At 44.1% G+C, this 144,179-nt stretch overlaps 1 protein-coding gene across 1 annotated transcript; it reads left to right on the plus strand.

Annotated features, from left to right (window-relative positions):
- Positions 1–20,232: 20,232 nt before the first annotated feature.
- LOC147440843 (V-type proton ATPase subunit d2) lies at positions 20,233–100,611 on the plus strand. The gene is made up of 10 exons (XM_086482660.1): positions 20,233–20,512; positions 36,817–36,937; positions 37,317–37,424; positions 37,495–37,597; positions 91,276–91,356; positions 91,458–91,543; positions 92,046–92,105; positions 99,879–99,927; positions 100,002–100,136; positions 100,219–100,611. Exons 1-10 carry the CDS (start codon positions 20,332–20,334, stop codon positions 100,348–100,350), a joined length of 1,056 nt encoding a protein of 351 aa, XP_086338786.1. The 5' UTR covers positions 20,233–20,331; the 3' UTR covers positions 100,351–100,611.
- Positions 100,612–144,179: the final 43,568 nt, after the last annotated feature.

A 144,179-nucleotide genomic window follows, 5' to 3' on the forward strand; every position in this document is an offset into this window, starting at 1 on the left:
TGGAGATGAGATGAGAGTTTTGTTGGTACTCTCAGCTTGGCCATTTGCTTGGGGATAATAGGGTGTAGACTTGTGTGAGATATCATGAAGTTTGATGTGGGTTCTTTTATTACTTCATTTATAAAATGAGTTCCATTGTCACTCACAAGTTCAAAGGGGCATCCAAAACGTGTGATAATGTTCTCAAAGAGGAACTTAGCTGTTGTTTTTGCATTCGCCTTTCGTGTTGCTTTTGCTTCAGCCCATTTGGTTACATAGTCGGTAGCGACGATGATATATCGTGATTGCGTGTTATGTGCAGCCGAACTAATCGGTCCTACAAAGTCTAAGCCCCACTTTTCAAATGGTTGGGTTACCTTGATGGGATGTAGAGGCATCCTATCCCTTCTTTGTGGCTTGTTGAAGCGTTGACATTCATCACATCCCTTTGCAAAAAGTGATGCATCCTTAAACAGAGTGGGCCACCAATAGCCTGACTGTAAGATCTTTCGGGCAGTCAACTTTCCTGAAAAGTGACCACCAGCTACGCCCATGTGTGCCTCTTGTAGAATATATAATACTCATCCTCGCAAGCACAACGTCTAAGAACATCATCTTTTCCTCTCTTATAGAGAGTTCCAGCCAGTAAGCAATAGGGTTCGCATTCCTTGATTAATTTTCGAGCTATATCTTTTCGCAGTTCTTTGGGTGGAAAACCATTAACTAAGAAGTTAACAATCTTTTCACTCCATTCAGGCATTGTCTCAACAATGAACAAAGGAGTATCAGGCAATTCATCATCAACCCCCGTAGGAGCTTCACCATTAGGGATACGAGATAAATGATCCGCCATGACATGTTTCCTCCCAGGCCTCACAACAACGGTGAAGTCAAACTCAAGAAGAATTAACAACCATCGTGTAATTCGACCTGTGGAACACGACTTGTTTACCAAATATAGCAATGCTTGATGATCAACATAAAACACAAACTTGGTAGCAAGAAGGTAATAGCGAAATTTCTTTACTGCGTAAATCATAGCTAGACCTTCGCGCTCTGTAGTAGTGTAGTTCATCTCGGCATCATTTAATTGGCGACTTGCAAAGCTAATAGGGTAGTCCAATTTATGTTCTCCCGGTTGAGTTAGAACACACCCAATAGCAAAATTTGATGCATCAATATGCACATGAAAAGGTACATTCCAATCAGGTGTTCGCAGGATTGGAGCACTTGTTAGGGCCTTCTTTAATAACTCATAAGATTGATGACATTCTTCCTTCCAGTGAAACTCGATAAGAAGCTTGTACAATGGACGCGCTATCTCGGCAAAGTTTAAAATAAACCTTCGATAATAACCAACATGGCCCATAAATCTTTGAACTCCTTTATAGTTAGTAGGTGGTGGCAAATCGGTAATGGCTTTAATCTTACTCTCATCTGTGGATATCCCGTTCTTGGACACTATATGCCCTAGAATGACTCCATGCTTAACCCAAAATTGGCATTTGAAAGGGTTCAATGAGATGCGATAAAATCTGCACCTTTCAAATATTTTTTCGTAGATATAACAAATGCTTCTCCCAAGAAGAATAAACACAAAGGTCGTCTAGGAAAGCTTCACAAAACTCCCTTAGAAATTCTTTAAACGCAATGTTTATTAATCGTTGGAATGTAGCAGGGGCATTCGTTAAGCCAAAAGCCATAACACGAAATGCAAACACTCCAAACTCTGTGATAAAAGCAGTTTTAGCTTGGTCCTCTAATGCAATTGTGATTTGATTGTAACCAGAGTACCCATCTAGAAAGCTATAAGCTTCCTTGCCTGCAACTCTTTCAAGCACATGTTCTGAATATGGCAAGGGATAATGATCTCTCCTAGTGGCTGCATTAACTTTCTTGAGGTCCACGCACACTCTTAGTTTCCCATTCTTTTTTGGCACAATGACTATTGGAGAAACCCATTCTGAGTGCTCAATAGGGTATATGAATCCACATTGGATAAGTTTTTCAATCTCCTCTTGTACAATTTTGGCGTACTTAGGATTCATTGGATAGGGTCGTTGATGGACGGGTTTAGCAGTGTTGATCATGGGAATTGTATGTTGCACCACAGAAGGTGGAACGCCCTTCATGTCATGATATGTCCAAGCAAAGATATCCTTGTATTCCTTCAGGAGCTCCTTAAGTACAGCCTCTTCAGTTTCGGTAAGGTCTTGAGCAATAAAGACTGGTTTAGACTCCTCACCTGGTTCTGCTAATTCTATCTCTTTAACTACCACTGGACCATCATAGACTCCACTGCTTCCATTGGTAGGTATTCATTGGGCTTTGGCATACACCACCTTTCGCTCCCCCGTGGTATAAGATTTAAAATGTTCAGGAGCCGTATGTAAGTCAGCAGGCTCTTGTCATGACGGAGACCTTTCTTTTAGTTCTGCCTCCTTTTGTTGTTGTGCTAACTCTCGGTTTTGACGTCTTCTTATAGTTCGACTCAATTTCAGCTATGTAACCTCCAATTGAGCGAGGCCAATGGGTCGCGGGCTGCACCACATGACACTCTGGAGATGTTCACCCTGATTGTCTACTAGCTTTCGATGAGCATCACATGCCCCTAGATAGGTAAGCCATTCTGCAGTAGATCTTTCCTTGTTTATCCTAGCTCTCACATTTGCTCGATATCGTCGACTCTTATATGAACTTTGTTTCTTGTTAAGGTTTTGATTTTGGTAAATGTTTGAACTCGACTCGCCTGATAGGTCTTCGCTTGTATCTTCTTCACTCTCATATGAATTACCATAGATGGTCGTACTAGGCCTTGAGTTTTCAGTTTCTATACTTGGTTCACTCGATGTTTCCTCAGGTTCTGAATCCATTTCTTTCTGAGATTCCGTTTCCGATGTGTATTGGCCTGAAGCCTTTGAGGAATCATCGGTTTCACTCTCAGGTAGGTGTGCCTCTTTCTTATCATCGGATGTTACATGCGCTACACCTAACATGTTTACTGGTGCAATGTGTGGTATCTCTTCCCCATCTGGTGTTACCCAAGTTGTTCCTCTAGCTCCCCATGTATCTATAGTTGCCGCTAGGTGTACCCAATCGACATTGTCTGACTCAGCCATTCCGGGTAGGATATCCATATAAGGAGAGTTCTCCCCAATATGCGTGTCTTCGTTACACGTGTAACAATACTGTAATGGAGGTGAGTGAATTGTTGTGTCTGATCGATTATCAATGATGAATTTATTTCCTACAGGATGCGTTCGACAACTTAAAAGATCAACTCGAATGACAGAGTCTTGGAACTGTAAGTAGACGTGGTTTTTGGACCAGTCATGCATCATTTTTGCTTCCCTCATGAATGGACGCCCTAAGATCATCTCAAATGACATAGGATGCTTGGAAAAATCCATAACAATGAAAGTCTGCCTTACCTTGTGTCCCAAGACCTTGATTCTGAGATCCTTTAGCATTCCAATAGGCGTAACAATAGATCCATTAGCCATTTTTACCACTACGCTTGTGGCTTCAAGGTGAGGTCGCCCCATAGACTCCCAACAACTCTTTGTCACCATGCTGACTCCCGCACCACCGCCAAGGACCCCCTTTACAGTTAATCCTTTAGTAGTGATTGGTAGAGTAGCATTAGATTCATCACCTTCAAAGTATTGCCCCAACTTGTAAACGGGTACTTCAACTACAGATTCATGTCCCGCTAGGTCAGATGGTGGTGCTAAATGTTCCTCATCATTCATTACCGAGTCAGGTTTGTTCATATGTGCAAATTGTGGTAATCCGGCCTGTAATTCTCCATTGAGAAAGGCTTGAAGAGCTGAGACTAGCTCGGGGTCTTTATATAGTTTGGACATGATGATGGTTCTAACTTCTGAAGACATGAAATCCATCAATTTGGCAACATTTAATGGCATCTTGTGGGACGTAGGACCCTGAAAAGAGAATGGTGAAGATGGAATCTCCACTTCCTCAAGGGGGTCGGGCATTCCCTCCCCAAACATTCTCTCTAGTAGGAAAGGTGTGTATCCACTTTCAGATGTCCTACCCTCACTCTCTTCCCGAATGATACTGGGTATAGCTAACGGCCTGTATTTCTTGTGAGGTTGAACTTGTGTGGGAAACACTGTGTCCGACATCTGGATATGTTTGGGTTCAGGTTCTAATGTTCGTTGAGTTTCTTCCACCAAACCCCTCAGTTGTTGGACTCGTTCAATTTCCACTGTTGGGTTTGGATAGGTTCCAATCTTTCTCTTGCAATCCTCATTTTTTGTCTCTCGTGGCTTATCTTGGGGGTTCGCAAATGGGTGGTTTAACTTTGAATACTCTTTTGGCGTTCGTCGTAATTCCCTCTCATGATTCTCCTCACTGGCTTTTTCCTTTGTAGTAATAGTTTTGGTCTCCGTGGTCTCTATCGAATCTGAGTCATCCTCAGGGTCATTCATATACACGGGATCCTCTCCTGTCCCTATGTTAGTCTTTGAACTAGGTTTTGAGCTAGAAGCATTAAGGGATTTCTTTCTTCATGTTTTGTTCTTTCTCGCTCGGCCAATGGATGCAGCATCTCTCTCTTCGAGGATGTAATTTTGCTTTTGGAGCATCGACCGTGTGAGTGCATTCACTGGTGCTATGTTTATAGTTGGTGGTGTCCCATCAACAATCTCTATTATGTTCAATGGTGTGATTTTCGGCGCGTTTGGATTGTTAGGACACTGTGCGATCAAATGATCTATGCCACAACGATTACAAATGAGTATTGGCATTGCCAATGCATTTCCTTGACTTGTTTGCATTAGTGCAGCATTCTTTTGCATTCTAATGGGGCACTTAGCTACTCGATGTGGTCCACCACATTCGTAGCACTGAAGAGGTGGTCTCTTGGCAAAACTATTAATGTTTTGGCCTCTTGCTGCTAGCGCAGTAGCTTGATATACCGGTTTGATTTGTCCCCAATGGTCTTCCATATAGTACATGGGACACTCCTCAAGCATGTCGACTCCATAGGTGATACTAGAGTCTATGTCCTCTTCGCAATCTACATAAGTATTAGATGACTCGCAACCTATTTGGTTCATAGGTGTAACTCTTGGATGAGGGGGTTGCGGTCCTAGCACTGGAGGTGGCAACGGTGTGGTTTGGACCACATTTTGGGTTCTAGGGACCATGTGCTGTAATGGCAATTGTTGCTCCATGGGTGGGGTAGGAATCAATGCAGGAACTCGAGGTGAGTCTGCCCAAGCTATAGGCGGTCTATTTTCCATGATGCGTTTAAGCATTAGGCAATCCTTCGCTTGATGGCCATACCTACCACACGCGTTACAAGTCCCGTTAAACTTTACTCTGAAAGTAGGGCATTCACTCGTAGTATGTGGGCCCAAGCAAATTGAGCACCATTGTTGCTCCCTTCTTGGATACATATGAGTGTTTTGTGGAGCACAATTATCCCTAAGGCTTTCTTGGATGGTCTTGGTGAGATCTGTCAAAGTCATCTCAGATATCGTTTGCTCTTTCACGATTGGCTTTATCTTCATTGGCTCATGCCCTGATGCTTGCGAGCTACTTGACTTCGGCTCAGCAGACACTCTTTCTCCTGCAATCATTAAATTATCCTCCAATTGGATTGCATTCATGGTGACTGCTTCCCAAGTAGTGATACCTCTAATGACTAGGCCATTATAGATACTTTCATGTCGTAGTCCCCTAATGAATCTATCGAGCAATTGGTCGTTGTTGAATCGCTCGTTTGGATTGCATCGAGAATTCAAATTCTTTAGGCGACTAATGAAGTCTCTCACGGATTCACCTTCTTCTCGTTGGGCTTTCTGGAGCTGAGAGGCTACACCCCAAAGTACTCCCTCTCGTATGTATTCTTTTAAGAACAGTCTCCTAAGAGTAGAGTAGATCGTTTTCTCTTCTACTCTTAAGGTTCTATACCAATCTCCAGCCTTTCCGCTTAGGGTCAAACTCAAAGCCTTACACTTATGTAGCTCATTGTGCTCTTCCAAGGAATCGCACACATGTTCAAAGACTTCCATATGCTTTCTAGCATCTCCGTCTCCACTGAATTTCTGTGTGAGCTTAGCTACTTGAAATGCCTTGCTCCTAGGCTCTCTATCAGGTGCACTACGCATGTTTTCCGCAATAGAGCGACCGATAGTTTGAGCAAATGCTGCCAAATCTCCTATTTGAGCAGGTATAATGGGTGTATGTGCTCCTGGAACCACATGTGAGATGGGAGTTGGCCTTGGCCTTGGCATACGCGGGGCTCTTGGGTCCCAAATTTTGTATGGTGGTGTACCAGACGGTGGTCCAAATTTTACAGGCGTGGCCCTAGGCATAGGGGGTGCCTGATATGGCATGTTATTATTAAATGGCATGGCTCCACTTGTATAAGAGCTTGGATAATTCCATTGTGGATTGTAAGCTCTTGGAATAATCGGAGGTGTAGGAGCTACATGAGGCTGAGGTACGACAGGTGCACATGATTGATACATACATGTAGGTATAGTTGGGGGCACTATGCTACTAGGCATCGGCGCAGTGTTAACAAATGAACTCCATGGTGTACTTCTTGTCATGCTCACCATTGGGATATGCATGGTAGCCGTAGTGTCATTAAGAGAAAGATGAGCTAGATCTGGGAAGGTAAAGCTGCCACTTGTGGGCTCAGATTGTACTGAGGCTCCTGGCGAAACAACATATGGAGGATCAATGGGGCTCACTGAGGGAGTCTCCATTTGTGACAGGGTTGGTTGGTTGGCCTTTCCCGTATCCAAGAATCTCATTAGGCCTGTTGAAGGCATGTTGATCCCTGTGTTCTGTCTTTCTAACTCGACAATCCTATGGAGGACATCACAGACTTTCTGTTGTTGCTCATCTATGCTAGTAGCACCCGATGTGGATTGTAGAACATCTAACCAACCCACATGATAGGTGTGTCCTGTGTACCGATCAGTTAAAGCTTCTGCTTGTAGGTCATACTCCCAATTTTCGTTTAGGAATATCCCATCTAGGCCTGGCGTGCTGGAGGTTTCCCTTGAAGTGGCAGCATTATTGCTCCCCATAGCTTGCCCCTCCGTGACTGCTACCTTGGGAGCACTCGGTTGCTCGGCTGGCATGATTGTTGTCATAGGAGCCTTTGCTTTCAGGGCTCGACTTTGTTCTAGCCTTCGTAGGTTCTCAATTTCCCTCTCCCTTGTTGCTTGCGTATAGCGTTCGATCTCTTGTACTTCGGCAAGACTCCTACCATCGGGTAGTAAAACCTCAGAGGGAGATAGTCCTAAAGGATCAGGAGGTGCAGTGGATGGAACATTCACATGCACACTCTCAAGAAGCATAGGGTCCATTTTAGGCATGAATGACGAATTTACTTCCCCACTTCCTTCATTTATTTCATTAACCGCATGTTCAGAGCGAGTAGCTCTACTAAGGGTCTCTTTTAAGCGGCTAAACACGCTGGACCCGGACCGTGGGCCCATGGCATGCATGTCTTGACTTGAACTATCAGGGTTTGGTGTAGGATACCCCTCCATGACTTCGTAGTCAGAGGAAGAATCACTAGACACGATATGAGGATCTTGGGTCGCGCTACCTTGAGTCCCGGCCGAAGGTCCAGAACCTAGGGTGGAGGAATAATGGGTGCCCGCGTAAATGGAGGCACTACCAATATGCTCGTGCTCAAACACTCGTCCAGAGCGTAGGTTCATATGACTTGGATCCCCTAGAAGTGTCAGTGAGGGCCCGTGAAGGCTGCTCACCTAGTAATTTTGCGTGTTTTGCAACCCAAGTCTTTTCTTATTTATTTATTTTTTGATTTTTTGGTCTTTTTTTTCTGACCCAGCTATAGAATAGAACATATGATAGCTCAAAACGAGCGTCTCGGTCAGAGGGACGTGCCGTGCTTTACAGCCCTCCGTTTGGTCACTTTATGCCCTCGGAATCCCTAAAACCGTCAATTTCTAGTAGGGAACTAGGCCCAAATTAGAAAGTCTAAGGGTGCAAGTGGGAAGAGAAGGGAGGAGAGTGGAGGACTTGCCCCACATGCTCTCATTCCCTCTTGAGGGGGTAGGGTATATATATAAGAGTGACTCTAGTATATATCATAAGATTGAGGACTGAGGCCTGGGCCTGGGCTTGGGAAAATGATCCCTATCCCGATCAAAATTTTAGTGTAGCCCCCCAGTCACTCACGCTTAAATATTTTCGGTTTTTTTTTTTAAATATATTTTTTGGCGATGACCGCGCGCGGTTTAGGTGACCCTTTCTTGGCCACACACATTGTCACCTACCTAACCTCCCAGTCAACAGCTCACAGACAGCTCACTACCTTATCTACTTACTAACAGTGCTGCTAACCACTAACTAATCTGTTAACCACTCTCCTAACTGCTTGCTGACAGTGAGCTAACTGTCCACCTACTTCCTCTCTCACTACCTTACTGTGCAAAGACTGTGTGCAGGCAAACCTTGATAGAAAACTGTGTACAGATTGTGTGCAAGCAGAAATTGTTAACTGCCTTCCTACTTATTCATTCACTGCAAACAAGCTAACGACTACTAATTGTGCAAAGACACAGTGCAAACATAAAACACAACATTATGCAGAAATCACAGAACTTGCAGACAACACAGAAATTAACAACTTGCAGAAAAACAACTCATTACTCTTCCTCTTCCTCTTCTTTCCTACTACAACCAACTCATAGGAGAAGCACAAAGTGCCTCTTGGGCTTAGTGCAGGGCGATTCCCCGGCAGCGGCGCCAAAAATGTGCGCTCCTTGCCGCACTGTCGAAGCAAGGGCCTTGCCTAACACTGTGTGTGAGCCATAGACAGCTCCAAGCACACAACTAGCTTAACTAGTAAGCTCAAAAGAGAGCAATGGCGTGTCACTCACCGCTCTATGCTCCTGCCGTGGAGGATTCCTCGCCGCGAAGAAGAAGGAGACGCCGCTACGTCGCGCTCAACCGCTTCATCGCCGTCGTGCCGCCGCAATGCTCGATCGCACTCTCTCTCTCTCACACACACACACACATATACACACACATGAGGAGGTGAAGAAGAAGAAGATGGAGATGGAGATGGAGCAAGAGCACTCTTCTATTGCACAAATGAGAGAATGAGTGAATTTTAGGTTTAGTTGGCTTTTATATGAGCTCACCCCATTCACACCTTGGCGCCCATGCTTAGCCAACTAATCCCTTGAATGTCCCAGTTAAAGTGCGCATCTCATCGGCGATCAATCTTAACCTTTTCCTATTGGTCCAACAAGCCCGGTACCTGACTCTACCAAATACATAATACACGTCCGTCGTAGGTGATGGGGTGTCCGTGAGCCATGAGGGTTAACACACCACTACCTCCCATTGCCGCCCCTTAGCAACCATCACCAGCACCACCCTAACCCACCATTGGTGGTTAGTGGTGCTAGCTTACTACTGCCGCCCCTACTCCTACCAACACCGCCCATTGCCGCCCCTCCCTCGAGTGGAGTAGCCAAGGACCTCTCTCTCTCTCTCTCTCATCCCTTCTTCTTCTCGTTCTTCTCTCCCTCTCTCTCATGATATTAAAATTATCTTCTCTCTCTCTCTCTCACACACACACACAAACACACACACACACACACACACAAACAAAAGCCCAAGGCATTAACGATTTTGCTAATGCCTTTGAATCTTTAAATCAAACCCCCTTACCCCTCCCCATCTCTCCCTCTCATGATTCCTCCAACCCATTCCCTCTCTTGCCCCCTCGTCTCTCTCTCTCTCTCTCTCTCTCTCTCGCCCCACCTCTTTCTCTACGTCTGCCCCTCCAACTTCCCTCTCTATGGCCCTCCCCCCCCCCCCCCCCCCCCCCCCCCTCTATAACCTTTCTATCACCTGTGTGGTAGATTGGTTATGCCATTTCCATCTTGAATAACAGATCCTGAGTTCAACTCTCCTCGTTGGATAGATCTTTAAGGTCTCTTGGGATAGTTTCCAACGACGTTAAGATTCTCTTCTTCTTCTTCTTCTCTCTAAAAAACAGAGGCCCCAACGATATCGCCAGTGCCTCACTTTTTTTAATTAGCTCCCCTTCCCTCTCTCTCTCTCTCTCTCCACCACACCGCCCGATCCTAGAGAGAAATAAAATGAGATGGAATGAAATATTATATTAACCAAAATGGAATAAAATGTTATATTAAGCGTTTTCATAAGGCCGAAATGACCTATGAGACCAAGCTAATACAATCTTGGTGGATCTAATACAATGCATGGGTACAAAATAAAATGAGAGAGAAAGAGAGAGAGAGAGAGAGAGAGAGAGAGAGAGAGAGAGAGAGAGAGAGAGAGAGAGAGAGAAGGAAGGGAGCGGTTGGCAGGGGAGGGAGAGATAGAGAGATAGATTTTATTTTTGTCTTTGAACGTCAAATATGACCTATGACACCAAAGTTACATGTGATGTAGTATGTGTATGATTGATGAGTGATTCTCGGTGCTCCAAAATTGTGGTGATGAGAGCCGCAATGGAGAGCCCACACTATGGTTGGGAGAGGAAAGTTTGTGCAGACTCGATTCGACTCTTCTCCATTGTCCCAACGCCCTTTCTTGCATTGAAGGGAGTGGGAGCTAATTGAAATGGATGCGATAGTGTGCATTGCCAAGGGGATCTTTTAAGGCCTCTTTTGGCAAAGAGCATGGTTTTGTAGTTGGGGACAATATGGGTGGTGTAATGCATGAAGCGTGACCCCCCAAATTTCTCCTCGGCCATAATACATTGATGTTGTATAAAAGCTTCATTCAATAGGAAGTCTGTTGAGGCATCATGTGACAAGTGTAATGCATCCCATCTTCCAAACCACATCTTCATATCATGCCGAGAACGGGGGTGGGGGGGGGACAAAAATTGTGAGAGGGAGAGAGGTGTGAAAAAAAAGAGAGGGAGTGAAAGGAAGCTTAAATACAAAAAAAAAAGTCCTCAAAGCACTAACGATATCGCTATTGCTTTGAGGAATTTTTTCTAAGAGGAAAAGAGAGGGAGTGAAGGGTGATGTTTTTTCTTTCGTTTTTTAATTAAGCTTCCCTGCACTCCCTCTCTTTTCCTCTTAGAAAAAAAAAACATCACCTTCACTCTCCCCCTCTCACAATATTTGTCCCCCCCCCCCCCCCCCCCCCCCCCCCCCCCCAACCCAACCCTTCCCCTCTCTCTCTCTCTCTCTCTCTCACTCACACACACACACACACACACACACACATACACGTAGACATTGTATTAGATCCACCAAAATATTGTATAAGTTTGGTCTCATGGGTCATTTTGGTCCTTTGAAGACATTTAATATAACATTTTTATTCCATTCCATTTCATTTCTCTTTGGGAGTTGAAGGGATTGAAGTGGCATTGTGACGAGAAGCAGAGAGGGTCCCAATCCCACCCCCCTTCTCTCTCCCTCCCGCTATCGCTCTCTCTTTCTCTCCCCTGCTCTCCCTCTTTTACAAAAAAAGACAGGCACTAGCGATACTGCTAGTGCTTTTTTTTTTAATAAATTTTCTATGGATCCCCCCCCCCCCCCCCCTCTCTCTCTCTCTCTGTTTGTGGGCGGGAGGGAAGGAAAGGGCATGGTGGCAAAGGTAGAGAGAGAGAGAGAGAGGACATAAAAAATTGTGAGAGGGAGAGACAGAGAGTGTCTTAATTTCTTTTAAAACAAACAAGAGGGAAAGAGAGCTAGTGGAGGGAGATTTTTTTAATTAAAAAAAAACCTATCAAAATTACTAGTGCAAGGGCATGGTGGCAAGGGTAAAGATAGAGAGAGAGAGAGAGAGAGAGAGAGAGAGAGAGAGAGAGAGAGAGAGAGAGAGAGGAGAGGGGGGGGGGGGGGGGAGGGATGGAGCTCACTTTAAGAGAGAGAGAGAGAGAGAGAGAGAGAGAGAGAGAGAGAGAGAGAGAGAGGAGAGGTGGCAAGTGGGAGACACACACACACGTGGAGAGAGGGAAGACAATAAGAGAGAGGGGTGGTGGGGAGAGAGATAGGAGGAAGAGGGGGGGGGGGGGGGGAGAGAGAGAGAGAGAGAGGAGAGAGGGGAGGGAGGGAGAGGGATAGGGGTTATAGAGTGATAAGAAAAGAGAGAGGAAGAAGGGAGTAAGAGAAGAGGACTTTGGGGAAGGGATGGGGTTGCTAGAGGAGGAGATGGAGAAAGGGAGGGCGGTTAGAGGAGTAGATGGAGAGAGGGGGTGGAGGAGACGGAGGATGTTGAAGGAAGAGGAGGAAGCACATGGGCGGCGAGAGGAGGAAGGGGAGGTAGGGAGGGCGGCCCTCCAAAAAAGAAAAAAACTTGCTCTGTTGAGCTCGCTTGAAAACCTAACTCGTTGCAACATCAAATACCAGCAACGAAGCTATATAGTTGGCACATTTAGTGGATGATTTAGGCATTTAACAGGTTTGAGTTTTTCATTGTGATAATTAAAGCTCCATTGCTTTTTCAAGGAATCATGTGCTTCACTCCAAGTCTAAACACATTGAGGTAAGGCATCATCTCATTTGGGATGTGTTTACTGATAAGCACTTAGAGCTTATGAAGGTCCACATTAATGACAGCCCTTTGGATGCTCTTACAAAGAGTCTGGCTATGGAGGGGTTTGCACATTGTATTGAGTTTGTAAGGTGAACACAATTTTACAAAGGTGAAATTGTCATGCTTCACGGTTGTACACTAGCTTTAGTCATAGCCACTTATGCCCATTGGCATTTAGGTGGGAGATTGTTGGGATAGAGGCTTGTGGCCACCCGCTCGTGACTAACCATACACAATAACTCACTAACCTCATTTACTCTTCATGTATATATACAATAAAAGACAACATACAAAAGTCCTTCTTGTGGCGTGTTTCCTTCATCTTGGTCTTGCTCTCTCTTCTTCTTTCCCTTCCCGCATGCACACATGCATGGGCTCACCACCTGCTTTCACTTAAAGATTATGTTTCTTCTTAGCACTGATGTGGGCATGTTTAGATTGTGGGATTTGAAGAAAATTTTGAAGAAAATTATCACTTCACATATAGAGAGACCATATTCTCTGCTATCCTAATGCCTTAATTGCCATCTAATTAAAGCGGTTACTCAAAAAAATTATGCAAGTTCTGATCAAAACAATGAGCGAGGAAGTGCACCACCCATTAAGGAGAGGGAGAGACCTATAACGATAGTGGATGAGAAATCTATGATTGAAGCAAAAAAGATAATGGAGGTCAGTATCACGGTCTCCATAGGAGGCGAGGACATAGACCTACAACTATAGCTACAAGTGAAGGATCATTTGTCATGTACTAGAAGCTTCAGTGTTGTGCCATCCTTTGGAGAGACTTTTTATCTCCTTTGCACAACATGGTTTGTACCAAAAAATACTATTCTTCATCTTCATTGATAAATTCCTTACCAAGAGCATGGTATGTATTTGAAGAAGATTAGAGCACTATGGAGATGCATGGCATTCTCGCTCATCATGATATACCATGACATTGTCGATATTTTGGTCATCGACGGCTTGTATGAGAACACGCATTCAAAAATTGATTGGATCATGCCAAGATGGAATGCTATTGATGAGTTAATATCACATGTTCATTGTTTTTGTGGTACGCATCTCCCTTTTGTTGTTAATTTAAATTTTTGTGCATAAAAAGCAAGGACTTGACTGACACGACTCCATTGCAAATGACTAATGTTGGGACAACCAACCCAAATGTTGTCATTATTGATGGCAATGATGACAAGGTGGAGGGACCAGAATTAGGGAACGAATACATGTCTCTTGTTTATTGTACAAAGGCCATCATTGTTGCTTCATGAAGTGTGTAAATGCATCTTCTTGAAGATATTTTGGCATATCATTATGGAGTAGGGGAGTCTATCCAACATTGTGCATGTCATTGACATGCAAGAGACTTCAAATATAATGGAGGAAGGTGCAGTCGAAAGACTACAAGGTATCCTTCAATAGATTTGGATGTAGGTCCATGATCGCGAAAGTGGAACCCTTAAGTCCTTTATAGAAGGGTCACTAGACTCAATAAAATATGTAATTAATGAGTGTCAAGTTAATGTGATCGATATCCAAGTGTCTCAAATCGAAGAACAACTTTTTTTGTTATGGAAGGAGGCGACATCCTTGAAGGTGCAACTCAACAAACTTAACTCACTTGTAATAAGATTCAATAACGTATTGAGATGTCTGAAAAATCAAATTGTAGTGTAGTACTCTCTTCCTTTTATCAATGTGTACTTGTGTCTTGCAATTATTGTCTTCCTTCATTTTCACGTTCAATTTTGATGCAAATGATTAGTTTTTTTTAAAAAGTCCACTCCCAGGAATCTTGAAGGAAATGATTTTTTTTGACAGTATATTCATTACTTCGTTAGCGTAGTGAGCATTTCGCAATCCTTGGCCTGTCATTAGCCCACGTGGCTCCAGCCTCTAAAAAACTACGCCGTCAAAAGCCCAGCACTGAGTGCATTGACTGGATACGCGCAACGGAGCAGGGCCGGAAAGCTCTCAACTATTTTCAGTGGATGCAGAGCGAGGGCCTCTCTCTAGATGCAATCACATAAGTGTGCATGTTCAAGGCACACTACACGCTGTTGTGGGCTTAAAAATTCACTCCGATATTGGTAGTAAGGGGTTGTTGAAAAAAAGTGCCATGCTTGGCAATGCCTTGGCCGATATCTATGCTAGATGTGGTGCTCCTGTGCAGAATGCCGTCTTTTGGAACGTACAGATTGCAGGATATGCCCTACAACAACCGGGCCGGCAAGCTCTTGGAGTGCATTGATTGCTAGATACGCGCAAGAGAGCAGGGCCGGAAAGCTCTCAACTATTTTCAGCGGATGCAGAGCGAGGGCCTCTCTCTAGATGCAATCACATAAGCGTGCATGTTCAAGGCACACTACACGTTGTTGTGGGCTTAAAAATTCACTCCGATATTGGTAGTAAGGGGTTGTTGAAAAAAACTGCCATGCTTGGCAATGCCTTGGCCGATATCTATGCTAGATGTGGTGCTCCTGTGTGGAATGCCGTCTTTTGGAACGTACAGATTGCAGGATATGCCCAACAACCACCGGGCCGGCAAGCTCTGGGCTGTTTTCAGCAGGTACAAAGCAAAGGCCTTTCTCTAGACGCTATCACCTATGTGTGCATCTTGCAGGCAAGTGGCTCTATGCAAATTGATCTAAAAAAGAGATGGTGTGCTTGGCAATGCCTCGATCGATATGTATGCCAAATGTGGGATAGAAAGCTCACGGTTGTTTTCATCGGATCCAAAGCGAGGTCCTCTCTCCAAATGCAATCACATACGCGTTCATCTACAAGGCATGTGTATATACACAAGATGCTCATATGGGCTTAAAAATTCACTCTGATGTTCTTGGTCATGGGTTGTTGCACAAAACCGTTGTGCCTGGGAATGCCTTCTTTTTTATATGTACGCCAAATGTGGTGCTCTTGTGCGGAATGTTGTCTTTTGAAATGCATTGATTGCAAAATATGCCCGACAACGGTCGGGTGGGCCAGGAAGCTATGGGCTGTATTCAACATTTGCGAAGTGAGGGCCTTTTCCAGATGCTATCACCTACATGCACATCTTGCAAGCATGTGGCTCTATGCAAGAGGCTCTCTAAAAGAGATGGCGTGCTTGGCACTGCCTTTGTTGACACGTACGCCAAATGTGGGACACTTTCAGTATGGCTTTTTCATAAAATTGTTGTGCTTGGCAATGGCTTGGTCGATTGTTAGTAAGGGGTTGTTGCAAACAATTGCCATGCTTGGCAATGCCTTGGTCGATATGTATGCCAGATGTGGTGCCCTTGTGCGGGATGTCGTCTTTTGGAACGCACTGATTGCAGGGTATGCCCAACAATGGCCGGGCCAGCAAGGTCTGGGCTTTTTTTAGCACATGCAAAGCGAGGGCCTTTCTCCAACCTTTCTCCATACGCTATCACCTACGTGTGCATCTTGCAGGCATGTGTCTCTATGCAAATTGCTCTCGAAAAGAGATGGCGTTCTAGGCACTGTCTTGGTTGATATGCATGCCAGATGTGGGACAATGTAGCAAGGACTGTTCCAAGAAATTGTCGTTCTTAGCAATGCCTTGGTCAATACGTATGCTGAATGTGGTGCACTTCAGAAAGCACAAAATCTGCCCGAGGAGCTTCATATCCCTGATGCCGTCTCTTGGAGTGCATTGATTGCAAGATACGCAAAACAAGAGCACGGAGAGAAAGCTCTCGAATGTTTCTAGTGGATCTGAACCGAGGACCTCTTTCCAGATGCAATCACATACGCGTGCATCTTGAAGGCATATGTATGTACACAAGATGCCGATGTGGGTCTCTCTCCATATGGTATCACCTACGTGTCCACATTGCAGGCATGTGTCTCTATGCAAGTGGTTGATACGGGCACAAAAAAATAAGCTTTTTATTGTTGTTCAGAGGCTGTTGAAAAAAGATGTCGTGCTTGGCCCAATCTTGGTCAATAAGTATGACATGTGTGTTGCGCTTCAAAAAAGTGACGGCTTCTCACCCGTCGAAGTCCTTGGAGTTCCTTTATATCAAGCTAGCAAGGACAGGTGATGAAGCTCGAAAAGCTCTAGGCTGTTTTCATCTTTGTATCTACAGTGGGGACTCCTTGAATGCACTCAATGTGGGATGTGCGCAAGAAGAGCAAGGCCAATGAGCGATACAGGAAAGAAGTGCTTGTCTTTGCCTGGGACTATGTGTACGTCACATATGGTGATCTTCAGAACGCACGAAAAGCGCTCGAGGAGCTTCCTATGCGGAACACCGCCTCTTCAAACACACTGATTGTGGGATGTGCCACAAGCTTTCAAAGCAAATACAAAGGTGACTGCATTTGGAAAAAGGCCGCCTCCTTGCTGCATTTATTCAAAATGCATCAAATCTTCTCGACAATACCCTTGTTGAGCATATCCTCGAATTAGGGTTGTCCATGAGACCCCATTTTGAGTTGTGAGCTGGCCAAAGGCTTCTCGAGCTTTTCCAAACATGTCGCACTTTGCATCCATATCTAATAGTACGATATCTCTCCACATGAAGTGAGCGCATCTCTATGGATGCAGCATCTTGAAGGCATGTCACAATTTGCGACAAACAGAAATGGGCAAAAGCCCTCGACTATTTTGAACAAATGCAGGATACGCGCGACGAGAGCATGGCCAGAAAGGTTTCGGCCGTTTTCCGCAGATGCAAAGTGAGGGCCTCTCTCTAGATGCAATCACATATGTTGCTGTGGGATGTCATCTTTTGGAATGCATTGATTGCAGGATATGCCCGACAAGGGTTGGGCATGGAAGCTCTGGCTGTTTTCAATAGGTGTGAAGCAAGGGAAATTCTCTACGTGTGCATCTTGAAGGCATGTGGCTGATGACATGAATGCAAGATGTGGTGTACTTGAGAAAGCAACAAGAGCAGGGTCAAAAAGCTCAAATATGCCTATCGCAAGGGTATCAGAATCCACGATGTGATTGCTAGTCGGGGGTGCAATGTTGGTTGCGAGATATGCCCAATATGCCTATCGCAAGGGTATCGGAATCCAGATGTGATTGCTACTCGGGGGCTGTTATCGGTACAATGTCATGCTTGGCGGTGGTTTGATCAATATTGTGGTTCCCTTTTACGAAATGTAATGCTTGGCACTGCCTTGGTCAACATGTATGCCAAATGTGGCAGGGCCACGGAGCCTTGGGCCAGGCTGTTTCCAACAGATGCAAAGCGAGGGCATCTCAATCACCTATGCTTTGTCTTGAAGGCATGTGGCACTTCCTTGATGTCCGGAATGCCATCTCTACCAGGAAGCTCTTGCTGGCTGTTTTCATAATGCAAAGCAAGGACATTTCTCATGATGTAATCACTTCTGCTTGCATCTTGAAAGCATGTGGCACTACATAGAAGCAATGATCATGTATGCGAGATGTGGTGTACTTGAGAAAGCACCAAAAAGTGCTTAAGGAGCTTCATGTCTGAAATGTTGCCTCTTGGAATACACTGATTGCAGAATGTGCGCAACAAGCAGGGAAAAAGCCTCTAAGCTATTATTAGCCGATGTAAAGCAAGTGTATCTCTCCAAATTCAGTCACCTATACTTTCGTCTTGAAGGCTATGCTTACATCTTGAAGGCATGTGGCTCTATGCAAGTGCTCGAAGAGCTTCTTGTCCGGAGTGTGGACTCTTGAATGCATTGATTGGAAGATTTTCCAGATAGCGGAGGGGCCAGAAAGCTCTTATCTTCTTTTTGCAAATGCGAAGCGAGGGCGTCTCCCCAGTTGCAATCACCTACGCATGCATCTTGAATGCATGTCTCTCTACACAAGATGTTGATGCAAGGAAGCTCTAAGCTATTTTAATTAGACACGAAGTGAGGTTTCTCACTAAATGAGGTGACATGTCTCTTGGAGTGCTCTTATAAGAGGATATGCCCAGCAAGGGTTGACCGAGGAAGCTCAGAAGTGTTTCTATTGGGATGGAACACGAGAGCAATTCCCCACAACAATTGTCTGTCTCAGTGTGCTCATTGCATGGATCGTTGCTCAACGGCTCTTGGAAACATGTTGTGCCTGCCAATTCTTTGGCTCATATGTGTTGTGCTGCACTTGGTCAACATGTATGCCAAATGTGGGACGCCATGGAGCCCGGGGCTATTTCTAACAGAAGCAAAGTGAGGGCACCTCTCCAAATGCAATCACCTACGCTTTCGTCTTGAAGGCATGTGACATTGCCTTGATGTCCGAAATGTCGTGTCTTCAAGTGCATCTGATTGCGGGATATGCCCAAGAGTGATAGGACCAGGGAGCTCTGGCTTGCTGGCTATTTTCAAGATGCAAAGCGAGGATATTCCTCTTGATGTAATCACCTATGCTTGCATCTTGAAAGCATGTGGCACTACGTAGGAGTAATGATCCCATATGCGAAATGTGTTGTTCTTGGGAAAGCACTAAAGACTTCTTGAGGAGCTTTCTGTTCGGAATGTCGTCTATTGGAACGCACTGAATGCATCTTGAAGGCATGTGGCGTTACGCAAGACGCTGATATGGGCAAAAGAATTATTGATGATATTTTCAGTCAAGGGCTGTTGAAAAAAGAAGTCATGCTTGTATGCTTTTCGACGGTGATACTAACAAAAAAATTCACAATATATATATTGTTAGTCAGAGGCTCTTGGAAAAAGATGTCGTGCTTGGCACTACCTTTTTACAAGATGCGAAGGGATGTTCTGTCTCTAATTGCAATCACCTATGCTTCCACCTGGAAGGCTTGTGGCCTTATACAAGATCTTTGAATGGGTGAAAGAATTCATGTTGTGGTTGCAAGTCAAGGGCTGTTGCAAAAACATTCAGGAAATGCTTTGATCCATATGTATGCCAGATGAGGTGTCCGTATTAAAGGACAAAACCGATGAGCTTTCTATGCAAAATGTCGCCTTCATAGTGCGTTGATTGCTGAATATGAGATACATGGCTCTAGCAAGGAGGCTTTGGGCTATCTTATCCATATGGAAAGACCCGCTTCTTCCTAAAGTTTCTCCACCCAAATAGTCACAAGCCTATCTCCTTCATCCTCCTCCATGGGATGTCATCTCTTGGAGAGCGGGTTAAGAGCAGGAGATGCCCAACATCGTTGATGCAAGGTGCATTGACGACATACATTCAATCGCGCAGTGAGTAAGCATTATCATTCTGTGATTTTTGACATTTTTGACATTGCGAACGCAGTTAATGAACACACTAAAAATTGTACGCTGCCGTGGGAATGGCACGTTCCCTCGTATTATAAAAATTGGGAAGGACTGTGCAAACTCTCCCATGCAAGGAAACTTGCATGTTTTGTTTTTTTTTGAAACATAAAAATAGAACAACAAACAATTAATTACATTGACAACTTGTATCATTACGAACATTGAGCTTGACAAACCTCTAACCCTACTCGTGGTTTCCTGCAAGGTATCCCTCTGAAGTAGTACGATCGATATCTTATTCTTACGAGGTACACCTCTGAACCATGGCAATCGGTAGCCTCTCTCTCTCTCATCCTTTCGTAACTTTTTTCACTTGAGAAGTATTGAAATGACATATATAGTTTCCAATATTTTGCTTAATCTTAATTAGATCCGAACAAATCTAACGAAGCACTCTAGTTATATTTTTATGTCCAATATTATTATAGCTTTTAGCCTATGCAATGTAATGATAAGCGCAAATTTTGTATTACGAGTTGAGAGAGAGTTGAATGCGTGTTGAGAGAATCGTCTGTGCGAGTAGCGGGTGACAAGAGGGGGAGAGTCCGAAGAGCAGAGAAGAATATGTATGGGTTTGAGGCCTTAACTTTCAACATCCATGGAGGTTATCTGGAGGCAATCGTGCGTGGGCACCGTGGGGGCCTTCTCACAGCCGTCGATTACAACAACCTCTGCCAATGCGAGACGCTGGACGACATCAAGATGCATCTCTCTGCTACCGAGTATGGACCTTACCTTCAAAATGGTACTTTCTTACTGCTTTCTTCTCTCTTTTTGGATCCAGATCCTCGTCTCTCTCTCTCTCTCTCTCTCTCTCTCTCTCTCACACACACACACACACACACACACACACACACACACACACACACTACCATGGCTTGCTCTTCTCTCTCCATTCAGGAAAAAATTGATTTTCTTGGTCTCGTGGTATGAAATTTTGATCTAGCTGGCTTTGAGGACAGATGTCAGGTGCTTAATGTAGTTAGCTTCCCTCGAGTTACTTTTTCTCTACAATTTAGGTTGCCTTGCATGTTGAAGCAATACATCTATCTTTGGCACTCCTGTTATGTCCTCAGTACAATGGCAGAAACCTGTCCCGTATATAAAGATGGATGTAGCTCTCCTTAGATGTCCCTATTTCAATGAACAACACCAACTATCGGTTATGGAAAGTGGATCGACCGGTATCCAATTAGCGGCCTATGCATGGACGAAGTTCTTAAGGAAGCCGTCAATTTGTTTGGCTCGGGATTGTGAAGCCAAAAGCAAATGTACAAGTTCGCTAGAGGATAGAGGCAAAGGCAAGCTTGACAAGGATGGCAGGACCAATGCTCAGTTAGTTGCCTCGGTATCCACGAGGTCCGAGATTTGTTGTTATAAATTCGAGAAGACGTTTTGTTTGGCTTGGGAATGCAAAACCAAAGGCAAAAGCAAGAACTCACCAAAGAATAAAGGCAAAGGCAAGCTAGACAGAGATAACGGTGATAAAGATTCAATGTTTGAGGTCTCTTGGGACTGTTCCTGTCTGCATGGCACATGTGGGTACGACCGGAATGGCCACGATGCAAGATTTCTAGTTAGGTGGTTGATGTCGCCACTAGCTTCAGCCAAGGAGAGGCTTGTGAGTGGTAGAAGGGGCAAATAGTGCTTCCTACAAATGATTTGGACCCATGTGTTGGAGTTCAAGTTATTGATGTTTGAATACGTGGGTCGGAGTTCAATGCACATGCATTTGGCAAGGAACCAATGTGACGTGTCACAGGACTTGGACACCCCAAGCAGAGAATCTGACACGACACACGAGAGAATCACTGCCCAGAGGTATTGGCCCCAAAACCTGGCGCCCCTTTCGGTATTTCTTTATTATATTAATGCTTGAGCAAAGTACAACACTCAAAGGGGTCCTTTGCTCTCAGACTCTGCGTCCAAATGCTCTGAACAGGGAGGCCCCTTGGGTTCTTTTATTCCTACAAGGGATGCAAAAAGTGTGAGTGGGCAGTGTGCGGAAGCGTGAGAGCAGAGAGAGAGAGAGAGAGAGAGAGAGAGAGAGAGAGAGAGAGAGAGAGAGAGAGAGAGAGAGAGAGAGAGAGAGATAGTAGACACAAACGCCAGAGATGGTGAAGAGGGGGCGATCAGCCCCCCATGACTACCATGAGCAGAAGACCTAATACAATCAGACTTGTGATCTTTGTGAGATAATGAGATGGGGAAGTGGGTACCACCTTGGCCCTATAAATAGGTGCCCGAGGGGAGGTAGGGTAAGGCTTGATAAAAATCCCCACGACCCAACAAAAAAATGATATATGGAAATATATGAGGGCGCCCTCGGCCCAAAGTGGGCGGCCGGCCCCAAACTCGGGCGGCTAGACCAGGTACAACCTAGACTATGGGTGTCCAACCTGGAGACATACTAGTCGTACAAGTATGCCCTAGACCTATGAAGCAGCAGAATGGTGTAAGTCTAACACCCACTCTCAGCACCGGAATGTTGAACAAACCTCATGAAGCCGAAGATGTGAGTCAAAAGATGAAGATGTCTGCTGCGATTCCTGCAGCAGTTTGGGGCGTCCTAACCTCCGAGAAATCTCCATGGTAAATTGCCGTCACGAGCAGTGTAGCAAACTACTGTACTCCGCCAAACAGGGTGAAGATACTGCGTGAAGGTCCCGAATTGAGTGTGAAAACAACTCCTTGTCGTAAAAGAAGTGCCAATAGACCTGCAAGTGTCCTGCCTGATAGGATCTGTGGTGTCTGTAGTCAAACCGTCTGGAGAAAATGGTGAAGCCCAGGAACCGTCATGAGAATGCACGGAAGCCTGTCAATGCATGAACCTGCAACCCAGTGTGGCCAGGTGGCTAAGCTGTGTAAAACTCCAAGAAGGCCAGATGTAGTAATCTGCGCCATAAACTCCTCCGAATCAAGGAAAGCCAGACTAAGCAGTCTGCACTGTAGAAGCTACCGTCAGCTCTGCAGGTAGTCACCGGTAGACGGCACGGACCACCAGCAGATGGTGTCCTGTCAGTAGGTAGGGTAATCCAAGATGAGGGGAAAGCAAGACTCAACAGTCTGCACTATGAAGGGCCTTTGAGAAGAGGTGTGGTCAGACGAAGCTGTTTGCACCGTAATCATCCTATAGAAGTAGGGAAGCCAGACTGAGCAGTTTGCGCTATGAAGATCCTCTGAGGAGGAAAGGCCGGACCAATCTGTCTGCGTCGTCTTGCCTATATCACTAGCCTTTAATCCTCTGGTGTCAACCAAAACATATCCACGCCAACAACGCTACCAAACCGCAAATCGGTGTGGCTCCCAATGTGAATGAGCTGGGAGTGGCCTATTGCCCAGGTCGGGGGACGAGTCTGCTGTAGGTTACCGAGGTTGAGTGTGAACAAATTTGAAGGTAGCAATCCAAATGATCGAGTGTAGAAGAGCAATTGCACTACCATCCAAGCCAAGCTCCGGGTGACTCCGGATGTAGTCGCGGGATGCCTGATCTCCCGCATCTTGCGGGTAAACTCTCCAAGAGAGTCCAAAGCACTGAAGTCACACACCAATCTGTAGATCCAAGCAATGAACCTGTCCAAGAAGATATCTAAGATCCTCTCCCTAAGTCCATGTAGATGCTCCTGTGTAAGCAAGTGATATGACGTGTCGAGGTCGAGTGATAAGTGTCTATCCACCCAAGATGGTGGTGTCTTCTTTGGGAATGTCGGAATCCCATATGCCAAGAGCATGGCCATATCTCGTGTGAACTTCTTTGATGAGTGCATAGGTGTGTCCATAGCAAACCACAAGTCACCACCCCCTTTGGAGTGCGCAATCGCCGAATGATTGCTGGAATGAATGGATCTCCCAAGGATCGTACACCAGTAGATGATCAAGCCGATACCGTGTATTGCAGCAGTCACTGAGAGAGACCGCACGGACCACCATCAGATGGTGTCCTGGAAGGAGGTAACTTCATCCTTTGTGAAAAAACACAAGCCATGTGGCTGTCGTCCACACAAAAACACAACTGCGAGGTGATGAAAACGTTGCTCTCCAGCGATTTTCAGCGTGCTCGTACGCTCCCGGCATGGTCCAGAGCGGTGCAGAGGTGTATGGGCACAAAGTGACTTGCCTCGGCTGTCTGGAGTCCCACAACCTCTCCCAAAAGGCTGCCAAGAACTCAACTGTGAGACCCTCCTCCTGCCAATGAAGTGCCGCAGCAGGGGGAGCCTCTCTTTGTGCTGCCAGTATGTGACGTCCCAGTCGAACAGTGTACTGAAAGAAAGGGACACCTGGGTGGTCTGTAGAAGAGAAAGGATCCCTCCAAAGCTACTCCCCAGGATCCCACTGTACTCGTGCCAGTGGACAGCACTCCCAAGCCCACAGTCTTTAGTGTCCAGTCTCAAGAGCAGCTGAGTCAGGATCGATGACACAAGTCCTCCCACAGATGCCCATTACTCGGATCCTCTGAAAACAACGATCTGCCACCTGCGGGGCCTCTACCGCAACTCGCTGTAAGCGTCCCTCACCCTGTAACTCGAAAAACAGGGAGGGAACAGTCTTTGAGCAAGCCCGAACTGAGATGAGAACCTCCAGTCGCGTGAAGGCTCCCATCCATCTGGGCGCTGTTGACTCGAGATGTGTGAGCCACTCAACTAGAACTGCCTCTGAGATGTCCTTGCACATGCTTTGCACCCCTCTCATGCCCTGAAGCTGAAAGCCCTGCAGCTCCTCTGACAAGCCTGAAAACTGTAACGAGTCACCTAAAGAGAGTGCTGGACCCGTTGCCATGGGACCCCAGGAAACATGAGCTTGACTACCAACCAAGTGGCCTCTTTGAGTGCTAACCATGGGGTTTCAAACAAGGGGCTGTCGCAGGCGCTCCTCCGTGCAAGTAGGTTGCCGCTGCTCCAGGCCTCGCCGCAAGTGCTTCCAAGGTCGAAGCAAACCCACAACGAAGCGGTCCTCCGGTCTCCTGCTCAAACCAACTCTGCGCATCTCTGTGAAGATCCATCTGGTGGAAGGTTGCCAGGGAGAATAAGTCCTCGGACGATGAACTTCCCAAGAAGGGCTCTGCTCTGCTGTGCTGGGTCGATGATCCCAAGCCCTCCCTGTGAACAAGGAAGAGTGATGACCTGCCAAGCCACTTTGGCCCGGGCTGACTCCTGATCGGCCTCTCTACCTGGCTGATACAAGAACTCGAGAAGATCCAACAAGAAGTGATGTACCACATAGAAGCCAACAACACTTGATTGGCTACTACAACTCTGCCAGCCAAAGAAAGTCGTGCGGAGCTCCAATGTAACAACTTCCTCCTGATAGACAGGAGGAGGGGAGCAATCTGTTGCTCGGGAGACAAGTCCAAACCAACCTGACAGCCCAAGTATCGAACTGCAGTCCCGGGGGGATCCACCTGAAACCCTCACCTGGCATCCAATCGGGTACAGGAGCACTATCAACCGAGAAGCGACTGTCTTTCTCCAGTTGATCAATGCGCCAGATGCACAACAGAAGGTCTCAAGAGCCTACTCACAGTTGTGGAGGTTTGGCCTCCTGGGCATCCAAGTACAAGGCTGAGTCGTTAGCAAACTCAGCGTCCAGGAGCTCATCTCCCCGAATAGGGAGTGCTAAGTCCCATAGACCAACCTGCTGCGACACCAAAAACCTGCTCATCGCCTCAGCATAGAACAGAAAGAGGAATGGGGCAAGAGGGCAGCCCTGTCTGACCGAACGTGTGAGCATGAAACGATCACCCCTACCTCCTGACAAAAGTACTTGACTGTGTGCCCGTCTGTACAAAGCTGACACCCCTTTGATCCAAGCATCTGAGAAGCCCATCCTGCGTAGAGTGCCCTTCAGAAAGTCCTAATCAACTCTGTCGTAGGCCTTCTCAAAATCGAGAAGAAGAATCACTAGATCCTCACCACGGAGCCGTGCTAGGGCAGAAGCCTCCCAAAAAGTAAAGATGTTGTCAAGGATACTGCGCTCCTTGACAAAACCTGTCTGAGTCCCATGTAAAAGGCTTCTAGAAGTGACTGGATCCTCAAACTCAGAGCCTTGGCAAGAATTTTGTAGGCTGAGTTGAGGATGGTGATGGGGCGCCACTGTCGAATCCCATCCAAGGAGCCACCCTCCTTGGGAATGAGGTAGATGAGACCCTCACTCATGATGTCAGGCATCTCTCCTGTGTGCAAAATGTACTGAAAAGCACTACAGAGATCTGGGCCAAGCAAGTCCCTGTACTCCAAGAAAAAACTGGGAGTCAAGCCATCCTCACCTGGACAACTACCATGGGGGAGTGCACTAAGAGCCATGTGCAACTCCTCAAGCTGAAGTGGCAGCTCAAGCCTCTGACGCATCTCCTCAGTCACAAGGCAAGGCATTTGTGCCCACACCTGCTCCCTGCATGCATCCTGACGCTCTGATTGAGGCTCTGCAAACAGTAACTCACGGTAAAAGTCAGTAGCAACTGCACGCATGTCCTCTGGCTCAGAAGCAATTGACCCGTCGGGTCTCCTCAACTGACTGACCTTGGCATGCGTATGCCGAGGTCCCACTGCCTCGAAGAAAGCACTAGTCACTCTGTCACCCACCTGTGTCCACTGAGATGCCTGTCAATGGAAAGCAAACTCATGGCGCCACTCCTCTGTGCTAACAAGCTCCTGGCGAGCCTGCTGTAACTGCTCGTCCAACCAAGGACTGTCTGGATGCTGCTCCTGCATCCTCTGCAAGGAAGCAACGCCTCGTTTGAGACGCTCCTCCTCCTCTCTAGGTTCAGCCAGGCGAGCCAACGATTCCTGGAGAAAGAAACGACTAAGCTGAGCTAGTCCTGAGGCCACTCTGTCAGCAATAGAATCTTGCATGTCCAAGTTCTCTGTCCGGAGAGCCTCTACTCGCTCTCTGAGTGCAGAGTCCAACAGACCCTCTCAGGGATGCGAAGCATCGTGCTCCCCCTCCTCTGTCTGAGGATCACTGTTGCATGGTTCGAGAAGGTAGACCTTGCCAAAATGCCAACTGTCCCACCTAAGTCACAAAAATGGTCACTAGTGTAGAAGCGATCTATCCGCGATAGATTCACTCCTCCCACTCTGCGGTCCGAATGAGAGAAGGCCAAGCTGTCTGGAGGCCTCACAAAACCAGAGTGCTGCTGCACATCCGAAACCCTCAAAGTCATACAAAACCTCTCCCAAGCTACCACCAATCCTGTCAGAAGGGTCCTCCAACATGTTGAAGCCACCCCCTATGCACCATTGCTCTGCCTGCGGCAGAGACTCAACAATCTATGACCAAAACTCTGCTCGTGCACTTGCCACATTGGGCGCATATATGTTCAGGAAGCCCACAAGGCAACCCTAAACGTGCATAGTGATCCACTGAGCCCTACCTGGCACAATAATCCCTCTGCCCACAACGGTCTGCTGCAAAGAATCCGCAATAGTCATACATACCCCACCCTGGATGCCTCCAAGTCCAAAAGCAGCTGACCAAAAAGTATCGTCGTCCACGCAAGAACTGACTACAACGTCTAATGCGGCTCTCACACAGATGATACTCCTGTGGCATAAGAAGATCAATTTCGCCTCCCACAAGGCAACGCTAAAGCTCCTCACGCAGTCGGCCCATCTGACGCTGAAACTGGGGCCCACCTAGACCCTGCACGTTCCTTGAGACGATCCTCATGGGGAGCGAGAGAAAAGATGTTGCCGTAGTAGCTAAACGTGCTATCTTCGAGGCTGGCTTGGATGGGGAGTAATCCGCATCCGAGCGTCCTCTAGATAGGCGTGACTGCAAAGAGTGCCTGGCCCAAGCTCAAGTAGACCGAGCCGTACGTAAAGCAATCTCCTCTGTCCAGGAGTTCTCATGAATGTGTACATAGCATGGCGAGCACTGCGTATCAGCAAAGAAGTGAACCACAATGTATCTACATCCTGCTGCATCTGGAGGGGTCACCGCAAACTTGGCCAATGGCCACAGAGTCTGCAGCATGTCTGTAACTCCTAAGTCTCCCATGTGGTGAGAGAACTCTAGGGCCTGTGTATGCAACCACTCCAACACTAAGTCAAGAGTCCACTCAATCTGGTCCCTGCCATAAAGGGGAAAAGAGAAGCCAATCGTTGAGTCCAAGGCCTCTATCCCCCTAGCTGCAAGGAACAGAACATGAACCCTGAAGCAGGCTGCCTCGTGGTCTGTTGAGGGGTCATTGAGAAAGCGTGTAAAGTCATAGTCAAAGAAGTCCCATCGACGCCGAATGTCAAAGCTTGTCAGACCACGAGGGACTGCTGCAAAGGGAGACGTCTGTACCTGTAAAGGGGGTCGCAAGAAAGGCTGTCCCTCTCTCGCCAAGCAACTCGTGGCAAAGGCGCTGCCAAGAGATCTCCTAGCAGCCGGGGATGGCCCTGCCTCCTGGGGCGACTGTGGAACTGGAGCGGGAGGGGGGGGGGAACTCGGGAGAAGGGGGGGCTGTCGAGGGTGAAATTGAGGTGGGGGCTGGAGCAGGGACCTCGTCCTGCTCAAGAGGACCTAATCGGTTCCCCGTGGGAACCCACTGCTGTTGGGCAGGCGCTTGAGGACCACCCTGAGTGCCAGGCTGTCGTTGTGGCCCTTGCCGTCGTCGACCACGAACCTGTTGCCATCCCTCCTCCGCTAGAGCCCCAGGCTCGGAGGGCGGCTCTGCCTGTGTGCTCTGTCTTTCTACCTGTGGTTGCTGGCAAGCCCTTGCAGGTTGGGGCCGAGTCTGTGGTGTAGATCGTGGCCTTCTCTGTGGACAGGCTTTTGCAAGATGGCCCATCTGTCGACAAATGAAGCACTGGTTCGGGAGGCCCGAGTACTCTACGCTGTCTAAACCAACCCCCACTCACCCAAGGAAGGAGGATGACCTTCGAGAGAGTGTGAGTGTCTCTAACCAGAATGCGAACTGAGGGAATGTTAGCTGCCTTGGCAGCTACTGAGGCTGCTGTGCGAGGTGTCTCCAAGACAGTCCCAATCACTGAGCCTATCCTGGACAAAAGTGGTAGGTACTCCCTCCGCAAACCAGGAAAGCAGACGGAGATGGGAATATCTGCCTCTCTACCAAGATATCTGAAGCAGGGTCAAAACCATGTCTCCACTGTCGAAAGTGGGCTCGAGTTGCTCGGATGGTCAAGGGGCTCATGGCGATGACCTTGGACGCCATCTCGGAGGTCTCCAACTCGATCTGATAGTAGCCTCGTCTGAGAATCTGAACGTCCAAGATCTTGCCCACCTCTGCGAGAAGGCGGGCCTGGAGAAGGTCACGCAGCTCTCTTTTGCTAGGTCTGGTGCCGAGAATCTTGTAGATGACAGAAGTCGCCTGCAAGCGCTCTACCTCTGCGGCTAGGCTCGCTTGCTCTGTCGATGAAAGAGCAAGTCGAATGGTGGGCTCAGCGGGGTGGGGCGAGGGGACTTCGTCTGTGGCGGAGCTTGAGCCTCCATCTGTGTCTGTTGTTGCTGTGAAGAAAAAACGAAAAGTCGTTGACGAAAGGAGATCGGGGATGCGAGGATGCGAGGCGTGGCTTGCGGGCTGAGGCAAAAAGCTGGGTGGCAGGCGGGTAGGGCAGCGGTGAAGGGCGGGCAGGGTGACAGGCGGGCAAAGGGAAGTGGGCGGGCAGAGGGCCGGGTGACAGGCGGGCAGAGGGCAGCGGGCGGGCTAGGCAGCGCGTAGCAGGTGTGGGCGGCGAGGGCAGGGATGGCGCGCGGGGGGGGGGGGGGGGTGGGCGCTTCAGCAGCAGCGAGCAGCAGATCTGAGTTGAGGGGGGTGACTAATCCTTATTGCAACCATGTCTATCCAGATCATTCAGACCGAAATGCTGCAGTCATTTCGTCTATCAGTTCCCGCACTTAAACAAGTCAAGAACAAGTCAGTATCGGGAATTCCAATTCATAAAGTCATACAGCAGAATACTGTCAGCTCACAGTATCCCTGAAACTCAAAAGAGACATCAATGACTTTAGTATCCAAAATTGGGACAATTTGTTGACAAAGGAGTGGAGCGACTCCCCTCTTGTGCATGCCCACTGCACCAAATTCCGCCCAACTGAGTTCGGGGTTCAATTTTGGAATATACTATGCTAAACCAAAAGCTTCAAGGTAAAGGTTCACAATTTGAGGAGTATCTGCCAGGTCCTCCTCCTCCATTCACTTCGCATCCAATGTGGAGTAGGTCTTGAATTGAACCAAGAACCGTCTTATCGAACCAAGAACCGTCTTATCGCTTTACCTTTTATCTTTCTGTGCCAATATTTGTTCTTGAACGAGTATCTACTCGTTTTCCTCCAATTCGGGTTGCTCATCTGGCTCCCCATCATCGGACACATCGCGTTTAAAAGGCTTCAAGAGACTCATGAAAACATTGTGAAGTCTCCAAGTGTCGGGCAGCTTCAGTCTAAAGGAGACATCATTTATCTTTTCAGAAATCTGGAAAGGTCCATAGTATCGCATGCTAAGCTTTCGAGAAAGCCGCTCCTTTCCCTCTTTCTTTCTCAAGCGTGTCTTCTCAAAAAGTAAGAGCACCCAATCGTTCTCCCTCAATTTCAAATTGTGATGATGTCGATCTGCTACCTTTTTCTGAGATTTTTGCAAAGCCTTCCGGACCAAGTCCAAGTCCCTCGTAAACTGGTCGGCTTCAAAGAAATATCTTATCTTTCGTGCTAAGGAAGGGTGGAACCTTCGTAGCAAATTCAATAATCTCAACCGGCACCTTCTTCATCAAAGAGTTAATCGTGTTTCTGTAGGCATATTCCACCAAAGGTAAAAACCCTTTTCCCATGAAGTCTTTAGATTCAAATAAGAAGACTTCAACAAATCCAGTACCACTGAATTAGCAATCTCTGATTGCCCGTTAGTCTGCGGGTGGCACGATGACGGGAACTGCAACCGTGTGCCAATGTTCTCCCACATAGCCTTCTAAAACAAACTCGTGAATCTGTGGTCTCTGTCGGAGACAATCGTCTCAGGCATGCCATGTAATTTGAATATCTGGGCAATAAACAATCGTGCCCACGCAATGTTTTCGGGAGATCAAAAATGAAATCCATTGCAGATACTTTTCTAGGGTCAGGTGGGTATGGGTAAAGGCTGTAATAATCCCTGTGCTTTATGCTTGTCAAAACTTGACCTTCTGGCATACCAAGCAACTGCGTACAAAATCGTCCACGTCCTTCTTGAGTCTCGGCCAAAAGAAGTATCTCTCTACACCTCTCAAGGTGGTAGCAATGCTGCTGTGACCCGTAAAAGGCGGAGAGTGGCATTCGGTCATAACCTTTCCCTCAACGGCTGTGTAACGCACAACATGGTTTTCTTCATCAAGTAGCCATCCCGAATAGAATATCCAGCTACTATCTCCCCATTCCGTATCCGAGTGAAAATATATGCAAAAGCTGTATTTGTGGCATACCGATCGACCATATCCTCAAAGCTCCTATGATGTATCGCCGAAATAGCGAGAACCAACTGCTTTTGGGACAAAGCATCTGCCACCAAATTCTTTTGTCCCTGCACATGGACAATCTAGAAGTGAAACTGTGACGAGATGTTCGTCCACCGCATCTGCTTTTCCGATAGCTGCTTTTGTGACAAGAAGTAGCGTAAACTCTGATGTTTTGTGAAGACAGTAAAATCCGCTCCGAGTAGGTAATGTCGCCACTGAGTAAGAGCATGGATAACCGCCAAAGCTCTTTCTCATAAATTTGTGCTGTCAATTCCGGCATTGAAAACAGTCGGCTTTCGTAGGCAATGACATGGCCTTCTTGCATTAAGACCGCACCTAGACTACGACCACAAGCATCACAATATACTTCAAATGACTTCTGTAAGTCCGACAAAGTCAAAACTGGTCCTGTTTACAATTTCTCTTTCAATGTCTGAAAGGCAGTTACCTTTTGTGGATCCCCATGAGAAAGGGACTCCTTTCTGCGTCAACATATGCAAAGGGGAAGCAACCTCTGCAAACTTTCTAATGAACCGCCTGTAGTACGAACACAAGCCCAAGAAGCTTCTAACTTCATGGATATTCTTCAAATCGGGCCAATCACGGATAGTCTCTATCTTGGCCGGGTCCATCTGCACTGCTGCTGCTGCTCAGACAATGCGTCTCAAAAAGTGTCTCTCTGGTAGGAAAAATTCACTTTTTTTCTTCACCTTGTGATCTCGTAGTGCGTGAAAGACCTGTAGTAGCAGATGGTCTCTATGTTCGGCCCTATCCTTGGAGAAAACAATGATGTCGTCAAAGACAGTGCCAACAAATAGTATGTACTCTCGAAAAATTTTGTCCATCATCCGGTTAGGCCAAAAGGCATCACCAAAAACTCAAATAACCCAAAAGTCGTCCAATAAGCTGTCTTGTAGATGCGCGATTCGGATCTGATGATATCTGCTCTTTAAATCATTCCTGCTAAAACACGAGGATCCCTGTAGTCGGTCAAGAATATTATCGATCCTAGGAGTCGGAAATCTGTTCTTGAGGGTGATTTTGTTGAGAGCTCTATAATGGATGCACATTCTCCAAGATCAGTCTTTCTTCAAAACCAAAAACACCGGAGAGTAGTAAGGTGAAGTATTCGGCTGGATAAGACCCTTTTCCAAGAGGTCTTTCACTTGGTTCACAATTTCTTCATTCTGAGCTCGGCTCACGCGGTAAGGTGGCCGGTTCGGTGTGCTTCAGGTATCGGATCAATAGTATGATCCTCAGGACGAGCTATTGGCAACTCGATTGGCAGGTCCTCAGAAAAGTAATTGGCATGAGTGTGGAGAAAATCTTGGTACTCTTTTTCTATGTCAAAACATATTCAACCTTCAATCATCATTCAGTTCTCTCTAGAAAATTGAGGAAAGAAACTAAATTTCATCAAGGTTTTGTGCCCTTCATTTGTCAAAGTCGCTTTCTCAGCCCAAGAGTCAACCACGACATTGTTCGTATGGTACCAAGGGATTTCGAGGAGGACGTCACAATCTCCCAAGGGCATTACATAGAAGTCCTCGTGCCCTAAACACCCTTGACATTGCAAACAAAGTTTGCCAATGATCGGTGTAATGGCATCATCCTGCCCGGGTGCCGCTAGAACTACCTCCGCCTGTGGCCTTAGCCTGTCGGGCGTAATCCCAAATCGAGCTGCCAATTCAAGTGAAAAGAAGTTGGCCTTGGCTCCTCCATCAGAGAAAGATGAGGGCTTCCTGTTCTTTCACTTTGCCCTAGGTGCAGCAAAGTTTGTACTTTCGTTCATTTGGTTCGGGTCCCATGCAATGTGGTACTAGTTCTGTTTTCATCTGCCTTTTCTGCCACATTTCTCTGCTGCTCTAGAACTCTCTGGCCTGTCTTCAATCTGTTCTTGCTGTGCCTTTTTAGGGCACTTCGCGGAGATGTGTCCAATTTCCCCGCATCCAAAACACTTCCCCTCTTTGAGATAGATAATCCTTTCTCTAAGAGTTTGTTGAGGATGTGTATCTTTCTTTTCTTTGTTCTGGGAACTCTTTCTCTTTCTACTTTCATTATTAGAAGTCTGTTGAGTTCTTTGGGTCAAGATCTCATCAGTGGGGTATGTCAGATTGCCCCAAGTGTATGGCAAAACCCGTTTCGCATGACCATGAATTCTTGAATAGAGTTCGACTTTTGTTCCAAGCAGTAATCTTGGATCTCTGCAGGAAGTTAGCAGCAAAACCGCTCAATTTATTCCTTAAACAAGACCTTCATAAATAAAGAGGCTGGTAGAAAAGAGGTCCAAAATCTCTCGCAACAAGCGTCCAAAGAATCTCCCTTGGTCATCCGAAGATGATTCCAAGAAGTTCGTATATCTCGTTCGTACTCCTTAGTCAGCCAGGAAGAAATAAAGCCTTTCAACCATTTAACCGGAGCGTCCTTTCTCAGTAGAAGAGTGAACCACCATGTTCGAGCATACGGAACCCAGAAAAGGATTCAAATCGACTGTCCACCTTCTTTAAATTCTTTGACCTTCTTGCTTTTATCTTCGAGGAAGTCGTATTGGTTGGCTTTAAAAAGAAACGTTTCTTCTTTGCATAAAACATGTGATCGTCGGAGTCCGAAGTATCTAGGATGAGTCCTTGGTAGAACTATCAGAAAGCTAGGCTTCTTTGCCTTTTTCTTGCCCTTTCTGAAGCTTTGCTTGTCCATGTTTTTCTGTGAGTACAGGTTCTTCTTTTCTGCACTCGTCTGTCTTTTCGGCTTTACTCCCTTCCTAAGAGTAAAAGCAATGGCCACACGCCATCTCGAGTAAATCGTATCAATCGGGTAATTCTTTAGGTGTATTACCAATCTCGGGTTCCTGGAGTATTTAATCAATCTGTTCACACATATGCCAATCTGCAGTTGAGGTTTGTACTCCTTTGCTGGCAAACTTGTCCGAAAAAAGTTTGCCCAAATCTTCATTCTTTTCTTTAGTTCTTGCACCGGATCTTCAACTTTTCTTTGCCTTCCCACTGAGAGGTGTCATCTCTGTCAGATTCTTGACCAGAACCCATGTGTAATCTGGGATTTTTAATGGCTTTATGCCCTGTAAGACAAAGCGATGAAGACGGGAGCGCGCCCGATGCACGATGTATGAAGGGTGGGAGTGGCTAATAAGTCCGGGGTTTCAAGGGAAATGTTATAGACCTGGACTCTCCAATCGAGAAATCAATAGCAACACAGGAACAGAAACTGCAAAATCACTGAACTTGACTAGAGAGAGAGAGAGAGAGAGAGAGAGAAGAAGAAGAAGAAGAAGAAGAAGAAGAAGAAGAAGATTTTTTTAACATCGTAGGAAACTATCCCAAAAGATCTTAAAGATCTATCCGACGAGGAGAGTTGAACCCAAGACCTGTTATTCAAGAGGGAAATGGCATAACCAATCTACCACACTTGGATGATAAAAAGGTTATACCATTTTAGGAAACTATCCCAAGAGACCTTAAAGATCTCTCCGATTAGGAGAGTTGAACTCAAGACCTGTTATTCAAGAGGGAAATGGCATAACCAATCTACCACACTTGTGAGAGAGAGAGAGAGAGAGAGAGAGAGAGAGAGAGAGAGAGAGAGAGAGAGAGAGAGAGTTACGAGCCAAGACGCATTGGCCCCAAAGATTGGCACCCCTTCCGGTTTTTTCTTTCTTATACGCTTGCAAAGTACAACTCTTGAGGGTCCAACTCTCTGCAAGTCCAAAATTCAAATGCTCTCCCAAGAAGTGACCCCGTGGACACTTATAAACTTACAAGGGATGCCCATGGCCCCAAAGATTGGCACCCCTTCCGGTTTTTCTTTATTATTATGCTTGCAAAGTACAACTCTTGAGGGTCCATGTAACAAACTTGGACACTCCAAGTCAAGATTTCTACCGCAACACAGCACAAAATTCACTTCAAAACAGTTCACAATTGATTCGACACGGCCCGACGGAGTTCCATGCCTATAGTTGTTGGCCCCAAAGATTGGCGCCCCTTTTCGGTATTTCTTTTTATATTAATCTGTGTTCAAAGTACAAGAGAGTAGGTAGGTGCTCACTCTCAAACTCTGCATCCAGATGCTTTGAGTTGTGAGGGCCCTGCCCACTTATTTGTAAGTTTACAAGGGATGCGCAAAAAGCAGAGCCCCAAAAGCAGTTAATTTTAAAAGCCTCTTAAATAAAGCAACTGGCCCAAAAGCTTCCCAAAAATCAGCCAGCGTAAATCTTGTATTTCCGTACAGTAGCGCAAAAAGCGGAATTCCGTACAGCTTTGCCACGTCAGCATTGGAGCGCAAAAAGTGGGACCGCCGTACTGCTTGTCAGCGGAATTTTCGGGATTGCCACGTCATCATGTCCCCGCATTTTTCGGTGCTGCCAGCCGGGGTATGTGTGTGTATGCTTTGCTGCCCCATGCCCAAGGCCATGCCACATCACCAGTTTGTGACAGTCCAACTCTCTGCGAGACTCTGCGTCCAAAATTCAAATGCTCTCCCAAGAAGCCCGTGGACACTTATAAACTTACAAGGGATGCCCAAAAGTAGAGCCCCAAAAGCACTGCACCACAAAGCATCTGCCATCAAAAAGCTCACGTGGATTTGCCAGTAGTGCAAAACGCGGAAATCCGTACAATTGCCACGTCAGCATGTGAGTGCGTTTTACAAAAATCAGTCCCGGCGTTCAAGGTTTTGATATTTGAGTTTTAGGCCCCTTGGTCGGTGCTCCATAAGTTGGGTACGGTTAGATTTATTTAAAAACCCTAGCCCCCTTGTGTTTAGGCCCCTCGGCCACACTTTTTGGGTTCAATTCTTTGGAGTTCAGTTCCTCTTGTCCACTTGGCAGTTGGGCACACCGTGTCTTCACTTTGTGACATCAAAAAGCAAAGTGGTCTTAGCACTATGGTACGCATGTTCAGCTCAAAAAAATCCTCCCTAACTTTTGCCAACCCGACCCCGATCCCAATCCTGTTCCCCCGTACCACGTTTCTATGGTTCTTGTGGCAAGCGCGCTTGTGTGGATTCATTTTACTCCTTTGAGGATGCTCTGTCGAGGCGCTTATGGATATGGAAGGAGCACCCATTGTCACAATTGTTTTGGGACCGGGTGAGTGGTTGTGGCCTTCCACTCATAGACACCAGCAGCTATGAGAGTTTCACCTCCTGTTCAGTCTCCTAGGAGCAGATTAGGGAGTGGGCTGTTGTCTGGCTGTGCCCTGCCATATGTGAGGTAGACGTATCATTACTGGCCTATTGAGCCATGAGGTGCCTGTATGGTAGGGAGGACGCATGTTCCTAGGTCTTCACTATATTCTTGCTGTCATTCGTTTTGCCTTTGATTATTTATGAGAAACTTATGCGTCAAAAGCAAGAAGCTCTCTGAGGTAAATAGGTAGGATTTCTAATACAAGCATCTGGGTAAATACATAGAATTTTGACACCAGCATCTATTTCATTGGCTGTGCAGACAGCCAATTTAAAATGGGGAGCTCTTTTACATATTTTCAACCATTTGAGTTTGTAATTAGCCAAATTTGTTTTTTGCCCCCTGTAACATTCTGAGTGTTCCTGTTATAGTGTTCAACAATCTAACTGGGGTTTTATTTTCCTCTGTTTTCACCAGAGCCATCTCCATTGCGGACAACTACGATCGTAGAGAAATGCACACAAAAGCTGGTGGATGAATATAAGCATATGCTAACACAGGCAACCGAGCCTTTGTCAACCTTCCTAGAATACATCACGTATGCTGTTTTTCAATTTCTTTTGTCTTTAGATTCTTGTTCTGAATTTAATGCTTACTGGTGCATATTCCTGAGATCCTTACATGAATGTATTTTCAAAACTCTAAACTGTGATATCAGGTTATTTAATCCATGAACTGTGAACACATCTGCTTTTGTCTAATTACGTATGCTTATCAAAGCTTCTTACTTTTTCAAAACATGGTGTTCTGTGCTTTAATTATTGATGGTGATGCTTTTGCTCTCTTACCTGGATTGTTTATTGCCCATGTGCTGGAATGCACGTGTAAGGAGAATTGGGAAGACAAATGCAACTTACCTCACCTAGAGTGGCCGCTTGCATTTCTGTGATTTATTCATTACCATGTTGACATTGCAGGTATGGGCATATGATTGATAATATTGTGCTTATTGTGACGGGAACTCTTCATGAAAGGGACGTGCATGAGTTGTTGGAGAAGTGCCACCCTTTAGGAATGTTTGAAAGGTAAAAACTCATAAAGATTCAGCCATAACGAAAAAATGTATTGATCTAATATTGTCTTTGTGTCATGTAGCATTGCAACCTTGGCAGTTGCTCAAAACATGCGGGAGCTATACCGCCTTGTGCTTGTAGACACCCCATTGGCTCCTTACTTCTCTGAGTGTATCACGTCTGAGGTACATTAGTTTTTTTTCTGGCTGTGTTAAGGCAGAGTTGTTAAGAACATGTTCCTTTTGAGATTTCTGTTGTATAGAGTACGTTGATCTAGCACCCTCTTTTTCTTTTTGCAATATAACATCAAACCAGGGGCATACCACAGGGCCCTGATCTGGATGTCCCAAGTTCAGTCTTATTATTCCTTGGTCGACTCTACCAGCTTAGCTGTAGTCGGATCGTCTAATACAGCACCTTTCACTCCTTTGATAAATATCTTTGCTTAATAAACTATGGCCTGGACCCGAAGGCAAGTACAAAGGTATAGCTCATACAAACAGAAGATTATATACAAAGCATCCCAAGAACAAATGGTGGATTCCGAAGCATACTATCAGATGTATATACCTAAGAAGGGGGGGGGGGGGGGGGGGGGGGGGGGATAATGTTTCTAGGTCACACAATATCATCGTAGAAAAGGGGTCACTCAGTGTTGTATGAGCTGTAGATAGGGAATTTTACCCAGGTTTTGCATGCATTTGACGTCTTGTCTTATAATAGTGAATTTGTTGGGGAAGAATACGTATTGACAGCTGCCCCAAGCTATGTTGCAATATTTTTCAGAGAGGAGTTCTATGAGGTAGTACAGGTCATGCACAGAGATTTACTGCATAGATCATGTGGAATTACGAAACCTAATCAAGGCCGAAGTAAATGTAACAGAATGCGTTATGCAAAAGAAACTCGATGAGGCAGTAGCAAGTTTTGAAGCATGGAGAACAAATATGGAAAAGCACATTGGGGAAAAAGATGCAATAATCGAGGAGCTAAAAGGAGAACTTGCGGCTTGCAAATCTGCAACTAAGGAGAAGGGAGATGACAAAACTTCGGTGCTGAAGGAGCTCGAGGACATGAAGGATCAGATGAAAGCTCTACGAGAAGGAGATGAACAAAAATCGAAAACGGCATCTTCATGGGCGGAACGTCTTTTTAAGACACAAGAAAAGGTTGATGAAACAGAGAAATGGATTGAGGACGCGAAGAAAGGGAAGGCCCAGATGCCTGAGACCACACCTACCTCCACCATTATTAATATGACCATTGAGGAAGAGCAGAAAAGGAAGAATCGGGCTCTGCATGTGCGGGTCACAGGAGTCAAAGACAAAGAGAATGTAGATGAAGAAGTGAAGGAACTGCTACAACGCATGGGCATCACAGAGCCTACTCACACAAGTGCATGGAGAGTGGGCAAGAAAGGAATCGATGAGAAGGGAAACGTAAAGGATAGGGCACTTATTCTCCGCTTCCCGAATATAGAAATAAGGAAAGAAATTCTAAAGAAGAGGCCAACTCTTAAGAAAACCGGTATTTTCTTGGGAGATGACCTTACATTGGCACAAGTGGCACACATGCAAGAGTTGATGCCAGAGATCAGGACAGCAAGAGAAAAGGGGAAAATCGCCTTTTATAGAGGAGGGAAAGTAGTGGTTCTGGAAAAGCGCTCAGCATGACGGTGCGAGACCTATGGGGTGACGCTCCGGATAGTGGCGTGGAATTGTAATGGATCATATAGGCTAGATGTAGGTGCCTTTGAAGACAGCTTTAGGGACAAAGACATAGTTTTCTACTCAGAGACACACCAGATACCGGGACAGCGTATGCCACATGTGAAGGGATATTTATGGGAAACAGCTGGTCGACCAAACAAGAGATCTCTACGGGGTAGCCGGGGTTCAGGAGGAGTAGCAGTCTTATTTAAAGAGGAGCTGAAACCACTACTACAGATTATCGGGAAAGATGAGCAAGCAAGGTATATGTGGGTGAGAATGAAGCCGAGATAGGTAGATTTCTATATATCGCTATATGCTACTTCCCTCTAAGTACATCAGTCTACTCCTCACCTAAAGGACAGTTACCTTTCTCCATATTGAATAATGACATATGGGAGTTCTCTAGAGATGGAGACATCGTTCTCTTAGGAGACTTTAATACCAGAACGGCCAACTCTCAAGCAGTATTCTATTATACTTCTGAGGAAATGCTCAGAGAAGTGGATTTATCATAGAGGGGGCTTACTAGAAACTCACAGGATAAAGAACACACTGAATATGGGAGACATCTCATGGAGATGGCAACTATACATGGTTTGGCCATACTTAATGGTCTAGAGAATTTCCCTTTGGCTGGGGGATTCACATGCTTCCCGCACAGGCATGGGGCCAGTACAGTGGATTATGTTATGACTTCACCAAGCTTTATTTCTAGTATCGATGACTTTAAGGTGGGACCCAGACCGGTTGGGATTGCAGTGGATCATGCTCTCTTGACCTTATTAATCTCCTTCCAATACAATGCCTCTCAAGTACAAAGGAAGAAGACACACACAAGATATACTTTCACGCCAGAGACTGATTCAGTCTATGTGGAAAAGATCTATAATAGGATGTGGGCAGCCGAGCCAGTATATACTGTAGAGGAGATTACTTCTCAATTAACAGAGATACTACATGGAGCAGCACAAGAGGCATACCCACATACTCAACCTGATCTGAAGAGAGGATCTGGGAACATGCCTCAAACAGTTGGTATGACGAGGAATGCAGAGAGACGAGAACCCAGGTCCAGAAAGAGCTTACACTGGGGATCATCACATATAAGCAGTCTCGGATTGCTCTTCGGCGTATAGTACGTCGCAAGAAAAGGGCATTTTTAGCCAAACTGGAGAAGGATTTATATCAGCTCTTCTTGAGTCAAGACTCACATGAGGCCTGGCGCTTATTTCACGAGCACTCACCGCCTCCGAGGATTACTTCTCCTGAGATTTGGGGTCAATATGTAACATCATTATATATGGTATCTGGACAGCCTCCATTACCAGATCCGCTAGAGCCATGCCCTGCTACTAGTACTTTCTTTACTACGGAAATGGCCATTGATAAGATGAAGACAAGAAGAGCATATGATCATGATGGTTTAGTAGCAGAACATCTGATCCATGCCAGGGATCTACTTTCAGAAGTCCTTGCTCGTCTATTTAATCGGGTCATGTGTGAAGGATTACCTGAATCTTGGAAATTATCTACTATCGTACCTATTTTCAAGTCAGGGGATCCTATGATACCCGGGAACTACCGTACCATTATGGTAGGTCACACATTGACCCGACTGTACGTATCCATTCTTGAACAAAAATTGAGTAGATGGGTAGAGAATGAGGACATAAGGGCAACAAGACAAGCTGGATTTAGGAGGGGTTATTCCACTTTAGATCATATTCTTACGCTCAGAGCCATTATTGAGGAAGGAAGAGCAAGCGGGAGAAGGATGTATTGTTGCTTTGTGGATTTCCGGAAAGCTTTTGATACAGTACCAAGGGCCAGATTGATGCGCAGGATGCAAGAGTTAGGGGTCCCCAAAGAGATTATTTGGGGGATCATGGGCTTCTACGGGTCAGTAACTGGTTATGTACGTACTCCAGAAGGGGATTCCGACATTGTTCATTCCACCGTTGGAGTAAAGCAGGGATGCCCATTGTCCCCTACTTTATTTGGTATGTACATAGATGAGGTATCAGATTACATTGATCGAGAGGGTGACAAAGGTGCTCAACTTGCAGGGTCATGGATCCCTGTGTTGTTGTATGCAGATGATATTGTATTGATAGCAGAATCACCAGATGGAATGCAGAGGCAGCTAGATGCATTACATAAATTCGTGGAGGACAGTGGACTGTCGGTAAACTTGGGTAAAACCAAAGTTATGGTGTTTAACACCACACCGCAGTGGGTTAGGAGATCGACACCTACATTTGCATATGGCCAGGATACAGTAGAGTACACAGAGGCATACACATACCTTGGTTTGGTATTTGCAGGACCGAAGTTTACTCTTAAGAAAGCAGCGGATGCTAGATTGTCTAGAGCCTTTGCGGCCTTGGGAGGGTTGGAGAGGATGTGTTCACAAATGCAGTTTCAGGAACCACGAACAAAACTTTGGCTCTTTGATATTGTGGTGGCTTCGGATATGCTTTATGGGGTCCAAATTTGGGGACCATCTGTGGATCAAGATAATTGGAAGTCAATGGAGAGACCTTTGGTATCTATGATTTCCTGAATGATTAGAGCCAAGGCCTCCGTACCACACGCGATTACCTGAGTGGAACTAGCTGCCTCTCCGATAGAAATTGAAGCTCTTACCAGATCAGTGTTCTTTGTACATGGTTTGTGGGATACAAATAATTGCCGATATACTAGACTGGCCCTTGAATCCTCTCGACAATTAGCAATGAAAGGGGATACATCATGCTGGTATGCGTAACTGTCCTCGTGGTTTCGAAGACACGGGTTCAGTATGGAAAGATTACCCCCCTTCCAATACTCTCTTGAGGCTCCATCACTGGCAATTACACGAACGGAGATTAATAAAATCATCCGTCAGGATCTTATACAGTTGGATACTAAGAGGACATGGGTAGACCCTACACAAGAATTGGGCACGAAGATGGCAGACTACAAAGAAAACTTCCTACAGCTATCTGAAGATGGATTTGTGATTCGCCCGAGCTACATGGATACCCACCTGTCTCATGGTTTGAGATGTGCTATTGGTCAGATTCGTACATCCTCACACCAATTGGAAATTGAATTTGGCAGATTTAGGGGAATCCCACCTGAGAGCAGAATTTGCAAGTTATGCGGAATGGAGCCGGAGACAGAATTACACTACATATGCCATTGCACCGTACTATGAGATACGTGGGCGTTTCCATTGCCTATTTAAAGAAGGCTTTGGACCTCTAGATAGAGTCATGCAATACCAAGATCAAAGATGTGTACCTACTGGAACTACATTGGCACATGGATAATCTAATGAGAAGAAAAAGAGCATTACCGCCTCAGAGGCAGATCACAGATTTCTTCGGATCGAGAGAAGCAGGAGTGGAAGGAGAAACAAGAGGCCAACAGCCAGCACAAAGGAGTACCCACATTCATACCAAAGGCACCCTCATTGACATGGCGATTGAGCTTAGGAAATCGAGACGACCACGACCGAGATGCAGAAGCACACTTCACCGGAGGAGACTACAACAAAGGATTAGAAGCATTCTAGCCAGACACCCAGAATGCTCCTAAGAAGTTTATTTAATACTTTGTATTTAGTCTTTCACATTTATTTTCACACTTTCACACTTTTCACACTTAGTACTTTAGTACTAAGATACCCAAACATTGTAACAGATTCACCACTTTTGTATCAATTTAGTCTCATAGGTCATTCTGGCCTTTTGAAGACGTTAATATAACATTTCATTTCATTTCATTTCTCTCTCTCTCTCTATATATATATGTAGACGTCCGTGTTTGTGTTGGGTGGATGTGGGGGTTGGGGGAGTGTGTTTAGTGTGCGTGTGTGTGTTGTGTGGGTGGGCTCGCCAGGCATAGTAGGTTTGTGCTCTTTCTCTCTCTCTCTCTCTCTCTCGCGTGCGCGCCAGGCATAGCAGGTTTGTGGTTTCAGTCACATGGTTTCACCATGGATAGACTGCCTCCATTCCAATACTCCTTGGATGCACCCTCCCTATCTCTCACACGGACAGAGATCACTAGACTCATACGTCAAGATCTGATTCAGCTAGATACCAGGAGAACATGGATACAAGCAACACAGGAGTTGGACACGAAGATGGCTTTCTATATAGAGCATCCTCTCCAACTAACAAACGATGGATATGTGATCAGACCGGCCTATATGGACACTCATTTATCCCATGGGATACAATGTGCTATTGGTCAGATGCGCACATTGTCGCATTATTTAGAGATTGAGACTGGTAGATTCAGAGAGTACCAGCAGAGGTCAGGATTTGCCAGTTGTGTCACATAGAGCCAAAGACAGAGTTACATCACATTTGTCATTGTCCAGTATACTATGAGATACGAGGCCGCTTACATTGTCTATTTAGAGAGGGCTTTAGAGTGGCTAGAGTCATGTGATATCAGGATCAGAGATGCCTCGGGTTGTTTTTGCCAGAGTTGCGCAAACACAAGGAGAGTCTCTTGAGGAGATCAGACAGTGGGAGACATTCACAAAGGGAGATCATTGACTTCTTTAGAGCAGGGACTCACCAGTTAGATGAGCAAGCTGACTTCAGAGCCCACCTATACCAGAGGCATATTAGTTGACAGAGCCATTGTGCTCGGGAGAGCTAGATGCCCACGTCTATGAGGGCAACCACGACATCGACGGAGGCTCCATCAGAGGATCAGGATTATTCTAGCACGACATGGTAGACGTCCAATACGACTATTTACAGAGGCGGACATTGATGATGCTCTTCAACGACCAATGCAATACTTTCTCGGACAACGCCTGATGTCGGGCATCTCGGGCATTGATGATGATGATGACGACGATGATTTTAGTTTTTCACTCGGTTCCATTTTGTTTTGTACCCAGACACTATTAGATCCACCAAGATTGTATCAGTTTGGTCTGGCCTTTTGAAGACGTTTATTGTAACATTTCATTTCATTTCATTTGTGTGTGTGTGTGTGTGAGAGAGAGAGAGAGAGAGAGAGAGAGAGAGAGAGAGAGAGAGAGAGAGAGAGAGAGAGAGAGAGAGAGAGAGAGAAATGAAATGAAATGAAATGTTATATTAACGTCTTCAAAAGGCCAAAATGACCTATGAGACCAATCAGTTACAAAATAGTGAATCGAATACCATGTCTGGGTACAAAAGAACTAGAAAAGAACTAGAAGTGGAACAAAATACTACTACTACTACTACAATCTAAAACTACGTGGGTGTAGAGAGAGAGAGAGAGAGAGAGAGAGAGAGAGAGAGAGAGAGAGAGAGAGAGAGAGAGAGAGAGAGAGAGAGAGAGAGAGAGAGAAAGTTGGGTTTGTCCCATTGATATCACTTGAAAAAATATACAAGAATGTTCGTTCGTAGCCATAATACATGATACAACTGAAATAAAAAAAACCCTCCAAGGATAATACATGACAAGGGGAAAAACTCCATTAAGCACAGAGTAATGTGAAACAACATATATAAGTGTGAAAGCTTGTAAGGGAACAATAAGGGGAGCCATGTTGACTCCTCGAAGGTACTCCTCTACACTCTCTGCAACACCCTTTGAACCATGAGTGTTAAATTTACACCACTTTGCTGCTTCACAGGTCTAGGGCATACTTGTACGGCTAGTATGTCTCCAGGCTGGCCACCCGTAGTCTAGGTTGTACCTGGTCTGGTTGCCGGAGTTTGGGACCACTTTGTCCGGGCGCCCACATATATTTCCATATATCATTTTTCTGTTGGTCGTGGGGATTTTTATCAGGCCTTGCCCTACCTCCCCTTGGGCACCTATTTATGGGACCAGGGGGCTACAGAGATCTCACAGAGATCATACTGATTGTACTGCTCATGGTAGTCATGGGGGGTTGATCGCCCCCTCTTCACCATATCTTGTGTTTGTGGTCTCTCTCTCTCTCTCTCTCTCTCTCTCTCTCACACGCGCACTGTCACATGGTATCAACAGCTTCAGGCTCTGCCTATTCTGAGGGGCTACATCGCGTCAGGTTCTTCTTCCAAGGGCTGGATCAACCAGCGGCTTTGCAGCTGGAGCCAGATCTGCTAGCGTTTTTACATCAGCCAGGAAAGCGCAGAAACGGGAGCCATTTCTGTCGTGGAGGACCTCACCTCAACCTGCGTTTTTTGCAAGAAACATCAGATCTGCTGATTTCCCTGCTAGCGCTACACTTCTGGGGCAGTTTCGTGGCCGGAAATGCCCATCCTCCATTTGCATTTTTGACCTTCATCTGCGTTTTTGGGTTTTCAACCCATTTTCGGCGGTTTTATTGGTCACTTTGTGTCGTTGACACCTTCCACAAGTTGCTAGGCACCTAGGGTACCCATCAAGCCTTTGTTTTTTCAGCAAACACAAGGTTTTTGGTGCCTAAAAGTGCAGCAAAAGTGGGCTGCAAATTGACCTGCGTTTTTGCAGCAGGAGGGCAGCGCTCAGCTTCTGGACCCCAGATCTTGCCACCACCTACCCGGCCTTGGCATCCGGTGCCTAATCTACAAATTTCAGCCATTACCCCTTGCTGTTTTCTATGTTTTCAACCCTCCGACGGCTGTGCTCATAGAGAGAAACCTTCCCTACACCTCTGCACCGCTCTGGATCCTGCCGGGAGCGTACAAGCACGCTGAAACTCGCTGGACAGCAGCATTTTTTTCACCTCGCAGCTGCGTTTTTGGGCAGACAACAGACACTTGGCTTGTGTTTTTCACAGAGATGAAGTTACCTCCTGTCAGGACACCATCCGGTGGTGGTCCATGCGGTCTCTCAGTGACTACTGCAGTACATGGTATCTTCGACATCGGCTTGATCATGTACGGGCGTACGATCCTTGGGAGATCCATTCATTCCAGCCATCATTCGGCGGTTGCACATTCCAGAGGGAGTGGTGACTTGTGGTTTGCTATGGACACACCTATGCACTCATCAGAGGAGTTCACACGAGATATGGCCATGCTCATGGCATATGGGATTCCGACATTCCCAGAGAAGACATCACCATCTTGGGTGGACAGACACTTACCACTTGACCTCGACACATTGCTTACACAGGAGCATCTACATGGTTAGAGAGGGGATCTTGGATCTCTTCTTGGATAGGTTCATTGCTTGGATCTACAGATTGGAGTGGGACTTCTTTGGACTCTCTTGGAGAGTTTTACCCACGAGATGCGGGAGATAGAGCATCATTACGCAACTATATCCGGAGTCACCCGGAGCTTGGCTTGGATGGTAGTGTAGTTGCTCTTCTACACTCCTGATCATTTGGATTGCTACCTTGAGAGTTGCTTACACTCACCCTCGGTAACCTTACAACAGACTTATCCCCCGACCTGGGCAGTAGACCACTCCCAACTCATTCACATTGAGAGCCACACCGATTTGCGGTTTGGTGGCGTTGTTGGCGTGGATTCTTTTTTGGTTGACACTGGAGGATTGGAGGTAGGAGATACAGGCAAGACGACGCAGACATCTCAGTTTGGACTCTGGCTTTTCCTCTTCTCATGGGATCTTCAGAGGGCAGACTTCTCAATCTGGCTTCCCTTCTTCATACAGGATGATTACGGTGCTGACAGCTTGGTCTGTCCACACTTCCTCTTAGAGGTCCTTCTCAACGTAGACTGTTGAGTCTAGCTTTCCCCTCATCTTGGATTACTCTACCTACTGATAGGACACCATCTGGTGGTGGTCTGTGCGGTCTCTCGGTGACTGTTGCAGCTTACAGTAGCTTCTACAGTGTAGACTGTTTAGTCTGGCTTTCCTTGATTCAGAGGGAGTTTACGGCGTAGATTGCTACATCTCGCATTCCTATAGTTTTGCCATAGCTTAGCCACCTGGCCACACTGGGTTGCGGGTTCATGCATTGACAGGCTTTCGGTCATTCTCATGACTATTCTTGGGCTTCTCCATTTTCTATCGACGGTTTGAGACAGACACCACAGATCCTATTGGGCAGGACACTTACAGGTCTATTGGCACTTCTTTCACGACAAAGAGTTGTTTTCACACTCAGTTCGGGACCTTCAAGCAGTATGGTCACCCTGTATCTACGGAGTACAACAGTTCACTACACTGCTCGTGACTGAAGGGAGCGTGGAAGCTCCAGAGTCCTAGCGTGAAGGTTCAAAGGAGCAAGAAGAAGTGGTGAGAGAGAGAAAACATACGCAAGTTATTTTCGTGTGCAGATAGGGCACACTTTTCAAAGTCATGTTTTATTTTTTTATGTAAGGATACAAAGTTATGGCCATTTAAATGGCCTTTGGGTGTGAACACACCCAAGTATAAAAGAATGAATGAAATGACTATGAGAGGCCATAAGAGGGCCTTTAGACCCAACAACCTCCCACTTAAAGGCCCGATGTGGTGCCTTTAAGCAACTCCCACTAAGTGTAAGCAATGCTGATGTTGTGCCTTAGCAAGACACTTAGTGAGAACATCTGCAGGGTTATTCTGTGTCTTGACCTTTATCAGTGTGACAAGGCCATCATCCAATACCTGTCGTATAAAGTGGTACCGCACATCAATGTGTTTGGTACGAGCATGGAACATGGCATTCTTAGCCAGGCATATAGCACTCTTACTATCACAACCAAGCATTGGAGCATGTGCAGGAAGACCAAAGTCTCTGACCAACCTGCCAAGCCAAATAGCTTCCTTAGAAGCCTCTGTGGCTGAAATATATTCAGCCTCTGTAGTGCTCAGTGCCACAATCTTTTGTAACCTTGAACACCATGAGATAGCACCCCTAGCAAGTGTGAATACATACCCACTGGTAGACTTCCTGGTGTCAAGATCACCTGCTATGTCCGAATCACAGAATCCCCGCAATGATAGTGTACCCTTGCCATAACATATACATGTGTCCAGTGTACCTTTTAAGTACCTAAAAATACTTTTCACTGCCTCCCAATGTGGTTTGCCAGGATTAGACATAAACCTGCTAACAACTCCCACTGCATAAGCAATGTCTGGTCGTGTAGCAACCATGGCATACATCAATGAACCACGAGCTGAAGCATAAGGAATGCTTTTCATAGCATGGGCAGCTACATCATCTTTTGGGCAATCAAGCTTGCTAAGCTTTGTGTGCGGTGGTAAAGGCACACCAAGAGGCTTAGCATTAGCCATATTAAATCTCTTAACCACTTTCTTGATATACCTGTCTTGAGAAAGGAATAGAAGACGCTTCTTTCTATCCCTCGTAATACGCATACCCAAAATATGTTCAGCTGCACCCAAATCTTTCATAGAGAAAGCTGAATTCAGCTCCTTTTTCAAAGCATTCAAAGTCTCCTTATGCTTGCCAGCAATCAACATGTCATCCACATATGGGACTAGCACAATAAGACTACCATCAGGAGCCTTTTTAGTGTAAAGATAGTGATCTGCTTGACTGCATTTGAAACCATGATTGAGCATAAAAGTATCAAACTTTTTGTACCACTGTCTAGGGGCTTGTTTCAGCCCATACAAGCTGCGTTTTAGTTTGCATACCAAACGCTCTTTCCCTGGAATGACAAAGCCCTCAAGCTGCAGCATATACAGCTCCTCATCCAGGTCACCATGTAAGAAAGCAGTGATCACATCCATTTGATCCAGCTCCAAATCCAAGAGAGCACATAAAGCAAACAATACATGGAGAGTAGACATCTTCACTACAGGTGAGAAGATTTCCTGGAAGTCAATGCCTTCCTTTTGTCCATAACCCTTAGCAACTAAACGCGCTTTGTATTTGGGTTTGTCATCAACACATTTGATCTTATAAACCCACTTGTTAGGAATAGCTTTCCTACCTTTGGGCAAATGCACATGCTCCCATGTATTATTTGCATACAGTGATTGCACCTCAGATTTCATAGCAAGCTCCCACTTACTTTTGTCTTCACAAGACTGGGCCTCTTTGTATGTAAGAGGTTCTCCCTCATCAGTCAACAAGATACAATCCAAAGATGGCTGAAACCTCTCTGGTTGACGTCTCTGACGCGTAGACCTCCTCACCCAATGATCTACATTAGCAGGCAAAGGGTCTACATCCTCAGGAATGATTCCATTACCATTTAGCGGCTGATTTTCAGCATTAATACCCTGCTGTAAATCATTTTCAGCCTGCTGGTCATTGTGCTCTACCCCATTTTGTGCATCTATCTGTTGTCCATTCTCTTCTGGTTGTTGCACAAGTGGTTGCTGCTCATTGTCAGCATCAATAGGCACCATATTTTCAGCCAAAGATGGCTTTATGGCTGTCTTGTCACTATAAAATTTGACTCTCTTTTTGTCATTGTCTACATGTGTAGCATTTTGTAGCAATTTTGCCTCATTAAATACTACATCTCGGCTGCGTACAACCTTCCTGTAATCAGGTAGCCATACCCTATAACCTATCTCACCCTCATCTCTATAACCCATGAAGATGCCTCTGATGGATTTCATGTCTAGCTCAGTCCTCTGATGTACAGGCACATGCACAAATGCCTCGCAGCGAAAAACACGCAAATGGTCATATGAAGCAGGTTTGCCAGACCAAACCTCTTCAGGGATGCCATTGTCCAAAGCACGATTTGGAGAACGGTTGCATACATGAACTGCAGTTTTCAAAGCCTCTCCCCAAAATTCTTGTGGAAGATTAGCTGTGGACAACATGCAACGTATCCTCTCACAAATTGTGCGATTATACCTCTCAGCCACGTCATTAGATGATGGATTATAAGGGGCTGTTAATTCCCTTTTAATACCATGCATCTCACAAAAAACATTAAACTCATGTGATACATACTCTCGCCCATTATCTGTTCTTATGGCCTTTAACTTAAGACCCTTCTGTGTGGTCACAAAAGCATGAAATCTTTTAAAAGCATCAAAAACATCACTCTTGTTTTTAAGTACATATACCCAAGTCTTTCTACTGAAATCATCAATGAAAGATACAAAATAACGTGCATCCCCATGTGAGCTTACAGGCATAGTGCAAACATCTGAGTGTACTAAATCAAGAGCATGCAACTTTTTAGAGACACCAGACGAATAAGAGAACTTCACTTGTTTACCATAGATACAATCTTTACAAAATTCAAGGCCAGGACCTTTTCATCAAATCTCCCAAGAGAGGAGAGAACCTGTAGTCCTTTCTCACTCATATGGCCAAGTCTTTTATGCAAAAGTTTCATTGGACAATGAACTTCAGCCATAGCAATAAACTTGCCAGGTAAGGCCTTGCAATGCAAATAGTATAAAGTTCCCCTTTTACTACCCTTCACAATCAGCATAGAGCCCTTTTGAATTTTCCAAAAGCCACCACCAAAAGTAGTGAAGTAGCCTTTTACATCCAGCTGCCCAACTGATAGCAAACTCTTCTTGATGTCAGGAACATACCTAACATCATGCAAAACAAGTTCTTGGCCATTTTCCAAAGCCAAGTGAATGGTGCCAACACCCTCAATGTCACTTGCATAGTTATTACCCAAGTAAACTTTACCCAGGCTACCTGCAGTGTATGTGGCAAAAGACTCCAAAGACGGAGTTACATGAAATGAGGCACCACTGTTTACTATCGATGATTGAGACAGTACATCATGTGCTGAAAGCAAATCATCAATAAGATCTGGCTTTGTGATGTACATATCACTTGCCATAGCCACAACATCATCAAAAGCATTAGATGCTACGACAAGTGTTTCTTCCACATCAACGATTTCTTCTATGACCACACTGGAGGCCACATTGGCCTTGCCAATATCCTTAGAAGAAGAAGAGGTGTCATCATCACCTTTAGCATCTTTTGCATCCTTCTTCTTCTTACCCTGTTGCTGCTTGTTCCTCTCAAGCTCTTGCTTGTAAAATCTGCAATCGGACTTTTTATGCCCTTTGTGTCCACATTGATAGCAAGTTATGTCTTGAGATTTTCCCTTGCTCTTACTTCTGCTCTTGCCCTATTGGCCACATGGTTTCTTTTCTCTGACTTGCCCCTTATATAATAAGCTGTGCCACTGCCTTCACCACTGGCTTTCCTCCTAATCTCCTCATTGAGAATGGAGCCTCTTACACCATCATAGGTTAAAGCAACATTGTTTGACAATGACACAACAAGCGCTTCCCAACTGTCGAGCAAAGTCATCAAAAGAAAAATAGCTTTCAACTTGTCATCAAATGGCTGCAGCCCTGAATCCTGAAGCTGACTCAAAACACCTGTAAACGCATTCAAGTGCTCAGATGCAGGCTTTGCCTCATCTAATTCCATGTTTACAAGCTTCCGCATGAGATGAACTTGATTCACAGGAGTTTTATTCTCATACGAGCTAGTCAACTTCTCCCAGATTGCATGTGCAGTGTCAAGACGCTTAATGTAAGTAAGCACATCGTCTGACACAACCATTTTGATATAAGCAATAGCCTTTTTGTTTAGTTTTACCCAATCTGCATCTGACAAGTTTTCAGGTTTTGCTGCGAGCAATGCATCTTCGCGATCTTTAAGGAATAGAATATGTTGCATTCTTTCCTTCCACAAATCAAAACCTGTGCCATCAAATCTTTTGATTTCCATCAAAGACTTTGACTCGCTGCTACTGGTAGATGCATTGGAAGCCATTTCGATGCAAAATAGAGCAAAAATTCACTGCTGTAATTTTATGACAGCAAGCTGTAAACTGAGATTTTAGCCTGTTACGGGCTCAATACTCAGTGTAGAAGAGCAGGGAGTGGTAATACTGCGTTACCGGCACTCTTTAGCTTGTTACGGGCTCAATACTCAGTGTAGAAGAGCAGGGAGTGGTAATACTACGTTACCGGCACTTTATTACAAGTGTACAGCAGTAAAGAAGGATAAATTTCAGCAATATAAGCTGAAATTTCAGCACACAAATAGAGCATACAATTTTTGCAAGAATGCTCCCACTTTAGCAGTAAGACCAAAATACATTTGCAACAACCTGTAACTCGCGTGAAGAAATAGCTGCTGCAAAATGTATTTTAAGCACTACATTAACCCCATGGAGAGTATTCCACAAATGAAATACATCAATATGTGCCACATAAAATTGCTAATGCATAAAAGACCTGCGTTTTCCTGTAATTTCTTGAAAACCTCAAGTATAAACTTCAAATTCTCTGCTCAAACTGTCCACAGATTGCAATACATTCACAAATGTTTGCAAATTAATGATATTTCAGCAAAAGCCCCAATATTAATGGTCTAATTTCTGAAATTTCTGCAATTTCAGCAAAAGCTCCAATTTCTCTCAACCGGTACCTGCAATTTCCACCTGTAAATGCTATAAAAGCTGTGAAATTGCTGAAATTTCAGCACCTGTTAATTTCTCCTTTCTCCTGTAAACGATTTTGTCTGCTCTTTCCTGCTGCAACCCGAACTAAGGACTCTCACAGCCTCAAACTTCAAGGAGAAGCTGTGGGTTGTAGTGAGAGGAGAGAGAAAGAGCAATAGGCTGAAATCGTAGAGAGAGAGTGGGCTGGGCTGAACTCGAGGAGAGAGAAAATGCTCGCGAGGAAGGCTAGGAACTGTAGGCGATGGCCTACTGAGGCTCTGATACCAGTTTGAAGGGAGCGTGGAAGCTCCAGAGTCCCAGCGTGAAGGTTCGAAGGAGTAGGAAGAAGTGGCAATAGAGAGAAAACGTACGTAGTGTGGGGGAGCAGGAGAGGGAGCCCACTTGCTGTCCTATGCAATGAGAGTGAAGGAGAAGAGAAGAGAGGCGCTGAAGAAGCTCACGCAGAGAAAACGTGAGAGAGAGAGAGAGAGCTCGTAGAATTTTTGGGAAAAGCCACGCTACTATTTCTTTTGGGCTTCACATTTGAGTATATGAGTAAGTGACTAGGGGGCCATTCACACTTGGGCCCTCTCACTTATAAGTCTTTTAACTTATAAGTTAATAAGTACAAGGCACTTAGGCCTTTATTCCCTAACAACCTCCCACCTAAAGGCAATGTACCTTGGGAGATCAAAGAATCAACTAACTATGATACATCAGCTGATCGTGCACTTACTCATCCAACACCCATCATCTGTCGGCAATATGCAAACCGCTCTGCTGGAAGACTCTTGGTTAAAAGATCTGCAGGATTGTCATCTGTGTGCACCTTGACAAGTGTAATGCTCTTGTCATCAAGCACACTCCTGATAAAATGATACTTCACCTCTATGTGCTTTGTCTTGGCATGAAAAACAGGATTCCTTGCAAGCATAATAGCACTCTGACTATCACAGTGTAGCACAGGAACCGGTGACTTAATGCCAAGCTCTTCTACCAAACGCATGAGCCACAAAGCTTCTTTGCATGCCTCAGTGGCAGCCACATACTCAGCCTCAGTGGTAGACAAAGCAACACATTTTTGCAGTCTAGAAATCCAAGAAGCTGCACCTCCTGTGAATGTAAACACATATCCAGAGGTAGACTTCCTGCAATCTGAATGTCCAGCAAAATCTGCATCTGTAAAGCCATGCACAGATGTCTCACTCTTCCCAAAACAAATGCACAAGTCTTTAGTGCCTTTCAAGTATCTCAAGATACACTTCACTGCTTCCCAATGCTTTTTGCCAGGATTGCTCATGTACCTGCTTACCACTCCCACCGCAAATGCAATGTCCGGACGTGTAGCAACCATAGCATACATCAAACTGCCAACAGCTGATGCATAAGGAATCTTGGCCATTTCAGCCCGCATATCATCTGTGTTTGGGCAGTCATGTGCAGTCAGTTTTACATATGGAGGCAGCGGAGTACCAAGTGCCTTTCCCCCATCCATATGAAAACGATGTAGCACCTTATTAACATAATCTCGTTGAGATAGATACAGACGCCTGTTAGGTCTATCTCGAGAGATACGCATGCCCAAAATATGATTAGCATCACCAAGATCCTTCATGTCAAAGCGATTCTTTAAGCTTTGCTGTAATGCATCCAACTCTGTGACATTTTTACCTGCAATAAGCATGTCATCAACATACAAAATCAGCAATAGAAGAGATCCATCACTTGCCGTTTTGATATACAAACAGTGATCAGAATTACTTCTTTTGTATCCTTGAGACCTCATGAATGTATCAAACTTGTGATACCATGCACGGGGAGACTGTTTCAAACCATACAAGCTCTTCAAGAGTCTACATACTTTCTTCTCTTGCCCCTTTGACACAAAACCTTCTGTCTGCATCATATAGATCATCTCAAGCAAATCGCCATGCAAAAACGCTGTTTTGACATCCATTTGCTTTAACTCCATATCTTCAGAAGCAACCAGGCCTAAAACAAGACGTAATGTGGCAAGCTTTACAACAGGAGAAAAAATCTCATCAAAATCAACACCATGCTTTTGTTTGTACCCTTTAGCAACCAAACGTGCCTTGTACTTAGAAGAAGCATCAGATGTGACCTTGGTTTTGTAAACCCATTTACATGGCAGAGCCTTATGCCCTTTAGGCAAATCAACCAAGTCCCATGTATGGTTTTTCTCCAAAGACTGCATTTCCGAAACCATTGCTTTGAACCATTTCTTACTGTCTTCCCGTTGCATAGCCTCTTTATAGCAAGACGGCTCACCACAATCAGTAAGCATGACATAGTCCAAAGACGGTTCATATCTATCGGGGGGCCTTGTCACCCGAGTAGACCTACGCACCCAATGATCCATAACAGGTGGATTTTCAGCCTGTAAACCATCAAAAACAGCAGGCTGTTCAGCCGGTTGCATCGCAACAACGGGCGGTCTAGGAGCATCAACCTGTTCCCCTACCTGTGGTGCATCAATGGCAACTTGTTGGGGCTGATTTTCAGCACCATTTTCAGCATGTAAAGGCTGCTGAACATTGGGCCTTCTTGGCTGTCCATATATAACATCTTCACGAAAAACAACCCGGCGCACTTCCTCGACCTTCGTGGGCTGTTTGTGCATGCAATTCTCATTGAAGATGACATCATTGCTGCGTATGATTTTCCGTAATGCGGGATCCCATAATCTATACCCCATTTCACCATCCTCACCATATCCTAGGAAAATGCATTTATGAGACTTTGGTTCTAGTTTGGTGCGCAGTTCACTCCGGATGTGAACATAGGCCTCACAACCAAACACTCTTAAATGTGCATATGAGGGTGGCTTGCCAGGCCACACCTCCTCAGGCACCTTTCCACCCAAAGCCTTGCTAGGTGAGCGATTAATCAAGTGAATAGCTGTTTGCACAGCTTCTGCCCAAAAACCATGAGGTAATGCAGCATGTGACAGCATACTTCGAACTTTCTCTTGGATAGTCCGGTTCAACCTCTCTGCAACTCCATTCTGAGAGGGATTAAAAGGAGCCGTGAGCTCTCTTTTAATACCTTTAGTAGCACAAAAGTCAATAAATGCTTTTGATACATACTCCCCCCCATTGTCTGAGCGCAAAGACCTAAGCTTCTTGTCAGTTTGATTCTCAACAAACGCAAGAAACTTCTTGAAAGTATCCAAAACATCGCTTTTAGCACGTATTGGATACACCCACACCTTACGTGTAGCATCATCGATAAACGAGACAAAATATTTCTTTCCCCCTAAGGAACTGTGGCATTTCACATACATCGGAATGCACTAAGTCTAACCTGTCAGACTTCAAAGAAAGAGACCTTTTGTGCGGTGTTTGACTGTGCTTACCATAAATACAGTGCTCACAATGAGAAAAATCAGCATACCTCAAACACGGCAAATAACCACAACGAGATAGAGTTTCCATTCCTCTTTTACTCATGTGTCCCAACCGGCCATGCCACAAAGAAACACTTGGTTGCTCGGTTACGGCGACAACATGGTCACGCACACTAGATACATGCAAAGGATACAAAGTGTCCGATTTACAACCCTTGGCTACAATCCGGGCCCCTTTACAAATTTTCCACTTGCTATCACCAAAAGTGGTGTGATAGCCTGCATCATCTAGCTGCCCTGTACTAATCAAACTCTTCTTGAGTTGTGGCACATGGCGCACTTTGTGCAAAACAAAAGTCATACCATCAGCAAAGGAAAACTGGACACTGCCAATACCTGCAATGTCACATGCATAGTTGTCTCCCAAATAAACAGTGCCCTGCACCTCACCTGAGTACTGTGTAAACCAATCCCTATGAGGTGTTACATGAAAGGAGGCACCTGAATCAAGAATCCAAGTATGCATGTCCACATCAGAACCCATAGCAAGGGTATGTGCATCCACAGAAGAGGCATTGAGTACATCAGTGCTGCTGTCACTGTCACAACTACTAGCAACATTGATTTCCTCAATCAACACAGTGCTCTTCTTGGCATTTCCCTTGTCCTTTGCATCAGTTTCAGCACCCTTGTTCTTCTCTTTCTTCCACTCATAGCATTCCCGTTTATAATGCCCTTTCTTTCCACAATGATGACACACAACATCTTTCCTACGAGATTTGCTGCGTGCCCTGTCCTTACTGTCAGATTTCTCCCTCTGTTGAGACCTGCCTCTCAAGTGCAATGCATTAGAAGACCCGCCTGTGGTGTTCTTCCTGTTCATCTCTTCCATCAAGAGAGAACTCTCTACATCTGCATACTTAAGTGACGCACTTGAGTTACTAAGAGCTGTCCGGAATACATCCCAACTCTCGAGCAATGTGCATAGCAGAAAAGTAGCTTTGAACTCCTCATCAATCGTGAATTTCAGCTCTGTCAGTTGGCTGAAAATAGAATTGAATTCATTGAGGTGCACTGACATGTGCGTGCCCTCCTTCATGCGGAGATCCATAAGCTTCTTAAGCCAATACACTTTACTGGCAGCACTCTGCTGTGCATACAACTCGTCTAAACGCTTCCACATGCGCCATGCTGTCTGTTCATTCTCTACATTGAAGAGTAAATTGTCAGACACCGAAAGCATAATCGTGGAGCGAGCCAACTCGTCCACTTCTTCCCATTCTTCAACCTCCATATCAACTGGTTTCACACCCTGTAACTTAATAGGTTTCGCCTGTTTCTTCTGCAACATCACATTATAACATTGCTTCTTCCATATAGCAAAGTTATGGGCACCTTCAAGCTTGCGAATGTGCAACAAATTGCCACTTTCACTGCTAGAAGCCATTCTGAGTGATTGCAAACACTGAAACCCTGTTTTGCCGACCTAAACACGCCCAAATGTGCGCAATCGGGCAAAAAAACAGCTTGCTGTTATAGAAAAACAGCGAGCAAATTTCACGCGAAATCACCCCAAAACGGCGTACATTCACTACCAAACCCTTACCAAAGGTTTCCACAAGGTGTATACATCATTTGCTTGCTGAAATTCCCTGTTTTAGGGCAAAAATCAGACCTGTAAACACCTGTTTTGCTGAATTTCCAGAACCTCGTTGGTGGAAACACCTGTAAGATTGACCTGTGAGACTTGCCCTAATGAAATTGCATCAAATTGACCCCGAAATTGGTCAATTTCAGCAGAAATAGGCTGCTATTCGCCAGTTTTTGAAACCCTAATTTTGGGGAAACTGTCACCGGAGGTCGATTCTACACGGTGAGAGGATCCCTTCGCGACAGAGTTGATCGAAAACGGTTGAATATCCTTCCCGCAGCGAGCAAAAACAGAATTCTGATCTGTGTTGCGAAGATGCTTGGAAACCCTAAAGCTCTGATACCATATGTGGGGGAGCAGGAGAGGGAGCCCACTTGCTGTCCTATGCAATGAGAGTGAAGGAGAAGAGAAGAGAGGCGCTGAAGAAGCTCACGCAGAGAAAACGTGAGAGAGAGAGAGAGAGCTCGTAGAATTTTTGGGAAAAGCCACGCTACTATTTCTTTTGGGCTTCACATTTGAGTATATGAGTAAGTGACTAGGGGGCCATTCACACTTGGGCCCCCTCACTTATAAGTCTTTTAACTTATAAGTTAATAAGTACAAGGCACTTAGGCCTTTATTCCCTAACACGTAGGTTATTTTCGTGTGCAGATAGGGCACACTTCTCAAAGTCATGTTTTATTTTTTTATGCAAGGATACAAAGTTATGGCCATTTAAATGGCCTTTGGGTGTGAACACACCCAAGTATAAAAGAATGAATGAAATGACTATGAGAGGCCATAAGAGGGCCTTTAGACCCAACAATGACGACACTTTACCATGGAGATTTCTTGGCGGTCGGGACACCCCAGACTGCTGCTACACTCGTGGAGTTCTCCGGAGTATGGTCCTTTAGTGGACATTGCAGTAGATATCTTCATCATTTGCCTCACATCTTTGGCTTCACATGGTTTGTTCAGCATCATGTGCTGAGAGGGGGTGTTATACTTACACCACTGTGCTGCTTTACAGGTCTAGGGCATACTTGTACGGCTAGTGTGTCTCCGGGTTGGCCACCCATAGTCTAGGTTGTACCTGCCGCTGGAGTTTGGGGCCGGCCGCCCACTTTTGTCCAGGCGCCCACATATATTTCCATATATCATTTTTCTGCTTGGTCGTGGGGATTTTTTTTAGGCCTTGCCTTATCTCCCCTTGGGCACCTATTTATGGGGCCGGGGGGGTACCCACTTCCACATCTCACATCTCACAGAGATCATACGGATTGTACTGAGGGTCTTCAGCTCATGGTAGTCATGGAGGGCTGATCGCCCCCTCTTCACCATATCTTGTGTCACAAGACGGGCACCACGTGCCAATAGAAAAGAATAGACTGAACAGACTTTTAGCGCTTCAATAACAACTGAACTGAATGAGAGAGACGACACGTGACACGGAGTGGCGGAATTCCACCCCAGAGAGTACTGGCCCCAAACCTTGGCGCCCCTTTTGGTATTTCTTTATATTGCATCAACATAGTACAAGCCGATACTCCAGATTCTGCACCTTCTCCAGGAAGCATGCCAGAGAATGAGCCCTAACCTCATATTTAAAGGCCCTTGGCCTGAAAAGCAGTTACAGTGAAAAGCCTTCAAAACTCAAAAGCTTCTGGTCCAAAAGCAAAGCCAAAAAGCTTCCAGCGTAATTTACGAAAATCCATACAGCTGCCATGTCATCAGCCAGCAGAAAACACAGAAATCCATATTGCCTGCCACGTCATCATGCTAGCGCAATTTTCGGAAATCTGCCACGTCATCAATTTTCCTGTGTGTGTGGGTCTTGCTTTATTTTAACCCTTTATGTCACTTGGGGCCCCATTGGACGGGGTCCCTATAAGTTGGTAGGACTTCTTCTTCTGCTACTTGTTCTTCTTAGGGTTTAGGTCCCTCGGCCAACATCTGCAAGTTGGCTCCATTCTTTAGGGCTTTGACACATCAGCAGTTTGTTACATCTCCCCTTCTTGAAAGAGAGTAATCGTCCGCGATTACAGCATATCTGCAAAACAACTCAAGTTGCTCAAAAAATTTATGAGGGTCATTCCGAGGGACATTCCGAGGAACAATCAGTTTGCTCTTTTTGTTAAGGAGTTAGCTTCTCCTTTCGGCTCTTCTGATCAAGGAGTTAGCTTCTCCTTGCGTCCAGATCGGAACTCTTGATATTCGGGCGTAGTAAAATTAGCCATCACACCTAGACGGTACTGATCGTCCACGGGTGTCTTGATGCACTAAAATTACATACACAGGCAATCTCATCCAATTAGGAATATTCAGTAGTTGGCACATCACAGTGCAACACAAATGCTTACATATGCATGTTACAAGACACAACAAACAGCGCCGCTGAGCTCCCCCAAGACAAACGGTTTGCGGTATGAAGCTACTCAACAACTACCTCGTCACTCTCCCCGCAAATAGCCTAAAAAGGTCCGGGCCATGAGCCAGACCGCAGTCTACGTCGCTTGGAGGTTCAAGCATACAACCAAACGCTCCCCAGACATTGGCTTGCGTCGTTCGAAGGTTTTCTAACATACAACGAAACGCTCCCTAGGCATTGGCCTGCGTCGTTGCGAGGTTCAAACAATACCAAAACAATATTTCTCACTTCTCCACCCGGGAGTAAAATCAGCAATCAATGAAACCAATATTAAAACCAGAGTCCAAACATTTCAAATCGCATCAAAACAGGTTCAAAACAGATACCATCCATTTCAAACAAATTTCAAACAGGATCACCAAACAAGTTCTCAAACAGGTTTCAAACTTAAAAAGCAATCTCGACATCAGTCGAGCTCGAAAAGTCGACTGACTTTCTATCCTGAAACCTGCACCAAAAATAAGGGTTAGATTCATTCCATAGGGTCGTGGCCGAGTACAGCAGGGTCCATCAGCTCTTGGACAAACAGTGTTTTCATTGGCGGCGATGGTAGTCCCAAGATAGCAATCGCACTAAACCACCAAGGTTATCAACTCGAGAAGAGACATCTACTGAGAGATGTCGAGAAATTTCAAGATGTAATCTGCTAGGGTTTCCATGGCAAGCATTTCAGGATACCCCACTCTGCCAGAAGTAGCACTCCGAAGGAAGATGGTCAGAAACCATATAACTTCGGGCAAATTTTTTTACTTGAAAGCTTGCCAAGTCCTTGGAAGTGTGCGGCTTGGTAGCTATAGACATCTGCATGGCACTGTCTCTGAGAAAAACAACAGCTCGAAACAAATTTTGGATCCTTCTCTTGTAAGTGATCTTAATGGATTATGCCCTGTAAGACATGAGCAATGAAGACAGGAGTGCGCCCGATGCGCGATGAAGTAAGGGTGGGAGTGGCTGGTAAGTCCGGGTTGGAGGGCAAAGATACCTCAAATAAAAATCCAATAGCTCTGTCTGCTCTTTTGTAGGACCGGTATGCTTTCAGAAAAGCACACCCCTCATGCTTTGATACCACTGTCGCAAGACGGGTACCACGTGCCAATAGAAAAGAACAGATTGAACAGACTTCTAGCACTTCAATAACAACTGAACTGAACGAGAGAGACGACACGCGACACGGAGTGGCGGAATTCCACCCCAGAGAGTATTGGCCCCAAACCTTGGCGTCCCTTTCGGTATTTCTTTATATTGCATCAACATAGTACAAGCCGGTACTCGAGACTCTGCATCTTCTCCAGGAAGCATGCGAGAGAATGAGCCTTAACCTCATATTTTAAGGCCCTTGGTCTGAAAAGTAGTTACAGTGAAAAGCCTTCAAAACTCAAAAGCTTCTGGTCCAAAAGCAAAGCCAAAAAGCTGCCAGCATAATTTACGAAAATCCGTACAGCTGCCACATCATCAGCCAGCGCAAAACGCGGAAAGCGTACAACCTGCCACGTCATCGTGCTAGTGCAATTTTTGGAAATCTGCCACATCATCAGTTTTTCCTGTTTGTGGGTCCTGCTTTATTTTAATCCTTTATGTCACTTGGGGCCCCATCGGACGGGGTCCCTATAAGTTGGTAGGACTTCTTCTTCTGTTACTTGTTCTTCTTAGGGTTTAGGTCCCTCGGCCAGCATCTGCAAGTTGGCTCCATTCTTTAGGGCTTTGGCACGTCAGCAGTTTGTTACATCTTGTGTTTGTGGTCTACTCTCTCTCTCTCTCTCTCACACGCACTCTCACAATGAGTGCCCCAATCAATCTCTGCATTGTATTTTGATGCTAAGGTGTCTTTGTCATGCAACTGTACATCCTCTACATACACCTTTGACCATCTCCTTTGTTCATGCTTTAAAACCCCTGACCTCATTATTCATAGCTTAAGAACAGTGAAGTAGTGAACATTATCTTCAAAACCTATAGGTGTGGAAACTATTGTCACCGGGAGGTGTATTTTTCCTATTGCCTTCTTTATATATGTACTACATATTTTTATTTATTTCATTTTTACTTGTTTTCCTCGGAACCCTTGAAAAGGTGCAAGTGGACATTGCATGACCAGTGTGTAATGGTTGTTGCCGAATATGTTTCTGGGACTGGTTGGGCCAGTTACCACTGAATTTTGATGACTATGGAAGCTTGTGTGTGCCAGGTGCAAGTGGACATTGCATGACCAGTGTGTAATGGCTGTTGCCGAATATGTTTCTGGGACTGGTTGGGCCAGTTACCACTGAATTCTGATGACTATGGAAGCTTGTGTGTGCTAGATGGATTTTGGGCCACTTGGCAAGTCACTCACAACTTTATAAGTTGGTGGGAACTAGGGAATTAATCCAAAGGGGCAAACTGGACACTTAGCAAAAGGAGAGCAGCCTGTAGGACACCTCAACAAGAGGGGGAGCCCAAATGACGGTTGAGCTGAATTTTGATCACATAAGTGACCTACAGAGTGTGAGTAGTGGGTGCAGGTTCACAGCTTTAATGGAAAGCTTGCCTTCTTGTTTGTCTCATGTAGCGCGATGATCTGCTCTTGCACATCTCTCTCCCCCCTTTGCACATATGGTTATGCCCCACTTGTTGGGCTACTCAAATGATTATGTACAGTTCTGAGGGTTTTATGTGTGTTTGCCAAGGCAAGAGCTCTTTGAACAGGAACGGGATTAGCTAATTGCTAATCCCCAACAGGTACGCACAATTCCATCGCGAAAGATTGCAAATTTGGAGAGTTTTCTCGCATGGAAACTCGTCCAATTTACAGTGGAACCGTCCCATTGTGTGCGGGAGCTCTTGGGACACGTTTGGACGTGTTCGCTCCGCTAAAAACGATCCAAAACAGAGAATCACAGCCTGCTGTGTTTTTCTGCAGGTTTAGGGTTTCGCACCTAAACTGCAAGAGAACGCCAGGGGAGCCTTGGGAAGGCCTCGGGATGCTTAGACAGGGCTTTGCGCACCTGGCATTGGCAAAACAGGGAATTACAGCATGCTGAATTTCTGTTTCAGCTCACCAAAAAGCTTCTAAATTGTGAGGGAATCCGTCATAGACAGTTACCTTTGATCCACAGGGGTTCTAGCTTTGTTATGATGCTGAAATCAGGTCGGAAACCTTCGTTTTCAGCCCTCGCCAGGTTTGGACAGCTTTGTGAGAGTTTGATCTAGTGTTCGGATCATTGAATAAAGAAATACCGAAAGGGGCGCTAGTCTTTTGGGCCTACAGGGTGTCGTCTCGTGTGCGCAGTGGCATTCTACGTTTTCAGCCCTCGCCAGGTTTGGACAGCTTTGTGAGAGTTTGATCTAAGTGTTCGGATCGTCTACTTTCAGGTGAATTAAGAAATACAGAGAGGGGCGCCAGTTTTTGGGGCCTACAGGGTGTTGGTCTCGTGTGCGCATAGTCGCTGGACGCATCTGTGTTCTCTTTTCTTCTTAGTGCTTTGTGTAAAGTTAACAGGCAATTGAAATAGTACCGCCCTCTAGTGTATATATGCCGGTTATAACTACCATGTAATGCCTTGTCATGGATTAGTCTTCATGAAAGAAATTGCCATCCTAAAGAATCGAAAATAAATCCAAGTTTTTGAGGTGTGATAATTCCATGCATAAATCTATAAATTCTGCAAAAAAGTCTGAGTTTTCCCATGCCTTGCTTTGTCAATCATTTACAGAAGATATAGCACCGCAACAAGATTTGCCAATCATTTACAGAAGATATAGCACCACAACAAGATTATAAAAACTTTGCCTTATGTAAAAATAAGGCATCCACAACTTCAAGTACGTAGCTGATCTGTAAATTGGAACAAAACTCACAAAGCTGTGCCTTTGAAAAAAAATTGATAGGGCACTTGCAGCTGTAAAACCTTAAAACCACCATCGCACATCGAAAGTACGATAATTGCTTTAAGGTGGGGAGGTGTTCGTGACAGTGGACAAGTTCACTGGGTTCAGGGCTCATAGAAACGCTATGAGAGGAGAGACAAAACACCAGAGAGAGGTGATGTCCCACAATGCTGGCTCAAATAAATGAATACAAGGGGGTGGGGTCCCCTATATAGGGACTCCCCAAATCTATCAAAAGTCTCTTACTTGTGTTGTAGAAAATATACCGAAGTAAAGTGGCTGAAATTGTCACAAGATGGGCACCACGTGCCAAAAGAAAAGAACAGATTGAACAGACTTTTAGCACTTCAATAGCAACTAACTGAAAGAGAGAGACGACACGCGACAGGGAGCGACGGAATTCCACCCCAGAGAGTATTGGCCCCAAACCTTGGTGCCCCTTTCGGTATTTCTTTATATTGCATCAACACAGTACAAGCCGGAACTCCAGACTCTGCACCTTCTCCAGGAAGCAGGCCAGAGAATGAGCCCTAACCTCATATTTAAAGGCCCTAGGCCCCAAAAGCAGTTTACAGTAAAAAGCCTTCAAACTCAAAAGCTTCTTGTCCAAAAGCAAAGCCAAAAAGCTGCCAGTGTAATTTACGGAAATCCATATAGCTGCCACGTCATCAACCAACGCAAAACGCGAAAATCCATACAGCTTGCCACGTCATCATGCCAGCGCAATTTTCAAAAATCTGCCATGTCATCAGTTTTGCGTGTGTGCTGGTCCTGCTTTATTTTAATCCTTTATGTCACTTGGGGTCCCATCGGACAGGGTCCCCATAAGTTGGTAAGACTTCTTCTTCTGTTACTTGTTCTTCTTAGGGTTTAGGCCCCTCGGCCGACATCTGCAATTTGACTCCATTCTTCAGGGCTTTGACACGTCAGCAGTTTGTTACATCTCCCCTTCTTGAAAGAGAGTAATCGTCCGCGATTACAACATATCTGCAAAACAACTCAAGTTAGCTAAAAAATTTCCGAGGGACAGTCAGTTTGCTCTTTTTATTAAGGAGTTAGCTTCTCCTTTCGGCTGTTTTGATCAAGGAGTTAGCTTCTCCGTTCTTCTCTTTTGATCAAGGAGTTAGCTTCTCCTTTCGTCCAGATCGGAACTCTTGATTTTCCGACGTAGTAAAATTAGACATCACACCCAGACTGTACTGATCTTCCACGGGTGTCTTGATGCACTAAAAAATTACATACCCAGGCAATCTCATCGAATTAGGAATGTTCAGTAATTGGCACATCACAATGCAACACTAATGCTCACATATGCATGTTACCAAACATAGAAACATAAAGTCGCCGATGGACACTCCTCCCGCATAACCTAACAAGGTCCGGGCCGGGAGATATTCAACGACTCCCTCATCATTCCTCCCGCATAACCTAAAAAGGTCTCGGTCGGGAGATATAAAGGCCTTATACAACCAAACGCCCCCCCAGACCGCAGCCTCCGTCGTTTGGAGGTGCTGAGAGTAACCACTACTCAGACTTCTTAATACTCCTCCCGCATAACCATCTAGGTCTGGGCCGGGAGTCACAACAACAATACTCCCCCCGTAAATAACCACAAGGGTCCTGGCCATGAGTAAAAAAAACAACACTTTTCAATCATTCAATTCTCCCCCCGCAAATAACCACAAGGGTCCGGGTCATGAGTATGAACAAGCATTCTCAAACATAATTTCTCACTACTTCACCCGGGAGTAAAATCACCAATCATTGAAACCAGTATTAAAACCAGAGTCAAACAATTCAAATCGGCACCAAGACAGGGTCAAAACAGATACCATCCATTTCAAACACATTCCAAACAGGATCACCAAACAAGTTCTCAAACAGATTTCAAACTTAAAAAGCAATCTCGATATCAGCCGAGTTCGAAAAGTCGACTTACTTTCCATCCTGAAACCTGCACCAAAAAAATTAGGGTGAGGTTCATTCCATATGGTCGTAGCCGAGCACAACATGGTCCATGAGCTCTTGGACAAACAATGTTTCTTTGGCAGCGATGGTAGTCCCAAGATAGCAATTGCATTGGACCTCCAAGGTCATCTGATTGTGAAGAGACATCCACTGAGAGATGTCGTGAAACTTCAAGTTATAATCTGCTAGGGTTTTCATGGCAAGCATTTCAGGATACCCCACTCTACCAGAAGTTGCACTCTGAAGGAAGATGTCAGAAACCATATAACTTCGGGCAAAAAAATTTCTTGAAAGCTTGCGAAGTCCTTGGAAGTGTGCGGCTTGGTAGCTATAGACATCAACATCTGCATGGCACTGCTTCTGAGAAAAACAGTGACTTGAAACAAATCTGGATCCTTCTCTTGCAAGTGATCTTTATGGCTTATGCCCTGTAAGACATGAGCGGTGAAGACGGGCGCGCACCCGATACGCGATGAAGTAAGGGTGTGAGTGGCTGATAAGTCCGGGTTGCAAGGCGAAGATACCTCGTATAAAATTCCAATAGCTTTGTCTGCTCTTCGGTAGGACCGGTATGCTTTCAGAAAAGCACACGCCTGATGCTCTGATACCATTGTCACAAGACGGGCACCACGTGCCAATAGAAAAGAACATATTGAATAAACTTTTAGCACTTCAATAACATCTGAACTGAAAGAGAGAGACGACACGCAACACGGAGCAGTAGAATTCCACCCCAGAGAGAGTTGGCCCCAGACCTTCAAGCGCCTTTCGGTATTTCTTTATATTGCATCAACATAGTACAAGGCGGAACTCTAGACGCATGCCAGAGAATGAGCCCTAACCTCATATTTAAAGGCCCTAGGCCCCAAAAGCAGTTTACAGTAAAAAGCCTTTAAACTCAAAAGCGTCTATTCCAAAAGCAAAACCAAAAAGCTGCCAGCGTAATTTACGGAAATCCGTACAGTTGCCACATCATCAGCCAATGCAAAACGCGGAAATCTGTACAGCTTGCCACATCATCATGCCATCGCAATTTTCGAAAATCTGCCACGTCATCAGTTTTTGCGTATGTGCGGGTCCTGCTTTATTTTAATCCTTTATGTCACTTGGGGCCCCATCGGACGGGGTCCCCATATGTTGGTAGGACTTCTTCTTCTGTTACTTGTTCTTCTTAGGGTTTAGGCCCCTCGGCCGACATTTGCAATTTGACTCCATTCTTCAGGGCTTTGACACGTCAGCAGTTTGTTACAGAAATCAATCTACAAGCAACATGAAGTAAAGAGCTCTGCCCAAAGACGGAGTTTGCATAGGTCTACAAATGTTGATGTGAACCATCTCCAATATAAAACAGCAGTACCTCGACATGTGGAGTGCTTTTGAATAGACACTCTGTGTTGCTTCCAGCGAATGCAGGTAATGTACTTTTCTTGCTTACTCCCAACAGTTGGTAATCCTTCAATCCGTTGCTCTTGAAAGGCATGACAAGAGCATCAATGCTAAAAGGACCAAACCGATAATTCAATAAACCACCTGTAGGAGTATAGTCATCGAGGAAAGAGCATGGAGCCTGTAGGGATTGTGCTCCACCATGCACCCCCTGACTTCCTTGCCGGAGTCTCGATCCCATATGGACATAGTGGTCTCTGCGAAGACCACTTCCATGCTTGACGTGGACACTTTGTGCATCGACATGAGATGAAAATCCAGCTTTGGAGCATAAAAACCTTGGAGGTAGTAGGTATGCATACCCCCTCTGCCATGTGGAATCAACTCCATGATACTCTCGCTGTGAACAGGAATCCTGTTAACAGGAGGGCACTGCGTGCAAACTGAAGAGAACAAATTGGAACAAACTTTTGGCACTTCAAAACAAATGAATAGAGAGAGAGAAAGAGAGGGAAAAAATCCACGCGGAAGCCACGGAGTGGTGGAGTTCCACTCCTAGAGCACTAGCCCCAAAACCTTGACGCCCCTTTCGGTATTTCTTTTATATTACTTCACAAATGTACTGTTACATACCACATGCCAAAATCTCAAAGCTGCTATGGGAAGTCCAAAGAATGCAGACAACCGAGGCTACTGAGAAATCAACTGTCCGATGTTGAAGAATTAAAGAACTGCACCAACCGCCATATAGAGTGATGAATTGCAACCTGTATCAAAAAGGAACTTCATTGGAAGTGTGAGTGAAAAGTGCTACTGATCTTCATCTGTCTAGAACACATATCGAGACAATATCACCCCACACTCGGAGTGAATCGGGAACATATCTCCGAGAGGAAGGAACACACGTCAATACAAGGAACACACGTCAATACTGAGACTGTAGCTAATACGGCAAGATCAAGGGACCCTGCACCCAAGCTCTGTAAGGGAAGAACAAGGTGCTATAAAAAACCACCAAAAAGACTGTCAATCTTGTTTGCTGCACATAGAATCACTAGAATTGTAAGGAAGTAGTCCCAAAAAGTGACTCCCAAGATGACTCGACATTCCCCTCTGAAGGGAGAACACGCGAACCATGAATAGTTGCCATAATTCTCCAACAGTCTCTACATGTGTAATTGGATCACCCAACGTAGGTGAATCCGAAAGAAATTATACGTGTGGAACCTCGAACCAAAACTGGGTGTATCAAGAACTTTGAAGAATGCCATGGCTGACCTTAACTGGTTTCTAGTCCAAGAAGGACCACTATCCACCTGTACGAAGCAACATGCTAGTCTAAGGATAAGGGAAGTAGGTGTGTCCTGAATGGTATAGTCTTTAGAGATCACTATGGAAGACAAGGCATAGAAACTATTGCTCGGATGCACTGGTAAGAGCAATTGTCACACCACAAATCTGAAAGACGAAGCAACCACCGAAGTGGCTCCAGAAAACGTCCACCAAGATACTAACTGCACTGTGGGCTATAACACACCATCCAAAGGCACAAGAAGAAGACAAGGAAACCAAGGACTAGAAGACACCGTGCATGATACTCCGCTCAATGGAGCACCGGTAATCAATTGAAAATAATAGCCGGGAAGCCCCCTCTGAAAGAGAAGTATCCTCAAACGTACATTCTGAGGTAACAACTGACTCAACTCCACGTCAAAATAGAGCAAACAGTGTCACTAAAAGCTCTAGAGCTAAAGTCGAGAGCTCCTCTCAACATAGGAAGCCCCTTTCTCGCTCAATTCTAGGAAAAGAGAATGAGTACCACAAAAAATAAATCTGAGACAACCTGGAGTAAAACTGCTTCCTTTGTAATTGAATAGCAAAACTTGAGTCTCATAGAACTCGAGGCCAAAAGAGGATCACACCATTGGTAAACTTGATCTACTAAGAATTGGAAGACCGGCAAGGTCGTCACCTGAGGATCATGTTTGCCAAAGAAGCCGTCGGGGTCCAACAACTCAAGCAAATTCCGTTAGATCAAACCAAACGTCTGCCACTCCTCTGCATTTGCCAAGATCAAACGTGTAGGTACAATCCGATACAATATGCCAAACTCCATACAGACTCAGAAGAGGACATATACTCCCACTGTTGTAACTTGCTTCCCTAAACTCTTCACGAAAAGTGTCCTTTCCACTTGTGCTGAAGATAATAAACCCACCTCTGAAGTGTGCAATCAATATTTAATACACAACATGAAATCAATACTTAGGGTAAGGAACCACCTAGGGGTACTGCAACATGCCCACGAAGATCGGAATGGGCTGCCCCAAGGTTGGACCTCTCCAAAGGAATGTGCAAGAGAAGCATCCAAATGTTGTGGATTGCCGGAGTAGAAACTAGATTTCCCGACCAATTGCCGACGCTACGTGAAAACTTGTCATCCATGGGATCTCGACAAATCTACTGTTGATCATCAAGACTACCACCTAAAAGGATTGCAAAGCGGTACTGATAAGCTCACAAAGGGGCAAAGGAATGACCAAAACTATAAGACCACACTACCACCGGTGAAGAGACAACATGGAGATAGGAGTAGTGCACACTCCAATAAAACCTCCTTGAACTGTTGTCATTGTCGGCTAAGCATCTGACACCATATGCTCCACCTCTAAACCTCATCCACAGAAGTCGGATGGTCAAACAAGAAGTGGTTTTGGAGATAGAATTATCCCCCTCTGCCTATCAAAGCCAATCACAACACTTGCATTGGAACATGCACGTGATTTGTGTATATCGGATGAACAAGATTCAACTAAAGGCGGAACTTGAACTTCCATCCTTGGATGGAAAAGAAAATCAAAGAATATCCTTTGCTTCAAGGAGGAAAGAGATCCCCCTATGTCATCCATAATCTACAATATGGTAAAATAGTGCAACTGAATCATCAATCTGCTACCTGTCAGATAGGTAGCTCCGTCGACAATTCCAAGAAAGATGAGCATTTGCAAAAGGCACAACAAATCTGCCAATCCATATCTTTGAAGAAAACATAGTGATCAAAACCTGCTCAAGAAGTGTTGAAGAAGATCCTAAAAGAAATGTAGAACAAATAGGATCTTGTAGCAAGGAGAGTAGAGAGAGATAGGATGCAAAGTATATTAGTGGAAAATGAAAATTTAGATTAGCACTATTACAGAGTGATGCGTCATCCACCCATGCGCTCTCAAGGTAGAGCTTAGATGGCAATATAGACAACTAGAGCTAGTGGGTAGGAATCGAAGGGGTTGGTTATCCTTCAATATAGGATGCCATGGTTCATGGAGATGGCCTCCTTATGTAGTGCTACGGGTGGGCAGTAAATAAGTATGTGTGTGTGTGTGGGGCATGTGCGGTAGTGACTATGCCAACCCCCACCGTTTGCGGCCACCGGGCACTGGCTACAGTACTAATGGCATGTACATGGCCTAGTATTGCAAGGAATATTCTAAGAATATTTCTTCAATATTTACCGTTGGCCCCCAGATCCCCCAGCTAGGGCTCCTCTCCGGACCCCAAGGTTGGGTTTCGGAATTAGCTCCGTAGGATCCACTATCACAAATAAAGACCTCGTCAGCGTGCAAGCTGGAATCCACCAAATATATGTGAACTATTGGCTCCTCCTCACATGGGGGCCTTTCAAACTGTGCAACATACATGATGGTGGGCAAAACTAACAAGTGGGCATTGCAGGTATATTAACAAATCTTATTGTTGTCCAAACACTTCTCTCTGAAGAAGAAGGCTAGAAATGAAGTGGTCCCCCCTCTGGATCCAAAAGCCGCATGCATGCTCCCCTTGCGGGAAGACACGGCAACAAAATTCCATCTGGGAAGAAACCGGAACAATCTAGCAATGCTTCACATCGTGAAAGTTGAAACCTCCATCGGGTTCCCCTCAACAAAGAGAGGTCGTGGTAAACAAGGGTAAAAGACGGGGATGTCATAGACGAGGGTTCATAGCCTCCACGTACCCAAATCAGCCCCAAACCGGAGAAAAACAAAAAAAAAACAGCAAGCTTCTTCTCTCTCAATCAAGTTTAAAAGCAAGAGAGATAAATCGAGAGGATTCTTCACTAGAGAGGGTGAAGATTTAGTAAGAGTGGGGTTGTATACACCATCGAACACTGTCAGATGCAATAGAATTGAAATGGTGAAGATCTAGGTTTTACACTTCCACAAATCCCTTTACTTCCTTTCCTTGCGTTAGTGATTCCTGTAAGCTTGAATGATGGTTTCTTCTACTTTTCTCGGGGAGAGAGAGAGAGAGAGAGAGAGAGAGAGAGAATGACACCCGATGGGGTCCCAACCAACCCTCTCAAGGGTCCCCCACACCGTTGCCGATGTGGTATTTGCTTTAGATTGCGTAAATGGAATGTACATTGTACACACATGCAATACCTCACGTGCAGACTCTACTGACTCGAATGGTGAATGTCGCCACGGTAACTCCTAAAGACGAGGCACCTCCCGGGCTGATTTGATGCACGTTTGGATCCTCCTTGATGTGGGATTGTAGATGGCCACCAAGGGGTAGATCTGGGTGTAACAGACTTGGACACTCCAAGTCAAGAATCTACCGCGACAGCACCAAATAGCCATTTCAAAACAGTTCACAGTACACAATTTAATTCGACAGTGGCCCGACGGATTTCCGTGCCTAGAGATATTGGCCCCAAAGACTGGCGCCCCTTTCGGTATTTCTTTTTATATTAATCTGAGTTCAAAGTACAAGAGTGCGGGCAGGCGTTCACACTCAGACTCTGCGTCCAGATGCTCTGAGTTGTGAGAGGCCTGCTCACTTATTTAAAGTTACAAGGGTTGCCAAAAGCAAAGCCCCAAAAGCTGAAAATCAAAAGCTCAAAAGTTTGGCAAATAGAGCAAAAGTTCTTCCTCTCTCTTTCTTTTATTAAATGAAGTAGAGAGGCTTTCTCTTTCTCTCTCTCTCTTGCTAAAATAAAGCAAAGAGGGTTCTTTCTCTTTCTCAGCAATTTGCGTAGAAAAAGCAACGCCAAAAAGCTGCCCAGCTTTCCTTAAGTCACACTGATGTCCAACAAATCAGGGTTAGGGTTAGGTTTAAGGTTAGGGCAAAATTAGGGTTTTTGATTTTAGGGTTAGGGTTTCAAAAGAATTAGGGCTTTTGGTTTTAGGGTTAGGGTTTCAATAGAATAAGGGTTTTTGGTTTTAGGGTTAGGGTTTCAACAGAATTAGGGTTTTTGGTTTTAGGGTTAGGATTTCTGCAGAATTAGGGTTTCTAATAGCCACGTCATCACCTTGTGAGATACCCCTCTCTTGAAAGCATTGTAATCGCCCTCGATTATGCCTGCAAAACAGACAGAGGCCATAAACCGTCTTAGCAGACATTGACTGTTAGTATCTACGTATTAGGAACACACATCTAGCACATGTACCAATCGACAGTCACATCACAGGACATCACAGGACATCACTAGACATCAGATCACATGACATTCAACATTCATTCGGATCTTAGACCATGATTTATCGGCAATGTAGCTAGGAATCGCATCTAGATCCAGACGGGAGCTCATCGATGCCCGATTGACTAACCCCTATTGCAACCATGTCTACTCGAGATCAATTAGACCGAGATGTTGCAGTCATTTCGTCTCTCAGTTCCTGCACTTAAACAAGTCAAGAACAAGTCAGTTTCATATTTTCCGGAATTCCATTTCATAAAATCATCTAGCAAAATACTGTCAGCTCTTAATATCCCTGAAGCTCAAAGAGACATAGTATTCAAAAATCGAGGCATCTGTTGACAAAGGAGCGGAGTACCTCCCTTCTTGTGCAAACCCACTGCACCAGATTTCCGACCAAGCTGAATTCTGGGTTCCATTTGGAATAGACTATGCTAAACCAAAAGCTTCAAGGTAAAGATTCACATTCCGAGGAATATCTGCTAGGTCTTCCTCCTTTATTTGCTTCGCATCCATTGCGAAGTAGGTCTTGAATTTAACCAAGAACCGTTGGTTCGATTTACCTTCTTTCTTTCTTTCTGTGCCAATTTTTGTTATGGGACACGTATCGCCCAAAAGTCGTCCGAAAGGCTGTCTTGTAGGCGTCTCCCGGCACGATTCGGATCTGATGATATCCACTTTTCAAATCAATCCTGCTAAAGCACGAGGATCCCTATAATCTGTCGAGTATATCATCGATCAGAAATCTGTTCTTGATGGTGATTTTGTTGAGAGCTCTATAATCGATGCACATTCTCCAAGATCTGTCTTTCTTCAAAACCAACAGCACTGAAGAGCAATACAGTGAAGTACTAGGCTGGACAAGACCCTTTTCCAAGAGGTGTTTCACTTGATTCATAATCTCTTTGTTCAGGGTCCGGCTCACACGGTAAGGTGGCCGGTTCGGTGGTGTGCTTCCAGGAATCAGATCAATGGTATGATCTTCAGGACGAATGGGTGGTAACTCGCCTGGCAGGTCCTCAGAAAAGCAATCGGCATGAGTGTGGAGAAAATCTTGGCGTTCTTTTGTTCAGGTCAAAACATATTCGACCTTCATCCATCGTTCAGTTCTCTCCCAAAAAAAATGAGTAAAGAAACTGAAGTTCATCAAGTACAATCTCTGAGCCCTTCATTTGTCAAAGTCGCTTTCTCGGCCCGGTAGTCAACCACGGCGTTGTTCTTGTGGTACCAAGGGATTTCGAGTAGAACGTCACAACCTTCCAAGGAAATTATGTAGAACTCCTCGTGCCCTAAACACCCCTATCATTGCAAACGAAGTTTGCCAATGCTCGATGTAATGGCAACATCCTGGACCTCGGTGTAATGGCAACATCCCGTCCGGATGCCACTCGAACTACCTCCGGCTGTGGCCTCAGCCTGTCGGGCATAATTCCAATTCGAGCCGCCAATTTAAAAGAAGTTGGCCTTGGCTCCTTTAAAAGAGCTTCCTGATCTTTCGCTTTGCCCTGAAATTAGCAAAGTTTGTACTTTTCTTTATTTGATTCGGTTCAGGCCCCACACAATGTGGTACCAGTTCTGCTTTTTATTTGCCTTTTCTTCCACGTTCCAAAGCGGCTCTCGAAATCTCAGGCCTTTCGTCGTCCTTGTCGTCCTGTTCTTTTTGTGCCTTTATTAGGCACTTCGCGGAGATATGTCCAGTTTCCCCGCATCCAAAACACTTCCCCTCCCTGATGAAGCGAGCTCTCTCCTGAGGAGTAAGCTTGGGTCGTGCATCTTTCTTTTCTGGGTTGCTCTTTCTCTTTCTACTTTCATTTGTTGAAGTCTGTTCGGCTCTTTGTGTCATAATCTCATTGGTGGGGTAGGTCAAATTGCTAGAGTGAATGGCAAAACCCCGTTTCGCATGACTCATCAACTCCTGAATAGAAGCTGACTTCTGTTCCAAGCAATGATCTCGGATCTCTATAGGAAGACCCAAGGTAAACCTCTCAATCTGTTCTCTGAACGAGATCTTCTTGAATGAAGAGGCGGGTAGAAAAGAGCTCCAGAATCTCTCGCAATAAGCGTCCATTGTATCCTTCATTGTTATCCAGAGATGGTTCCAAGCAGCTCGTATATCGCGTTCATACTCTCGAGTTAGCCAAGAAGAAATAAAAAGCTTCTTAAATTTCAGCCATTTAACTGGCGCAGTCTTGTTTAAAAGAAGCGTGGACCACCAAGTTCGAGCATTCCCCTTAAAGTAAGAGGCAGCTTTCCGAATCTTAGAGTGCTCTGAGTAGCGTCCTCTCGCGAAAGCGATGTCAAACTGCTGTACAAAAGACAAAGCCTTGGAAGCATCTCTATATCCCGAAAACGTGTCAAATTTAATTGATTGTCGACCTTCCTTAAACTCTCGGACTTTGGTGCTTTTATCTTCCAGAAAGTCATATTATTTGGCTTTATAAAAATTCTTCTTCTTTGCATAAAAGTTGTTGTCGTCAGAGTCTGAACTGTCTGTAGACGAGTCCTCTGTAGAACTGTCTCTCACTGGGCGAGATTTAGACTTCTTTGCCTTTTTCTTGCCCTTTCTGAAGTGTTGTTTCTTGCTTCGCTTTTTACCTTTTTGGTCTTCTTCGCTCGAGTCACATGAGCTAGAAGAAGCGTCAGAAGAAGAAGAAGAAGAAGAAGAAGAACTGGGTACTCCTTCAAATCGAATACGCTTCTTCTGTTTCTTTGCCTTTTCAAAAGTCGATTGACGGCCCAAATAACCCGGGAAGTCAGTGCCTTTCTTCTGCTTTTTGCCGTGCTTTTCCGCTTTGTTTTCCGCGTCAAAAAGCTGTAGGGAGCAGAAGGTTTCTTGAGAGCGGGTTTTGGGGGTGGTAAGCATCATCTTTGCTGCGTCGCCGATCAGTTGTTGACGCTCCATCTCTCGACGCTCCGCTTGAGTAGGCCGAGGTAGGCCATACTCCTTGCCAAAATCTTCGTTGTGATCCCTTCCCGCATCTGCGGATGCAGAGGGAGTCGACTGATCTTTGCCTAAAGCCATAGGTGCCTCGGAAAAAAATAAATAAAAGAAATTGGGATGGGATTTCCCGTAGAAGAGAAATCGGCTGTGCTCTGATACCACTGTAACAGACTTGGACACTCCAAGTCAAGAATCTACCGCGACAACACCAAATAACCACTTCAAAACAGTTCACAGTACACAATTTAATTCAACACTAGCCCGGCGGAGTTCCGTGCCTAGATATTGGCCCCAAAGACTGGCGCCCCTTTCGGTATTTCTTTTTATATTAATCTGAGTTCAAAGTACAATAGTGCGGGCAGGCGCTCACACTCAGACTCTGTGTTCAGATGCTCTGAGTTGTGAGAGGCCTGCTCACTTATTTAAAGTTACAAGGGTTGCCAAAAGCAGAGCCCCAAAAGCTGAAAATCAAAAGCTCAAAAGCTTGGCAAATAAAGCAAAAGTTCTTCCTCTCTCTTTCTTTTAATAAATAAAGCAGAAAGGCTTTCTCTTTCTCTCTCTCTTGCTAAAATAAAGCAAAGAGGGTTCTCTCTCTCTTTCTCAGCAATTTGCGTAGAAAAAGCAACGCCAAAACGCTGCTCAGCTTTCCGTAAATCACGTTGATGTCCAACAAATCAGGGTTAGGGTTAGGGTTAGGGCAGAATTAGGGTTTTGGATTTTAGGGTTAGGGTTTCAACAAAATTAGGGTTTTTGGTTTTAGGGTTAGGGTTTCAGGAGAATTAGGGTTGTGATTTTACTGAATTTACTGTCGTAAAAACGTTGAGATGCTGGGGTAGGGCAATTTGCCAAAGGTAATATATAAGAAAACCAAGTGCTAGGCTTATCTGGCAGAGGAGGAAGGAGAGCAACAGGCACCCAGTGCAGCAGGCCCTCTTGAGCACCCTCTCAAGTAAGAACCACCCCCATAGACCTGGCGTTTTTCAGCCCCATAGCCCAGTGTTTTCAGCCTTGAAGACTCAGCAATTTCAGCATGAACCATTAGCGTTTTTCACTAGGCAACAATCAGCGATTTCAGCCCCTTGGATCCAGCGTTTTTGCAGCCCTTGGACCAGCGTTTTTCATCCCTGCAATTCATCATTTTTGTACCCAGCATAACAACGTTTTTCAACCAGCCCTACAACGTTTTTGGATAGCAGCATCTCAGCCGTTTTACGGCAGTAAATTCAGCAGGAGATATAGCAAATTCAGTAGACAAAGGAACAACCCAGAACATAGCCTTTTGTTCGCATCGTCGCCATCGACATCGTCACCGACATAGCGTCAGGATTCAGCAGATAAAAATTTGCAGATTTTAACCCTTAAGATTTTCAGATTTTAGCCCGTCTCGTCGTCGTCCTCATCGTCGTCGACATCGTCGGCAAGTCCAAAGCATTGTAGAGATTTGTGCAATAAATATTAGACCGCTCTCGCCATAGAGAGTGGGGCCTTCGGAGGAGGGTTTGACAACTTCCTGGTGTCGTATTCTTCTCTCTCTATCTCTCAGTCTCATGCACCTTCATTCACAGTGTTTATTCACTTTGTTTGTGATCACTTGCACCCTCTCATAAAGAACGGAAGGCTCTCCCTTCCCTAAGTAAAAGGAACCTTGAACACAGTTCAGAGCACTGAACTTTGTGTTGATGTATGCTCATGTGTGCGTGCGTGTGGTGTGTGTTGTGTTTGGGAGCATATGCTTGTACCTAGTTCTACACCCACTATTGGGCACTGACGACGTTAGTGGGGATGTCGTGGTATTTAGTCAATACTATGCATGATGGAGCTGATGGTTATATTGTCTCGTGGGTGACTACCATGAGTCTATACCTTGCACTTTTCTTCAAGGGTGAATCTAGGTATATCTTGGATTCATCTAGGTATACTCATTTGAGCAAAGTTCAACATTCACTTCCGTTGCACCCTACATTGTGTTTTGTATCACCCAAGGAAAGAACCACAAGAACCACATATTTTTTTTTGCTTGTTGCGGTCGCACGTAACCCAAGACCTCTTGGGCGTGTCGATTCCATATTGTGTTTTTGAAGAGTGACAGGAAACCCAAGAAAGAAGGGCTTGTCAAGCCTCCCCTTGTGCCTCTTTTCACTCATTGAGAGCAGACCGTGCACTTAGCGGCCGGCCAATCGACGTGAGTTGGGAAAAAGCAACCTTGGTGTGAGCGCAAGGCCACCAAGGGGTGCGCCCTTGGAAAAGAGCAGAACTCGGGTGAAGAGAAGATCCTTCTCTAACACAGATTGCAAGTGAAAGAAGAACCTCAAGAACTCAAGAACCTCAAGAACCCAAGAACCTCAAGACCCCAAAGAACATCAAGACCCTCAAGAACCCAAGACCCACAAGAAGCCAAGTTCCTCGTGAACTTAAGAACCAAAGATCACAGTGTATGGTCATCACCCGAAGCCGAATGGATACTTCGCATGGAGGTGATGGGCATGACAGTAGCGAAGAAGAATCTCACCACCAAGGAGGTTTTTTTGACCCTCCCCCTTCCGCAACTACGCCACCAATTGTACGAAATCCTATGGAGGGTTTGGTCAAGTCGATGATGGACATGATGGCAAAACAACAAGAAGCGAATCGCGTTGGGATGGCACAACAAGAAGAAGCGAATTGCGTTGCAATGGCACAACAAGAAGCGAATCGCGTTGCGTTGGCTCAACAAGAAGCGCACCGGGTTACCTTGGAGCGTGAGCGCCAAGAACGACAGGCAGTCTCCGAGGAATGGATGATTTGCGAGCGTGAACAAGCACGCTTGGCGGACAAGGAACGAAAAGAAAGAAAAGTAGAAAGAAAGGCAGCTTTGGAGCGTGAGCACGATGATGCGCGCTTGGTGGCCGAAAAAAGACGAGTGGCCTTGGAGGCCGATCGTGAGACACAGAGAGAATTATGCATGCAAGAATTGGTTCGACAGGTTCTTGCCTCGAAGTAAGAGCCAGCTAAAGATGTTGGTAGTTCATCAAGTGGTGCAAGCCGAGATTCGGACTCCAACAACCCAATCACAGAGAAGTTGACTTTCAGTAAGTATGATGGTAAGATGGATGCTACTGTTATTCATTCTTGGTTGCATCAATTTAATGCTTATTTTGCGACAACTAAGAAGACAAGCAATAGCAAGGTTTTGATGGCAGCCATGTACCTTGCCGGTGATGCCATTAATTGGTACCACGCATTAATTGGCACCTAGAGGAAGCCGAGGATGGCGCGCCCCTTCCCTTCAATTGGGCCGACTGCCAAGACGAGCTCAAGGCGTGGTTTATGTCCCCACAATACCTCGCACGATTGAAGGACGATTGGCGCGGTCTCAAGCAAAATGGTATGCCAGTTATGTCTTTCTCTAATCGTGTTTTGCAGCTCGGCACTCAATTACGCAAATCGGATGCGGAGCGCAAAGAGGCATTCCTTTATGGATTGGACGAGTATATCAAGTATGATGTCGAGGAGATGAAGCACAACAAGGGAAAGCCTAAGGAAACCAAGACTTCCACAAGTTTCCTCTCCGACCTCTCAGAACCCTCAGAACGGTAAGAACGATAAGACTGGTAAGGACGGTAACTCTTCTAACCACTCTTCCAGTAGTCTCTCAGAAAAGAACTCTCAAAGTGAACCTAAGGGTAAAGCTAACACAATTGCTAAACCTAAGCTTACTCCAGGTGAAAAGGTAGAACAAGGAATTTTAGGAGGATACATGACATTGGAAGAGCAAAGCACTTATTCTAAGGAAGGTCGTTGTTTTCATTGTCACATCAAGGGTCACATAAAAAGAACATGTCCTAAGCTTGAATCGAATGAAATTAAAGAACCCACAGAACCCACTTCCTCTGTCAATGCAATAAATGAGAACATGAGTGTGACCCAAGCGAAACCGGCCTGTGGGGCGGTAGGCGTTGGCTTTCACCCGAAATTCTTTACTTTAGACACATACAGAGAGAACGTGCAAAGGAACCCTTTGACGGGAATTAACACTTAAGCACACACACGGCTCGAAAGCTAGAATGCTTCGAGCAGACGCCGACAACCTGTAGACCCCAAAATTGGCACCCCTTTCGGTATTTCTTTATACTTTGAGAGGGTAAATTTACAAAGTAGAGTTCTGGGAATTCTTTACCTGTATCTAGCTAGATACCACATGATTTGGCCAAATTTCGGCAGCATAACAGCCCCAAAACTTACGCGAAATCAATTCCCTTGCTGGAACTCACTTCCACTGGCATAAACCCTCTGATTCCTGCCCAAAAACAGTAAATTCAGCACGCTGTATTTACTGGTTTTTGCCCTGTTTTCAGCCTCAAACAGTCCCCTAAACTATCCTCTGCCAGTGGGGCACTATTCCCAAAGGTTTTGGCGTCCGTATGGCTGAAAAACAGTCAAAATACAGCGCATAACCAGCGCTGAAATTGCACCTGTATGGTGAGGTTATAACCCTCACCAGTGCTTGCTTTTAGAGTAGCAGTTAGCTACTCCCGTTCCTACTCAAGGAGGCTCTTGCCTCAGCACAAAAGCATGAAACCACACAGTTGTACATCGGTCAAATGAAGAGCCCTCTTGTGGGGCATCACATAACTGCACGTAGGGGAGAGAGAGAGCAGTGTGTAGCGTGCAGGGCATCACTCCGAGCACCACACTGTAGATAGAGGGAAAGGAAGCACTCCATAGCTCTAAACTTGTTTGACAGGAAACTCAAAAATGAGCCTCTCAGTATAAATTCAGCGCCACTTCTTGATGCATGAGGCAAGTGCACAGAAATGTGCCACTAGGTGCATTTACAAGCATTTTCCCATTTCGGGTTTGCCGGCTAAAAATCTCTTGACCGGTTGCTCAGTTGACTTCGCGGCAGAGTTGTAAAATGTTCCCCTAGTCATACCGGAGGTAATGATGCGAACACATTTCACGGCCCAAAATAGCAGTTTCCTAAATTTTAGGAATTGATTCCGTTGGGCTCCCATTTGTCATCTGACCATCTATCCTCATTGGGACCACATCCAAAAGTGCAATGTGGGCCAACTGTCGGATACTTTCTGTTGGTGATCCCACCTTGACTTTATGCCTTTATTGAGTTCACTTCCTAGTATCCATCAACTTGCTAAGAGCGATGGGGATACCTACATGATCTTGAACTGAGCCTAGACATCCTTTTAGTTTACGAGTTCCAGTGCCGACCAACTTCCCGTCTGCGGGTGAAACTACCGTTCACATTGGCTATACAATGTCCGACTGTTTGCAACTTCAAAAAGAGGGTCTCAAAAATTAAACAAAAATCATTGGAAAGAAACCAACAACTAAGGTCAGCAGTTGCCACGTCCTCGTGACATACCCCCCTCTTGAAATCGCAAACGTCCTCGATTGCATACGATAAATACATGCCACTGATGATCTTGTGTTCTTAGCACTCTTTTATCATCACATGTATCCGCAAGAAAGGTTGTAACACATAGATACAAATGACTTAATGAGACCTTCATACGTTTGTCTTTTTCTCATCCGAGTGACCTGGGTTCAAGTCCTGGCAACGGAACCTTGAAACCGGCCCATGAGGCGGTAGGTGTTGGCTTTCACCCGAAATTCTTTACTTAAGAAACATACAGAGAGAACATGCAAAGGAACCCTTTGACGGGAATCAACATTTAAGCACACACACGGCTCGAAAGCTAGAATGCTTCGAGCAGACGCTGACACCTGTAGGCCCCAAAATTGGCGCCCCTTTCAGTATTTCTTTATACTTTGAGAGGGTAAATTTACAAAGTAGAGTCTTGGGAATTCTTTACCTGTATCCAGCTAGATACCACTTGATTTGGCCAAATTTCGGCAGCATAACAGCCCAAAACTTGCGTGAAATCAATTCCCTTGCTGGATCTCACTTCCACTGGCATAAACCCTCTGATTCCTGCCCAAAAACAGTAAATTCAGCACGCTGTATTTACTGGTTTTTGCCCTGTTTTCAGCCTCAAACAGTCCCCTAACTGTCCTCTGCCAGTGGGGCACTATTCCCAAAGGTTTTGGCGTCCGTATGGCTGAAAAACAGTCAAAATACAGCGCATAACCGGCGCTGAAATTGCACCTGTACGGTGAGGTTGTCACCCTCACCAGTGCTTGCTTTTAGAGTAGCAGTTAGCTACTCGTGTTCCTGCTCAAGGAGGCTCTTGCCTCAACACAAAAGCATGAAACCACACAGCTGTACATCAGTCAAATGGAGAGCCCTCTTGTGGGGCATCACATAACTGCACGTGGGGGGGGAGAGAGAGCAATGTGTAGCGTGCAGGGCATCACTCCTAGCACCACACTGTACATAGAGGGAAAGGAAGCACTCCATAGCTCTAAACCTGTGGGACAGGAAACTCAAAAATGAGCCTCTCAGTATAAATTCAGCGCCACTTCTTGATGCATGAGGCAAGTGCACAGAAATGTGCCACTTGGCGCATTTACAAGCATTTTCCCGTTTTGGGTTTGCCGCCTAAAAATCTCCTGACTTGTTGCTCAGTTGACTTCGCGGCAGAGTTGTAAAATGTTCCCTTAGTCATACTGGAGGTAATGACGCGAACACATTTCACGGCCCAAAATAGCAGTTCCCTAAATTTTAGGAAATGATTCCGTTGAGCTCCCATTGGTCATCTGACCATCTATCCTCATTGGGACCGCATCCAAAAGTGCAATGTGGCCCAACTGTCGGATACTTTCTGTTGGTGATCCCACCTTGACTTTATGTCTTTATTGAGTTCACTTCCTAGTATCCACCAACTTGCTAAGTGTGACGGGGATACCTACACGATCTTTAACTGAGCCTAGAAATCCTTTTACTTTACGAGTTTCAATGCCGACCAACTTCCCGTCTGTGGGTGAAACTACCGTTCACATTGGCCATACAATGTCCGACCATTTGCAACTTCAAAAAGAGGGTCTAAAAAATCAAACAAAAATCATTGCAAAGAAACCAACAACTAAGGGTAGCAGTTGCCATGTCCTCGTGACACGCAAGTCTCTCATAATCCTCCCATTGATGAGTCTCTCATTCATTAAGTGTTATGGTCATGTGAATGGTCAACGTTTTGTCATATTGTTTGACCCAGGCAATATGCATGATTTGATTAGTGACTCTCTTGTTGAAAGAGCCTGCTTGGAGGTTCACAAGACATCTCCTTTCGAGGTGTCTGGCTTCTCTCCCGGTATGGACTCTCTACTGTTCAACAAGTGTCCTTCCGCAAGAAATTTGTAGTCTCTCCTCTTTCAGGATGTGATATGCTTTTGGACATTCGATGGTTTCGTGAACATACGCGATGATGATTTGCAGGAAGATGATGTGATTGTTCACCGATCTTGGCTCTCGAGTCGAGGTCCAAAGAACCCTCTCAGGAAGTATTATGTGTTCGAATGATTAGTTAGCACGCATTGTTCGAGTGTTTCATTGGTGATGCTTTCCTATATTTTAGTCATCGTCCTTATGTGATTCCTTTTCATAGGCATGATATATTGTACGCTGAACACGATTCACTCATGAATGAGCACGGATGTATGCGGATTACTCATGGAAAGATGAACTGTTTGCACCAAGAAATTCACATTCCATGTCTCTTTCTTGGCATGACATCCACCCGAGTACCCCTACTGCTCTCCGAGTACCCCTACTGCTCTCCGGTGTTGTTGGTTTTGAAGAAAGACGGATCTTGGAGAATGTGCATTGATTACAGAGCTCTCAATAAAATCACCATCAGGAATAGATTTCCGATTCCAAGGATCAATGATATTCTTGATCGACTACATGGATCCTCTTGTTTCACCAGGATCGATTTGAAAAGCGGATATCATCAAATCAAAATCGCACTGGAGATGTCTACAAGACAACCTTTCGGACGAGCTTCGGTTTATATGAATTTTTGGTGATGCCTTTTGGCCTTACCAATGCTCCAGTGACTTTCAACCGAATGATGGATATGATTTTTAGAGAGTACAAATTTTTTTCGGCACTTTCTTTGATGACATTATAGTCTTCTCCAAGGATGAGGCAGAACATAGACACCATCTGCTTCAGGTCTTTCAGGCATTGCGAAATCCCAAGTTAGTTATCAATGCCAAGAAGAGTGAATTTTTCTTGTCAGAGATACACTTTTTGGGACACATCGTCTCAACAAGAGGAGTACAGATGGACCTGGCCAAGATTGACACTATACGTGATTGGCCCGATTTGAAGAATGTTCATGAAGTTAGAAGCTTCTTGGGCTTATGTTCTTACTACCGGCGGTTCATTCGAAAGTTTGCGAAGGTCGCTTCCGCTTTGCACATTCTGACACAGAAAGGAGTCCCTTTCTCGTGGGGACCCACAGAGGTGACTGTCTTTCAAACTTTGAAAGAGAAATTGACTACGAGACCAGTATTGACTTTGCCGGATTTGCAAAAGTCATTCAAAGTGTACTGTGAGCTTGTGGTCCTAGTCTGGGTGTGGTCTTAATGCAAGAATGCCATGTCATTGCCTATGAGAGCCGATTGTTTTCAAGACCGGAATCGACAGCATAGATTTATGAGAAAGAGCTTTTGGCGGTTATCCATGCTCTTACTGAGTGGCGACATTACCTACCGGAGCCGATTTTACGGTCTTCACTGATCATCAAAGTTTACGCTACTTCTTGTCACAAAAGCAGCTTTCGGAAGAGCAGATGCGGTGGGCTAACATCTTGTCACAGTTTCACTTCCAGATTGTCCATGTACAAGGATAGAAGAACTTGGTGGCGGATGCTTTGTCTTAGAAGCTGTTAGTCTTGGCTATTTCCGCGATTCATCATAGAAGCTTCGAGGACATGGTCGATTAGTACGCCACAGATCTAGATTTTTCTGATGTATTCACTTGAATAGAGAATGGAGAGGTAGTAGTGGGATATTCCATACGGGATGGCTACTTGATGAAGAAAACGATGTTGTGCGTTACACAGCCGTTGAGGGAAAAGGTTCTAACTGAATGCTGTTGTCCACCTTTTACGGGTCACCACGGCATTGACACCACCTTGAAAGGTTTGGAGCGTTACTTCTTTTGGCCGAGACTCAAGAAGGATGTGGACGACTTTGTATGCAGTTGCTTGGTATGCCAGAAGGTCAAGTTTGATAGGCATAAAGCACAGGGATTGTTACAGCCTTTACCCATTCCCACCCGCCCCTGGGAAAGTATTGCTATGGATTTCATTTTGATCTCCTGAAGACACAGAGTGGGCATAATGGCATTTGGACTGTCATCGACACATTTAGCAAGCAAGCTCACTTCGTTCCAGTGTAGAAAACAGTCAAGCCGGATCATTTAGCGAGACTGTTCATCTCACAGATTTTCAGATTACATGGCATGCTTGAGACAATCGTCTTTGACAGAGATCCCCGATTCGCGAGGTTGTTTTGGAAGGCTATTTGGGAGAACATTGGCACACGGTTGCAGTTCTTGTTATCTTTCCACCCGCAGATAGATGGGCAATCTGAGATTGCAAATTCAATCGTACTGGATTTATTGAAGTCTTACATTTCTGATCAGAAGACTCAATGGGAATTTTTTTTGCCCTTGGTGGAATTTGCCTACAATAACATGATCCACTCTTCGACGGGGAAGTCGGAATGAAGGTGCTACGAAGGTTTCACCCTTCCTTAGCACGAAAGATAAGATTTTTGAAGCCGACCAATATATGAGGGACTTGGACACTGCTTTTGCCAAGGTCTGGGAGGCTTTAGCGAAATCTCAGGAAAGACACAAGAAGGCAGGAGATCACACTGTCGCGATTTGAAATTAAAGGAAGACGATTGGGTAAGTTTTGAGAAGGCATGCCTAAGAAAGAAAAAGGGAAAGGAGCGGCTTTTTCCAAAGCTTTTCATGAGATATACTATGGACCTTTCTAGATAAAAGATGTCTCCTTTAGACTGAAGCTGCCCGATACTCGGAAGATTCACAATGCATTTCATGTGAGTCTATTGAAGCGTTTTAAAGGTGATGTGTCCGATGATGGGGAGCCAGATGAGCAACCCGAAGTGGAGGAAAGCGAGGAGATACTCGTTTTAGAACATATATTGGCACACAAGGATAGAAAGATTAAAGGTAAAGCGACTAGGCGGTTCTTGGTTAAATTCAAGAACCATCCTGCATTGGATGCAAAGTGGATGGAGGAGGAGGACCTAGCAGATACTCCTCAGATTTTGGAACTTTACCTTGAAGCATTCGGTTTAGCATAGTCTACTCCGATAGAACCCCGATTTAAGCATGGGTGAATCTAGTGCAGCGGGCTTGCACAAGAGGGGAGTCACTCCGCTCCTTTGTCAACGGATTACCTCGATTTTGATATAGAGTCACTGATGTCCTTTTGGGTTTCAGGGATATTGCTGGGTTGACAGTATTTTGCTATATGACTTTATGAACTGGAATTACCGAAAATGAAACTGATTGATTTGTACTTGACTTGTTTGAGTGCAGGAGCTGAAAGATGAAACGAATGCAACATTTTGGTCTCATAAATCTCTATAGACATGATTGCAATAAGGATTAGTTAATCGAGCATCTGTGAGGTCCCGATTGGATCTAGATGCAATTACTAAATACGTTGCCGATTGTTCATGGGGTCTGAGATCTGGAATGAATTTAAATGTGATTTGTCATGTGATGTCCTCTGATGTCAAGTGATGTCCGGTGATGTGACTGTCGATTTGTACAAGTGCTAGATGTGTTGTGTCTAGTGCGTCGGTACTAACAGTCACTGTCTACTAAGACACGTTATGGTCTCTGTCTATTTTGCACGCGTAATCGAGGGCGATTACAATTCTTTCAAGAGGGGGGTATGTCACAAATTGGTGAGGAGGTGGCAACCATAAGTTGTCCCGACTTACGGCCAAGTGACGAGGGGACCCGGGGACACACATTAAAAAAATTAAAGCGTTGGATTATGCTGACGTGGCTACCGTACGGATCTCTGCAAATCTTGTTGACTGTATGAACGATCGCAAAATGGGTTGGCTACTGACGTGGCCTGACAGTACGGAATTCCGCGAATTACGTTGGCTATTTTTAGCGCTGCTAGCTTTTGGAGATAACTGCTTTTGAGTTTGAGAAGCTTTTGGGGGCTCTGCTTTTAGCAACCCCATGTAACATTTATAAGTGGCCTTAGGGGCTCACTTCTCAGAGCATATGGACGCAGAGTCTGAGAGTGAGACCCGCGGGCCCTCTTTGTACTTTGAACATAGATTAATATAAAAAGAAATACCGAAAGGGGCGCCAGTCTTTCGGGCCAATACCTCTAGGCACGGAACTACGCCGGGCCGTGTCGTCTTTGTGAACTGTTTTGAAGTGAATCTCTGTTGTGTTGCGGTAGAATCTTGACTTGGGGTGTGGAAGTTTGTTACATCTACCCACCTTGGAATCCGACGGATGTGGGGAATGGCTCGTTGGATTTCTCTAACCTAAACTACATGCACGTCATGCTAGATGCCCACCATAGTGTAATAACATCTTTCAAAACGCGTGTACAAACCATTTATGCAAGAGGGTTCCAAAACTAGAAAACCTAATCTGCTGGACTGGTCTGGACATGCAGGTCCTAGGAACAGGCTCACAAAATTGCCGGTACTAGTCTGCCTAGGATTCTAGACACTCCTATCTAGTATCTAGGATCAAGGGGAAATTGGCTCTGGAAGTCGATGAAGCATGTCCACGTGGCACATAGAGCCATGTGCATGTGACAAACACTGATTCACTCATACTCAAAACAACTCCTAGACTGCTGCAAATCTTTGCAATATGCGGCTACAACTCTACTAATATGGCAATGACAGCTAGTCCCTTGCCTAGACTAGCTAAATCCATCCCGTGTCTTTGTGTGTATAAGTAAGGCCCATGTCACACATGGCCAGCAGCCATGCATGACCTGGAGCTCTATGGGCACAAACCTTTTCAAAACCAGAACGCCTGTCCAAGCACAAAGGTCACACAAGGTGGCGGCCAAGAGACTCTCCTGCAGCGTTTTAGCCAATAGGTTGCTCTTCTCCTTGCTTGGGCGAGAGTAGGACGGCTTGGGCGGTTGCCCATGAATCTGGAGGATGCGACCATGACCTGCTGGCTGCCACTCAGCTGCAAGGTGCTCTATCCTCCGGCCGTGTGTGACTGGCTTCGTGAGTAGCGTGTGTTTTCATTGGTCCAAGTCATATGCTACTGTGTCCATTCGCTCTTGTGTGACAGAGGTTTAACAATAGGCTTTGCTGAAGTCAATGGGATTCTATGCAAGAGTTGCCTGGCCTGGTCCGATGTCTCCGACTGGACCCTGAAACCTCCTCTCTCCAATGGGAGACCATCATCATCTTGGGAATAGGCATGTCAAAAGGAAGCAGCAGGAGGTTCCAAAGCTGAGTTGCTGACAACCTTTCTCCCACCACCTTGCATACCAAAGGTATGCCTCCAATGCGTCCACTGAGTTGTAAATGGAACTAAGTGTATTTGTTGCAGAATCCAGGATGAAGAGTAAACTCACTTCGAAATGAGCATAATTGAATGCGACCTGAGAGCAGGTAATGGTGATCCCAATGGGATTTCCCGCTAGTAGAGCTATTTACCAGAGTTTGGAACATGAGAGGCTCATGAGCACCACCATCCGCCGATTGCGGCTGATGATGGCCACCACTAGCAAGACAATCCCTTTCAAAACTACAAATACACAGTGCACTGTTGGTACTTTCCTTTGAAATGACGCTTTTCTCAAATCCCCAACCTTTGCCATTCGAGGTGTGTGAGCAGGATCTATACAAGCTATTCTTGAGTTAGGACTCACGTGAGGCATGGCGGCTCTTTCATGAGCACTCTCCCGTCCCTGCCATTACCTCTACAGAGGCTTGGGGCCAGTACGCTTCATCTTTGTACATAGTTCTTGGACAGATGCCCCTTCCCGACCCTCCCGATTCATGCCCACACGCATGTGCCTTTTTCACCGCTGAGATGGTGAAGAAGGCCATTGACAGGATGAGGATTGGGAGAGCATATGATCATGATGGCTTAGTGGGTGAGCATTTCATGCATGCCAGAGATCTACTAGCAGAGCTTCTAGCAGTCATGTTTAACCGTGCCATGTGTAAAGGCTTGCCTGATACTGAGCCTATCTACTATTGTACCTATCTTCAAGTCAGGAGACCCTAGGAGCTTGGGAATTATCGCACTATCATGATTGGACACACATTGGCACGGTTGTACGCATCCATTCTTGAGCAGCAGCTCAGTAGATGGGCAGAGAGGGAGAGGATATGCGCAGCCGCGGGCAGGCAGGGTTCAGGAGAGGCTTTTCTACTCTTAACCATACCTTGACACTTAGAGCCATCATTGAGGAGGGCAGATCACATGGGATACGGATCTATTTGTAGCTTTGTGGACTTCCGCAAAGCATTTGACACAATACCCAGAGCTAGATTGTTGCGCAGACTACAGGAGATGGGAGTACCCAGAGAGCTCATTTGGGGGATCATGGCATTATACAGGTCAGTAGTGGGGCATGTACGTACCTCCGAGGGTCTATCTACTCGGGTTCACTCCACTATTGGGGTGAAATGCAGGGCTGCCCGCTCTCTCCTACTCTATTCGGTATGTATGTGGATGAGGTTTCTGGCTACATTGAGAGCGAAAGTGATAGAGGTGCACAACTGGCAGGGACATGGATTCCACTATTGTTATATGCTGATGATATTGTGTTGATCTCCGACTCTTCGAAGGGGATGCAATGTCACTTGAATTCTTTGCATAGGTTTGCCCACGAAAGTGGTTTGTCCGTCAACCTTGGTAAAACCGTGTTTAATACCACCCCACAGTGGATCAGGAGGTCAGCACCTACATTCACATACGGCTAGGAGACCGTGGAGTATACAGATGCTTACACTTACCTTGGAGTGGTTTTTAGCGGATCAGCATTTTCATTGAGGAGTGCAGCAGAGACCAGATTGACTAGAGCCCATGCAGCATTGTGTAGATTGGAGAGGATGTGTTCGCAGGTTCAGTTTCAAGAGCCTCGGACGAAGCTGTGGCTCTATGACACTTTGGTGGCTTCTGCATTGCTCTATGGAGCTGAGATATGGGGACCTTCATTAAATCATCACGGGAGGTCGGGTCGCACTGATGGATGGGGGGACATGGAGAAACCTCTGGTCTGTATGATCTCGCGGCTCATTAGAGTCAAGGCTTCAGTACCACGTGCCGTTATCCGAGCAGAGCTAGCCCCCCCCCCCCCCCCCCCCCCCAAACTAGTGGTTGAGGCGCTCAGCAAATCAGTCTCGTTCATACACCGCATGTGGGAACTTCCCAGAGACAGATATGCCCGCCTTGCACTTGAGTCCTCTCCACAATTACCTATGCAGGGAGATACAACATGCTTGTATGGGGAGATGACATCATGGTCTCAGGCGCATGGGTTCAGCATAGACAGGTTGCCACCCTTCCAATACTCACTGGATGCATCATCTCTCACTCTTACATAGTCGGAGATCACCAGGCTCATCCGCCAGGACTTGACTCAGCTAGACACCTCTACAGAGAGCATCTTCTGTAGCTTACGGAGGACGGTTTTGTGACGAGACCCAGATTCATGGACACCCACCTCTCTCATGGGATACGATGTGCTACTGGCCAGATATGTAGGTCTTCACACCAGTTGCGGATTGAGACTGGGAGATATAGCGGAGTACCAGCAGAGGCCAGGACATGCCCCTTGTGTGACATGGAGCCTGAGGCAGAGTTGCACTACACATGCCGCTGCCCCGTCTACCACGAGATACGAGGCCGTTTCCATTGCTTGTTTAGAGAGGGTTTTGGACCACTCTCCAGAGTCATGGGGTACGAGGATTAGAGATGTCTGGGTTTGTTCTTGCTCGAGCTGCGCAGGCACAGAGATAGCCTGATGAGAGGAGAGGGTAGCCAGTCTCAGAGACAGATCACAGATTCTTTAGAGCAGCACTGGACAGCCGGAGGAGCTACTCCTACAGCAGAGCTCACATTCGTTTCGCACCAGAGGCGCAGTGATCGACCAAGGGATTGAGATGGGGAGATCCAGACGCCCACGACTGCGGAGGACTACACAGCATCGACGGAGGCTGCATCAGAAGATTCGGATCACTTTGGCTAGGCATCGACGACGCCCCGGTCAGACTACTGACCATGGAGGAGATTGATGAGATCCGCCAGCAACCGATGTTGGATCTCCTGTGATTTAGCTTTTTAGCTATCCCAGCCAGCTGCTTACTTTGCTTAGTTCACATTGAGCAGCTTAGGATTCCTTAGTATTTTTGTTTTGTTATGTTGTTATTTTGTTACTCTGACTTTGTATAATATCCACCACATTGTAACTTTCTGGTCTCATAGATCACTTTGGCCTTTTGAAGACGTTAATATAACATTTCATTTCATTTCATTTCTCTCTCTCTCTAAGAGCAACCTCTCCTTGTGTTTTGAGAGCGAAAAGAAAGAGTTGCCTTGTTTTTTCATTGAAGTTTTTGCAAGCCTTTTTTGACCATGATCTCTCTGACCTTATGAAGGTATACAGATATGCTTGAATTTTTATAGAGGCATTGTCGCATCCTGGTTTCATGGGGATCAAACAAAGCACTTTATCATTTTTGAGTGTTTGAGCTGCCTAGCTTACGCATCGATTGTGTATAATTTTGTCATGGCTTTCTAGAAATTTTCTCTATACTAGGTGCAACTGACACTTCAACTGATTTACTGTTACACTTGCTTGCAATCTGTTGACTAATGCATTTTCCCTACAATCACATGCAGGACTTGGATGAGATGAACATCGAGATCATGCGAAATACACTTTATAAAGCTTACTTAGAAGATTTTTATAAGTTTTGCAAGGTAATTGGGCTGAAAGTTCTTTAATGGAAGAATGCTATTTAAGCGATTTACTCCTGCAGCTGAAGGTGAAATTAATTCTTTGTTCTGGTCATTTTGGATAGAAACTTGGTGGAGCAACCTCCGAGATTATGTGTGACCTTCTATCATTTGAGGCAGATCGACGGGCTGTCAACATTAGCATCAACAGGTAGCCTCGTTAAAGAGCCGACATGCATTTACTTGTGGCATTTACTATGGAATCCTAAGTGCACTGTTGTCAAGCTTCCAGATTATGTGTAGCACATGAAAAACCTTTTTCGATGTCAAGCCTTAGTGGATAATGTATGGAGTTGAGCAGTATCCTTATCCTGATGGTTAAGTCTTGCTCAGTGTGAGAAAAGTTGGGAGTTGATACAGAAAAGTTCTGATCACTTAAACCAGCAGAAGATTGTTGATAATACAAGTGACATGCTGGTAGCAAATTGCCAGACAGTTGCATCTCATTAGGTGCATTAATTGCCTTGTCTGTGGCATGCTTGTTTTGAAACTGGGTTTTCTCTACACTTTGATGGTGTGGCTGTTGTAAAACTTAGTTTCCTTTCTGTTTTGATCAAGGTTTAAAAATAAAAATAAAAATTTATAAATAGTATTTTGAGGTTGACCTCATGAGGTTTTAAAAGGGTTTTACGGGTTCTGTGTTTTTCTTACAGCATTGGTACAGAGCTTACTCGTGATGACAGAAGAAAGCTGTTTTCGAACTTTGGACTGCTGTAATCTCTCTCTCTCTCTCTCTCTCTCTCTCTCTCTCCATCATAATTACGCTCCGCAAATCGCCTCATTTCTTTCATATTATCTATAATTATAGCATACAAATAGAGGATGCATTAAGCATGGGAGTAGATAGTGATGGTATAACTATCCACCACACATGTGCAGTATCACTAGTGGAGAGACACAGCGGGATGGCACTCGATATGTTTGATAGGCCATGTTGGCCTAACTTGGAGTTACTAGAATCTCCCCCCCCCGCCCCCCCCCCCCCCCCCCCCCCCCCCCCGCCTACACATACACAAACACACACACGCATGACAGCTCACTCTCCGAGAGTTCATGAGTCTAGAAAACTAGACATAGAGAGACATTACTACAGCCCACAATAGCACGATAGGGAGGGTGATAGTCACAGCTCACAGATTTCTTCCACAGGATCACGGCCCCACCACCACCAGCCACACAGGGAGGGGTCACTCTCAAGCAGGCGGAGACAATCTGAGCTGGGAGACAACCACGAGTTCTAGGAGACAGGGTTCGGAGAGTCCACCGGAGATAGATCCAATAAAGGTTAGAGAGGAGCTTCTTCCACCAGGTATCAGACTTTTGCATAGACCATAGAGCAACGCAGTTGTCAGCAAGCCAAGGCCGCGGTAAGAGAAGAACATAAACCTGACTAACAGAGATGGCCTCAAACGGTGTGTCCTGGAAATTCCAATCAGACATGTGGCAACCATCAGCCAAAGGCGGAATGGGTGAAATCTCAAGAAGCATTTGTTGAGGCTTGCTCCAGAGCTGACGGTAGTGCATAGTCGAAATGAGACATTATCTTTTCGGAAATCTGGAAAGGTCCATAGTATCTCATGCTAAGCTTTTGAAAAAGCCGCTCCTTTCCCTTTTTCTTTCTCAGGCGTGCCTTCTCAAAACATAAGAGCACCCAATCGTTCTTTAATTTCAAATCGCGACGATATTGATCTGCTGCCTTTTTGTGTCTTTCTTGAGATTTTTGCAAAGCCTCCCGAACCTTGGCAAAAGTCGTGTCCAAGTCTTGCGTGTACTCGTTGGCTTCAAAAATCTTATCTTTCGTGCTTTGGAACCTTCGTAGCACCTTCAATAATCTCAAATGGGGCCTTCCCTGTCGAAGAATGTATCGTGTTTTTGTAGGCAAATTCCACCAAAGGTAAATACTTTTCTCATTGAGTCTTCAGATTCGAGATGTAAGGCTTCAATTAATCTAATACCACTGAATTAGCAATCTCTGATTGCCCGTTAGTTTGCGGATGGAACGATGACGAGAACTGTAACCGCGTGCCAATGTTCTCCCAAATAGCCTTCTAAAACAAACTCGTGAATCTGGGGTCTCTGTCGGAGACAATCGTCTCAGGCATGCCATGCAATCCGAAGATCTGGGCCACAAACAGTCTCGTTAAGTGATCGGGCTTGATTGTTTTCTTCACTAGAATGAAATGAGCTTGCTTGCTAAATCTGTCAATAACAGTCCAGATACCATCGTGCCCACTTTGTGTTCTCCGGAGATCAAAAATGAAATCCATTGCAATACTTTCCCAGGGTCGGGTGGGTATGGGTAAAGGCTGTAACAACTCCTGTGCTTTATGCCTGTCAAACTTGACTGGCATACCAAGCAACTACGTACAAAATCGTTTACATCCTTCTTGAGTCTCGACCAAAAGAAGTATCTCTCCACACCTTTCAAGGTGGTAGCCATGCTGCGGTGACCCGTAAAAGGTGGACAGTGGCATTCGGTTAGAACCTTTGCCCTTAACGGCCGTGTAATGCACAACATCGTTTTCTTCATCAAGTAGGCATCCCGAATGGAATATCCCGCTACTACCTCCCCATTCCGTATCCGATTGAAAATATCTGCAAAATCTGTATCGTGGCATACTAATCGACCATATCCTCGAAGCTCCTATGATGCATCGTGGAAATAGCCAGGACCAATGGCTTCCGGGACAAAGCATTTGCCACCAAGTTCTTCTGTCCCTGCACATGGACAATCTGGAAGTGAAACTGTGACAAGATGTTCGCCCACCGCATGTGCTTTTCCGATAGCCGCTTCTATGACAAGAAGTAGCGTAAACTCTAATGATCTGTGAAGACTGTAAAATCCGCTCCGAGTAGGTAATGTCGCCACTGAGTAAGAGCATGGATAACCGCCAAAAGCTCTTTCTCATATATCTGTGCTGTCAATTCCGGCCACAATCGGCTCTCGTAGGCAATGACATGGCCTTCTTGCATTAAGACCGCACCCAAACTACGACCACAAGCATCACAATATACTTCAAATGACTTCTGCAAATCCGGCAAAGTCAAAACTGGCCCTGTAGTCAATTTGTCTTTCAATGTCCGAAAGGCAGTCACCTTTGTGGGTCCCTACGAGAAAGGGACTCCTTTCTGTGTCAAGATATGCAAAGGGGAAGCAACCTCTGCATACTTTCTAATGAACCACCGGTAGTACGAACATAAGCCCAAGAAGCTTCTAACTTCATGGACATTCTTCAAATCGGGCCAATCATAGATAGTCTCTATCTTGGCCGGGTCCATCTGCACTCCTGCTGCTGAGACAATGTGTCCCAAAAAATGTATCTTAAGTAGGAAAAATTCACTTTTCTTTGCATTAATAACCAACTTGTGATCTTGTAATGCTTGAAAGACCTGTAGCAGATATTCTCTATGTTTTGCCTCATCCTTGGAGAAAACAATGATGTCGTCAAAGAAAGTGCCAACAAATAGTCTGTACTCTCGAAAAATCCTTCCATCATTCGGTTAAATGTCGTTGGAGCATTGGTTAGGCCATAAGGCATCACCAAAAACTCAAATAAAGCAAAAGTCGTCCGAAAAGCTATCTTATAGATATCTCCTGGCGCGATTCGGATTTGATGATATCCGCTCTTCAAATTGATCTTGCTGAAACACGAGGATCCCTGTAGTCGGTCAAGAATATCATCGATCCTAGGAATCGGAAACCTGTTCTTGATGGTGATTTTGTTGAGAGCTCTATAGTCAATGTACATTCCTCAAAGATCGGTCTTTCTTCAAAATCAACAACACCGGAGAGCAGTAAGGTGAAGTACTTGGCTGGATAAGACCCTTTTCCAAGAGGTCTTTCACTTGGTTCATAATTTCTTCATTCTGAGCTCGGCTCATACGGTAAGGTGGCCGGTTCGGTGGTGTGCTTCCAAGTATCAAATCAATGGTATGGTCCTCAGGACGAGCTGGTGGCAACTCGCCTTGCAGGCCCTCAGAAAAGCAATCGGCATGAGTGTGGATAAAATCATGGCGTTCTTTTTCTAGATCAGACACATTTGTCCTATGATCATCATTCAAATCTTTCAAAAAGATCGAGTAAACAAACAGACTGGATTTCATTAATTTTGAAACGGCCGAAGTCGATACAATAGGGACAGACTCGTCCTTAAGTTTTACATCAAGTACAATGGTTCGGCCCTTTTCTGTAGTCAAAGTCGCTTTTCTCACCCGATAGTCGACCACGGCGTTGTTCTTATGGTACCCTGGAATTCCCAGGAGGAAATCACTACCTTCCAAGGGCATTATGTAGAAGTCCTCGTCCCCAAATACCCCTGACAATGCAACCAAAGTTTGCCAATGACAGGTGTAATGGCTACGTCCTCGTGTAAGGGCATTATGTAGAAGTCCTCGTGCCCCAAATACCCCTGACAATGCAACCAAAGTTTGCCAATGACAGGTGTAATGGCTACGTCCCTGTCGGGTGCTGCTAGAACTGCCTCTGCTAGTGGTCTCATCCGATCAGGTGTAATCTCGAGCGGCGCCGCCAATTCAGGTGAAATGAAGTTGGCCTTGGATCCTCCATCAAAGAAAATCAGGGCTTCTTGATCTTTCACTTTGCCCCAAGCTCGGCAAAGTTATGCACTCTCATCAATCGTGCTAGGGTCAGTACCCATGCAATCTGGAACCATTCCTGCTTTCATCTTGCCTTTCTGTCCACGTTCCTCAGCTGCTTTTGAACTCTCTGGCTTGTCTTCATCTTGTTCTTTCTGTGCCTTTTTAGGGCACTTCATGGAGATGTGTCCTTGTTCCCCGTATCCAAAATACTTTCCCTCTTTGATGTAGTTGGCTCTCTTTTGAGGAGTGAGTCGGGGTCGTGCATCCTTATCTTTCTGATCTTGGGGCCTCTTCTTCTTTCTACTTTCATTTTTAGAAGTCTGTTCTGTTTCTGCGTCATGATCTCATCTGTGGGGTAAGTCGAACTGCTTGAGTGAATGGCAAAGCCCTGTTTCGGATGACTCATCAGTTCTTGAATAGAATTTGACTTTTACTCTAAGCAGTGATCTCGGATCTTCGTAGGAAGTCCCAAGGTAACCCGCTCAATTTGTTCTTTAAACGAGATCTTCTTAAACGAAGAAGCGGGTAGAAAAGAGCTCCAAAATCTCTCGCAATATGCGTCCAAGGTATCTTTCTTGGTCATTCGGAGATGGTTCCAAGCAGTTTGTATGTCGTGTTCGTACTCCCGAATCAACGAAGAAGAAATAAAAAGCCTTTTAAATTTCAGCCATTTAAGTGGCGCTTTCTTGTTTAATAGAAGAGTGGACCACCGTGTTCGAGCATTTCCCTTGAAGTAAGAGGTAGCTCTCCGAATCTTGGAGTGCTCTGAGTAATGTCCTTCAGAGAAAGCTATATCAAACTGCTGTATGAAGGCCAAAGCCCTCGAAGCATCGCGGCATCCAGAAAAAGTGTCAAATTTAATTGACTATCCACCTTCTTTAAATTCTCGAACTTTCTTGCTTTTATCCTCTAGAAAGTCATAATGGTTGGCTTTATAGAAATTCTTCTTTGCATAAAATCTGTCATCATTGGAGTCCGAACTGTCTGAAGACGAGTCCTGTGTAGAACTGTCAGACTTGGCGAAACTTAGGCTTCTTTGCCTTTTTCTTGCCCTTTTGGAAGATTTGCTTTTTCCCTTTTTTGTCTTCTTCGCTCGAGTCAGAGGAGCTAGAAGAACTGTCAGGTCAGAAGAAGAAGGAGAAGAACTGGATACTCCTTCAAATCTGACATGCTTTTTCTGCTTTCTTGCTGAGGCAAAAGCAGATTGACGACCCAAATAACCCGGGAAGTTAATTCCTTTCTTCTGCTTTTTGCCGTGCTTTTTGGCTTTGTTGGTTGCGTCAAAAAGCTGGGTAATCCGTGTATCAACCACCTCTTCTAATTCTTGCTCTGTAAACATCCTCGGAGTAGGAGGTTTCTTGAGTGCTGGTTTGAGGGGTGGTTTTGTGGCCTTCCGCCACTGAGAGTGCAATTCGTCGAAGGATGTCTGCGTCAAAATTTTTGCAAATTAGGGATCCTTCGCAATGTTGATCATCATCTATGTCGCATCGTCAACCAATTGTCGACGCTTCATCTCTTCAATCTCCTCCTGAGTAGGCCGAGGCGGGCCATACTCCTCGTGAGAATCTTCTTCGTGATCTCTTCTGGCATCCCCAGATGCAGAGGAAGTCGACTGATCTCTGTTTAAATCCAGAGGTGTCGCGAGAAAAAGGATCTGATTTCCTGGTAGAATAGAAATCGGCCGCGCTTTGATACCATTGTAACAAACTTGGACACTCCAAGTCAAGATTCTACCGCAACACAGCAGAGATTCACTTCAAAACAGTTCATAGTTCACAATTGGTTCGACACGGCCCGACGGAGTTCTGTGCCTAGAGATATTGGTCCCAAAGACTGGCGCCCCTTTCGGTATTTCTTTTTGTATTAATCTGTGTTCAAGGTACAAGAGAGTGGGAGGGGTCTCACTCTCAGACTCTGCATCCAGATGCTCTGTAGAGTGGGAGCCCTGCCCACACTTATAAAGGTTTACAAGGGATGCCAAAAGCAGAGCCCCAAAAGCTGAAAATCAAAAGCTTCATAAAAATAAAGCTATTCCTCTCCCAAGCCTTGCTTAATTAAAACAACTCCAAAAAGCTTCTCAGCGTAGGATTTGCGCAAAAGCTGCCTTTTTTCCGTACGTTGCTGCCACATCAGCACTTCCGTACAATCTGCTGCAAAACGCGCCGCAAATTGCGGGGGTCCGTACGTTGCTGCCACATCACTGCCACATCAGCATTTCAGCGGGTGTGTGTGTGTTTCTCCTGCCCCAAAAAGGCTATGCCACATCACCGGTTTGTGACACCAACAAGACTTGATAAAATCCATGAGCACCAATTGACGTTTGAGAAGAAAATCGACCCTTTGCCCGACATCCTATGTAGTAGGCATTTTCCCGGGGAAGACCAAGATGATTGCATTCATAGCATATTAAGCCGTCGGATCCATAAGGTCTTGCACGGGAATACGCAGTCACAATCTTGGACACCCCAAGATGAGAATCCAACACGGCACACGAGAGAATCTCCTAAAATACTTCGCAACTTTATCGCCCGGTGTAGTTCCATGCCCAGAAGTATTGGCCCCAAAGACTAATGCCCCTTTCGGTATTTCTTTTTATATTAAAAATTGAGCAAAGTTACAACTCCCAAAGGGGTCCTCTGCTCTCAGATTGTGCGTCCAGATGCTCTGAAGAGTGAGGCTCATAAGGGTCCTTTTATTCTTACAAGGGAGGCCAAAAGCAAAGCCCCAAAAGCAATTAAACTCAAAAGCAATTGGTTCCTAAAGCAATGATCCCAAAAGCAACTTGTTTCAAAAGCTACTGGCTCCAAAAGCTGCCAGAAAAAGCATCAGTGCAAAAAGCGGAATTCTGTACAATTTGCGCGTTTACGGGCGTCCATACAGTCAACATGTCAGCGCTTTTCACGGGCGTCCGTACTACCAGCTGTCACCGTCCGTATTGTCCTGCCACATTAGCAGCTCTGCCCGTGGGGTAGTCATGCCATGTCATCATTTTGTGACACGCATCTCGATAGCAAGAGCTTGATTGCCAAGCTTGCCTAGCCTCTTCAAAGTCCTTGTACAAACAGGTTTTTATCTCAGGAGGAGCCTTCAAGGAATTTTTTATGGCTACCGACGCTTAAACACACACAAAGATTTTGACATGCAGGAGCAAAACCCACCAGAAACCAAAACCCTAGAGAAATGGGTACTGCAAAGGTTTTTGTGTTTTTGTTTTTTGTTTTTTTGTGTTTCAGTAATGGCTATCTTTGTACAGGAGCCAAGAATATGTACATGAAACCACAGAACCTGTGCATGCACCTACACAAACCTGGCTGATATGGACAAAGGTCCTCGCACACTTTGCTGATGTTTCACAAACGGCTGAAAAAAGCCACCTGACAACCTGTCTCTGCTCACTGGTCTGGGCTCACACCGATCCTCTGCACCTGCTGTCTCTATACGCTGGTCTGTTTTGCGCTGCGCACGACCTAAGCCTTGTTCTGCCTGCTAACACGACACCCTACTGATGTGCTGCCTGCTCAGAATCAGCATGATCGTGACGCTCGTACTGTCTCTGCTCGCGACGCACCTGATGTCCCTGCGCCCGACACACTGGCTGCCTGTTCGTGACGCAGCTGCTGACTCTGCTCGCGACACACACTTGCTGCCTGTTCGCGACACACCCACCACACACACACACACACACACACACACACACACACATTGTTGCCAAGGGTGCTGAAAGTGATTAATATATTTTTGTCTGCTATGAGCATTATTATGAATCATGCTTGTGTACGCCTGCTTGTCACTACAGAGGTGAAAGATGGTGGCCTATTGCAATATCTTACTTGTTTTGATTACTTAAGATGTGCTACTAAAATATATTCTTATGTAATTAAATGCAGCTATCCTTATGGTCATGAAGAGCTGGCTCTTTGTGAGGATTTTGATCAGGTGATTTGCTTTATCTTTTAGGTGATTGGAATAGTTGACTTTCCTGCAGTCATCTGGACTAATATAGCGTGCAGGTTCGTGGAGTGATGGAGAAATACCCCACGTACAATTTAATATTTGCGAAGCTCTCATATGGTGAAAGTCAAATGCTGGATAAAGCATTTTATGAAGAGGAAGTGAAGAGGCTTTGCCTTGCATTTGAGCAGCAGGTATGGTTTTGTAATTGTGGGATAGAAGTACACATTAGAATGGCTCGCATGTGTATAACCTTTTGTATTCTTGCTTATCCAGTTTCACTACGCGGTGTTTTTCGCATATGTAAGATTGCGGGAGCAAGAAATCAGGAACCTAATGTGGATCTCAGAATGCGTGGCCCAGAACCAAAAGTCTCGTATTCATGATGGCATAGTTTACATTTTTTAACATTTGTTTGTCCCTCAAATAAATTCACTTTTCTCTTCTGTTTATGAATAATGCGGCATATTATTCAGGTCCTGATGCCTTACATGCATTGTATACGCTTCAAATTTACGGGGTTTTCGACCGAAGAAACAAGTTTTGTTGTCCGAGAGCATCAGAATTTGTGTGTATAAGAGAGCATTAATTTTAGTGAAAAATCAGGATCTGTATATGCATTAAACAACTGGTATCAGAGGAAGCAGTTCAATTTGTTACATTGCTTGACTGGAAATCTTGCTATAAGTTTCACCTCTGCCATCTGTTTTTCTCCTATTTCAGAAAATATGCTTTTGGATGGGGCTATCTGCTCCTTCTGGTATTGGAGACTTCAAAATGCTGGATGCTCCTTGTCTCCCAAAATGCTAGAGACGTGGCACTCTCTCATGGCTGTTGTTGAAAGAGCGTTCTCTAGGGCCTGACCATATCGTTTAACGTCTATATGAGGAGTATACATATGTGTATGTCCTCTGTCTATCGGAAAAGACAAAACAACTGAACTCGTACATAATAAAAGAAAAAAATCCTTTTGTATGATGGGATCTATTGGGGGTTTTGGGTTTTAGAGAGAGAGAGAGAGAGAGAGAGAGAGAGAGAGAGAGAGAGAGAAGAAGAAGAACGTTTTAACGTCGTAGGAAACTATCCCAAGAGACCTGAAAGATCTATCCAACGAGGAGAGTTGAACTCAAGACCTGTTATTCAAGAGGGAAATGGTATTCAAGAGGGAAATGGCATAACCAATCTACCACACTTGGGTGATGGAAAGGTTATACCATTTTCCTCTTTTTATTAGCGCGCGCGCACCCCCCCCACCCCCCCCCCCCCCCCAACACACACACACACACACACACACACACACACCCGAGAAGAAGAATGTTTTAACGTTGTAGGAAACTATCCCAAGAGATCTTAAAGATCTATCCGACGAGGAGAGTTGAACTCAAGACCTGTAATTCAAGATGGGAAATAGCATAACCAATCTACCACACTTGGGTGATAGAAAGGTTATACTATTTTCTAGACTCAAGTTACTAAAACACTTTACCCTTTGAATTTCTAAAGAAATTTTTAACATGCATATCTTTTTTTGGGCTTGAAAAAATTGGCGCTTGACTTCTCATCTTCTTCTCTTCTTTTGAATCATTGCCTTGTATGCATGCAAGTTATTAATAGTTATCTTTGTGCATTTGGCTTTATTAAGGACTTTCAAGCATTTATTGACATTTTTAAAATCAAACCACCTCTTCGGTGATCTACTTTTGTTGATACCTTTGATATACTTTATGGAAAAAGCATTCTTCGGTACAAGAACAATTGAATTTTTTGAAAGCTTCCCATTCGGTTTCCCATGGAGCGTCATGTTGGAACTTTGTCATCCTTAACTTTTACTCAAACTTTTCAATATACATCGGTGTTCATTTGAAATCCATATAAAGCGAACTTTTCTTCACTTTGGTTGAGATCTTCATGTTTAGTTATTTCTCCACATGTATAGCTTTTCATAGTGATTTGACTCTTTCTCAATCCATTGAAGTAAATCATACAAGTGAACTTCTTCCAACCCCCTTAAAATGCATGGCATATTAAATTGATATATACCATGTTGTAATGTTATTGTATATGAGCTTTCCATAGTGATTCGGCTCTTTCTCATCTGTTGAAATACAATCATACAAGTGAACTTCCTCTGGCCCTCTTAAAATGCATGTCATATCAAATTGATACATATCACGTTGTAATGTTTTTCTATAGGCATTTATATCTCCAAATATAATCACATCACCTTTGACTTTAAAATAAGTAAATTTTCTTCTCTAAATCAATAAATGTGTGATCTCTATCTATGCAAGCATAAAAGAGGGGTTCATGATGAGGAATGTGGCAATCTTCCACAAAAATGGGTACTCTTTTGGATGCATAATTTTCAGCCATATATAACGTTTGTGCTTATCATCTTTTAAAATTGATTCAGTCTTTCAACACTTTCTTAATTGTACATACCCCTTCTTGTCCTCCTCGTTGCTTGAGATTCCTTGACCACATCAATGAATGCACATTGTATTTCTCTACCCATTAATCCTTTGTGAATCATGCTACCAATTTTCAACAGAAGTACAACATTGGCTTTGCTAGTTACTTCATCCATGCCAATCCCCACATCCAATGGGTATTCATTGCAATTCCAAGTATATTTTCAATTGTAACTTGACCTCATACGACAAGTGTTCCTATTTTCTTGATAGACTTACCTGCTTCTTGGGTATATTTTCTTTATGAGACATGTCTTTGTTTTTCTTATTCTTACCCTCGCATTTTGTTGCATTGCAGTGTGATCTTTATAGAACATTTTCTACCTCTTAAATAAATCCAACAATTATCAAGTATATAATTTTGCTTGGTCTCATCCGACATAGTGCATATGATTGGATTTTCTTTTGAGAAAATAGCTCTTTACTTATTCACTCTATACGTCTCATAAACCAGAACTCCTGACCTTCCAAAGTGGGTTTTGAAAAAATATTGACAATAACAATGGTAAGAGAAAGAGGTGTCTCCGATTTCTCTTCAAGAATTCCATGAATGCCAATTTTGGATTTTAGTTCACGACTCATTGTGTCAAACCTTTCCTCTTTCAATATATAGCCATGCTCCACTTTGCTCATGTGCTCCTTAAAAGCATTCGAGTTCATAAGAAGAAGAGCATTCACATTCTTTGATTAACTCTTCAAAGCATTCGAGTTCACAAGAAGAAGAGAGTTCACATTCTTTAATTAGCTCTTCAAATTAATCAAACGTGTTGTTTACATCTCAAGTATCTTTATGAAATGCTCATTTTCAACAACAGGAACCCTTAGCATGCCATTCTCCGTTGCAAGGGCTCGTAAGTCTTCACTTTGTTTGTTTACGGTCTCTTGCAAGAATATTGCGTATTGCCATCATCTTGGTTTAATGAGTTGGTAGAGTAGTTGGTTTTCTATCTCCATCCTTCAGAGATTTTGGGATATTTTTCACAATAGTTATGGATCTTGTTGAAAAACAAGAACCCTTGCGAGTGCCGGAAGACATGGTATGCAAAACAAGAGATGAGAGTCAACTACTTTGAATATTGTTTACTTTACATATGATGCCACAACAAAGTCTTTCTTTGTTCACAAATTTTTTGTCTTTCCATCAATGCACAGAGGTTTTTGTGCTCTTTGAGTGAAGCTAGAGATCACCCAAATCGGAGTTCGAATGAAGAACTTAGGATAAAAAATAGTGAACATACTGTCTACTAGGTAAAAAAACGGTTGCGTACGTGCGCGCACGCACACACACACACACACACACACACACAGAGAGAGAGAGAGAGAGAGAGAGAGAGAGAGAGAGAGAGAGAGAGAGAGCTGTATGATGTCAGTTGGGATGGAAAGAAGCTCTATTCAATAATAAAACAAAATTTGATGCTACCAAATGAGTATTTTCATGTGCTTCTTTCAATCATACACATAGCCTAAACTCATACTGAGTATTGTTACGACGACTATAGTGCCAAGACATGAAGTGCACGCATGGTGTTTTTAAAGTGGCAGCTCCCTTACTCTAGTTTAGCTTTTTGGCAGAAATTGGCAAAGGTGGAATGTGTGCAAGGTGTGGTTACCTATAGATTTTCCTCTTCACAATGCACCTCGCTTTGATTATCAGTATGCCCTCTGAAACTCCCTCTTTAGTAGAGTCATCAATACAACTAAACCTTTTTATGTTCCCCAAAATCATCTTGACGGTCTGTACATATTCAATTGTATTGATTGCAAAAATTTAATTGTTATTGTATGGTATGTCCATAGCTTGTAAGCTATTTGTCCATCCAAAAAGATGCTCTACTACATTTGGGTTGTCAAACATTTTTTATTTGGAGACATGATAAGCATGACGCTTCAACTTTTCAATGTTAGTTCACCTATCTAAACAGTGCCTAGTGTATATTAACTTATTCACGTGCAATTTATGTGCTTGAATAGGACGTGTTGCCAAGAGTCATGGAAGAACATTCATGAGAAAAACAAGAATTGTGGTACTTTGGTATGTGCAAAGCACTTGCACAATTAAGAATTGTGGATTAGACATGTTTTTGTGTGTATGAGAGAGTGAGAGTGAGAGTGAGAGAGAGAGAGAGAGAGAGAGAGAGAGAGAGAGAGAGAGAGAGAGAGAGAGAAGAAGAAGAAGAAGAAGAAGAAGAAGAAGAAGAAGAAGAGAAGAGAAGTTTTTAATGTCATGAGACAATTCCAAGAGACTTTTAAGACCTATCTGACAAATAGACCTTTACATGAGAGAGAGAGAGAGAGATAATTTATAACTTGCCTTTCATGAGATACTCGCAAAATGCAAATTTTGCTCACTCTGTGGGTTGATGGTCGAATTGTTGGATCTTTCGAGAGGTGTAGTTATGTGGATCCTGCCTTCATAAGGCCAGATGTTAGTTGATGGAGATTGTGGATATGGGATTTTCACCCACTATTAGAGCTATACTAAGGTCTAGGGGAGTGATATTGGCCATGACACTTCTATTGTGGTCTCCTCCCTTTGCTTTGCTTCTTTCGATCAACGTTTTCTACTGAGACAACAATGACAACAATGTCACATGTACATGCCTACATAGCTATCCTCTTGTCTAGATGTATGTCTTTCTCACGCTTTTATCACTTAGTAATGGCCCTTTTTATAGGATCTTTGTTTCACCAAAAAATTTTGTATTTCTTGTGGATGGCAACTCATACAAGGCTCATGGTTGGGCCTTGGATGGGCTCCTTATAGGCTACTGAGCCACTAGTCTTCTTTCCTTATAGGCTCACCTAACGATGCTAAGCCACTAGTCTTCATTTCTTTCAAAATTGGGCAGAGTGTGGTTTGTAGCTAATATCTCCGGAGATTTAGGGACCAAATACTCAATTGGAGGATATCTCCCAAGTACGAGGTAAGTACTACTTCTCATAGTGGCATAAACCATTTCCGGTGAAATCCACTCAAAGAAATTAAGCCACTCGCACGATCACGCTAGTGGTCAATGCCCCCATCAAATAGATGAGAATATATGTCAATTGTTTGTGGTTTCTTCTCCCATGATCATATGGTTTGGCGAGAGATCCGTGCTTTACCCTAGCAAGGGGGCCTTCACTTTGGTTTTGTGGCTTGGGTGTAGTTTACTAGTTGCTTCATTTTTTGGGTTCCCACCTTACTTATGAGGGGGAAGTTTTGGACCCTATTCTTATGCTGATGATAGGCGTGTTGCAATTTGTATATACTACTGGACATTATTCATGCTTTTGTCTACATCCTTGAGAGATTTTCTTTTCCACAATATCTGCTACTGCTAGATGTATCCATGTTCTCAGTGGAGAGCCTTTCACATCAACGGATATACTCAAGCGCATATGGTAAGAGGTTGTACACAATTTTTGGAGCTTGTGGGACATATTGACAGGAGGTAGCTATGATGTTTTCCACCCTGGCATAGGGTTTGGTTCATATGGTAGTGTACTCCACTTGCACATTTAAATTACACAACGCATATAAGCCACTTGGCTCTTGATGTCCTGCATTCTTGTAAAATTTTTTACGGTTCCTGAGGATAGGCTCCCTTGAGCATCCTCATGCCTCCTAAGGAAAAAAAAAAAAAACAATCTTTGCATCCCCCCCCCCCCCCCCCCCAAACCAAAACACACACACGCGCGCGCGCGCGCACACACACACACACACACACACACACACACACACACACACACACACACACACACACACACACACACAAAGATAGCACTTTATTATAGGCCAACTTGGTCTACAATGATGTCCGTGCAACATGGATAAACAAAATTCTTGTATGTGTGTGTAGAGCAGGGAAGATAATCCCTATGTTGTTGCTAAAAATTGTGCAAGTATAATCAATTTACGGTAACATTATGCCTATCCCATGAGATTTTTTTTCGCTTTCTAAATAAAGCCTTAGCGAAGAAGGGAGTTAGGCATGCATTTGAATATTTAATCATTTTTAACCTTTTCCCGTGAAGCCTTAAAATCTTGTGTGTTTCTTAGTTTGTAAATGGTGGCCTTCATTTTACAACTTTACATTACATCATGTTTCATTTTTATTAGTTTTCCGATGGGTCCCTTCGTTTCATGGTAGTTTTTCTTGATTGGTTCACTATGTAGATGGTAAGAAAGCAGTAGATGGTAAGAAAGCAGAAGTGGTGTGGATCTTACCTCATGGCATAGCTTATTCTGATGGCTTGATAGCACCCCTCCTCAAAGCTTTTGCCGAAAGCTCTACAACCTTGCAACACAAATGAAAGTTTGCATTTTTAGATATGTGGAGAAGAAAATTTGCACATTATAGAGAGAGATGCATTTCGTGCATTGTGAGCTTGTGCCCATAAAAAGAAACCATACGTATGTTGGTGTGGAGTTGGCACCGTCCTCCAAATTTATAACAGACTATAGGGAACATGTCCTTTCCCCATTCAAAACAAATGAGAAAAACAACCAATCAAGGTCTAATTTATCACATTAAATGGTTGAGAGAAAGAAAATTGATATTGACACACTAATGCAACCTTAAGTTGTTGTGATAGTTTTAAGTACAATAGTTCATATTCCATTGGATGGGAGACACACACACACACACACACACACACACACACACACACACACACACACACATATATATATATATATATATATATATATATATATATATATATATATAGAGAGAGAGAGAGAGAGAGAGAGAGAGAGAGAGAGAGAGAGAGAAGAACACACTTGACTTAGACAAATTCATCAATAGAATCAAAGTCATGCTCAAACAACATTAGATGTTGCTACATTTTTGACAACACTTGACATAGTTAAATGCATCATTAACACTAAGATGGTAAGAAACAAAAAAGTGATAGTGGTGTGTCTATTACATCATGGCTTAGCTTGTTTTAATGGCTCAATAGTATCTCTCCTGAAAGCTTTTGCCAAAAGAGCCACGGCCTTGCAAGACAATTAAAATTTTGTATTAGCAAATGTGTGGAGGAGAAAATCATAATTTTGTCGTTTGCCCAATGTTTTATGTCCGGAAGCTCTCCATTAACCATTACATCTTACTTGTTGTCTCCTGAAGAGGTGAGAGGGAGTTTTCCATTGGAGCTATGAGTGGCGCTTTCACTTCTGCTATCATGTTGACCATGCGATTCCCATCAATGGTCGATCATGTCTGTTTGCAAATTGCTTCATCCAAAGTGACTAACCTTTGTACTTGACCTTCCTCCTTGTGAACACAAATATAGGATACAGGGGAGATATTGCTTTTGATACACATTTTTGTCGACGTTCTTTTAATGCTCCTTGCATTCATGCACATTCTACACTACAAGTGATTATATATCAAACACACCACACACACATTCGTTAGGATGTGTGTGGAGGAAGTGGCGCTATTCTCCCCTATTTTTATCCTAACAAAAAGATGCACCCTCCTTTGCATTAGTGTGGAGAACCCCTTGTGTTAGGAGCTAGATTTGGGCTCTAAGTGTTGGGAATGTGTTATGAAGAAAACATATAGAAAGAGTACTAACATTGGCTATTGAAGAAGCTTGATTAATTTTAATGCTTTGATCCACACGTGCAAACTTGTTCTCTATAAGAGAAACTATTTTTGTCATGTAAAGAATAGAAGCAAATAGACTGTATTATTATTTAGCTAGTTTAATGCAATTATAGAACAAAGGAGAAGATTCAAAAACCAAATATACTCTACAACAAGTAAAAGGGAAGAGTATACATACTTGCGTAAGGCCACATGCTTTCAAGATGCAAGCATATGCTTGCATTTGGAGGAAGATGCTTCTACTTAAAACAACCCAGAGCTTCTTTGCAATAGGCATACTCGGTATATCCTCCAACGAACATGTTCCAAGTGAAGACATCCTAGAGAAGATGCTTATCAAGATCTTGTTGTGCTTTCATAAGGGCATGGAATATCAGTTGGCATACACATCGACCAAAAGCAACAACATGTTTTGCCAAATACACTGAGTAGCTATCTCATCGTAAACCCTCTCATCCATGTGAATGTCTTGCATAATGCCATAGGCCTTGAAGGTGCAAGTTTAAGTGACTGCATATGGAGAGAGGCCTTCCCTTCGGAAAACATCCTAGAGATTCAAGGACCAACAATCTCAACTTTCTCTACACGTGGTCTAGCCTTGAGGCTTGAAAACTGGCAAGATGAAAGGGAACACAACATTTTTAGCAACTTTTTTGCATCTTGAAGATAGCCTTTAAAAAAGAAAAAGACACTGGCATTGTGCTCAAAATTGGTAAGAACATTTTCTCCACATCATCAACAACTTTGTGCGCATCTTCAACTTGAACATGTAGATATGCCTTATATGCATCACATCTCGCATGCAAAAGGATTAATTCATCACAAGTGCCTCCTGTCAAATTTTGCAGGAGGTTACCTTATTCTGCATCTTCATCCACAACCTTTAAGCATGTTGAGGATTGTATAGGTAGAATGTCATCTTCATCTCCAGTAACCCAAAGATTTTTGGCCATTGTCATGTTGGGCGTATCCTACAATCAGTGTGTTCCAAATAAAGATATCTCAGAGAGGATGCCCATCAAGCACTTTAACATACATATCAACCAAAAGAAACATGTTTCTTTAACCGCAACTTAGTAGCCATCTCATCATAAATCTTATCATCAGTGTGAATGTGCGTAAGGCTACATGCCTTGAAGGTGGAAGTAAAACTGATTGCATATGGAGAGAGGCCTTCCTTTGCCACCCAAAGCTTTAGATATAGGACCAAAAACATCTTAGCTTTCATGTTCATACAAGGTCGAGCCTCAAGGCATGTAAATTGGCGAGATAAAAGGGAACACAAACTTTTTATCAGCTTCAAGGCCCCATGCCTTGAAGGTGCAAGTAAAAGTGATTGCATATGAAAAGAGGCCTTTCTTTGCCACCCAAAGCTTTAGATATAGGACCAAAAACATCTAAGCTTTCATGTTCACACGAGGTCGAGCCTCAAGGCATGTAAATTGGCAAGATGAAAGGGGACACACAATTTTTATCATCTTCAATGCATTCAAGAGAAATATTTCATCATTGAACAACCAAATTGGTGAAAACATCCACATCATCAACAACTCTATTCCCATCTTCAGCTTGAATATGTAGATATGCCTTATTGCATCATATCTTGCATGCACTAGGATAGGGTCCTCACAAGGGCTATTGTCATATTTGGTAGGAGATTACCTTCCTCTTCATCTTCGTATGTAGCTTTCAAGCACAATGAGGATTACAGAGGTATGCCACCATCTTCATGTCCATTAATGTTGGGCATGCACTAGCCCTCTTCATAATATCCTTTACTCGGCAAGGGAAAGCATTCCCTATGTTCATCTCTATGACTAGGCAGGAGGTTACCTTCATCTTCATCTTTGTGTGTAGCTTGGAAAGCATGCTAAGGATTGTAGAGGTAGGCTATCATCTTCATCTCCATTAAGGTTGGGCACACAACATCCCTTTTTATAATCTCCTTGCCTCAGAAAGGGAAAGCCTTTGCCATTTCCATTTCTGTGACTAGGCTTTTTTGCTACCATCATCACAGGTTCCATTAAGGTTGGGCATGCACATGCCCTCTTCATAATCTCCTTGACTTAGCAAGGGGAAACCTTTGCTATTTCCATCTCCTTGACGAGGCCGAAGGGAGCATTCAATAGGTTCTTTATGCCCACATTATTCTCTTGTTTTTGTAGGTGGGAGGGTGCATGCACTAGGGATGCCACACATTTATTCTTTGAATTTTAGGCACAATTGGTGGTAACACTTCATTCTTCATGCACTCTTCATGTAAAAGCGGTATCACTTTTGTGGTCCCATTCTTCCTATTGGCTTTGATCTTTGCTTTGCGGAAGCTTGAAAAATAAGCGTGATGCATCACAATGAATCTAACCCATACTTGAGATTATAGTCAGTCTTCTTAGAAAAACCTGGATCCACTACATCAAAGATTCCATCAATGGTTAAAGATGCCTCTACAATGTTGGTTGCAAACACCACGTTCCTTGTATTGGTGGTGTTGGCTTATAAGCTCTAGCACGTTATAAAAATTCTTCTTGTCCTATTGAAAAAAGAAGGATATCACCCCTCTGGCTTAGTTAAATGTATCCACAAAGCATTCCATTTGTCATGTAGTTGATTACTATCTTAGATCCTCAAATCCAATCGCATAATCAACTTATTGACCAAGGCTGCAACCAAATTCGTGAGGAAGCCTCTTGGATGTAGAGAGTGCTACCACTCTTCAAGGTTGTGTGCAACCAATCTTTCCTTTTGTTGTTTACCAGCTTCTGCTATATATTGTGTAGCCTATGATGTTTTCTCTCAACCAATTTCACACAACTCTCTCTTCTACCCAATTTTTCCCGATATTTGTTTGGGAATTTGTGGTGCTACGTGGATGCTTTGAGCGATTGAGTTGGAAAAAATTGCTCAAGTGCTTTTTGAGCAAACATAAGATGATTCAATTTCTTAGCTTTGTAAGATTTTACACTTTTTGTTGCTTTTTGGTGATAAAGTTTTTTACTTTTTGTGTATCATTTTCACTAATATTTTTCAAATTTCTTTTTGCTATTTTTTCTTTTATTTGGTTCTAATTTTGGCATTCTAATACGCATTTGCAAAGTTTCCAATAACATGCATTAACCACGATTGTTTTTGTTCAAAACAGTTGAGAATCAGATGATGATTGAAGTGATAAGTGCTTTTTACTCACACTAATGGATTTTGAATTTTTTTAGAATAAGTGTTGGGCATTATTTTTATCACAATTTAAGCTATGAATGATAAGAAAGGACAAGCAAATGTAAGACTATTAAAGCTATTTTACTTGTGGATTGTGTAACATGCCATGCTTGCATAGCCCATATGCTGGCATGTGAAACCATGTACTTGAATCATTCAGGATTAATCACATAGACTAGTGACATTTAACACCATGATTTTGCCTCTCCTTGTGTTTATGTAAAAGTGAAAATGCAGCCTAGATTTCTCAAATTGTGAATTCAAACATTCTGTCTTTCATAATGAATGCTATATTTTTTATTTTCACCATGATCTAAGTGATCACAAACTTCTTCGCCTATGATTAATTCTTAACCTCTCCCTAATTCATATGCTTAATTGGATTCTCTCTCATAAATATAGTAGCCCTACTCAGATGATTCCCTTAATTCATTGTCTAATTTGAAGAGTGTGTGGGGGTGGGGGCTGTGTGAAAAGTGTGTGTTGTGAAAGAGGATGAGACAAAGAGAGTGGGTGGAGCTCATACAACAATACTATGGTCCCTTATTCTTTTAGGATAGAATAGGGGTTAGTTGGATGGGTATGGCCAATGTGACCTAAGTTGACTAAAACAAAACATATGTACAAAAAACGTGCACAATTGTGAAGCATTAAAGTGGTCCATCAACTCTATGCAACGTGCAAACCACTCTGTGTGGCTATGCTCTTTGCAAGAGCATCTGTGAGGCTGTCATCAATATGAGATTTGAAAATCTTGATCTTCTTATTTGCCAACACATCTCATATGAAATGATACCTCACCTAAATGTGTTTTGATTTGGAATGAAACATGGAATTCTTTACCAAAGCAATATCACTCTAACTATCACAATGCAACACTGGAATCTATTGATTCTTGTCCAGATCTCCCACTACACGTACCAACCATAAAGCCTCTTGTTGGCCTTTGACACATCAAAATACTCAGCCTCTATGTAGTGGAAGAGGATGTGCAATCTTGAAGACACACTTTACCTAGGTGTAGAGTTACTTATGGCTATGTAGAAAGTATCCCATGAGGCATGTAGAGAACATAACAAGAGGATGCTACCTTCTTTCATGCAAAGCTCATAGCTTCTTTAGAAAGTAAACTTTATTGATTATGCTCTTGCTCTCATATGTGCTACATAAGTTATCCCATAAGGCACAAGAAGCTTTATCATCAAGTGATTTCAACTATGCATTTGTCTAATAATCACCCTCTTCGCATTTAAACAATGGTTGCAATTGACTTTTTTGGATCAAATCTTGAATCTTCTCCTTCTAGATACTAAAGTTTGTGCCATCAAACTTCTAGTTGTTATAAATATCCTTCTCAAAATTAGAAGACATAATTGCCAAGCGTTAACTTTATGGCAAAATCCTAGGAAAAATTTAGCAAAGTTTTTCCATAAAAATAGAGAAAATATCAACCTAAAATGAGTAAAAATGATGTCAAAAGCATAAACAAAGACTTAAAGAGTGTCAACTAACTACATGTGCATTAAGCAGTGATTACAAATGACCCAAAATACTACCAACACAGTGTTCAAAGCACATAGTTCTCTCTATACATGTCATATGGCAAGGCTGTGTTTAAGGGATACTCTAGCAACCTGTATCATTGAAAGGGTCTCAACGTTTGAGTATCCCCTAGCTCAATAAAGACTCACCACAACCCTCCAAAGGCTTTTCGAGCACCATGTGCAAGCCACAGATGGCTGCAAGCACACAACCAAGCTAACCTAGCAAGCTCAAAGAGAGGAAGGGTGTGTCACTCATCGCTCTATGCTTGCCGCCATGAAGGATTCCTTGCCGGAAAGAAAAGGGACCCGCCGCCGCCACGCTCAACCGCCTCGCCGCCACCAATGCTACCGCAATGCTCAATCACACACACACACACACACACACACACACACACACACACACACACACACACACACACACACACACACACACACACACACACATATGCACACATAATGTACAATACCATTAACATATACAAACGATAAATAACGTGGCACACAGGTTGAAGACAGGATACCACTGATTTACTAATCCACTAACTTGACACAGGTAACTACCTCATTAGCAGATGAGTGAAAAACAAAGACTGGAAGCGGATAAGGACTCTAAGATGGACACGAAGTTTTCTTAAAATAAAGACGTATGGGTTTTTTCTTTGTAAAAAATTCCAGCATAGAACAGTTTGGTATTTATGAAAAAATCATCAAAAATATGTACACCACCCTTTTGATAAAGTAAAATTCCAACGTTAATATTATTATTTCATTTGGTTTTAATAAATCAAGTGGTGGATACACTGGCACAAGTAAAATAAGTACACCATGCTCAGTTATTGCACAAATTCAGTTGTTTCATATGCAATAGAATACACACTTTTTTACCCTAAACCTGTCTTAAACTGGTTACTTTTTTACATTCAGTTTTGGTGGATACACGGACCCAAGAGAAATACCGTCATATTTTGAGTGACTACACAGTTTACAAGTTTTTTTTAATGATATGTGATATTAACTAGGCGTTCTTATTTTACAGCTTGCCCTTATCAAGTAATGTACAAAAGATTTTTTTCCCAATCTTTTTGCAAGGATAATAAGCCCTCATTTTAAAGAGTGAGATTTTGATAAAGTCAAGTGGGCAATTAAAGGTTATCTGGTCGGTATTGCAACCTTCCCAGATAAGGAAGGAATACAACGTGGAGCTTTAAAGGCACCGCATGCGGATTATGCTTATAAAAGTAGATTGCGCAAGCTGTAGAAAATGCAAGGCTCGTTCTGTACCTTATGCACGCATACTCTATTTGTGCAAGCAGTAGAAAACGAGGCTCCTTCTGTAGCACATACACAGAGTACCTTATGCACGCATACTGTATCTGCTAGCGCAAAAGGCACAGAGTGTGTTGCTGATAAGCAAACACACACTCTCATTAATAGGCAATACACTACCCTTACGTATTATTAACACATAGCAAAAGAGCTACAACTGAAGGGTTTTTGGCTCGCTTATCATCTAGTAAGCCTTGAACCAGGCACACGATCGCAAGGCGGTCCCGTGATATTGCTATGCTACAGTCCGATCACCCCAACAATTTGCAAATTCAGTGGATACACCAACCAAAGAGAACCTCTGAGTACATACTAAAAAAGTGGAATACAACATAACATAGAAGGTAAGTGATGTCTTCTATCATACACACAATGATTAAAGCACATAGAGCGTCTTTTATGCCTAATTACACACACAATAGGTTTAGGTAATCTCCACTTGCATAACGCACATGATGATTAGTGGTTAAATATCTCAGAAACACACACAAGGTTAGGGGTACACAAGAAGGTGTCTCCGAAAACATGTACGCACACATAAGGGGCTAAAAACAATAAGTTAATAGCCACCATCACAAGGATAACACAGATATCACATCAAAAAAAGATGAAAAAACAGTTTTTGTTCATAGTCATAAACACACATACACGAAGAAAAAAATCTTTTTTTTTGGATTCCACACACAGGCATATACAAGCACATATACAAACTAAACACATGAAATGTTTCACATATGCATATATGATAGGTAATATACAAGTATACGAGTAGTATAGCATTAAAAGTAAAAAAAATCATGATCATAAAGCTAATAACAAAAAAAAATGTATCATTTGAAGGGCATGGCAGTTACGATGTGCAGTACCTTGGATAATAAGCATATACAAGAGAAATAACATAGATGGCGACGGCAAACAATAACCAGGTAATGTGGTACATAAAGCTGTACTTACAAATAAGTTTCCTTTGGTTGTCATGAACTAAAACAAAGGTGTTAAGTTGTACGTTTTCCTTTTGGAAGTATTTGAATTCAAAGAAATCCCATCTAGGTTTGCTAGCTCATGGAAAATAAAAAGGCCTCCTAGACTCCATCCACTTCCTAATGACCTTCTCGCTCTATAGTGGTGTAGTTCCATTTAGCATCATTTAACTAACAACTATCAAAGGTAATGGGGTGGGTAGTTCAATTTATGTTCTCTTGGCTAAGTTAGAACACACCCAATTGCAAAGTTTGATGCATCAATATGCACATGGAAAATCACATTCCATTCAAGCACTCATAAAATTGGGGCACTTGTCAAGGCCTTCTTTAATAACTCATAAGCATGATCACATTTCTTGGTCCATTTCAATTTTCTAAGAATCTTGTACAACAAACAAGCTATCTCAAAGGACTATAAAATAAATCGTCAATAATAATAAACATGGCTCATGAATTCTTAAACTACCTTATAGTTTTGTAGGTGGTGGCAACTCTAGAATGGATTTAACTTTGCTCTCATATGTAGAGATCCCATTCTTGGACACTATATGTCCAAGATGATGGCAAGTCTAAAATGGATTAAGCTTTGCTCTCATATGTAGAGATCCCATTCTTGGACACTATATGTCCTTAAATGATTCCATGTTTAACCCAAAGTTGGCATTTCAAATGGTTCAATGAGATGCAATTTAATCTATGCTTTTCAAACACCTTTTGTAAACATGACAGATGCTCTTTCCAAGAGGAATAGACACAAAAGTCATATAGGAAAGCTTCACAAAGCTCCCTTAAATACTCCTTGGAATAACTGTTCATTGATTGTTGGAATGTAGCAATAGCATTCATTAAGCCAAAGGCCATAACACAAAATGCAAATGCTCCAAATTGTATTATAAAAGTGTTTTTAGCTTGGTCCTCTAGCACAATTATGATTTGATTGTAACCAAAGTATCCATCTAAAAAACTCTAAGCCTCCTTGCTTGCAATACGCTCAAGAACATATTCTGAATATGGCAAGGGATAATGATCCTGTCTAATGGTTGCAATTAACCTTTTTGAGGTCCACACACACTCTAAGTTTTCCATTCTTCTTTGGCACAATGAATATTGCGGAAACCCATTCTAAGGGCTCAATATAGGGTATTTGAATCCACATTGGATGAGTTTTTCAAATAGTGTTTGCATGCTTAGAATTCATTGGGTAGGTTCGTTGCTAGATTGGTTTATCATTGCTAATCATGGGAATTATATGCTGTACCACAAAAGATGGAACAACCTTCATATCATGATATGTCCAAGAAAATACATCTTTGAATTCTTTGAGAAGCTCTTTGAATACAGCCTCTTTATTCTCAGTAAGGTCTTGAGCAATTAAAATTGGTTTAGACTCCTCACCTGGGTATGCCAATTGTATATTCTTAACTACTGTGGACCATCCTTGACTCCACTACTTCCACCAATAGGCGTTCATTGGGATTTGGTGTACACAACTTTTCACTCCTCCATGGTATGAGATTTGAAATGTTTAGGTGCAAGATAAAAGTCTATAGACTCTTCTTGTGCTAGGGTTTTTGCTTTAATTTTTGCTTCCTTTTGTTGTTGAGCTAACTCTTGGTTTTGACGTCTCCTTATAGTACGACTCAATTTTGGCTTCTCTACAATCTCTAATTGTGCAATGCTAAGGGATCACACACTCCACCACATGACACTCTAAAGATATTCACCCTAATTTTCTACCAATGTTTTGATGAGCATCACATGCCCCCACATAATTGAGCCATTCTACAGTGGATTTCTTTGATCCTTGCACATACATTCACTCGATATTGTTGTCTCTTGTATGTCTTACTTCTCTTCTCTAGTTTCAAGTTGCTTCCAGTGTAGACTCACTAGATTTTTCCTCATTCTTGTCCTCTTCACTCCAAGATCAATTGTTATAGGATGTTGTACTAGGCCCCAAAATTTTCATTTCCAAACTTGAGCTAATATGTGATTCTAATCCCCTATCAAGCTTGGAGTCCATTTCTATTGGTGGATTAGTCCGTGAGTCGTGTTGGTCACAATATTTTGAGGCACTACCCATTGTGATGTCATTTGGGTCTTCATTCTTTATATCATCAAAGACTATAGATATTGCTCTTTTCATGTTTAGCAATACAAGCAAGGATTTCATTGACATGATCACGATAGTGTGATTACGTTAATAACATGAGTAATTACACATGAAAAAGACGTGATCATGTTAGTTATAAACATGATTTTGATGGTAACTTGTAGAAACCACTAGAGCCGGCAAGCCCATCGTGTCTTTCTTTAGCCCCGGCGGGCTAGATTGTATATAGTAAAACCTCTACTAACTTTGGCATTTTGACTAGACAGATCCCTAGGGAGTGTATCTGAGCACCGAGTCTAATTATCTCCTTGTGAATTGACCTAAGGTTACAAAGTCATAGGTCCCTTTTTTTGGGTCAAGCGTGATTCTTAATACGGTAACCACTTCTAAAAATATTTAAATCCTTAACCCAAAACAAAGGTATGAAGCCAAAACAATTGAATCTTGGAGAATTGTGCTCATGGCCACGAAGCCGCTGGTCCATAAAAGGGCTGAATTTGGTTTTAGAAGATGAGCATATTTAAATAACGAGTTGATAGTCAAGGGTTGGATACCCTATACTAGTGTATTGGGTATATAAAGATCCTTGAAGTCTTGTATTTCATACCATCATAGATTTAAATTGATATACATTGTCACTACACCATATGAGAGCTATAATCCTTAATTGGGTAAAAATAGCATTTATATATTGAATTGGATGCATAAGCGGGCTCCAATCCTTGATTGGGTACAAGTAATCCTCAATTGTGTATTTGTATTGAAGATTTCGTTGTCTTGTTTTATGCATTGGTTTAGATAGGGAGTACATTGTGTATTATGAAAGATTGTTAGTGCATGAGACGGACAATCATAGATATTACTTCTTTTGTTTGTGTTTTGTAAATAACTATCATTGTTTCAATGTAGAAGTTGATTATTCTTTTTAGCATGTAAAAATAGATGTGTCTTATTGTCTACAAATTGCAAAGGGTGTATAATTAATCCTCATATTTATAATTCCATTGAAAAATTCATAGCGTTGTCGTATGCATAATGTCATGTATAGAGTGCACTGCAATGTGTATATTTTCTCACAACATATGTGGTCGATATGTGGATTGACAAGAGTACATCGCACATTGTGTAAATTTGATTTCTTTCTTAATGAAGGTTTTTCAAATATATATTGAAAAGTAAAAAAATGTATTTAATTGAATATCTAGTTCTTAAGCCTTCAATACTAAATTGAAGCAGCGGACAAAAATGTCGGCACAAGTGGTACAAAGAAGGCAAAGAGTAGAAAAGCCCCTAGCAAAGAGTGGGATTATGCTCACAACTTATGCGGTCGATATATGGAGTGGCAATGTAAGTTTTGCTTCACTACAAAATCAGGCATCACACTATGTATTAGGGACCATTTTTTGGGTATCCTTACAAAGAATTGCAAGAAATGTGATCATCCTTAAGCGCCTAGAATTTCAAAGTGTTTGAGAGAATAGCTCGTCAAAAAGGGTGGCAAGAGACATCAGGTACATAAATCTGTTATGGATGCATGTCAAGTGCAGACAAAGCTAAATATCAACTCTCCTAATCTTGTGGTGACACCAACCAACCTTGTAGAACAATCTGCATAAGGAGAGGAAATGCCAAGCAATGTTCCTTTTAAGCACCACAATGAGGGTGGACTTGGGCAAATGTGTCAAAAATCATTGCATCAAAGATTTCAAATGAAGTCGCTAGAAGAAGCAGAAATTGCACTCGCCAAAGCAATTTTTTCACTAGGAGTGCTCTAGTCATGGTAGACAACAATCATTGGAAACATGCATGGAATAAAATCGGTGAGTTTGACCCATTATTTTTAGCCCCTTTGTATCACACAATACAAAATGATCTCTTGGAAAAATGTTACATCAAAGTCAAAGAGCGTGTTTGCAAAATAATCCTTGGGAATATATCGCTTTCAGGATGCACAATTGTGAGTGATGGTTGTTCTAATATCCAAAGAAGACCACTGATCAATGTGATTCTGTTTTGTCCAAGGGGAGAAATGTTCATAAAGACATTTGACAATTTTGGTGCAATTAAGAGTGGCAAATACATTGTTGAGGTCTTGATTAATGTAATTAAAGAAAGCGGTGCTAAACATGTCATTCAAGTAGTCATGGATAATGCAAAGAACTGTAAAAATGCTAGCAAAATAATAAAAAAGTGCTTTCCACACACAATGGTTGCTATACGCATAGTTTAAACTTGGTGCTAAAGGAATGATATACTAGTGAAGAAACCACATTGTTTGCCAAAATAATTGACATAGCATGACAAGTTGTGAGGTTCATCTTGAAACAACACAGTGCTTGATTTGTATAGGATGCACATATCAGTTATATTAAAATTACCAGCTGAAACTCGATTTTGCACGCACTTTTATACATTGGAATCACTCCTACATAATAAGTGCATGGTGATTGACACTTTCAAATGCACGACCTTTGAGGAATGGCAACTTGAGCGGATTAAAAAATTAAAAGAGAAAAGTACTTGTCTACATGGGTCCGTAAACAAGCCTACTTGGTGGAGGATTGTAGTGGATCCATACCATGTAATGATGTCCGTTATGTTCGTGATTCGCAACCTTGATCAGAAGGCACCAAATATGGGCAAAGTGTGGATGACTTGGTGGTTAGTCCAACAAAGTTTAGAAAATCCTGAGGAGTTAAAAGAGTCTATAGTAGAGAAGGAGAGGCGACTACCATTGTCTACAAAAAAACAAAGAATTTTGGCTAAGTACTTTCATGCAAGGTGGAAGAGCGTTCATAGTCCACTCCATAGTGTGGCTTACAAGCTCAATCTAGAGTATTGAAATTTAGATTTGATGTCAAGTACAGAGGTGTTCATCAATTTATATCACGTAGTCAATACGTTCTACTCCAATGTCCAAGATCGAATTGATTGTATAAAAAAATGAGTGCATTTAGACTATTGAAAGAAGGACCTTTTGCAAATGATTTTGTACAATTGATGACAAAAGAGAAACCTAAATGGAAGTGATGGATGATGAATGGTGGAGAGCATTAATCGACCTTACACCCTATTGCAATGAAAATACTGGTGCAATGTGCAACAAACTCCTTCGTAGAGGAAGATTGACCAATCATCTATGGGAACAAGTTAGAGAAGTCAATGATGGAAGCCTAACTCTGAAATAAGCTCCAACTGAGGAAATTTGGCTAGACCAACCACTCATGGAGCTAGATGGACAATCTTTGTATGGAGATTGGGAATCAAAGCGGCCAGGCCTTTCAAAAGGACAAACACACAAAAATTTACTCTCATACTGGGGAGAAAACAAAGACGAATCACTGGTATGTCAGACCACACAAAACTGAATCGAGCAAAGAAAACTTTAAATGTGGAAAAACTACAGTCTATCATGTCAACACCTATTCAATGTACCATTACATTGGGTGAGTTGTTGAAGATTAGATTGCATCTATGAAAACGTATGCAAGGCACCTTATAAAAAATGGGCATAGCGAGAATAACAAAAGAGAATGTCAAATAGTTGCACAAAGAAAAATCTTGGGGAAAATTTGTCAAATTTGTACCTATGAACAAGGTAGGAGATTGTTGAGAAGGGAACAAAGGGAAGACAACTCTTCCAGTACTGTAACTATCATGGCTGTTCTAGACAGTGGGGCAGGTATTGCCATTGCAATGAAAGAAATCTAGGAAGCTTGGGGAAAATCTGTAATTATGTAGATGTAGATAAAATTGCAATTGGTAGATTGTCACATCAAAAGACCCATGGGATTATTAGAAAAAGTGATAGTCAGTGCATGCGGGATTGACTACCAACACACTTTTGCCATTGTAGATTTTGAAAAAAGATAAACTACAAAAATTATCTTGGGAAGACCTTTTATGAGGCAAATACACTTGATCCAAGACTGAGGAAACAATTATCTATACCTGAAATAGGTTGGATCGATTATGCAAGTAAACCTAAAAATCCAATCATACAAGGATGTCCCAAAGACACCAATCAAAAAGCTAGATTCAGAGACATTGATCGAGAATAAATTATCATCATGGTTGAATATATACACACTGATATGGATGTGTAGACTCTTAGAGAATGGTAGTTTACAACAGAAGGATTGCACCTTGGATTGAGATGTAAATGATACTAATTATGTAGTAGAACCCTTTTTGGAACATTTTGTTGAGCCATTTAAGTGGACTCAGATTTTGGCCACCATGGATGTATGTGCATCAAGTCCACATCCACTCTATTTTGTGATGAAGAGGGCTATGACATTGTTTCATCCAAATGGTGACTATTGAACTTTTGGATGAGCAATAGGTTTTCTTAGATCACTATTGTGATGCAATAGACGAGCTAGAGAGAGGGAGTTGGATCTAAGCTTTCCGGGTCTTCAACCCCTGCAGCCAGAGCCTGAGCTGTGCAGGACATGAAATAGGGGGCTCTGAGTGCCTGGCACCCATACCCAATGCCAAATACACGTAGAGCAAACTGTTTTTCAATCAGAATTACTCTTTCTGCGTTTAGTGGGAGGGGGTGCCCACCACACAATCTTGTAATAGCTTTCATTGAAAACAGTGGGAACTTTGCATTGTCATCGGAGTATTCCTTGTGGTATATTATGATCTACATAATAATTGCAATGAATTTATGGGCCGTAAGTGAGATGAGTACAATTGTCAAGTACTTGAATTGTTTCTACAAACCTTTTTGTGGTTGAAACGCCCGATGTAGTGAGACAACGCCGCATCCTTGCCTTGGATTCCAGTGACAATCCCTTTCCGTGAGCCTCCCGCTCTTCTAAGGAAACTATCGTCATACACTAGCACCTGGCAGCAAAAAAAAAATGCTCATGATATTTTATCACTCGGCCATCTCTAATACCATGTGAATGCACGACAAAAGTTACCATCTGATTCTCGTCCATTTCCAGCATCGACCTCCCCCACAAGTGAATAGTCTGACTATTCATTACATGATCTTCGGGTGCGGGTGCCATGTGTCTACCCATGTTTTCCAAGCCGAGTCGTTTTGTTGTCAATTCAAACTGCTCATCTGTTGGAAAATTGGCCTCTCCGGATTTCGCCTCATTGAACGTATCTTTAATCAGTTGCGACCCTGAAGTGAACTGTGAGTCGCGGACAGCTGTGTCAGCAATAAGATATTGGTCCACTCCATCATCATCCACAAACCCCATGTCTGCCTCACAAAAATTTGCAATTGCAGCTAGGCATTAGTCCTCCCGTATATTGAGCTCATGCATGATATCTGTGAGCAGAACATAGTGGGTGTCGCCCGCCATAGCAAAGCTGGGAGCACAATTCAGAGGCAAAGTCGCTTCCATACTTGGGCTTTCTTGCTTGCACCCTATTGCTGCATCCGCAAGAGAAACAAGAGTTAAGCCCGCATCAAATGTTTCCTTTAGTACCTCTTCCCGCTCTTCTTCTGGGTTGAATTGCACCTCCACATCCTCTACCTCTTCCTCCGGCGCCAATGGACAACTACCGAAAGTTGTTGAGACTGCAAAGTCTCTGACTCGCCATCCGTCTGCAAGTATAAGTAACAAACAAACCCATGGTAGAATTCCAATAAGCGACATTTTTTTAAGTGCTTCATACACCTGTCTTGTACAAGCAGTGCATTGGAGGGACACTTTTCAAGACAGCGATTCAGTCTCCTTGAAGCACTCTTGTCAAGGTCAAGGTCGGCAGGGTGCACATATCTCATGCCATCAACTGTCATGGAATTGTCACAAGTGACTGCCTCATACTGTTGCAAATGGTTTTATAGGTACTCAAAGGAGCAATCTATAATCCTCTGTATAGAAAACTCTGCATTGAACATTCCTGATAGTTCTGGTGCACGGTGATGAGCACGGACGTTATATAAGAATGTGAATAGTTTTTCTTCACATGTATCCTCGCTCACGCCTGTCTCTAGGACTATGATCCCCATGACTGAAAGAAAAAGCAAGCCAAAACTATTTGGTGTCATAACAAAGTGAATGTTGGGCCTCGAGTACCCCTCAATGTCCCATTTTCCTTGGTTCGGCCCCGTGCGCTAATGTCATAAGAGGTGAAGTTACTTGAGTCAGAACCAAGCGAGTAGGTTCCCCAAGAATATCCGAAGGACCATCTGTCTGATGGTTCTGTCCCGTGTGCTAATGTCATAAGAGTTGACGTTAGTTGAGTCAGAACCCAGCAAGTAGGGCCCCCAAGAATTTCTGAAGGACTCTATTCGCTTGGTTCTGTCCCGTTTGCTAATGTCATAAGAGTTGAAGTTAGTTGAGTCAGAACCAAGCGAGTAGGGCCCCCAAGAATTTCCGAAGGACTCTATTCGCTTGGTTCTGTACCGTGTGCTAACGTCATAAGAGTTGACGTTAGTTGAGTAAGAACCAATGGAGTAGGGGCCCCAAGAATCACCGAATGGCCCTATCGATGGGTTATGTCCCGTGCGCTAATGTCATAAGTGGTGACGTTAGTTGAGTCAGTACCAAGCGAGTAGAGCCCCCAAGAATCTCCGAAGGGCCCTATTCTCTTGGTTCTGTCTTGTGGCATTTGGAACAGGTGGATAAGAATTATCAGTGATAGATTTATAGGCCTACTCACTCACTATGCCCAAACTCAGGCACGGTCACATAAGGAGTAATTATTCCAACCATGAATGCGATACGGTCACCACATAAAAAGTAATTATTCCAACCATGAATAAGATACGGTCACATAATGATTAATTATTCCAACCATGCATGCATTTTTACCCTAACGCAGTGGCTTCGGTGCGCACACAATTAACAACACACAGGAAGGGGAGAGGCAGGGAGAAAGAATCTGTCTCTGCAATATCCAATGGCGCCAAGTTGGATGGTGATGTCGCAGGCCACCGACAGCAAGAACCAGAGGGGGGCGATGGCGATGGCGATGCGGCAGCAAAGGACTTGACCCAGTGGAGGTCACTCAATGCAGGATCACGAGAGCTGGCCAAGGAGAAGAGCGTAGAAAATGCAAAGGCGATGGCGAATGCAAGGGCGATCGGCGTCTGACTCTAAACGCAGGATCACGAGAGCTAGCCAAGGGGAAGGGCGCAGAAAAGGCAAAGGCACGAGAGCTGGCCAAGCAGAAGGTGCGAGATGGAGATGGAGATGGCGACTGCAAGGGCGATTGGCATCTGTCTGAACTTTAACGATCACTCAAAAAGGCACGTGGGCTGCGCTCTCAAGGACAACCAGTATTAAATGGTCTCAGATTCCCATGCAGTACAATTCACCAACCGCAATCTCGCGCATAAGTGAAGTTTTCACCCTCCCCGAGGTAAGCATTCTAAGTTAAGGCATTACCCCCACCAAACATCTCAAGTTTCAACTATTCTGCCTCTTTTCGCGTCCTCTACTGCGCATCATTCTAATTAACTCTACCCCCATCGACGCTACGCGGTAAGCAAACTCCATCACCTCTTACTCTCGCGCATCCTCCTTCTCTTACTCTTGTTCTGCAGTGCTTCAGCGACGCAGAACTCTACACACAGTGAAGAGGTATGCTACTTACTACCCTTTTGTGCACTTGTATTTTGTGTAGTTGGTCAGTACCAAGCAAATAAGGTAAGGTCACTTAGTCCGAAGGGCCCTATTCGCTTGGTACTGACCAAAAGAAAAGTTAAGTGATGTCTGCTAGTACAGAGGTCAATACTAAGCAAATAAGGGGAAGGTAATCCCTGCTTGTTGTGGATTTAGGGTTTTCTTTTGCCAAATACGCCTTTTGATTTCGGTCCCGTGCGCTTGTATTTTGTGTAGTTGGTCTGTACCAAGCGAATAAGGTAAGGTCACTTAGTCCGAAGGGTCTTATTCACTTGGTACTGACCAAAAGAAAAGTTAAGTGATGTCTGCTAGTACAGAGGTCAATACTAAGCAAATAAGGGGAAGGTAACCCTAGCTTGTTGTGGATTTAGGGCGTTCTTCTGCCAAATACGTGTTTTGATTTCGGTCCAGTGCGCTTGTATTTTGTGTAGTTGGTCAGTACCTAAGGTAAGGTCACTTAGTCCAAAGGGCCCTATTCACTTGGTACTGACCAAAAGAAAAGTTAAGTGATGTCTGCTAGTACAGAGGTCAATACTAAGCAAATAAGGGGAAGGTAACCTCTGCTTGTTGCGGATTTAGGGTTTTCTTTTGCCAAATACGCCTTTTGATTTTATAAGAAAGAAACAAAATTACAACTGAACACCGGGTTTGAGTTAGAAAACACTTCAGAATTTACAAAGAGTGGCCTATTAATTTCCGGGGGTTTCTTCACAGCCAGGCTATCTCTTCACAAAGCCTGTTTGCAAAGGTAATGGCTTCCTCATATTTATTGGCTAGCTCAAGCACTTCATCCTTCATTTCCTGAAGCCAATTAATGATTGCCTCCATAGAGCCATTCTCGGCGAGCAATCGCTGCATGTCTCAGGCCTTCTTGCTTCCAGAGAGTTTTTAAGGATTGAGACCCTCTGCCTGACGATCAGCATTTGCTGCAGCTTCAGGCTAGCATCCTGCACAGAGCATTTAGCAAGTAAGCTCTTCAAACTAGGAGCTTGGAAATTGGGAGCAGAAAGCAAAGAATTACCAGCGGCTTACCTCGAGAATTGACTCCCGTGTTGACAGCAGCCACTCCCGAGCTGTGTCGGTCGAGAACATTAAAGGTAACATCGGGGGAGGGCCAAGGGGGGACCTCATGAGGAGGGCTCGGATGCGGTGTTGCTGGCGCTGCGGGAGTATACCTTGGAAAGGCATCGCCACTATCCTAAGCTTATTTTAGTTGTTCTGCGAAACCCTGAGGGAGGTTCTGAAACAACTGCTTCTTAAATAGACTTTCAGACATGCCTAAAAAGCAGAGCCTGGGCTCTGGCTTATGAGTGAGTGGTCTGTGAGGGGTGGTACTGCCATGAGGTTTCATGAGAGCTGGATGTGGGAGAGAGAATCAATGGTACCATCCCCCCGATATTAGGGGAGGTGATGGGAGGGAACGACATGACAGTTAGAACCGCATCGATTTAAGATCTCCTTCACATTGGTATTTTGTATCAGCGGATGCAAACCTGTTTGCTTGCTTGTACACTTTTCTGAGGTCGCCACCAAGCAAATAAGGTATTTTGTTGCAGGGGTTGCAAACCTGTTCGCTTGGTAGTGATCTTAGAAAATGTAAGTGATCTACTAATACTATTTTTGAAGTCACTACCGAGTGAATAAGGCAAGGAAAACTCTTTCCTATGCACCTATTCGCTCGGTAGTGACCTCAGAAAATATAAGTCATGTCTACCATTACTATTTTTTGAGGTCACTACCGAGCGAATAAGGCAAGGCAAACTCTTTCCTATGCACCTATTCGCTCAGTAGTGACCTCAGAAAATATAAGTCATGTCCACCATTACTATTTTCTGAGGTCACTACCGAGCGAATAAGGCAAGGCAACTCTTTCCTATCCATCTTTTTGCTTGGTACTGACCTTTTCTTAAATCTGAAGTCCCTTGTGCTGACAAATGAATTTTATTTTGGTGTTATTGTATTTGTAGAGATGCCTCGTGTAAAGGCCTGCGCTAGGAGGGCAACAGGTGAATCTTTGAATGCTCAAGCAAGAAGACGCCGATATGAGGCGCACAAAGGTGTACTGCAAGAGCTGCGTAGGATAGAACGACACGTTCAACCTGCTATTCCACGTCTCCCTTTCCAGCAAGTAGTGCGGGAGATTTGCGAGCAGTGGAGAGTCAGCATGCGATGGGCCAGTAGTGCACTCCTCTGCCTTCAAGATATTGCTGAAGACTACCTCGTGGAATTCTTCAGCGATGGATATATCCTGGCTGCCCATGCACACCGTGTCACTATCATGCCGTGGGATTTTGATACTCTTTGTAGACTTCGTTTCCGCTACGATGGGCTGCTTCAACCAGTGCCTATCCGGGATAGTAGAACCATGGATATTCTCAACATCCCCCCTCTCCATCCTCGTGCATGACAGACAGAGCCGTCTAGGGCTGAAACAAATAGCAGAAGGACCCGATCATGGGTCGAGAGAAACGACACAGATGGGCAGGCTGAGATAGCCGCAGAGAGCCAAGAGCAAGCCAGAGTGGACCCCGAGGCAGTCATGGAAGAAACATAGACAGTTATCGAGGAGCCAGCTAGACACCAAAATGAGCAAGTCATGGAGGATCTGCAGCCCATCGTGGATGATGAGGAACAAGAGTAGGTCAGGGTGGAGCATGAGGCATCTATGGAGCAACCAATATTGAAGGAAAATGATCCAAAGCCTGAGGAGCCTGAGGCTATTAGGGAGGCTGTTAGGGAGGAGCCTGAGGCAGCCAGGGAGCCAGCTCAAGAAAGGGAAGGGCAAGGATCTGCATCAGAAGGGCCATCCAACGTATCAATTGAGTCAATTATTTTAGAGAAAATCAACGAGGAGAATGAAGAGGAGTTGAGAATTTTGTTGAGCTCAGCGCCTCTGCATGCGCACATACAGCTGCTGCAAGGTCAGAGGAGGCCTACATTACCAACCTTGATAATGTAGACTTCATGTGCATGCGCAATTTCACCGACTCGCTTGCAACAAATGAGGTCGTCAATGTTGCTTTGTGGTACTTCACATGCTCTTTAATTATTATGCTCATTAAATGGGTCTCTACCAAGACATGGGTCAATACCAAGCGAGACAGTGGCTAATGAAATTGGATTTTTGTACTACTCGCTCGGTATTGACCCATGTCTCTGTGGCAGTTGCCAAGTTTTTCTTATAATGGTTCACTACTTTAAAGACATGGGTCAATACCAAGTGGGTCAGTTGCTTATGGAATTGGAATCCGCCGTTGACTCGCTCGGTATTGACCCATGTCTTTGCGGTAGTCGTCAAGTTCTTCTTCATTTTAGCCAAGACATGGGTCAATACCAAGGAAATCAGTGGCGTATGGAATTCGATAGCTGCCCCACTCGCTCGGTATTGACTCACTTGGTGTTCAAGTCTAATCTTTGCCATTTGTTCATGTTAGCCACGTTGTCTCGCTTCTGCCCCCTGAGGTTGAAGAGAAAGTATACGTAATAGATCCGCTGATATCTCCTTATCTGCAGAACAACTCAGTTTCCTTTTTTAGTATGATGACCTGGTTTAACAAAGTCAACTTTGATCTAGCGTGCTTTCTGGTCACTGCGTACAATCAATCGTGAGTATTTTCTTGCCTTGTAAAAAACATCTTGCATTGCGAATCTCTCCTCATCTTTGATGTTGTCTTTGTAGTGATCATTGGAGTCTGATGTTATGTGACATGGAAGCTAAGATTGTTTACTACGCAAACTCACGGCAAAGCAGGGCGTTTCACGGTAGTGTAAAAACGTAAGGTCCATTTGGGTACATTTGGAAAGCAGTGTAGTGTCTCTTTGCAATGTGTTACTGACTCAAGTGGTTATGTATGTAGTGCCACGAAAGCAGTGTAGTGTCTCTTTGCAATGTGTTGCTGACTCAAGTGGTTATGTATGTAGTGCCGCGAAAAAACTTGTATGTTGTGTAGAGAATCTTTTGTTAGAACATGATCTAGGAAATGTAGTCAAGCACGAATGGGTAACCGTGCCCACGCAGACTGATGACTATAGCTGTGGCTGGCGAGCCTGTTTGAATGCCGTGTTGCTCATCAGTCAAATTATGGATATACCGAACGTAAGTAATCTGCTGTTTTATTGTTTGCTGCAATGTATGTATGAAGCAACAGATGTCTGTATCATGCTTCTACAGGAACTTCGATTACATAACTACACCAACAACGATGTGAGACATTTTTCTGTAATGGCCATCCAACATATTATAATCTTGGTAAACAGACGCACAAGAGAGGAAGCGGCGAGAGCTGACGAGTTCGAAGAGGCTTGCATTAACGAAATGACGCAACGCCACAATCAGACTCAAGAAGAAGTTCGAAATATGCAAGAAGCAATACACCAATATTATGCGGACGCCACAGAAGTAGAGGAATGGGCTGCACGTTGATGGCAAGAGCAAGAACAGCGGGAAGCTTCACAGGTGCAAGAAGCATGGGAAGCCATGGAAGAGGCCCATGATTTCGAGCGACGTGAAAGGATGCCCGAGACCAGCGTCCCCAGAGGAAGAGGTAGCAGCAATCGGAGCAGAGGGCAGGGGAGCAACCGGAGCAGAGGGCAAGGGACGAGTGGCACAAACCGGGGGAGAGGACAATAGCAGGGAAAGGGAGCACATTACTCTTGACAGAAACAACACAATATGTAAAGTTTTGAAACATTGAAAATGTACATTTTTGAAACATTGTTTGACCGCCAAAAAATATCTCTGCATTAGTCATTTTGAAGAGTACATCACGGTTTGCATGGCATCAAAGCTCTTTGCGTGCACAAGGTATGTGACCTAGCTTCCGGTGGAAGCAATTAAGTGAAGTGTATTTGTTAGTGACTCCTTGCACAATGTTGTTTTCTCCTTGCGCCTTGGAATCTGAAAAGAAGAAAAAAGTTAGATTCAGTCATAGTGTATTAAAGACAATCAAAATTTATCGATTTAGTAAGCACCTTTCTATTGTTGAGACTGAATGCATACAATTCCGGCAAAAGTGGAAGTTCTTCACATGTAAGATCTATCCTGAGCTGTGCCAGATTTGTGCTTGACATTGTCTCCATCACAGTAAGTAGTCTGTCTCGAAAGTAGAGCTCCATTGATAAAGGTTTGTTCTCGAGGCTGTTCTCTGTATCTTGGTCGAGTGGAATAAGCTACCCACTAAGAAGATGATATCTGATATAGTAAAACAATACTAAGAAATTTTGAGAGCTTATAATGAACTTGCAAATTATGGACTTCTTTTGCAAAATACAGATTTTGTTATGTGATTGTTTCCTATCCCAGTTATCATCTAAAAAGTCCAAACAGCTCTTAGACTTGTAAATGAACATTGTTGCGGTAGTTCTTATTTGCTCATCGAAGAAAAAATCTGCAAACACTTCAAGAGGCATAAATAGTGCGAGCCGAACTATTTTTGTGGCAATTGAATACTTGAGGGACTTTTGGATATCCTGAAACAACTTATTTCTGAAGCTTTCACTAGTTTGCGAAGTAGGCAGGGACCAATCCTTGCTGTCAAAGGATGGAAGTGACAAAGGAGCTACACGACCCCAATCAATGGAAGTTCTCGGTTCCACATATGACATATCATAAAAGAAAATTCCATTATCAGCAAGTTGCTTGTGTTGTCTTCCTCGGAACATTTGCTCACCAATAAATGCATGGAAAGCATAAAAAATCCCAACTATACTTTCAACTGGTTGCCAATCTGTCCTATTCGATGGATAAATATCTGAAACATACCAAAGATGATATCCACCACTTAATATTCGAATATAATCATGCACTAAGCGAGATGCTGAAATAACTTACAGTTGGGTCGATGCCTTGGAAAACTTGGAGGAGATGTTTGCAACCTTAAGTCTGCATGCTGGAAAGCATGTTGTATGAGGACCTCTTTCACCCGCTTGCTTTGTGCACACACTTTAAACTCTTTAACTTGACCCTTGAAAGCCTCCATGAAATCATTGCGTTGCCTCCTCTTCCTCCTCCTAGTTTGCAGTAGAACCATGCTTCTACTCAAGGGTATGGGAAGCTTGAACCCATCAAATTATCTTCCTTATTATGGTGTGGCGAGACAGACAGATTTATGATCGGTAGCATCTGTCAAGCAAAAGATGGTAATAGATGTTCAAAACTCCTTGAAATATTATAAAGCTTCTAGGTCTGTGGGTTTGAGTGGGTGTTTGTCTATTCACTGTTTTGTGCATTTCTTTAAAGAGTTTGGATTTGTGGAGACAACCACACTGATTGTATGTAAAGATGTGTATTATGAGGACTTAGGGAGGCTTTAAGAAGAGGATTGGGGTTTTGTGGAGGGCATGCACTATGGGATAGGAACCATTGTAAGGTTGGAGCATCAGGTGTTAGAATGCACTATTTAAGATCACACACCTCCTTCTACATACAATTTCATTATGATTGTTGGATGTGCAAGCTTGGAGTGTGAACTCCCTTACACTGTATAGATGGCATTATTGCAAGCTTTGACATTATAGTGAGGATGCCCAATGATGATTTGGAAGTTGTCCAAGTGAATAAGCATTGGACTCTCAGCAATGTCCAAGAACATTTGGCAATTATGGGTTTTGAGGACCTTCAACAAGCTCAATTTTGTCTCCAAGGTCACAAGGTGAGAATCCTTCCACCAAATTTTTGCTCCATCAAAGTTTGACAATCATGGAATACTTATTGGTGGCTGAGAATATATGCAGATTGAAAAGAGAACGGAAGACAAAATGAAGGTCCAGGATGATTGGGGCATGGATGGAACTATGTTATCGCTATTATAGATTTATAATTCTTGCATTTTTTTTAACACAATCCCCTCAGTAATCCATTTGCTTTGCTTAAAAAAAATTAGACTTTGAGTATAATTTTTCATTCTACAATAACTGTCTTGTTTCAATATCATTTTTAGTTATTATTGAAATCTACGCGTCACAATGAGATACAAGTCCATTTTTTTATAAAAGTGCCTATTTTTAAGTGCTTCTTTTGTGGAAAAAGTGCCTTCTTTTAAAAAGGTATCCAGTATAAAAGAGGGAGCTAGATACGTCTAGCTTTTCACTTTCTCAACCCTTGAGCTCTTCCATTTCCTATCGACACCCCGAACTAGATATGGATGCCTCCACAGCCTCTGCATTTGCACCCACATCCACCCCTTTGTCACGCTTCACCTTCTTCCTCAAGGACACCAACTACAAAGGGGAAGCTAGATCTTCACACCTTGTTTACTCATCTCCTCGACCTTGAAGCCACAATTGCCCTCCACATGAATGAATTTGCCAATATTTCAGCATTCATGGAGGAGCACATCATAAAATATGTCATAACTATCCCCCCACATGCAAGAATTTGGGTGCTTTGCAATCTCTTGTGCTACGTCCACAAAGGTGATTGCCAATTCTCCAAGCGATTAAGATGGTTCCAAGGAATTGTCATTGATGCAGGCCATTTCTTGGACGAGCAGGCCCTAGGGGTGCCAGTGGTGAAGAAGCACAAATTGGGAGTGGATTACCTTTCTTGGCTGGCTACATTCATCTTTCTTGTCAGTGAGGAACCCAATTTATAGGAGGTGTGCCTTCCACACCTTCAGGTTGTCCATCATCAAGGATGCCAAGGAGCAGGAGGGTGTCCCCATGAACCTTGCAATTGGAAGGCCAAGCACTTCAACTTGAGTACCCTTAGGGGCTCAAGGAAGTGGTTGAAAAAGCCATCATTGTGGTTGGCACCAGTGACACTCCAGAGAATGCACCACTCATGGATGAGGCTATCCTATAAGTAGAAATTAATCTCTTTTTGTTAGCGGTAGTGGATGGGGAGGAGTATCTCTTTTTGCATGACTTGGAAAAATAATTTGTCCTATGCATGGATGAGTGCCTAAGAATTCTATGCACTAGTGTCTACCTTCCCCGAGAAAGTATGCTAGATGTCCTAAAAGCAAGGTCCTATCACTCGGTGACTCTGTTACTGACATTATTGCACTTGTGTGTGCGGAGGTCCTGAAAGCAAAGCAGTTTCACATGGTTGAGGAATATTTCCAAGCCACACACACCAAGGTTGTGGCAGCAAGGATGCCTAATACACTACAACCCCCCCCCCCCCCCCCCCCCCCCCCCCCCCCCCCCCCCCCCTTGATGAGCCAAAGCTTGTGGATGCAATGAAGTTAATAGAGAGGAGGAGGACAAGGAGTAGGAGGTAAATTCTACCATACTTTCAAGGTTGTTTGTACTAACCTTTATTATCTTTTTATTACCCTTGGTTGGTTTATGATAGGATGTCGTAGAGTTATGAGTTTGCAGCATAGACGGGCAGCATGCAGACGACCTTTTGACCATAGTCTTCCCTTGCATGTTACATAGGAAAACTTCCCCCTAGCGATGTTGCCATTGTAAACAATGAGTTTACTCCCCAAGGCCGTTTCATGATGAGGTTTTTGAAAGCTTTGAGCAAGGTTTTGTGTTTATGCACTATTGCCCAAACTTCACATCTTGTGTTCGTAGTGCATAGATCCCTTGTATGCAGAGCATTTGGCACTTGCTTCTGTGGCAAGATGCTTGCCTAGATAGGGATACATGCTTCTGTTGGCTCAACTAATACTCAGGTAATAGCACACTCCCTCCTGGCTAGGGATTTCCCTTATGCGCAAGAGAGACTCCACAAAATGGCTAAGAAAATTATGGGCTCCTCAAATGAATAACGTAAATTTCTATCTTCTCAAAAGTAATGAAACATATGGAATTGCCTCTCTGTCTTGTACATTCTTTTCAATGTTGTCTCTCTATCTTGTAAATTCATGAACTTAGTGTTGTGATTTAGTAAGTGGTGTCATTTTTGCTTAGCAAAACAACTCATTGTAAGTGGGGCCGCTATCAAGGGGGGAAGGGGGGGAAGTGCTGTATGGACAATTGAATACCTCCTTGTTTGGTTGATTTGTGTGCCCTTGTGCCCACCCCTATTTTTTGGCCTTTTCTTCACCCTAGGACACCAAAAAAGCATTGCTACCTCTTGAATTCAATTGTTCATGCATTGTACTCCCCCCTCTATTGGAGCCAACACTAAGTTGATGCATAAACATTTGATTTTATACAAGAGATGTGATTTTTTGGTACCCTGGGGTGCAGACAAGGCCAAAAAAGTCAAAAAGGGGGGTGGCCACGAGGGCGCACAGATCTACCAAATAAGGATCCCAGTTGGATTTGTGCGCCCTTGTGGTCACCCCCTTTTTTGCCTTTTTTGGTATTGTTTGTACCGCAGGACAACAAAAAAGCTCAAACTATGCTTGAATTTAAGTTTTCATGCACAAACACGCCCCCTTCACCCTTCACACTCGTGGACTCAAAGTTTGTTCAGTACACATATATTTTTTAACTTAAACACATAAAGAAGCTAAAAAGTTAAATGATTTTGGAGACAACAGATACAAAACTCTCAATCTTGTGGTCATTTTCAAAAAATTTGATTACAAAAGCAGGGTGGGTAATACAAAATGATAGGGTTCACTTTGGCTAATGCTCAAAGTCTCGCCTCAATCGGCGTGCAAGCTGCATGTCCTTTGGCTATACCATCACTCTCTTTGCATGTATGGCATAGAGGTTCATATCCTTTAACATAGAGATGATGTGGGCCTCTGGTCTAAGCATCCTGCTTTGTCAAGGTACTCAAATACCGGCCTATGAACATCCATTACCCTTCATACATATCCTCTTCAAACCTTTGGAGTGAACTTGCACAACATACATAGTTACCTTTAGTATGAGATATGGTCTAGATATTTATTCCTACATCATCAATCTCATCCATCATCTCTTCCTCATCCTCATACCTTGCCCTAGAGAGCATATCCGCAGCTGGATTGTCTTTCCCTGCAATATGCTTGAATCCTGGATTCAAGGAATTGATGTATGCAATCCAGCATAGCATAGCAATATCATGAGTTGAATACCTTGTGATCATTCCAAGAATAGACAAGCAATCTATTTCCACAATACTTTCTCATAGCTTCAAATTTGTGGTTCTTTCTTAGCAATCGATAAAGAGGATCAACTACATGCGCATAATGTGGTAGCCATATGACATAGAAGACATATGCACCTAAGAATCTTTGTACCAAAGTGACACTTACACGTGTCTCTTTCATTCATTGAATTGCATCAAACTTTGCAGGAAAAGGTCTTCGATAGAATCACGTTTCTTGGACGGTTTAAGAGATTCCCTATGCTTGACTTCCCAGGTCAACATGAATAACAATGCAAAATTATAAATTTGTGTTATCGGATTAGCAACATGTTTGATTACCGCTCGCATTTGAGGTTGGACAATTTCACCTTCTTTCGGAGTCGATACCTCCACTTGAGTTAAGATTGGAGTAGATGATACCTTTTTTGCACGTTCCTTGGAGGTGGAGTGACATGAGCGTGCTTTGAGCTTTGAGTCATTCGTTTCGGGGCCATCATATCGAGGTAGAGAAAAGGGAAAGAGAGAAAGAGAACTCAAGAATTTGAAGGGAAAAACGACGATGGTAGAGAGGGAGTTGGAGATAAAGAATGTTTGAGGGTGAGAGGTTGAGGGAGAGAAGGTAACTTCGATGTTATGGAAAGAGAGCTTCCGCTTCAAAGAACTTCTGTGTGTCTGTGTCTTGAAAGTGAAGGGATATTTTTATATAGGTTCTCAAGGCCAAATATCACAAGCTAAGAATAGAGGAAAGCAAAAAGAGATAAGTTCATGCACGTTTGCGGCTGTTTTTTTAAAAGATTTTTTTTAACGTTTTATAAACGGACACGGATTTCGATGCACGATAACAATTCCCTAATATTAGAAGAAGCTTGGCTTCCAAGACAAGAACTCTAAACTTGTTAGCTTGTTTTCTAATTACTGTCACACTATTTTACATATACAAACAATGTTCCTTAATTAGTTCCTTAATTAATTCCAAACACATGTTCTTTTATGCATCCCTTCAAACAATACCAAAACAATTCAAACAAGGCCTAATAAAGATAGCCCTATAATTCAACAAAAAATAACTTTTCCAATTTTTCATGAGTTGCAGTTGACGGGAGCAAAGCGAACCTCAAACCCCGACGTCCAAACTCACACACACACACACACACACACACACACACACACACACACACACACACAGATTTGCAAATGATGAAAACCCTCGGGGGTGTGAGGGAGAATTATTTCTGCATTATTTACAAATGGCACGCCGTGGTGATAGAGAGGTAGGGAGAAAAGATGGTGCAAACTATTTGGTGCGTTCTCTAAGATGACTCAATGATTGTGAAGCATGCTACCAAGAGCGTGTATACGTGTGTGCATCGACCATTGGAGTCGAGGGATGGACGCGGCTCCTTTCGCATGGTGCAATTCCCAAGGCAAACCGACACACAAGCCCCCTCCCCGTGATGCCAATAGTGTCAACTCTTCTCACCATACTCTACCAAGTGCTGACCTCTCGTGAGCTGCCCCCCCCTCCGATAGTGACCTCTCAATGCCAATTTATAGGTGTTGGCTGCTTGGATTATGGTAATCTCGGTGGGATTAGGGTAAGCTAATCGGGGAGATAAAGATGAGAATCTCTAGGTGGGCCTTTGTGACCATCACCTAGAGAGAGGGAATTACAAAGCGAGAATTTTACAATGGCTTGGGTGAAAAATGAAGAAATGATGAAAATAACCTATAAATTACTGAAAATGGCGTCGTGGTTGCGTGTTGCCGATGAATGGTGTGTTGCCACTGTGTCAGTGTAGCGCATGCTTCTTTTCGGGGTCGGCCGGGGCATGCCTTTGGCGCATTTATCCTTTTTGTTGTTGGCGGCGCGTGATTTGGGTGTTCTCCTTCTTTTGTTGATGACGATGGCGTGGAATCCTTTGGTTTTTCTTGTGTATTATCATGTGTGTGCGTTTATGCATGTGTGTGTACGTATTGGTGCATGAGGGCGGATGTGTGTGTGTATGTGTGTGTATTTGTATAAGTATGTGCGTATTGGCGTGCGTGGTGACAGGGGGTAATATATGTAAAATATATATATATTATTTTTTTTGGTTTTTCTTTCTCTGTATGGCGACGTAGAGGCGGGTGTGTGTGTGTGTGTGTGTGAATGAGTGTGTGAGCGGCTAATATGCGTGGGAACGGGGCCTTACTATATAGTGTATATATATATATATATATATTAGCTTTTTCGGGTTGGCGGCCTGCTGCTGCTGCAGGCTATGCGAGGGTGAGAATTGAGGGGGGGGATGGTGTGTGAGAGTGTGTGTGTGTGTGTGTGGTGTGTGTGAATGTGTTGTGTGTATAGAGAGAGAGGGAGTGAATTTTTCTGCGCCTTCTCAGGCCCGTAAGGGAGAGAGATGAGAGAGAGAGGTTTGCGGCAGGCCTGCTGTGAAGAGCTTGTGTGCGGTGTGTGTGTGTGTGTGTAGAGAGAGAGAGAGAGAGAGAGAGAGAGAGAGAGAGAGAGAGAGAGAGAGAGAGAGAGAGAGAGAGAGAGAGAGAGAGAGAGAGAGAGAGAGAGAGAGAGATAGGCCTGCGGGCAGGCCTGCTATGCAGAGCGCAAGAGAGAGAGGGAGATGAGTGGGGAGAGGATGAGGAGGGTGTGTGTGTGTGTGGATAAGGGAGAGCCCCCATTATTTACGCGCCTTCTCAGGCTGAGCCATGCACGGCTGAGAGCGAGAGAGAGGGTGAGAACAATGAGGTGGCGGGGGGGTTTCTTTGGTGGGTCTCCGACAAGAGAGCGAGGGAAGGGGGGAAAGATTCTTTGGCATGAAGTGGGGTAACGGGGGGAATATCACCCCTTCCTGTTTGGTGGCTGAAGGACGAGGGGAGGGGGGGGGGGGGGGGAAAGAGTCGATGGGGTGGGGGAGAGGTGGTGGGAGTAGCGGGCAAGGGGAGGGAGAATGAGGCCGAGGGAGGGGTGAGGCGAGCGGGTGGGGGAAGAGAGGGAGAATATTAGCGGCTATTGGCTTGCATAGAGAGCAAGGGAGGGAGTGTGAGAGGGGACGGGTGTGTGGATAAGAATACGGGAGATTGGGAGTTCACATGTGGCCACGGGCTCAACACAGTGGGAGTGCGAGAGAGGAAGCGAGAGAAGGGGTGGGTGCTCGAGAGCTGCGCCTGGTCGAGGGTTGCCAGTAAGGGGTGTGTGGGTGAGAGAGAGAGAGGATATTAGAGAGAGAGAGAGTATGTGTCGGCCCTTGGTAGGCAATGAGGGAGATAGAGAGAGAGGATGCCCGGGCCAACTGCGGGTGTGGCCGTGATAAGAGTGGGTTGTCAGCAAGAGAGGAGGAGTGGATGAGGGAGATGAAGGGAATGCCGAGAAGGGAAAGAGGGGATATTAGAGAGAGAGAGGTACATAGGGAAAATGAGAGAGAGAGAGAGAGATATCTCAGTCGATGCCCATTGGGGGAATAAAACTACAGGAAGAGAGAGAAGAGGGGTATCTGAAACCGAGGGCGGACTGCCGGCTAGGCTGGGGCATAGACGAGCGGAGGCATGAGGATGATAAGACCGGCCAATCGAAGGGGGGGGGGGGGGGGGGGGGGGGGGTGTGTGCCATGCCCGTAGAAGTGTTGTGAGGTTGACCAGGCATTGCCGAGCCTTCCAACAGTGTCGCCAAGGCTCCGGCAGAGGAAAAAAAATAAGTTTTTTTTTTCTTTGATTTCCAAAATCGGCCATCATTAGCCCTCTCCTTTTGGCTAGAGGCATTCATGCTTCTAGCCCTTCCTCTGCATCTTTAGTTGTGGAGTTAGAGGGTTCTCCCTCCTCTGGAATGTCTAGCATAAATTCTGGATCAAACCTAAGAAAATACCTTTTCAGTCTCCATCCATTGACCCTAGTCTTGTGAATTCTCCCATCTGCTTCCATCAGCTTATAGCTGCCGTTTTCATAGCGTTTCTTGATGATGAATGGCCCTTCCCATCTGGGTTGAAATTTCTTGTCCTTCCTGGTGTCAAATCTGTTGTCGTATTTTAGCACTAATATACCTTTTTCCAGTCCCTTTTCTTTAAGCCCTTGATTGAAAGTGAGCCGGCGTCGTTTTGCATGTGCTGCATGGTGATTGATTGCTTCTTCCCTATCTAGTTGGAGTCTTTCCAGATCCAAGATGTGGTTTCGGAGATTTACAATTGGACGATGTATCTGGCTAGCCAAAACTCGTAAGCTGGCTATCTGTACCTCAATGGGTAGAATTTCCTCCTTCCCATAAACTAGATGGAAAGGGGTGAAACCTAGTGATGTTCGGAATGTTGTTCAGTAGGCCCAAAGAGCTGCCATGAGATGTTTATCCCAGTCCCTTGTGTGATTGTTCACCTGCTTTGTGATGATTTTGCAAATCATTCCGTTTACCTTCTCTACCACACCATTGCATTGTGTATAGTATGGTGTGGAATGTCGGCGTGTGATGCCTAACTTCATCATCAATTCTCCCACCAAATCACCTCTGAATCCTGGTCCTCTATCTGATATTATCTCAAGAGGATTGCCAAAACAGCAACAGATATGCTCAAAAATGAACTTTTCTACCTCTTGGGCTATAATGCGGGTGGTGGCTGTTGCTTCTGCCCATCGAGTCATGTAGTCTACACCCACTATGATGTATAATTTACCTGATTGGGCCCTGGGTAAAGGACCGATTGCATCTATTCCCCATTTCTCAAATGGACCATATGAGATGATAGGAGTTTGTGGCTCGTAGGTTACTGTGCGATCACTGGCCACTTGACAGGCCTTACATGTTTTACACCAATGGTGTACATCCCTGTTCAAGCTAGGCCAAGAGTATCCTGCTTGTAGAATCTTCCTACTGGTGATATCTAGAGCAAAGTGACCGCCACAGACGCCATTATGGCAACTTGAAATCACCTCTGTGATCTCACTGGAGGTTGGTACCCGCTTGAGAATTTGATCCTTGCCCTTACAATACAAGAGGTCATTTACAAGGCGGTACCTAGTAGCCTTCCTGACCAGCACTGTTTCTGGCCTTTGGTGTATCCTTTCGGACATTCTCCTATATCTAAAAAGCTGATGACATCAGGCATAGCATCACTACCTTGAAAGAGGGGTAGCTTCAATTTGATGGCCCCTACGGGAACGTCTTGTATTATTTCTTTGGCTAGAGCATCTGCCTCCTGATTTTCTGCTCTGGGGACATGAAATAGTTTCACTGCTTCAAACTTCCTTAGAAGATCCTTAACTTGGCGTAGTTGACCAAGTAAAACCTGATTCTTACAAACCCAGGTGCCATTTATCTGCCTTATCAAAAGTAAAGCATCGCCAAACACATTTAGGAGCTGAATTCCTTGTGAGATACATTGTTCCAACCCAAGAATTAGGACTGCATACTCTGCTTCATTGTTGGAGTGGGAGTGTAACAACTGCCCAATGGAGAATAGTCTTTCTTGTTGCTTGTTGAAAATGACTATGCTTGCTGTGCAGACTGGTCCATTCTGCTCCGTCAAAGAGAAGAGAGTGAGCTCTTTCTAGCCTAGGACTCTCTACCATTGGTGTTTCTTCCGTTGCTTCTGTTTTGACCTTCAACCTCTTCTCATAATGGCGATGAGTGAGAATGCCCGCTAAACTAGCCCTGGTGGAGTTTTCTACTTGCATGGTGTAGTCAAACTCTTGTAATCTAATTAACCACTTTGAGATCCTAGATGAGACATCCATGTGTTGCATTACATATGGGAAAACCTCTTCCATTATCAGGATTAGTCTAGGCAGGAGATAGGAGCGGAACTTTGTGGTAGCAAACATTAGTGCCAGAACCATGTGTTCTACTTCGGTAAATCCCTTTTCTGACGGGGTCATGACACGACTAGAGAAGTAAATAGGACGCATGAAAGAAGTTTGGGGGTCCTTTTGCATTAGCACGGCTCCGAGTGTATCACTTCCTACACTAGGGTTCACATAAAATGGCTCATCCCACTTAGGTGAAACAGTGGAAAGCTTAGCTAGGATTTGCTTTACCTCAGTAAAATGCTGCTCATTCTCTTCACTCCATGAGAAGACATCCCTCTGGGTGAGTTGTTGTAGGGGAAGGACCACTTGAGATAGCAAGTGAATGAACCTGCTTAAGTATCTTATCTTTTGAAGGAAAGAAACCAGCTGCTTAGCGGTGGTGGGTGACGACAAAGATACCAAGGCCTGGATCTTGCTAGGGTCAGCCTCAATCCCTTTTGCTGAAATTACATGGCCAAGGAGAGTGACTTTGCTTTCACCAATGTGACACTTATCCACATTGAGCTTGCCACCCAAGGTTTGTAGCCTGGTTAACCCATCATAGAATTTGCTTAAATGAAGGGCTCGTGAACTATAGATGCAAAAATCATCTATGAAAACCCGTATTGATGTTCCAAAGTAGGGTTGGAAGACAAAGGTCACATAGCGCTGAAACGTGGCCGGGGCGTTAGTGAGGCCAAACGGCATCACTCTGTAGGCAAAGCATCCCCAAGGTGTGATGAAGGTTGTCTTCTTCTGATCTTCGTCTGCAATGCTAATCTGGAAGTATCTTGAGTAGCCATCGCACACTATGTACCGTTCGTGACCTGCCGCTTCATTGAGTATTTCATCCTGGAATGGGAGTGGAAAGTGATCCCTCTTCGTGGCTGCATTGAGAGGTTTATAATCCACACAGAATCTCCACTTACCATTTTTTTTTGGTGTGACTACTATTGGGGAGACCCATTCTGATTCTTCGACAGGATAGATGAAACCTGCTTGTAGCAAACTTCTCACTTCTTTAAGTAGTGCCTCTTGTTGGATTACTCCAAGTCTTCTAAGATTTTGTACTACGGGTTTATTGCCTTTCTTGAGTTTTATGTGGTGTTGTACTACTATAATTCCTGTGATCTTATCATAGCCATCAATGAACAAAGTAGTGAAGTTACCTAGCATGGAGACATACTCCTTCCTTTCTTCATTGGTTAACTCATTTGAGAGCATTTTCTGTAACTTACCTGCATCCTCCAAGGACTACATACCTGATGATCCCTCTTGGTTTGTCAAGGGTATTTCAGATTGTGTCAATATTTTTGGATATTTAAGAATGACCCCCATCACTTCGATGCTACTGTCACTTCCGTCGGTGGTGGTTGTCTCTTCTCCTGAGGTAGACGAATAGTCGCTGGTGGACTCATCTTCTGAAGCCTCCAAGATCATGTTGTGCTGCTTTCCAGTCCTCATGTCATAGAATATGGACTTCCCTTTAGCATCCTTCATCTGAATCATCCCGGTGCTCCAGTCTTGTTTAGCTTCCATAGCCATAAGCCAAGGCCTCCCAAGAATGATGGGGTAGCCCTCCCCTTTGTGGGGCATGACGAAGATGTCTACCTCTACTTCTGTATTGAATGCTTTTACTTTGACCGCATTTACAATGCCCACACATTTCACTCTTACATTGTTTGTCATCTTGGCTCGGCAGGGTGCCGGCCTACTTACCTCTAGACCTAGATGGTGCATCATCTTTTCACTCATGATACATATTTGCGCGCCACCATCTATGTAGACGTTTGAGATTCGTTGCCCCTTGATGTGGGCATCCATGGTTGGTAGGATGTCATCGAGATCCCTTCCAGAGATAGCCCCAGCTATCCTGGGTCTTGACTTCCTTGTACTCACCATTTTTATCCATTGCCTCCTCATCCTTGGTGCAAGGTGGAGTAATTAGGGCCAAGTTATCTTCGGGCCTTGCATTAACACATCCTAAACTAAGTCATAGGGTTTTGCATACTCACCTAGTGAGAAGTCCACGATGTATATCTTCCGTCGTGGTTTAGTTGCTTGCTTGCTAGACTCGGCCTTCCCTTTCATCTTCTCTTCTCTTTGAGATTCTTCCTCGTGCCTGGCACGCTTCACTCCCATAGCATCCACTTCTTCTATCTTCGCTTTCCCTTAATGCTTCTCTCGAACTGATTCTTCTACCTTTGCCTTCCCTTTAGCCTCCAAGCTAATAACACTCACCGCTTGGTTCACAGCAGGTGGTGGGGGTAGTGGCGGAATGAGAGGTTGGGGTGGTGGTTGCTGTTGTACAGGTGGTCGAAGGATTTGGACCGGTGGGATGAGGTCCTGGTGCTCAAGGAATAGCTTAAAGTTAAAGATCAAACCATCCAGCGACTACGGGTATCTCCTGCCAGAGTCAGAGCTACTAGTTCGACTCACACCACTACAGAGAGCCAGATCTATGAAGAACAGATGAAAGAGCTCTGGAAAGAGTTGACCTTAGAGAAGAAGCAAAGGTTGATGATGGCAAAAGGGTCGGTGGTTATGCAAACACGCATGGAAGAAGAACAGAAAGCAATGCAAGATAAGCTAGAAAATATCAAGAGAAAGCTTGAGGAGGCGGAGAAGATAAACGCCGAGTTGAACGACCTCCTCATGAACATGGGAGAAGAAGCTGAAGCAAAGAAATAGACCCTCCAAAAGCAGATAGATGAGCTAAGAGGCCAGTAGGCAGAAGAGCAGGCAAGCACAGAGCCAGCAGCCATGGAAGGCATAGACCTAGAGAATGTGGCAGATCGTTGCCAACTCATATGTTGCAGGAAACCTTCCCTTCACTTTCTCTCTAAGAGGCGACCATAGACCAGCAATGAAATGGTCCTTCTTTAGGAAATTAGGCGCTCCTTCGCCTTCCTCCAGTGAGGCAACCCATCTCTCCCATAAGTCCACAAATTTGGACTCGTAGGTGGCATACTCTAGCAGACCTCCCTACTTTAATTCTGTCAGTAGCTGCCATAGCTTCTCCGAGGTTGTGCCTCCACCAAACCTCTTTACAAAGGCAACCCTTAACACATCCCATGCATTCTTGGTAGCTTGGAGCAATGCATTATACGAGGACTTGGCCTCTACTTTCATCAGTAGAGGAAAAATTCTAAGTCGTAAAGCGTCGTCATCTTTGTTGGAGACGACACAAGCAATGTCAAAATCATCCAAAAAGTCGGTGGTGAGATCCTATCCCTTCTTTCCACTGAACGTGGGAAAGAAACACTTGCCATGGTAGTAACTCAAGAAATTACAAGCCTTTTTTTTTCTTTTAGATTAATACATTAACAACAGTAGCGGCTCATAGCGGCTTTTTACAAGGGTGGGTGGATAGGTTAAAACAAGATAAAGATAGAAACATTAAAGGAATGATGGTAATCCAATATGGGGAGAATGATAGGGTTAGGGGAATTGAGGATTTCTCCTAGTACCGCCACACCGAATAGGTATACGATCTTTTGTTGGTAGAAGACTTTCCTATCTACATAGATATTCACATGCATATGCTGCAGGAATCTGAATGGGAATGCCGTCGGCCCGGTTTCCATCATGCACAACGGGTGGAATACTTACTTATACTCTTACCGTGCCAGTGTTGATGAGTCGGCACA

The sequence above is a fragment of the Adiantum capillus-veneris genome, chromosome 15 (genome assembly GCF_014529385.1).
Source record: "Adiantum capillus-veneris isolate H3 chromosome 15, ASM1452938v2, whole genome shotgun sequence".
NCBI classification, from domain to species: Eukaryota; Viridiplantae; Streptophyta; class Polypodiopsida; order Polypodiales; family Pteridaceae; genus Adiantum; species Adiantum capillus-veneris.

Coding starts and splice junctions, on each gene's coding strand:
- LOC147440843 (XM_086482660.1), top strand. CDS start 20,332: ATGTATGGGTTTGAGGCCTTAACTTTCAACATCCATGGAGGTTATCTG. Junction 91,544..92,045: donor GTCAACATTAGCATCAACAG/GTAGCCTCGTTA, acceptor TTTTTCTTACAG/CATTGGTACAGAGCTTACTC. Junction 92,106..99,878: donor TTTTCGAACTTTGGACTGCT/GTAATCTCTCTC, acceptor AATTAAATGCAG/CTATCCTTATGGTCATGAAG.